Consider the following 144,179-nt stretch of genomic DNA (forward strand, 5'->3'; position numbering starts at 1 on the left):
TTATGTAAACAATTTTAGAAAATAGGTAATGAAAAAAACAATACCATATCAGTTAACTAGTGCCATATAACAAACCATCCCAAAACATTGTGCTTAAAAGAACCTAGGTTATTTCACAATTCTTTGGGTTAGGTGAGTGGTTCTTCCGCTATTTTCACATGAGATCACTCATACAGCTACATTCAGTTATATCTTTGTCTCAGAAATATATAGGATACATCCTTTATTCTATCTGTGAATGAATCATTTTATTAGGGAAACTAATTTCAACCATAAAAAAAACCTATTGAAAAGAACATGAATAATTCATTTCACATAATCACAATATTGAAAATAACCAGATATTTTCAAAAATATTCACTTGCTATTTAATCTCAGATATTAATACTTTTCAACTAATTATAGTAATTCATAAAAGGCTAAAAGATAAAAAATATTGTAAGGTATATTATTTACTTTTTAAATAATTTTAACCCATCATAGAATCGACAAAAGGGTTGCATAAGAGGAGACAGGAGCAATATTTGTATGTATGAGAGTTGTGTTTAATTCTGGATAAGAAGGAAATAATTTTTAAATGTATGGTTAATAATACATTAATACATATGTATCTATTCCCAAACTTTTAACATATAATATGTCCAAAACATTATTTTTCTGCACCATAATTTTTCCTTTATTGTCATTCATCTTAGTAACCATATCCCCAGCTGGCTAGTCCAGAAACAGGGAAGTCATCCCTCAGGTCGCTCAGTCTTTTAACTCAGTATCCAACCCACCAAATGGTCCATTGGACCTGCTTTAAGTTTTTAGGCATTTCTACCTCTCCCCGTCTTCATTTCAAACACCCTGTCCCTGTCACCAGTTATCTCTCCCTCAGGCAATAACTTCCTAACCATTTTCCCCACATTTACCCATGCACACCATTCACATATTCCATACAGCAGCCAGGATAATTTCATTACATACTTCTGACTGTGCCATTCCTATTGTTACAATGATTTAGGAGATTCTCACTGCCCTTAAGATAAAGAAGAAAACCCATGCTATGGCCTAATGGATGCTGTTCCTGCCTACCTCTGCAGGTTCAATGGCACCCCCAACCCCTTCTCCTCACAGCCCTACCTCCTTTACACTCCTGCTGTTTGTTGCAATTTCCAGACCAAACTGTCATGCCCTCTCCCATCAGGGTCTTTTTTACGTGAACCACTCTTTCCTATTCTCTTTTGCTAGCCAACTTGATCTATTTCTTCAAATCTCAGTTGAAGGTCATTTCTTTCTGGAGACTTTCCCTTAACCCCAAGACAAGGTCAGCTCCTTGTCTTTTGCACATACATAGTATACCACACTTCTTTGTAAAGCTGGCCTTGCCCAAATTATGTGTTCAGTGTTTGTCTTTCCAACTGAACTATCATTTCCATAAGGGTATAAATTTCATCAGTGTATTCATCCAAGCTGTTTATTTCCATCTGTAGGAATGATGACTTTCTTTATGTATTGTGTGTGGACCAAGTACAGTATCTGTTCTCAATACATGTTAATAAGTAGTAATCATAAAAATACTTTGTCCCAGCCTGGTATGGTTTCAACAAACATGTATTACACTCCCAGAATCAGTGTGCCAAATGAAAAGTCACTTCAGTTGTCTCAGAATGGGAACTTACATATTTACTCACTTGGGAGAGAAATGGGCATAATTTAACCAGAAGAGCAGAGCGTCTGCTCCAGGGGTCTTGGGCTGAAGCAATTGGAACCTTAATCGCACTGAAGTGACAGGGTCTTGGCGGAGGTGAATGGGAAATCTTGCCCAATACTTGACCACACCAAAGTGGATTTAGTCAGGCTCTCACACTGACATCTACCAGTATCTACATGTTTCTTAATTTAAAAAGGGTAAGGGTAACTTAATTGTAAACAAAGCAGTTTTCTGTTAGACTAAAGAATTTCAGAGTTATCCTATGGAAATTTTCATTTATAAAATGAATAATTCGTTTAACTGAGCTGTTACTCACATCTTCTTGGAACTCTGGATATTTTACACACTGCCCTTTGTTGAGAACGGCCTTTGGGCAGCTCAACAATAATTGTGTGGTGGATTGTGAATGAGATGAGGAGAAGGAAATTTACAATGATTTAACATTAAATTGCAAAGTTTATGTGGCAAAATGCATGCATGAGCACTGAGATAGGGTTCCTAAAAATACTATGACTTGTCCTAGGAAATAACAGAGCCCTGCTAAGAGCAACTCCAGCTGCATTCCAAATGATGATATTTTCATATGTGAAGTGCTAAATGATCATTTAGCGATCTTTTAAACCGACCACAGAGGAAATCCACAAATTACTACAGCAGACTTTGTTTGTGTTGACACTTATGTACACAATCAAATAGGCTTTTCTCTAAGTGTCTCCATTAAAGACTTGCTTTCAAAAAAGGAAAATATCCCCTACTAGTAGCTATAGGAACAAAGAATAAATGTAAACAGAAATTACTGTTTTCTTTATCAATACATTTTTACTATGTTATAACCTCGTACTAATAATCAGTTTTAAATAAGTGATTAGTGAGAACAAATTGACACATATTACTTATTTCCTTATAAATAAACAGGTGTTATCAAATTGATTATTTCTAGAAAGAAACAATATACTTTCCTGGTGATACTAAGGAAAATACTAATAAAATACTGCTATAATGTGCTGCATCGTTCTTAATCACCTTTAACAAAAAGACTTGTCTGCCATGATGGTACTCCAACTTAGTTTCTGAGAACAGAGATCTGTCTTAAATATTCAATGTTTATTTCATATTGGCTAGAGATTGAGACTGTGTGATGTCTAAAGAGATTTTAAAAGAAAACGGTCTATGTCTTAAGTATGTACCCCCTATTTTGGCATTTTCCTTGGAGACTGACTAAAGTTTCTAATTGCTTAATTGCTATTAGGATGATTGACTATTATTTATTGAATTGACATCCTGCTGAGTTAGTATGGAGCCCAAGTTCTATTTAAGTTACATGTTAAGGACTACTTTTCAGAATTTTGAGGCTAGTATATAATAATTGTAAGAACTAAATACTTACCCCATGCCTGCCTATGAACAGAATAGCTATAAATGAGAAAGTGGTCCCAAAACAAATGCCAGTGAGTTTTAGAGTAATACTGAAAGCCAGTGAAATATTGTGGAGATGTACTGAAGCAAAATGTCAATTTGGCAGACAGGATGCTCTAATGTAGAAACTAGATTTTTGTAGCATTGTAGTGATGGAATCTATGAGCTTGGTTTTTAATCCATTCTCAGTAGACTCTCAGTCGCTTGGAATTTTTCTTCCATTTCTTGTAACACTTCCTAAAAGAAAAGAAGACAATAGTAGACCTGCTTTTATTATTTTAATGTCTCCACTCGCCTTCCAAAAATTTCATGTCCTCAGAACATGGCTTCCACTGGGACACTTGAAGTCAAACAGCTTCTGGATTTACCGATACAGGCTACTTACTACTAGGAATTTGAGGAATTCTTGGGAGGTGTCTCACCAGGAACCCAAGAAATGGAACTTTAGGTGTGGTTAGCAAATGACTTGGAACTGCTTTAGGAGACCTCCTTGGAGACAGAAAAATGTTTTCTATAGGTCTAGTGGGGTCCAAGCCACACAGTACTTTCCTTTCCATAGTGGACTTCCTCGCTGCTCAAGAATGAGTGTATGGCAGGATGGAGAGTGGCTGGAGGTCATGTGTCAAGTTCCTAACTGTGAGTGGGTAGAAACTGCTCTTGCATTCTTACAGAAAACCATTGAAGTGAGTCCTCCTCTAGGGGGCAGTAGAGTCTGTTATAGGCTCAAAATTGCCTGGCTCAAGTTCCTGAGGGAAGGATTGATTAGGAAGAATGATTAAACCGTCTTAGACTTCAGAATACATTAAGCAGACATCAACTTTACAATAGTTGCTCAGAATCTCCCTGAATTTTTGTGGTTAGTGAAGTTAACTGGGGCTGCTGTGGGCCAAGAGCTTCCCTGCAGGAGCATTACAGATGAAAGAGCCTAAACCCCAGATCTAGGGAGGACTTGAAGAAGAAGCGATGAGGCAAGGCTGACTCAGCCTCTCTAAGTGGGTTGCTTTATTTAAAGTGAGGTTTCTGACCCTGAGGCACCCTTGTCAGGGGTGTGCCAAGTTGGGAAGGGTCCTCCTTGTTTAACAGCAATATAATTTTTCAGCTACCCAATTCCCTATATTTTATAGTACCTAGAATAGGAGAAAAAATTTTCTGGACCATTTCTGATTACCCAAAACTTTGGTGGGTTGGTTTGGTCCCATACTGCTTCAATTATGTTGGTGCAGGTCATCTAGGGGTCAAGTGCCCATGTAATAGAAACAATTCTCGGTGCACCTGGGTGGCTCAGTTGGTTAAGTGTCTGACTTTTGATTTCGGCTCAGGTCATGATCTCAGGGTTGTGAGATCAAGCCCTGCATCAGGCTCTGTGCTGGGCATGGAGCCTGCTTAAGATTCTCTCTCCCCCTTTCCCTCTGCCCCTGCCCCATTCCCGCTCGTGCATGCATGCACTCTCTCTCTCTTTCAAAAAAAAAAAAAAGAAGAAGAAGAATTCTATAAAATCACCTCATCCTGATGTTACTGAAAATGAATATCCTGGGTGGGCATTAAAATCCTACTGCTGATGCATTTCCTTTACAGGTTTATAGGAGAAACTTAGATGGACGTGGGCGTAGTACGCTTTCCACTGTACATGGTGGGGGCCCGTGTGACCCAAGAGAAGAAGAGAAGCATGTCGGAGTGTGATGCGTGGCAGTGGTGAGTTGTACAAATACATACGGTATTCTCCTCGTGGTAGTGTGAATAAAGATCCAATGGGGCCAAAGGTAACAGAGAAAATAGAAAATTACTTCGCAAATATCCGTAGTCTCCCTCAACCCTTTGTTTTCTTCCAAGCAGAAAAAAGTCTTTCTGGTTGGATCTCATTTTCTAAGCAGAGTTTGAGTGATGGGATGATGATTCTTACGAGAAAAGCAGTCGAAGCCCAGGGCAAGAGTAAACTTAGAGGGAAAGTCATGCAGCAGGGAGAGCATCTGTAGGCAGCCCTAGCTGTTGGGGAGAGACTGGTAGGAGGGTCCCTCCTCTATAAGGAGGCAGATGAGAGAGAGGGTGGCAGAGGGAAGATCACGTTGAGGGGCCGAGCTAAGTTTATAAAGAGTTGAGAAGTAAGAAAATGATCCATTAAAAAGAATGTTAAGTCATGTGGCTTGTATTAACAACACACGATCCGTTTGTAGGCATTTTACCCCACCAAGAGACTTCGTAAAGATTCCAACTGCTTTTATTTACTATTTGAAAATAGGCCATTTGGGGACAGGGACTCAATTATATTTAGATTCTAATTCAATAGCCTATCGATTTGGAATACTATTATCTACTTATTAGCCTAAATTACTTCTTCTAGTTCATTCTTCACTTTATATTTTGATAATACACTTTCCTAAGTAGCAATAAATCTGAGAAATATTTTAGAAATGTATTTTTAAATCAATAAAAAAATAAAGTCCTAGCCGGGTATTACCAGGCCTCCTGCCAAGTACAGTAATTGTTACTTGTGGAATTTTCTTAGAATGGCCAAGGCATTTGACTCAATAAGTATAACTCTGGAACGAGTAGTTGGGTGGAGACATTCGTCTGTTGGAAAGTTGGTGGGTAGGTCAAGCCCATATGCTGGAAGAAGAGATTTATGGATGGATTCACTCAGCACATCCAAGAAACGGGGTATATGTTTTCTTCAAATTGAATATTGAATTTCGCTCGCCTGTGCTCTTGATTCTCCCTTTCTCTTAACCATTTCTCTGCCTTTTTTCCTCTACTCTTGTTGTTGTTGTTGTTCTTTATACTGTAGCAGTACACTGCCTATTAAATTATACTCTTTTGGATATGTAAGTACAAAGACCACCCTTAGGTCATGTTAAGAAAGGGCGGTCAGTTATTTAAGAACACACATGCAGTGGAAAGAAGCCCCATGCTGTGAGGAACTGAGGCAGTGACAGGGACCCTGGGGCCACAGCATCACTGATCAACCAAGCACCACCGAATACATGGTTCTCAGCCCCAGTGTCCAGATCCAGGCGTTGACATTTTTCTCTCTGAATTTCCTTGCTGTTCTTTCCAGTTTGGCCGTGTGTGGAGCAAACCTGAAGAAATGCAGAATACAGGTGTAAGCAACTAAATCGCAAATGGTATATCCTGAGTGCCAAATGTAACTTAAAAAAAAAAAATTCCTTTGCAAATGGGCTGGTTTATCTCTGAAGTGTTAGTTAGGATGTACCCAAACGTAGAGAACAATTAAAGAATAATTTTAAATTTTAAAGAGTTCTTCACGGTTGTACCTTTGTGAGGTTCTGAACATGATTACAGTACATTTTGTTTCCTCCCCCTGTTTATTTCAATCCATTGAACATATCTGTCAACAATTCACTGTTGCTTTTAAAAGTCAAACCATTAACCTAAACAATGAAAAAGTATAAAGTTTTTCTCTTGTTTGATTAGTCCATACTTTAAAAATCCTAAACCACGAGATGTGGTTGTGCACATCTCAGGGGAGACTTCGCGAGTGTGGCTCCATGTGCAAGGGGCTGTTTAGGGACTTCAGCAGGCCTCATCCATTCTATTTTTCCCTTGCACGTAAGTCACCTTAATATCCATTATGTTGGAAAATTACTATACTATTATTTGGCTTCTTTGTCCATTAATGTAAATAGAAAGATCCCACATTTTCTAAGAAACAGGTAAACCAACCAAACAAGAAGTGCTCAAGGAGATAATAGTCCTCCCTTCCATCTGTAGTATCTGAAATATTTCCATGCCTCTTCCCCTAAGACATGAAGCCTAACCTTCAAAACTACTTTAAATAAATTTAAACATGATTTAAAAGGATATTCGGAGAACTTTTCAGTCCACGAATCCCTCGAAGTTGACTTGCTTTGCTTAGAATTCAGCCCTAGACCACATCGAGGAGGAAGCGTAAGAAGTAGGATAGGCCCAACAGAATGGCAGCTAGCTGGGAAAAACATGGTGCTTAAGCTGATGCTAGACTCAGAACGGAGCTTATTAACATTGTGTAACTGTGAAGAATCCAAGAACTACATTTATTACGAATCCAAGAATAAATGAAGTCATTTGTTTCAGGCGCGTTAGAATTTTGCTTTGGGATTTTATGGGGGATGTCGTTCCCCATGGCAAGACTTCCTGAACTGCTAAGGTAGGAAAGCTCACATCTGCACCTCTCAGAGACCCCCGAAGCTAGGGTTCAAAAATTAGTCTCTACAATCAGATAGGAGGCACAAAACCTGAAACGGAGGCGAGGCAGAGTTTCTCTTTCTTCCGTTTCTGTTGATTTCGCTGGCAAGCGTGATTATGTGGGAATTGGGGTTGCCTGCTGCCAAGCTCGCAGGGTCGATTCTGTGGCTTTGCGGGGCTACGGCTAGTACAGAGTCCAGGAGGGGCAAGATGGCTCTGGAGCTAACGGCTGTACCTTCCAGATCCCTGGACTGCAGCTAAGGTAAGTGTTCCTAGAGAAACGTTCCAGGGAGAGCTTCCAGCTTCCCAGCTTTTCTAAATGCGGTCTAGGTAACGGTTCCTTTGGCGAGCCAGTGTTACAGACTCATTCTGCAATTATTGCTGGAGGCCGGGCTTGCATCCAATTCTCCATCTCTTTCAAGGATTTTATAAAGACCTAATTCCCTGATTTAAGTTATTTCCTGCTTAAAATAGAGCGTTTTCTGTTATCTCTGACTGCAACTTGATTGATAACAGCATGTGAGACAGTAGGCTAGATATTCAGCCTACTTGGGTTTGAAGGAAATGAGGATTGACTTACCATGAAATGATGGAATAATCGTAGTTCGCGGCACCTGGAATAAAGTGCCTATAGAAAACATAGCTTTGAGGCGCACCTGGGTGGCTCAGTCGTTTAAGCGTCTGACTCTTGATTTTGGCTCGGGTCATGATCTCGGGGTCGTGGGAGCCCCGCTTCAGGCTCCACACTCAGCAGAGAGTCTGCTTAAGAGTCTCTCTCCTCCCCCCACCCCGCCTTTCCCCTTGCTTGAGTGTTCTTTCTCTCTCAAATAAATGAATAATAAAATCTTTCCATGAAAACCAGATAGCTTTGATAACTGAGAGATAAGGGCCATGGCACAGGGTAACATGACAAACAGGGGAAAACTGGCTACTGAGAGAGATTAAAAAAAGAAATGAGAGAAAAAAAAAAGAAATGAGAAATTGAGGGCTTTAAATTTTCTGCTCACTACAACGAAGGAACCAGGGAATTTTTAGCCTTAAAATAATTTTCTCTTTTGTGGGTTGTTGGTAGCCAGAAATCAATCACACAGTCTGACCCTATGGCCTCTCAAATTACAGCATAGGTTGAATTCACAGACTTGCCAGATTTCTTATGTGAAACTGCATTGCTTGGGAAAGAGGAAGGCTCTGAGAATTGGAGAGGTGAGCGTTGAGAAGATTTGGAAAATTCTGCTTATCCAAAACTAAAGCCACCGACCATCCCGTGACAGCAAATGTAGCCCCTCCAACCTCATGTACTAGTCTTTCCCTGCTTTAAAAACCCCCAGTGATCTTTGCCGATGTAGTCACTTTGCCTGGGGATGCTAATTTGCCTCGTGTCCCATCCTACCTCCCCCATTTCCTCCAGACCCGGAAGTAGAATCTGATCTCAGAAGTGCTTTGCACTTCAAAACACTGCAAGTTTACTAAAGAGGAAATGCGCTGATGCTCACAAGATTTGGAGATCTCACCGGGTACCCCACTGCACAGAAGGAGTTGGCCTCATAGAAGAATGAAATGGCTTCTTGAAAACAGTGCTTGTGGGGCTAGCCGGAAGAGAGTTGGGGTCTACACAGAAGAGGAAATGTCTTCCCAGCCAGTGACCAATGGATGTGTGGTCTGGGCAGGAAGGAGTGCAATCCCTAGGAGAACCGTTCCCGGTCTGTTGAAGACAATCTTGCTAATTGTTGCCTTCTACCTCACTAGGACCAGGGCATGCAGCTCGGGTTGGTCAGCTCTCAGTTCCATGTCAATCCCCAGTACCAAGCATCAAGTCCACTCAAAAACAGATTGTTTGAGAATTGGGAAGATGGTAGTTCTCCAAAGGAATATGTGGGTGTGATTGCCGGAAAGAAGGGAAAGGAATGGGTGGTAGAAACAACTGTTGCGTCATCCGGGAAACCCCACTGCCCCATGTGTCCCGCATGTCGTCAGAACGGCTGAAAATCTACCACAACCAACTCGTTACTGCTATTTCAGATGGACCGTTTTTAAAAATGGCAAACACTTTCTGCTTAGGGTCTTATTGTCATTGCACAGATGAGGGGTTAAGTAATCTGTCTAGACGGGTAGAAATGAGACTTGATCTAGAGCCGTTTAACCGCAAAGCCCCTACTCTTTAAAGGAAAAGACTAACCTAAATAGTGCACATGCCATGAAATTCAAAAGGCACTGTTAAAGGATATGTAGAGAAAAATAATTATCCCTTACTCTCCTACCTCTCAGATACCAGTGTATCTGCCACTCGGGTGACCTGGAGCCTGGGCTGGGTCCTCCTAGGGTGCATGTCCCCCCAGCCTGCTGTCTTTCTTGTTAACACCCCAGGGGCACCCCCAAGGTAGAGGACAGAGCTGGGGTGAATACAGCAGAACAGAATGTGGTGAAGTCCCTTTCTCACGGCATTGGAGTATCACGTTTGAAGAGAACAGGTGGATGGGCTTGTGAGAGGGAATGCCACATCCCACCGGGCCTGACAGCTAAGCTGCCCTCAGGCCAGTCCTGGCCGGGAGGACTTCATCCTTGTCCACAAAGAGCTCGGGAGACACACAGGAAAAGCCTGTCTCCTGCATCTGCTTCAACAGCCCGGCTCTCTGACCCTTGAGCAGCCACTTACACGGTCTCCTCCAGACACCTGGATTAGGCTGGGGTTGGATTGCTACAACTGGGGGAGAGCGCAGGAGCCAAGGTGGGGAACTTGCAGCCCCAGAATTCTATCTTTTGTCTTTTCATCTTCTGGGTATTTTCCCCAAGTCTCCTGCCAAGGAATGGCCGGGGCAGCCAGGAACCACATGAAAAACTTTGCTTGTTGTTTTGACACTGGTAACTCTCAGGAAGATGGAAAACTGTTCGAAAGGATTGTATGCACTTTTTTTTTTTTAAGATTTTTTATTTATTTATTTGAGAGAGAGAATGAGATAGAGAGAGCACATGAGAGGGGGGAGGGTCAGAGGGAGAAGCAGACTCCGTGCCGAGCAGGGAGCCCAATGCGGGACTCGATCCCGGGACTCCAGGATCATGACCTGAGCCGAAGGCAGTCACTTAACCAACTGAGCCACCCAGGCGCCCGAGGATTGTATGCACTCCTGAGATGTTATGTACCTCATCTTTGAAAAATAGGCCTTGGGTTTGCTAAAGCACATAACGTCACCTAGTTTGAACTTGATAAAGAGTATAAAAGCCATTTAAAAAGTTGTGTGGTCCTCCAAGCATAAGCATGTGGACAGATTTTGAAGAGAATCTACTTAAACCTCCTGAAATTCATATTTCATCATAGAGGAGCGTATATTGTTGTTTCAAGAACTTGATTATTAGATCATTAAAGGCTGTATGTAACAACAAGATTTTTACCTGTGCTTGAAAATTAAATAAATAAAGAGAAAAAATGCCTTAATATTTATTAATAACAAGATGTCTCAGAAAAATGTACGAAGTATCGTGTACTCAACCTAGTAATGCAAGTGTACTTTTTATCATAAGAATTCATCGTACTTGGGGCGCCTGGGTGGATCAGTCGTTAAGCGTCTGCCTTCAGCTCAGGTCATGGTCCCAGGGTCCTGGGCTCGAGCCCCGCCTTGGGCTCCCTGCTTGGCGGGAAGCCTGCTTCTCCCTCTCCCACTCCCCCTGGTGTTTTCCCTCTCTTGCTGTGTCTCTCTCTGTCAAATAAATAAATAAAATATTTTTTTAAAAAGAATTCATCGTACTTTCTGGATTTTTAGTAGGTGCAACACACAATTTGTTTTGTAATCCCTTTCTGCCCTAAATTGAAAAATAGAGATTTAGGAAAGTAGTTACTATTGCTATGAATAGAAAATGGCATCTATGTTTCAATTTTGAAAAATAATATATGCAGTTAAGGAGAAGTGAGGGGTGGTGGCGACAGCAAGGTTGAGGAGTCTGACCGACTGGTGCCCTCTCTGCTTCTGCACTAATTGCTCGATACTTTGGGATAATTACTTGACCTCTCTGAGCCCTTCAGTCTTTTCTTCTGTAAAATGGGGACAATAAAAGCTATCAGATGATTGAGAGGATAATGGCACATAACAGCCACTCAATAAGAGCTTTGTTTATCATTACTAATATCATGGACAAAAATTGTCAGCCAAGAGCAAAATGTACTTCCTCTGAATGGTAAATAATTAGGTTCCTGAACTAAAGTTGGTTACAGTGGCTATTATGTAAATTAAGCCATTATCACTTCGGATTATGGAGATTTCTTTATACCTAGTAGGACAAACACAGTATGGAATCTGTAGATGATTTTATAGTGTGAAATCAGTGCCTCATGTGCAGGAATATTACCCTCAAAGTTGGACACATTGTGTGTCCCTGAGCGAGTCCCTCAGCCACACTCTGCAACAGTGTTATTATTTCTCAAATACTGGAGATGGGGAGCAACTTGCAGGCTAAAATTAAAAGACATAATGGTTTTGTTTTGGAGAAACCGATTCATCAATATGTTGTGGTTTTTTTTCCCCATGGCTATAAAAAGTATTTGAAAATGTAACAAAATAAAGTAGTAAAAAATCTTGGTATGTATTTTTTCCTTGAGTAATGAGGCGCTCATTCAAGTGCTCTTGGAAAAGATTATTTTGTGCTCTGGTCAAGGTGGCCTACTTTCTTTTTCTGTTGAGGGCTTTGCAATTAGAACTTATTTGTATTTTCCCAAGGAGTGTCCACTTTGGGAAGAAAGAAAATTATATGCCTGAAGAATATGGTTGGCCAGTTTATTGTTGTTTATATCTGTGCAAGACCTAAAAGGAAATACATAGAATTCAAGTTTTTGGGGGGTTTTTTGGTGGGGCGGGTGGTGGGGGGCAGATATTGCGTCCCATTTTGTTTTATGATAGAATAATATTATTTCCCCTGTTTTAGTGTGTTCAGAGGTGAATTCTTTGAGCTCAGTCTGAACCCAGCCACATACGTGTGTAAGAAATGGGAGGGAGAATGAATCAGAAGTCCTTCCGTACAGGAAGTTTTCAGTAAGTATGTTTTCCTTCTTCTGAAAGATTCCTTAAACACATTTCAATTCTTCTGAAATGTTCATTTTGGGAGACTGTCTCCAAAAATAAATTCTTGCCTCTGAAATTATTTTTTACTCATATGGATTTGTTTCTGTGTCCTGTATGTATCTCGGCCACCTGGTACATTATAGGGAACCGAACTGTCACCAAGAAGAATGTGTAACCACAATTATCCTTAGATCAAAAGGCGTTTGCTGTGGGCGCGTGAAATAAATTGATTTGTAAAGTGCAGGTAGTAGAGTCCAAGAGGAATCCGCTGCTGGCAAGATTTTTTCATTCATTTGTGCTAAGTGCCCTCTCCTGGTCACTGAGAGTAACGTTCAGGAGCTCATTTCTAGATGCTGCTTTGCTCTGAAACCTGGCAGGCCCAAATTGCATAGGTTGTTTGTGCCTGGCTTCCCATAGGAGAAAAGCAACCTGAAAACAAGGGACTTAATTCCACAAGAGTTGGGGTCTTATCTCCATCCCTCACCCCAGCACTTTTGATCACCAAGCAATGTTTGGCTAGCTTTGTGTGGTGGGGTCATACTTCTGTTACCTGCTGTGCTCTTCTCTTTTTCTGAGGACTTCACCGTCCATCCAAGGGGATCCTGCCTATGGCCCACTTGTACACGACAAATGTGGAACAGGCAGCCAGCCTCGGCCCTAAGCAGATCAGGAAGTGAACATCTTCCTATCCCCATGCTCACTCATGCCACCACATTTGGGCCAGTCACAAGAGCTTTAAACCCCAGGGAAGGAGGGGGGGACCCCAGTCTGACTGTGTGTTAAACTTGAATATCTGTGAAATCACTGCATTTTACTCATTTTGCCTTAAGTTGTTGGCATCAGGCAGAGGGAGGTTCTCAGAACCAGAAATCACATGAAATTTATCACTGAAAAAGTCTATCTTCATAAACCTGTTTAAAAACTGTGATTGAATTAGGAACTCTTCTAACTCAACAGAAAAACACAATTTTTGATCAGAGACCTTAGCATACCAGCATTGGGAGCGAGTACAGATGTCTTGTAGTCCAGTTTCTTTCTTCCTTTCTCTCTCTCTTTCTTTCTTTCTCTCTTTCTTTCTTTCTTTCTTTCTTTTTCTTTCTTTCTTTCTTTCTCTCTCTCTCTCTCTCTCTCTCTCTCTCTTTCTTTCTTTCTTTCTTTCTTTCTTTCTTTCTTTCTTTCTTTCTTTCTTCTTTCTTTTTTTGCCATCCAGTTTCTAGTCGAGGACAGAATTGGACTTCCAATCTCTTCTGAGAGAATGAGGTAAGTGTATTCCCCCCAGACAAAGAATAGGCTTGCTTACTATTTGTTTAAAAAGTAGTGGCTCAGTCAGTTAAGCTCACGACTCTTGATTTTGGCTCAGGTTGTGATCTCAGGGTCGTGAGATCGAACCCTGCATCAGGCTCCATGCTCAGCGCAGAGTCTGCTCATTCCTGCAGTATTTCTCTCTCTCAAATAAAGAAATAATTTTTTTTTTTTAAAAAGTATTGGATTCTCCAGGCGCCTGGGTGGCTCAGATGGTTAAGCGTCTGCCTTTGGCTCAGGTCATGATCCCAGCGTCCTGGGATCGAGTCCCGCATCGGGCTCCCTGCTCCTTGGGAGCCTGCTTCTCTCTCTCTCTCTCTGTCTCTCATGAATAAATAAATAAAATCTTTAAAAAAAAAAGTAGTGGATTCTCCAAGTTCACTGTTCTTTAACTGTGATGCAAACCTCCTGTATGCGTTGAACCCAATGAGCATATTGGGTCATGCTGGGGGACTTGGGGACAGGGGAGCCAATATAAATATGCTGATGCTCGTGCTGCTTTCTGTGCCATGAGTCAAAGAGTCCTGTGTTTCTGATTCAGGATCTCAAGTCTTCAGCCAGCACTAATGAAATGAAACAGCAACAGGCTCATGTATTAGTTTGTAAGTGGGGTAAAATCAAATCCCAGATCCGACAATAGCTGCCTCACCAAGTTGTAAATATTTTTATATGGTACCGTTCTGCAATTAATAATTTCACCTTCTTTATGTTAGATAGCAGGCCAGTGCCAAAAAGCTAATTAATTTACCTTATCAATTTATCCCACTTTGATGAGAAGCTATATATGGAAATTAATTTAGAAGTAATGTGAAAATATGTTAATCCTATAAAAAGTGTATTTCCTATTAGAAAGCAAAATGTTGGGGAAATTTTAATAAGGCATTCTATACCCCTTGTTCTTCCAAATAGGAAAAGAGATAAAAGCCAGCACAGATTTGATAAATATCTGTTTCTCACACTAAGATTTTGAACACGTATCTATTTATTTACCACAGATAACCCTAGTGCCCACCCCACTGTTACTGGTACACAGGAGGTGCTCCAGGAATATTTGTTAAATGAATTTATGAATAGAAATACTCTAAATTTTGTTAACTCTAAGATAATTTTTCCAATTACCATAAAAATGAATACCATGAGTCAATCACAACTAAGGATGGGTATGGTTATGGGAAAGGGCTCATTATTTTAAGATTGGTTTCATTGTAACTAGATACATACTGTTCCCAATGATCTTTTCTTTTCCATTTTAAGAAAATGAATTAGGGCGCCTGGGTGGCTCAGTCGTTAAGCGTCTGCCTTCAGCTCAGGTCATGATTCCAGGGTCCTGGGATCAAGCCCCACATCGGGCTCCCTGCTCAGCGGGAAGCCTGCTTCTCCCTCTCCGGCTCCCCCTGCTTGTGTTCCTCCTCTCGCTATCTCTCTCTGTCAAATAAATAAATAAAATCTTAAAAAAAAAAAAAAAAAAGAGGGCGCCTGGGTGGCTCAGTTGGTTAAGCGACTGCCTTCAGCTCAGGTCATGATCCTGGAGTCCCGGGATCGAGTCCCGGGATCGAGTCCCGCATCGGGCTCCCTGCTCAGCGGGGAGTCTGCTTCTCCCTCTGACCCTCCTCCCTCTCATGCTCTCTGTCTCTCATTCTCTCTCTCTCAAATAAATAAATAAAATCTTTAAAAAAGAAAGAAAGAAAGAAAGAAAATGAATTAGAAGCGTAAGTATGATTATGCCTAAAGTAAAAACCAAAAAATGGAAGAGAAAAATATTTCTATTATGGAAAATTTTAAGCACCAGTGAAAGTAGAATAGTAGGATGTGCTCCCAGGTACTTACCATCGGCATCTTATGAAACACGGTCAATCTCACTTAACTATAGCCCCCACTCCTCTACTGGATTATTTTGAAACCAACTCCTGAGGGCATATCTACTTATCTTACAAATACTTGAGTACAAACATACTTTTTAATGAAAAATATAGAATTTGCCAGAAAGGATAGATGGTTGTCATGAACTTAATATTTCTAGTCAAAGTGAAGCATGAGCAGAAGTGGTATTTCATCCTTAAAAGTACTATTACATCTTTGGTATGATAGCTCTAACTTTTACTCAGGCAGAGAGAATTTCGAAAGCTCTCCTTGCTTTGTTTTTGTTTTGTTTCTTTTAATGTGTATCACTGAATTTAGAATATACTGATGATTTCATTAGATCCAGGCTGTTAACGAGACCCAAATAAAACCATTTCAATTTTAAACAAAGTTCTCCATCAGAAGTAAGGATATGTCCTAATGACCACCACTTTCAGAGTAGAATTGTTAATGTTGGACCTCCATGATGGGAAATCTAAAAATAATTATTTTTGTCTACTAAAATAGCCATACTGACTTTTTTTAAACAATGTTCAAAATGATGTTATCATTTGTCAACAGAAACAATTTTGGGGAGTGAGCTTAGTGCATGTGTGCATCCACATGCTTCTGTATATACACAATCAAAGTGCTTTAGAACTGTAAGAAAATTCTGCAGTCTGTTAGCTTATATTCAGTCAGCACATATAAATTTGGGCTGTACTTGATAAGATATTAAGAGACTTGTGGGTACATAAGTGTTCCTACTGCATCCAGCCCTTGGATGTCCCAATGATCCAGTAGCTAATAGGTTGAAGTATAGCCCAGCTGAGAGCCTGTATGACCCTGTTCTAGCATTAGGCAGTGCCCTGATCCGATGGCTGGGTGCCCCTGCCTGACTGACTAAAAACATTTTGAAAAACTGCTCAAACAGCTTAGAAGATGGTATAAAGCTGATCCAGGGAATAGATAAAAATGTGGGACAAACTGTGGCAGGAAAATCCCAGAAAAGCAGGATGGAGATAACTAGAAAGCCTGGCTAAGGGCTCCCTACGTGCATTAAAAAAAAAACAACAACAAACAGAACTGGGGCGCCTGGGTGGCTCAGTTGGTTGAGCGTCTGCCAGGGTCCTGGGATTGAGTCCTGTGTCGGGCTCCTTGCTCAGCGGGGAGACTGCTTCTCCCTCTGCCGCTCCCCCCTGCTTGTGCTCTCTCTCTCTCTCTCTGACAAGTAAATAAATAAAATCTTAAAAAAAAAAAAAAAAGCAGAACTTACTCATTATTTCAAAGTGAGAAGACCAGGTGGGAAATAGATTATAGAGACGATAATAAAGTCGTAGTAGAGCTATAGAAAGAGTACCTGTTCTGAACACTACAAAGCAAGCAAAAAAAAAACAAAAAAAAAACCCCAGTTGACGTTGTCGATAAAGGTTGTTGCTTACAGGTTGAGCACTGTAAAAAAAAAAAAAAATATATATATATATATATATATATATATATATATATATATATATATATATATAGCTTATGTGATGCAATATAAATTTGCCAGGAATGGTTTTGTAAGAAACTTTATCAGCTTATGACTACTTCATAACCAGCCTTCCTAACCGGTGTTTTACCTTCTTCTGTGTAAAGCACACTCATTAGTGCCCACAGCTTACTGAATGTTCACAGACATCAGGCTTTTCTCCAGTCTACCAAGCTCCTACCAGCCAAGGTAAACTTTTACCCATATATGATAGTTGTATTCATTCTCCAGTCTGTTTACGTCAGCCGTGCTTACAACTTTAACTTATAAATTATTACAAAATTAGTAAGAGTGAAAAAAGGGAAATCGTTGTTCTTATGAAAAGTTGAAAGCTTTTAAAACACTTGATAGAGATGAGTCGCTAAAACTAGCTGTTGAATTACATGTGGACAATTAGTGTAAAAATGGGGAGAGGGAAGAATCATTTTACTCTAGAAGGATTTTACACTTAGATTGCTTTACAAGCATCTTCAAAATCTCAATCAACCTCAAAGAAATAAAAATTAGAAAGTATAGGTAATGCATGATGAAGTGGTTTATTTAAAAAAAAAAGCAGCATGTATTCTATCATTTGACCTATTGGCATCGAAAGGTTGTGAATAAATATGCATGCATTTTCATAAACAGTGAATAAATGTCTATTTTTAATTTGAAATAGAAAGTTAGAGTTAAGTATAATTTTTTTATGAGTAAGTGCTTGAGCTGAACTTTTAAATGAATAACCAACTATTGATCCAGATTGCATCAGGATTTCTGTTGTAAACGACTGAGCCAACTAGAAGCCAGAAGTTAAGTAAGAATTTTGTTATTTTCATAAATGTCCTTTATAGAACTATTTATAAGACTAACAGAAGGGACTAGAGACTCGTATAAACTTTCCTTGTGTCTCTCATGTACGCTATTCATGTTTGAAGCGGAAACGGAGCAAGAGTGTGGTTCTTTTGTCCTCTACTGTGCGGGAGAAAGCGCGAGAAGAAGGTGAACTGATCCAACAAAGTACTGTGATCTGTGTTTACTTGTGCACAAGGCAGCAACATCCGTTGCTCAGAGAGGGGAGGAGCCGTGGGTTCCAGGCTCTGGCTCTAGGCTCTGACTTCAGGAGATTGGAGGAACGTGCGCCACCTGAGGGGACCAGGCTTTCTCCAGAGAATTCTACCCCAGCCATGATCGCTAACACTAGGAATGTGTAATACAGTGAGAGGTGGAGCTGAAAAGTACTCACCATGATTCAAATCCACCCCAGATGTACTTTCTTTGTTCTTTAAAATTCTCATCTTGCCTTGACAGCCCCATTCCTGCTGATGCAGAAAAATAATTGCACTTGCCACTTCGAGGCACGTTATTCTCTTAAAATTCAAAAATGTTTATCAGGGTTCATGTTCACTGTCAAGAGTTTTGCTCCCTTTCTTTCTGCCCACACTGACGTCTGGATATAAGGGGAAGCTGATGCAGCCTTTGAACGTGGGGGAGGGCAGTCTTTCTCACCAGCATTTGCTCAGATACCCTCATCTTGCCTTGTTCCTGGGAGAGGGTTGTGGTGTCTGCTGAGTTGAGCTGGTCTTTTACAGACTTTGCTGGCGTGCACAGGTCAGTGATCATGGCTATAGACATGGCCTCTATGTATGATGACCCCTGTGCCACCACAGTCCTCCCGGGTCTGCGAGCCCCATACATGAGTGCCCCACTGGGAAGCTCCAGAACGTTTGCCTGCCTTCTGCACCCCTCACTGCAGGGTGCAGGATTCTGTGAGTTTGCCAAAGGGCCCTCCATCAGTTATTGCTGTTCTGCTCCTGTGAGCCATGTTGCTCTTAAAACAAACTGGATGTTGGGCTTTGCTCAGGAACATAGTCTTCCTGACTCATTCTGTGGACAGGGACTTCCGGCTCCAGTGCTCTTGAATCATCCCTCGACCAGTTTGATATCGCTCCTCTTTACCCAGGGGATGTTGACCCTAACAGGTGAGCTGGAATACTTGGCCATGTTCCCCCTACCCAACTCTTACCCTTCTTGGCTCTGCCACACAGCAACTGGACAAATCTCCCCCTATTCCTGTTGGATCAAGGCTCTCCTGAACACCATTCTTCATTCTATTTTTTATTATGGTTTACAATACATATGCTCAGACCCTCACATTTTGTTCTTGATCTATAAGGGGAAGTTTAGGGTTTATTTTTTAAAACTTTCTATTTCAGGGATGCCTGGGTGGCTCAGTCGGTTAAGCGGCTGCCTTCGGCTCAGGTCATGATCCCAGTGCCCTGGGATCGAGCCCCACATCGGGCTCCTTGCTCAGCAGGGAGCCTGTTTCTCCCTCTGCCTGCAGCTCCCCCTGCTTGTACTCTCGCTCACTCTCTCTCGCCCATGCTCTCTCTCTCTAACAAATAAATAAAATCTTTAAAAAAAAATAAAAATAAAAAAATAAAAACTTTCTATCTCAGCAAGGGCTGGATTTCGATGCTATTATTTCACAAAGGACTCGAAAGAATTTGCTTTTAGATTCAAATCTGAGCAACGGCATTTTTGATCTGGGGAATATCTATCTATTACTCCTTCTCTGTGACAATAAAACTTTGTGTCTAGCCTGAATTGCTGAAGGGCAATAGTGAAAAAAAGCGGGGGGACTGGATTACTGTGAGTAGGTATATTCTTCCCAGGGTAAAATATGACCCCAGGCCTTCTTCAAGCCCTGTTGTTTATATGTGGATACACACCTGCTCAAAGTCATTCCTTGTTCTGACCCAAGAAATAGCAATAAAAGAGCCCTAAGAAGCTGAGTTCCTGGGTGAACTAACTGGACACTGAAGAAGTGAGTAATAAAAACACCAAAAGTTAGGAAGTGTCCAGTATCTGATACAGCTAGGGGATTCAGATGGAGATACCATTTGCATAAGTCCTCATCTCTAACCCTGAGAAAACAAGGGAACATAGCTCTTTTTTTTTTTTTAAAGATTTTATTTATTCATTTATTTGAGAGAGTGAGAGAGAGAGCACATGAGAGGGGGAAGGTCAGAGGGAGAAGCAGACTCCCCGCCAAGCAGGGAGCCTGATGCGGGACTCAATCCCAGGACTCCAGGATCATGACCTGAGCCGAAGGCAGTCGCTTAACCAACTGAGCCACCCAGGCGCCTGGGAACATAGCTCTTGATTCTCAACATGCTCCACCCCCCGTCCCCCTGCTGACCTCATGCATCTCTATCAAGTGTCAATCACAAAGTAGCTTTAAGAATGTCTTCTTGGCGGGCACCTGGGTGGCTCAGTTGGTTAAGCGACTGCCTTCGGCTCAGGTCATGATCCTGGAGTCCCGGGATGGAGTCCCACATTGGGCTCCCTGCTTGGCGGGGAGTCTGCTTCTCCTTCTGACCCTCCTCCCTCTCATGCTCTCTGTCTCTCATTCTCTCTCTCTCAAATAAATAAATAAAATCTTTAAAAAAAAAAAAAAAGAATGTCTTCTTGGCCTTGTTTGCCCATTAAAGTATAGACATAAAGAAAACAGTTCCACAGATGGGTGTTTCCTCTTATGAGAGCCATTTCCTTGGGTCTTCTCCAAAGAGAAATTGACAGAAGCACTGGTAAGGCATTAGGGGCAGATTTTCTTTCCTTTCCAGAACCTCCCAGATGCTCCACTGTTTTCTCACTTGTATTGTTTCATTAAGAAGTTTGGTACAATTCTGGTCTTTGTTCCTAGGTACATAAAGTTTCTTTTCTTTGGCTCTCAAAAAAATGTTTTATCACAGATTTTGTGCAGTTTGGCTATGATTATGATTATGTGGTTTTCGTCATGTTTTTTGTGGTGTGGTTTATTGAGTTTCTTGCAGCTGCCAGTTGTAATTCTCACCAAATTTGTAATTTTTCAGGCATTATTTCTTCAAATATTCTTTTTGTCTACCCTCCTTTAGGGACTCCAATTATGTGTATATTAGGCTGCTTGATGTTTTTTCACAGCTATCTTATGCTCACAATATATATTTTTAAAATTATTTTTCCCCTGTGTATTTTATTTTGGATTGTTTCTATTGTTATGTCTTCAAGTTCATTAATCTTTTCTTCTGTGACATCTCATATGTGCAACTTCTGCCTCTCTTAGAAGAAGCATGGAGTCTGCTTGAGAGTCTCTCTCTCTCTCCCTCTTCCCCTTCCCCATCTTGCTTTTGATTTCTCTCTCAAATAATTAAATCTTTAAAAAAATATATCATTTCCAATATCTTTAGATAATATGAAATACTTGGGGATAAATCTAACAACAACAGATACTCAAGTCTTGAAAACTCTAAAACAGTGTTGAGAGAAATTAAAGAAGACTGAAATTAATGGAGAGTTATTGCCTGTTCACAGGTTAGAAGATGTTAAGATACTGCAAAGAGGTTAATTCTCCCCAACTGATGTATACGTTCCACTCAAACTAAAAAAGGAAAAAGAAAAATCCCAGCAGGCAGTTTTGTAGAAACGAAGAAGCTAATTCTAGAATTCACATGGAAATGAAAAAGGCTTAAAACAGACACAACGATTTTGAAAAAGAGGAACAAAAGCAGGAGACCAACACTACCCAATTTGAAGATTTATAAAGCTGCAGAAAACAAGGCAATATGGTATTGGTTTAAATACAGACAAATTGATCAGTGAAACAGAGTAGAGGGTTCAGAAACAAACCCACACATATATGGTCAGTTAGTTTTCAAAACAATATAACATAATTCAAATTATCTTCTCAACAGATGGTGCTGGAACAAATGACTATCCATATGCAAACAAATTTCAATGTATATCTCACACCACATACAAAAATGAATTCAAATGTACACTCTAGAACTACAAATTTTTCATTAAAAAACACTGGAGAAAAATTTTTTGACCTTGGTTTAGGCAAAGATATCTTAGATACAACACCAAAAACAGGACCCACACACACAAAAAAATCAGTAAATTGGACTCTATCAAAGTTAAAAATCTTTATCTACAGTAACCAAATTATGGAAATAGCCCAAATGTCCATCAACTGGTGAATGGATAAAGATAGGGTATATATACAATGGAATATTACTCAGCTATAAAATAGAATGAAATCTTGCCATTTGCAAGGACATGGATGGAGCTAGAAAGTATTATGTTAAACAGAATAAGTCAGAGAAAGACAAATACCATAGGATTTCACTCATTTGTGGAGTTTAAGAAACAAAACAAACGATCATGGGGGGCGGAAAAAGAGAGGATATCCAAGAAACAGAGTCTTAACTCTATAGAACACACTGATGGTCACCAGAGGGGAGGTGGGGAGGGATGGAGGAAGTAGGTGATGGGGATTAAGGAGGGCACTTGCTGTGCTGAACTCCGGGTGATGTATGGAAGTGTTGAGTCACTAAATTCTACACCTGAAACTAATATTACCCTGTATGTTAACCACCTGGAATTTAAATAAAAATTTTTTAAAAAATTAAAAACTTCTTCAAAAGTCACTTTCAAGAGAATTAAGACAAGTCAGAGACTGGGGGAAATATATTTATCTGATTGATAAAGCACTTGTATCCAAATTTCATAAGGAACACTCAAAATTTAATAATGGATAAACAATCAAAAATTTTAAATGGGAAAAATATTTTAACAGACTATTATGAAATAATCAGCGTCTAAACAGTGGATATTAGAAAGCAGAGAAGAGGGCCTCATTTTTAGCCTGGTGATAGGTGATAAAGCGAGGTAGTATGCCTTCAAGTACTTGCAGGATTCGGTACACTTCCTCCAGCTAGCACGAGGTGAGTGCTCTGAAACTTCTCATACACGTATTATTTGTTCTGTCTTCCTTTACATACCCACCAACTCCTCGATTTTAATAAAAATTAAATTAATTTCTTTTCCTCTCATACTACCAGAGTGCTAGACAAATGTCATCTTGCTACCCAAAACAATTTTATAAGGAGCCAGGAGTTTATGCTGTTTTTCTAAATTGCCATTCTAAAATTCTATTTTCAAATCCACAAAAATATATTAAGGCCTATCAGGTATAATCTCTCACACTAAGTATCGTTAAGCAAACAAACAAGTATAAAAAACAACCTTTATCATCAAAGAGTATGAGATGTAGCTAGAGCTAAGGAGCACGAGTTTTAAAGGAGAGAAATTGAATAGAACACAAACTGAAAATAACTGTTCATTACAGACGGAAGAGGGACTTCTCATAACGCAGTGTATGGTTAAGTGTCCAGTGAACATTCCAGACAATGGTTGCCATAGGAAATTTGAGGTTCATAATCCGGGCTAGTTGGGGAAGTTTTTCTTAGAAGAAGTAGGACTGAAGTTGGGTCTTGGAAGGTTTTATAACATGCACCAAATGTTTGGCTAGACCTAGGAAACACACAATTGCTTTTAATAAATTGTTGGGCTGATGTTCTGTGTTCAGAGAGTCAATATGTTCAGGGGATGACTCTGCCAGTAAAAAGTCAGGCCCTTTCGATGCTGCTGCTGTCAGCCCTGCCAATGGATTGCCCTTCTCCCAAGCCAAACACACCATGGGACTGAAGTCTGAAGGGCAGGGTCAGGAATAGCCCACTTGACAGAACTGGGATGTGTTTGTGGAAGTACACGCTGAAGCACCTGTGCCCACCCATGTCTGACGTGGTTATTAGTCCTTCGCTTTGTCCAGTGGGAAACTTGTTCACAGATGTTGCTGGAGGGAAAGAAAATGCTCAGTGTTTATGGGGCAAATCTGCTCTGAAGAAACCATTATGTTCAGCTGAGGAAATGCCATAGTTATTTTGGTATTCCTTTAATTTTGGAAGCCTGTATGATTTGCAGGGCTGACCAAAAGGCTTTTTAAAAAATCCACAAATAAACATGAAATTCCTGTTTAATATGGTGGATGTTATTGGTTTTCGAAAAACAAAAGAACAGTCACTCTTGAGCCCAACCGAAAAGCTCAAGGCCTTTCTGGTATGGACAACCCAGAAAACTTATGACATAAGCTTTATTTCCGAGTTAGAACACCTACCTCAAAAAGTAGGCCCTGCAGGAAGGCCCTTTCTATTCTGAACATTTCTGAAACTGGTAGCAAAGAGCAGACAGATAAAATAAAGCTAAGAGGAAGTTTCCATAAATCAATCTCTCATCGGCGGTCAGGGGATTTTTCCCCCTTGAAACAATAATCTCTAGCTCTTTTTAACTGAAGCCTTTTCTGAGCTGGATAAATGGAGGAGAATGCATTTGGGTTCTTTATCCATCTTAATGCCTAATAAAGTGTTTATTGTCTCTCAGAAAATAGAGTAATTTATAATTTTTTTTCATAGGTATGTAACCTCTGTCTTGATGAATCAAAGTAATTCTGGAATCAGTTGGGATCACCTGTGATGGTTGATGTAAACCCCTTTCTGGACATTCTTACTTGGGGCAGGTTGGAGATTACCAGAGGATGATCGCTGATCTTGTCTCTGTCTCTGTTGAGAGATCTGATTACCTCTGGTCTTAAATTCCCACTTCTATTGAATTTGTAATCTCCTCTCATCCCACGTGTGGTGTATGACACTGACTTTTGCAACTGACCCAAGGCTGTGTGTGGAGGAGAATTTCCCAAAGATTTGGAGCATGTGTAAGGGTGGAATGGGGTAGATGGTAGGTATCTGTGTTTATAAAAATACTCTAGGGTGCCTGGGTGGCTCAGTCGGTTAAGCGACTGCCTTCGGCTCAGGTCATGATCCTGGAGTCCTGGGATCGAGTCCCGCATCGGGCTCCCTGCTCGGCAGGGAGTCTGCTTCTCCCTCTGACCCTCCTCCCTCTCATACTTTCTGTCTCTCATTCTCTCTCTCTCAAATAAATAAATAAAATCTTTAAAAAAAAATACTCTAGACGTTTCTATAACCAACAGGCCCTCTTTTTCTAAAGTAAGGACCTAACCTCCCCTCCACAGTATAGCTTTCACTTTTACTCTTCAGATCTCATTACTCATTCTTTAAAGTTTTACTGGCCCCCAATCCAAGATTCCTATAAAGTAGTTCCTCTCTCAAACTGGCCCCAGACCAGTGCTATCCAGTAGAACTTTCTGTGATAGAAAATTTCATTTATTTAATGCCATTGTCCAAATATAAATGAGCAAATCGTGATTCTCTGTTGAAGTGCTTGATAAATAATTTCTTAGAGCAGCCAAATAATTTAATATATCTAAGCCATGGTTTTAAAATATATGATTTGTGTTCTTCATTTTTAGGTATACTCCAGTTATATATATATATATTTTTTTTTTCTTTTGTCCATTGTCTCTAAGGAAGTTTGGCATTTCCTACAATGGAAGGATGTGCTTGATTTTTGCCTTAATATACTTCCCTCTCAGAAATTAAATATGCCTCTGCTAATGTGCTGTCCTGCATCTAATTGTTATTTCTTTCAGTATAAGGAATGAGTTTTGGGCCCCTGCAATTTTTTTAAAGGAAGTATTACTTCTCCCAGGAGTATAGATTTTGTTTCACAATATATATTTGCCTTCCACATTCCTTCCTTTAAAATGTTTATTACAAATGTTAATCTCAAACAGATGGGTTTTGTTTTTGTGATTGACTTTGTGTTTAATAGATGCTGTGAACCCTTCACAGAAAGACTTTTGCTTCTGAGCCAAGGCCTGGCATGCTAATTCCTTTCTGAAACACTGCCTTGTTTAGTTATTTGCTTCTCCTACCTTTACATCTCTTCTGCTTTTTTTGGCACCTAATCATTCAGGTATTACATGAAAATTTAGCATTTCTGTTTAGGAAGATCAGAGAAGACTGATGCATGCCCAAGCATTTCCTCTTGTGATTTGAATTCCATCTTCCAGGTGTTTTAAGTAATGCAATTGTCTTCATTCTGTTGGGTGAAATGAGTTCTGCAAAAGGAACCTTTGTTATTGGGCTAGTAATTTATTTTCTATTAGTTTATCACATTAAGTAAAATATCTATTTTTATCCAGTCAATTGTAGTTTCCAGTCTTAGCATCTTAAGTTTTAAACTTTCAGTTATAAGAGTTACTCTTATTTTGCCACCCATAATACATAATAATTGACATTTAAAGTCGCAAATATCTTTATTACATACCGTAATTATGAAAGTAATGTAAGCACGTGAATTTAAAATGTGGGCTCAGGAAGAAAATAACCCACAGTCAACCACTCTAATGCAATCATTCTTTTATTTCTTTTCACACGCATGTTTTCAGTTAGTTAAAACAATGACGTTTGTACAGTTTAGTGTCATACTTTGTAATTAGTTAACATTTTATTGTATGGTTTTTCTATGTTGTGATGGTCTCCTCAGCCCTCTTTTTTTATAACCATCATTTCAGTTGGCTACATATTATTCTATTCAGGTGCCACACTATAATTTACTTAAATAATCCCCTAATGGTGAGCATTTGGAATATATCTAATATTTAAGCCTGATAAACAAGACTTCTAGGAGCATCTTTGTATTTATAGCGTTTAACATATTTTGTTTAACCTAATAGTGGAATTATTTATCTATTATAGAAAATGTATCATTCTGCCCAGACCCATGTCTAATAGACTAAATCTATCCATATCTATTATTACTTTACTGAGATAGCTAAATTTTGAAACCCTAACATCAGGCAAGGGTACGGCCAGTTAGTGTATTGGGAACAGACAATTTTCTACAATGTTAAATATAGTAACAAATTTACTCAAAGTGTCCTTTTGAGCACTATGTCAAGTACTATTCCTGACATACTAAGAAGACAGCAATGACCAAGGGAGCCACCATTCCTGTCTTGATGGAGCTTTCTTTAGTATAGAAGCTATGGATCAGTCTATAGAGTGGCCAGTACTTTGGATGGGGAAATAGATGTCCTATGGAAATACATAGATAGGGCTCCGCCCCTACTCCCAGAGTCTTGTAGAGCTTCCTAGAAGACATAGCATTTAAATAAGTCCTAAAGAATAAGGAAAGAGAAAAAAAAAAGTGGTGTAGGAAAAGAAGGTAAGTATACTTCAAGCAGAGCTAATGGCACATTGAAAGACCACTAAGCAAGGGAGCTCATGTACATAAAAAATGAAAAGAAAGCAGTGTGCCTGGAGAGAGGATTGTGTGTAGGACTAGTTTAACATTTCTTTTGCCTTTTGCTTAACATTCATCAACAATTGGATTTAATCCTTGATTTATCTACTGAGTTGATAATCCAAACTTTATTTCCCACAAAAGTATTCCTGTCCTAATACAAGGCATTTAATTAGAGGTCAGTTAAACTTAACCCTTGCCAGCATCGGATGGTATCAGTTAGGTTATTGTAACAGCAGAAGAATTAAAAAAGATATTATTTATGTCTATAATGATCATTTCAAGATCTATGGCGGGGTTTGAGGGAAACCCCCAGGGGAAGTTCTGTTCAAAGAGATCTCCCATAATTATTTTCCTGAGAACTGAAATTCCTATTGTTTCTTTCTCCTTTGGCTTAAAAATATTGAAAGCTCTTATTAATTTGTAAATTTATTAGTGGAAAGGATTACACATTCTATTCCTTTCAGCCGTAAACACTTTGTAATAAATTATTTTTTCAAAGAGTTTTGTCCTTAAAGAATGGATCACAGTAGAGTTAAATTCTGATTGTGAATTTTGAGACTGTTTCATTCTGATTGTGAATTTTGAGACTGAAACAATCCCTAAAAATTGTTTCTTTTTGGAATGTGAAAACCCAGGTGTGGGTATTAAACTTCTGGAAGCCTTGGGAAATAGGGGTGGAGAGTGGAAAGAAAATATTAGCCCTGGGGTGCCAGGGTGGCTCAGTCGGTTAAGTGCCCGGCTCTTAATCTCAGCTCAGGTCTTGATCTCATGGTCATGAGTTCAAGCCCCAGGCTGGGCTCCACACTGGGTGTGGAGCCTACTTAAAAAAAAAAAGAAGAGCAAGAAGATATTAGCCCCAAAAGATGATGAAATAGTTCCAAATCATACTCTCTGCACAAATTTTCCTAATCCCAGCCCTGTGCCCAGTAGCCGTTCTAGAGGAAAGTAGAAAATACCTTTGCAATATAAATCCTTTTAAACATAAATGTGAGACTTTTTTTGCTGCATGGCCCATTACTCAATATCACGCAGACCAACAGAATCATGTTTTCCTTTATACTCTTTGGCGACTAGGCTCTGTATTAGGAGGCACACCCTGTGTCTTAAAGAGTCACGAAGAGTTGCACCAGGTGGCAAGAGTAGTGATTAATACATTTGCTGGCACCAAAATTAGGTGGAGCAATCGAGTTTTGATTTGGTTATAGCAATCATCATAGCTAATATTTCCTATCTTATGACATTTTCAGTCTACTATTTAAGTACTGTGGCCGTCATTTGACTGTTTATGAATATTCTGATTCTCCTCTTTCAGGGTATGTTGTAGTGATTTCACTCCTTGCTTCTTTAAGATAATGACTTACTTTGGCCAGTGACATAAGAATGAAAGTGATGTCTGTCTCTTTCAGATGGAAGCCTTAACCAGGGGAAGAGGGGATCAAATGGGCTTGAATCACACAGATTTAGCAGCCATTGGGAAAAGTGGAATTGTGGGGACTACTGAATGAAGAATAAATTCTTGTAGCCAAAGCAATGAAAATGGACAGTTACACATCAGGATTTTTTTCTGGCCACGCTCCACTTGTTCTGTGAAAAAGCCAGCATCCGTCAAATTCTTCCAAAGTCGTCCTGAAAGTTCTCAGGAAACTCTTGCCGTGTGTTGCAGCCAAATCTTTTGAGTTCAGTGTGCCATCTGTGATCTTCTCTTTGGCTGCAAATCACTATGGCAATGACAAGGAACAAAGAAGCAGCTCTTTCAACAGTGCACGTTAGAAGCGTTCTTGCCACCGTACTCGATTGCTGAGCCAAATCGCAAAGCCGTATGCTCAGGGCAGTGGCACCTAAACCAAATTTTGACTGTTGCAGTTAATACAAATGCCCCCTCTCGTTGTTACGGAAGCTTCTAGCATCATATAGACATGCATTGGACTCCCAGAAATCTCACCTATGTTAGTTTTTATTCATTTTTTAATTCTAGTCCTGTCTCTTAGTACAAATATGAGGTCCTGGTAGCTCGACCAGAGTGACAGACAGAAAGGGGACTATGCTGTGAATCATCCTTACCTCTGTCCTGGCACTGAGTACTCCAAATAAACCAGTGCATCTAAAAGGACAATAATGGGGGCGCCTGGGTGGCTCAGTTGGTTAAGCGACTGCCTTCGGCTCAGGTCATGATCCTGGAGTCCCGGGATCGAGTCCCGCATCGGGCTCCCTGCTCGGCAGGGAGTCTGCTTCTCCCTCTGACCCTCCTCCCTCTCCTGCTCTCTGTCTCTCATTCTCTCTCTCTCAAATAAATAAATAAAATCTTTAAAAAAATAAAAGGACAATAATGGGGGCTATTTTTTTTGTAATCGCTGTTGCGGAAGGACAGCCACAAACCCTCTAAGCCAGTTGACCAATGCATGTGGTACAGACTGTGTCTCCAAAATGCAGTCTTCACTTCTCTATTTAGTAGCAAAATTTGAGTTTTACCTGGCACACGGACCTTAAAGTCCTACATGGCTTTTAACGGGAGGGAGGGAAGTCTCTTCCATTTCTTCTTTTCCCATCACATCTGGTTGGATTGGAGACGTAATGCTGAGACCTTGAGCAGCCACCTCAGACTACAAGGCAGAGAAGCCCCACATTGATGGAGCAAGAGGCTACAAGAAGCATGAGTCCTTGACACTGTGAAACTGCTCTCTGTCTTGAATTGTTTTCACTCAGACTATTAAATGAGACATACATACATTTCTACCTAAGTGAACCTATTGTTCTTTTCTTTTTTTAATAGCAGATACGTTTGTAGCCTAACTACTACAATAAGAAAATGAAGACAATGAAAAGAAAGCTACCGAAGATTTGGGGGAGAACTGGAAAGATTAGAGTTCTTTTGGGGTAAGAGATACTTAAGGTAAAGCAAGAAATTAAAAATGCATTGTTGACAAAGTTACACCACCCTGTGTTTATTCAGTAATGGGAGAAGCAAGTGGGTGGTTTCCCCAAAAGAATACACATTAGTTAACTTACTCTAATTTTGTAACCCCTATCCTCAATATGGGACATCAAAAGATGCTTTTCAATAGCTACCTGATGAATTTCAATAGCTAACTTCACGTTCTGAGCCCAACCGTGGGAAATAACTGATCCTCTCTTTCCTCAGAATTGTTTCATTAGAAGAATAAGACAGTAGAAGAAACACTTCAGCATCTTTTCTATCTCTACATTCCCCTATTGCCCACTTCTGTGCCAGGGGCTAAAAACCAACTTGCTACAGTCTTCAGAGTCCATTTCCTTTCTGCCAGCACATGAGTGAATGCTCTCTACTCCCAGAAGACTCGCAGCCATCGAATTCCCATACCCCAGGCCCAGTGGCTCTCCACAGGCCACGGGCTACAAAAGATGGGATCTGCCTCTGGGCTGACTGACTGAAGCCCAGTCCTGAATGGATCACCTTAGTTCATATAATAAATAAGAACTGCTTGGTTGGGGCGCCTGGGTGGCTCAGTTGGTTAAGCGGCTGCCTTCGGCTCAGGTCATGATCCTGGAGTCCCGGGATCGAGTCCCGCATCGGGCTCCCTGCTCAGCAGGGGGTCTGCTTCTCCCTCTGCCCTCTTCCCTCTCGTGCTCTCTGTCTCTCATTCTCTCTCGCTCAAAAAAAAAAAAAAAAAAAAAAAAGAACTGCTTGGTTATAGTTCCCAAAAAACTTGACCAACGGTGACTTAAGCCATCATGATATTTATTATCCCAGTAAAATAAGAAGTCTAGAGGTAGGAGGTTCTAAAATTACTGAACTTCACTGGCATTATGACATCATCAAATACATACGTGCTCTCCACTCTTCTCCTTTGCTCTTCTCAGCATTGGTTTTCATTCCTCTTCAGTACAAGATGGCAGATGCAGCCCCATACTCACATCCCTCTTCAATCCCATTCGAAAGCAGGAAGCTGCAGGAAGTACAGGAAGCAGCTTTCTCTTTGCACCCTTCTGGCCAAATCAAGGAAGAAAATCCTTGCTAACTCAAATTGTGCTCCTCAGGTCACAGCGTCATGCCTCACCTGGGAACTAATTAAAATGCAACGTCCCGGGCGCCTGGGTGGCTCAGTCGTTAAGCGTCTGCCTTCGGCTCAGGTCATGATCCCAGGGTCATGGGATCGAGCCCCACATCGGGCTCCCTGCTCGGCGGGAAGCCTGCTTCTCCCTCTCCCATTCCCCCTGCTTGTGTTCCTGCTCTCGCTATCTCTCTCTCTGTCAAATAAATAAATAAAATCTTTAAAAATAAATAAATAAAATGCAACGTCCCTAGCCCCATCCTGATTACCGATTCAGATTCTGTATATTAACAAGATCCTCAGGTGATTCGCACATACAGTAAAATTTGAGACACACTGCTCTAATGCACTTCTTATGTCTTTTTAGCCAGAGCTTAACGACATGGCTGTCCCCAGGTGGAAAGGAGGAAGGGAAAGTAATTTTCTTCCTTCCTTCCTTTCTTTCTTTTTTTTTCTTTCTCTTTCTTTCTTTCTTTCTTTCTTTCTTTCTTTCTTTCTTTCTTAAGAAATAGGAAATAGCAAACGAAGTAGGGAAAGTCTGTTGATGGGACAATTCCCAGGATCTACCATGGTACTTCTCCAGGGTCAGGGTGGTGCGGAATGCCGTGCTCCCTGTAGTTCATTACTACTCACTGTGGATCTCTACGTCCGTGTAGCCTCTGACACCTGCCCACAGAATGAAGGCCTGGCCCATCCGCAGTATTTTTAACAGCAGGTTGAGACTTTACCCATGTGATTTGGGAAAGGTTTCTCACTTTTACGATCTTGAGGTTTAAGAGTGCTGTGTAACCTAGGAGAATTCAAAGGAAAAACATTAAAGCCAGTATAATGGGAGGGAAGCTGAAAATCGTAAAAGAGCAGATTTTTTTTTTTTCAGTTGGTTTAAAATGTGTTTTCACTAGAGCCGCTGACAAAATCTATTTTCACGTACATCTTTTTCTCTGCTTTGCATTGGTTTTCTGGTCTTACCGAGAATTTACTGAGCAGGGTATTTGTAAACAGGAAGGAATTGGCTTTGAGGATTTTGGTCTAATTTTAAAGACGAAAATTGGGCAGTGGAAGGGTTGAGCCATGAATAAGCTAAGCCTTCTTAAGCATTCCATAAAGTAAAATTCTAAAAAGCTTTTCAATGATACAAAGTAATATGACGTAAGGTTAAAACGGAATATAGAAAAAAATCAGAAAATAAAGGAATGATGTCAGGAGACTTCTCAATCTTGGGGCAAGGACCTTGTAAATGCCGATTTAAGCCGATTACGGTTGGACTTCCTGGTGATTATGTGATGATTTACACACAGTAGCATAAAAATAACAGATGTCTTTTTTGGTCTCCACATACCTCTGTACATTTATTTGAAGACTTCGAAATCACTGCTCTTTCCCAGGGGTGACTTAAAGGGCATTTTGAGAATGGGTTTGGGCGACCTTCCCATCTCTTCCCAACAAAATCTTTACTTGTTTAATTCAACGGAAGAGGTATGCTCCCAATAAACTTATTTTTCTGTTGCCTCACCTTTTTGATATGATAGAAGACACTGAGTATAACTCCAGAGATAAAGAAATCTTTGTAGGGAAAAACCAGAATAAACTTCAATATAGACATAGCTGCTTGATTTCAGAAATGCTGCAGACACACTCAATAGTGTGTCCTTAAAACAAAAGTGCAAGTGAATCAGTGGTTGTATGCAGGCAAGCGAAGAGTTGGAGGACGTGTCACTTCTTACAACATTTGGCATGTTTTAAGTGCACATAGTTCTCATCGAATTGGCTGGGAGGCCCCTACAGAGATCTGCTGGCAGACTGTGGTGCCCACTAAAACAACTGAGACTTTCAATAAAAATTCATGCCATGGGTGCCAAAGCAAACTTGTGAAAATTGTCCACTTTTAGGCAACCCGGACAAAAACCTTAGGAGGGCTGAAGTCACTGTTTAAAAGGGTCTCCATAAGAGCCAAGAGAAATGTATCCCTGATTTATATGAATACAGATTCTTGTAAATGGTAAAGCCACAGCGAGCCAAATTTGATTTCGTACCTGGAACCTGGATCTGGCTCCGCCTGACCTGGCTAGTGAAAACAGTGGGGCTCCTTGGTCCTCGTTCCCAGAGATGCTAAATGGAGATGTCAAGAAGATGGTGAAACTGGATTTTAAATTTAGCAGTTTGGTGATGAATTGGGGATTTGGGGGAGTCCTGTTTTTATTCTTTCAGATTGACTGTGGTCATTGAACTGAAAGGAAAATAATATTTTCAACAAAGCAAGAAAGCAAGTTCAATTACGAAACTGGAAGCCTTAAGAAAATATTGGTTTTTTTTTTTTTTTCTTTTTCTGGTATTTGAGTTCCAGAGTCTCGTCAAATGGGAGTTGTGTCCAGTCTGCTCCGTGGTAAATCAGAATGTCACCACTTGACCTTGGCAAAGTTACCTGGTAATGAGGATGAAAGGTGTATGGAACAATTTGTGTCTATCTGAGTCAGTGAGTTTTCCTTCAACAGCACAAATGTGTCATCTGTTTTGTCGTGGCTCCTCTTGAGCAATAGAAGCTGCAGTGGCCATGAAGAGGAATGGGAAGGGCACCCGCCTGTGGGTCATGAGGCAGGATTCCCACATAGCTATGTGACTGTCAATGCATAGGCTTTCTGGAAGGATGCAAAAGAAACTGGTAACACATGTTGCTGCTGGAGTAGGTCCTGGAGTGGGAACCTGGTGAGTCAGAGGTGGGAAAAGAATTTACTTTTTCATGTGTGCTCTTTTTTCATTTTTTGGTGCCATATATATATATATATGGAGGAGAGCGCTTTCTTTCCAGAACAGGCAGGGTCAGCTCTAGACTCTCTGGGCATTCAGAGGAGAGCGCTTTCTTTCCAGAACAGGCAGGGTCAGCTCTAGACTCTCTGGGCGTTCAGAGGAGAGCGCTTTCTTTCCAGAACAGGCAGGGTCAGCTCTAGACTCTCTGGGCGTTCAGAGGAGAGCGCTTTCTTTCCAGAACAGGCAGGGTCAGCTCTAGACTCTCTGGGCGTTCAGAGGAGAGCGCTTTCTTTCCAGAACAGGCAGGGTCAGCTCTAGACTCTCTGGGCGTTATATATATATATATATATACTCTGGGATATATATATATCCCATTCAAGAAAGCATATGCATATTACATATGTATGTGTGTATATGTATACACACATATATGTGTATTGCTCATTGAAAAAAAAATCAATGTAGTATCAAAAGACAGAGTGAGCAAACAAAGGCCATATCCTTCTTGGCTCTCCATTGCACTGGATGGATAATTTTCTCCCTCTGAACCTTAAATGACTCTTCTAAAATGAAGTGGGGTAAATTTAGACTACAGAAAATGCTAATGTTTGTTAAAGCAGGGACTCCCAAACCATAGAAAATAAACATACCCATTTTGAGTCTGATACTGGAGAGATCATGTCTTGTTAACAACATGAACCCCACTAGCCGAAAAGTTCAAAATTCAGTGGTTGTGTTAGAACAGCTGCTCTGAGAAGGAGCATTCGGGAAGAGGGGGAGAAGTTGCTAGGAGCAGAAGCTGGGGGGGGGGGGCAGGAGAGCAGTGTGGCTAAAGGCTCATGGGGGATAACAGACAACTTGGTCACGACCAAGTTTACCTGACTGGGATCATCACCTCTCAAAAGCCCCTGCCAGTCTGTGCTTTATCTAGGAGTGAATTTCAGTACGGCTGCCCTTGACCAGCCCAGCTGAACTTGTCTTAATATCTTCCTGTAACTGGGCTCTGGCCTCGTTCCTCAGCATATGCACTTGCCCACACTTTATGGCTCCTAGCTGTATTCCTGCCCACTCTAATTCCATTACAACTTGCATGGGGGAAGACTAATCTCCCTCCTCTGTCCCTGCACTTTCTCTAACTGGCTTTGACATTGCAAAAGTGATTTTACACTTAGTCACATACGACTGAATGTCTGCCGCCTAGCTGCTTGGAGTAGATGATGTGGAAAAGAGTATAGACTTTGAAGTCAGGCAGGCAGGGCCTGTGTTCACATTTCCAAGGTGTCCTCACTTGTTGGCTGCAGAAATATGACTAAGCTACTTAGGCTTTCTGTACCTGCTGCTTCATTTGTAATGTAATCCCTTAGTTATGCACCATGAGTCTGAAAAGAGCCTGTTGACCCTGCCTGTTCTGGAAAGAAAGCGCTCTCCTTTGAACGCCCAGAGAGTCTAGAGCTGACCCTGCCTGTTCTGGAAAGAAAGCGCTCTCCTCTGAACGCCCAGAGAGTCTAGAGCTGACCCTGCCTGTTCTGGAAAGAAAGCGCTCTCCTCTGAACGCCCAGAGAGTCTAGAGCTGACCCTGCCTGTTCTGGAAAGAAAGCGCTCTCCTCTGAACGCCCAGAGAGTCTAGAGCTGACCCTGCCTGTTCTGGAAAGAAAGCGCTCTCCTCTGAACGCCCAGAGAGTCTAGAGCTGACCCTGCCTGTTCTGGAAAGAAAGCGCTCTCCTCTGAACGCCCAGAAAGTCTAGAGCTGACCCTGCCTGTTCTGGAAAGAAAGCGTTCTCCTCTGAACGCCCAGAAAGTCTAGAGCACGAGGCTTAACCTTGGCACTACTGACATTTTGAACCAGGTAATTCCTTGCTATTGGGGGCATATTATGTGGTGCACTGTATAATGTTTAGCTGCATCCCTGACCTCTACCCACAGATGCTGGTGGCACTCCCGCCAACCCCATATGTGACCACCCAGAATAACTCTAGACATTGCCAAACGTCCCTGAGGTGGAGGGACGGATCATTACCAGTTCAGAAGTAATGATTCAAGCGCCTGGTTGACTCAGTCATTAAGCGTCTGCCTTCGGCTCAGGTCATGGTCCCAGGGTCCTGGGATCGAGCCCCTCATCGGGATCCCTGCTCGGCGGGAAGCCTGCTTCTCCCTCTCCCACTCCCCCTGCTTGTGTTCTCTCTCTCACTGTGTCTCTCTCTGTCAAATAAATAAAATCTTTAAAAAAAAAAAAGAAGTAATGATTCAGAGGATGATTTTCCTATCAACTTTTATTTTGATTCATATAGTCAGACGAGGATTGGTATTTGGACCAACCCGAGTTGTCATTTCCTGGTGTCCCTTACCATGTATCCTCAATCTAGCTTCATTAAGTACCTTGCGAGGGCAATGGGGACGTGGTCTGCTATACTCTGAAAGCTAACGGCTTCATCGTAAGGCACGGTCTGCCTCTACCATGAGCCTCTACAAGGCAAACAAACTTGGTCTTGCTGATACGGGTCTATTCTTTGGTAAAGCTTTCATGAGTTAGCACTCTAACCAAGTTTCTGTCTTAGCAAAGATCTGTGGTTAATCAGGGAGTGAAGACAGACAGAAAACTCCAACCTATCATAGCAGCGGGACAACCCAGTAGCCTATTGCCTGGCATAAGATGTGGTGCACAAAAGAGTGACCTCTCTTCTTTCTTTCTAGGTCTCAGAATACAGCATTCCTTACTGACATCTGACCAGCTGCCATGTCTCTCCTAACTCATCCAGGAACTGTGGGCCATGACTTAGGCTTTGCACTCTTCACTCCTTGACTGGATCGTATTTATATTCATCAAGACTTAAAGTTAGCCTGAGGAATGTGTATTTTTTGCTTAATCAATGGGGTGGTTAAGAGGAGAGAATTTCTAATGGGTTGGAGGGTGACCGTGTTAAATACATCAAAGTCGCCGAAGGTGATGGAGAGTGGAAAGACTCTTAGGTGAGTTGATTGGGATGCCACTGTTTAAATTCTAAGGAGATGCTTTAGGGAAAAAGGGGATAGAAACCAGATGATAGGCCAAGACAGGGTAAAAACTGAAGGAAGTCATGAGAAGAGAGGCAGTGACTTAGACCATTCTTATCAGGAAGAGGGTAAGTGCACAGATTCTTGTCTCTTAAAATAGAGGACACCTGAGACTGTGTGAAGTCTGAGGGGAAGAAGCCGGTAGAATAGAAGAAATGAAAGGTGCTAGAGAGAAGGGACTAATCAGGGAAGCCCACTACCGGAGGAGAAATGCCCCTCCCTCTGAGACCTATGGAGAGAATGAGAATAAGAGGGCTCCTGGGTGGCTCAGTCAGTTAAGCGTCTGCCTTCGGCCCAGGTCGTGATCCCAGGGTCCTGGGATCAAGTCCCACATCGGGCTCCCTGCTCAGCGGGGAGCCTGCTTCTCCCTCTCCCTCTGCTGTTCCCCCTGCCTGAGCTCTCTCTCTGTGTGTCAAATAAATAAAAATTTTTAAAAAGAATGAAAATAAGAGGGAATCCTCTTATAACTTACGGTTTTCAATTTAGAGTTTGAAATGCCCTTCATGGAAAGGTAAAATATGAGACTGTTATCAGCCATGAACACTCTAATTTAAACCAGCTTTGAAAATCTGTGGGCAATAAACTGGTGATTAAGTATTTATTAAATATTTATTGTTCACATGCCATAAAGCATTGGACTCCTGCCAGTTCTCTGAAAAGAGAAGCAAAATTATTTCAAAATGTTTATATTACATTAAGTAGAAAACTTTAAGGATTAATCGGGGCTTAACATCTTGTAACTTTTAATTACCTTCAACCAAGCTAGTCACATCATCCTTTTTAACAAAGAAAGGTGTGTGCCCAGCTTGGTGGGTAAATATTTGTGGGCACCTAGTATGTACAAGTTCTGTGTTTGGCTGGGTGTGGTGGGTATTGAAAAAGAGGAAGAGAAGCAAGATGGAGGGGTGTGTCAGGACGTTCTGGAGAGAGCCAGAACTTGTGAAGTGTTGTCCAGATTCACAGCAGATATTTAAAACCGAGAATCGAAGGCCTTCGAGAGAGGAGGATTTCCAACACAGTGTACTACAAAATATTTTATAATCACTGGAGCGCCTAGATATAATACTAAAAAAGCATCCCCCATCCATAGGAAGGGAGATCAAAAGAAAGAAATCCTTCTCTCTGCCCTGGCAATGTTTTTCATTATGCCAAGGATAAAGCAAGAGAGTCCTTTGACAATTTTTTTTTTCCCATTGGAGTCTGAGTTTGAAATCTGTGGCACATAAACAAATAATTTAATGTCCTCTGCCTCATCAATTTAAAAAAGTCAGGCCAATTATGTACTTCTGCCTGAAGACGGTTGGCTGGACTAGAGGCTATATTCTAAAGCCCACTTCAGCTCCAAAAGTTCTGGTTCTATGGTAAACCACTCAAGTGCATAGAAAATATCATACCCTTATTGGCCTCTGCAAACAAATCCATTTTTCTCTTGCACACAGTTGAAGGGCAATTTGCTCTGCTTTTTGTTTTGGCAATTTAGGAAGGTTTCCATGGTTTCTATGTCCTCTTGGTCGCTTTTTCTGTGTATCAGCTTAACTATAGATTATCGGAGGCCAGCCTTGTCAGCTCTTTGGATGTATGTCCCTCAGGCATGCATTCCATGGAGGCAGTATAAATGGGCTTTGGGGGTGACATAACTTTAGATAATACATTGGTTTATGGCCCACCATGGGGCCATAATGCATAAACAGATATCAAGTTTATCTGTGGTATTAAAATCTCCTGGTTGGGGGTGATATGAAAATTATATATATATATATATAAAATGATTTGGAGAGAGAGCAATAATGAAAAAAGAAAGGTTGAGGAACACTGTCCTGGGGCAAGGAGTCCTCGGGTGTTTAAGACGTGTTGCGCAAGACTCTGGTGCATCAAATATACTTTATTTTTTAAGTTTAAAAAGTCTGTATTTAACGCATTTCCTGTGCCCTTTCTAATCTACCACAGGACACTTTCTGCAAATGTTTAAATTTAGACCTCTTCAAATTCGCTGCAGCGTATAAAACCCTTTCCTTGTGATAAAAGTTGTAGCTTGGAAAACAACTCTCTTGAGATCAGACTGTCCTGTGTGGCAATCTGACAGTGAGGTCTTGCAGGAGGCCATGAAAGGGGAGTCCTCAGGTATCAGCAAGACCCACATTTCAGTCCCAGCCTTGCTTTGGGGTTAGCCTTGCAACTAGGGGCAAGTTGCTTAAAGCCTCTAAACCCGGTTCCTCATCTGTAGAACAAGGATACTCATGCTTCACCTGGTAGGGTTGTGAAAGGGTTTGAGCTAATGGACTCTTGCTGTTTCTGAGTCAGGCAGAAAGGCAAAGTGAACCATAACTGGGTAGAAGAGAACAGGACGCCCAGGGGACCTATTTTGCCAAACTTCACAAATATCCTGTTTGAGTTCCTGCTGCTACCATTAAAAAAAAAAAAAAAAAAAATCTTGCACGCAGAATGTAGCCCCTGTCCAGTATAAAGAATGAAGTATACAAAAGTATTATAAGTCGCTTTCAGAGAGGGACTTGGATTTTGCATCATTGAAGGGACGTCAGGACCTTCGGAGAAACCAGCAAGGAGCCGTATTTCTCCTGCTCCATAAAAATCACCGTGATTTATTCCTTTAATGAAAAAGTCAGGGGCTTGTGCGGGCACAACAGCTGTGATTTTATGAAGGGAACAGAAACCAGATTCCTTGTGGTGGGGCTGTTGCCACAAGGGGTCAGATCTCGATTATTGGTGGAGCCCGGCATCACCCCACAGGGATACAAACATGAATGGACAGCCAAGAGCTTGAAATTACTCTCAATTTTTGTAGGTGAGAAAAGCTCATGCAAACCCAAACCGGACTAAGTCTGTTGAAGGAAGTGCTGTCTTTGATCTGAGGTTGAGCTGAGTACCCGGCGAGGGAAAAGAAAATGGACCACAGTTCCCTCGCATCTTTTTTTTTTAAATTTTTTAATTGTTATGTTAATCACCATACATTACATCATTAGTTTTAGATGTAGTGTTCCATGATTCATTGTTTGTGCATAACACCCAGTGCTCCATGCAGAACGTGCCCCCCTCAATACCCATCACCAGGCTAACTCATCCTCCCACCCCCCTGCCCTCTAGAACCCTCAGTTTGTTTTTCAAAGTCCATCGTCTCTCATGAGGTCCCTTGCATCTTAAACGGGTTGCTGGTTGTCCACTCAGCACGTGTGAGCACTTTCCCTGTTGCTGTGAATCAAGGGCTTTGCTCCTCGATGTTAAATATAGGGATGGGTAAATATTTCGGATTCATCAGCCTTCAAGTATTCTTCAGCTATTTTAGTTTTGAGCAAACAGAATACATCGTGCTGAGCACATTCTCCCTCAATTTTTTTTTAAGGACCGTGTGTGCTTAATGGGAAATGGAATCCATATGTTCCTGCTTCGTTTACACTTAAGTCATCAAAAGGTTGTGTTGTAAGAGCTATTTGATGTCCGAGATGCCTTTTGAGCTTGATCTTTCTGTCGTTTAAATATAAGCAGCTCAAAAGCGTTGGTCCCTTTAAAAGGCTGAGAAAGAGAGAGACCGAGAGAGACAGAGAGACCTGGGAAGGCCTGTTGGGCCAAGATGAAATAGATTTGAACACCCGGAAGTTCACTTTAAGCTGAAACTACAACCCCATGAATTTCACATGGGTCCCGAATTTGCAAGAAAACCAAGGCTCCTCAGCAGCCAGTTTCAGAAGCCGCTCTGATAAATGCAGAAAAGCTGCTGGTAAGTCAGCAAACCCACCAGAGAGGAGAGGGCTCTGAATGCGCCCTTAGCTGCCCAGCAGATGCATATGCCCGCTCCTGGAGGACCTATTATTTTCAGGCTTCCCCAGAGCAGTCTCTCCAGCCCGGATAAAGAACCCTTTGCCCTATTTAAGCACGGCGGTATCTGCTGTCCGTGTTTTCCCGGGCTGTCCTGCCCTAGGCCAGGGTTTCCTATCTGTTCTTCTGCCATCTGGCCCAAGTGGCTGGCCACTGAACGGAATACTGTGGGTGCATGTGCGATGGTGTTTATTTACTGGGCAATGTCTTTAGAGAAATATCTCACTGAGCTCACAGTAGGGCCGAGAAAACATGGAGTTTGGGTCAAGTACAAAATAGGTTAACGAGGGACCCACAAATTAGGAAACAGCCCGCTGTAAAACGAAGTTTTCTCACTCCCACGCTTAGTCACCTAAGGCACGCTCTTTCGTTTATCTGTGACATTTTAGGAAAGGTTTCAGGAGAACAACATCCAAACTGGAACTACGTTAGGTGATAGTATAATTGAAACATCATTAAATCTCTCTGTATAAATAGTCATCGTTGGAGCATTGCAGAATGTGAGGGTGCGGAGCTTCATCGTCCAGCAGGCTCTTTAGACATGAATTCAATAGAATTCACAGTCCTGTGAATCACCTGTATTTCCCAAATCAGTTATCTGGGGGCAAGAAACAGGGTTGTAGAATCCTAGAGGTCAGGGCGTATTTTTTCCCCCAACTCCTCATCTTAAGGAACATTTAGTAGGATCTTTTCAACATTATCCAGCAACTACTACTATAAACAGCTCAGTGTGCATTCTCTGAGTTAAGCACATGCACTCTCACACACGCACGTGCGAGCACACATGCAAGTTTGATGAGATCGGAGCATTTATTCTGTTTCGGAGCTTCTCTTCCCACAAATAGACTGTGTACTTTCCCCACGTTTGTAAACTGTTTTACAAACATGTAATAATCTCAAAAGCTTTAGTGTGTGCAGAGTATTTCATCACAAGAACGTACCACAATTAGCTTAATCTCTCAGTATTTTTAAATATGGGCCTTAAAAAAATCATTCTTTCAGATACATTTTAAAATGTTGACCTGAGTTCTTAAAGCTGTTTGCTGTAACTTGGGACACATTAGAAAATAAACTCCCCATAATGTCCACATCTTCATGGAGAACCTCCATCTGTCTCCCTAAGAGGCCAGGCTTCCTCACTATAGATCATGCTTTCTAAAGACCTTAGACAAGATCAGTAAGACAGTAAATTGTTTCTTTTTCTTCCTTAGAAAAAGAAAAAGTCGGTTCTACTCCGTTTCCTCCCTGAGAAGAGCCTTGTGACTTAAATTCATGCACCTCTCCTCCCTTGGAGTTCTGTCCGTTGGAGTCAACTTCCAAGAAATCTGAGATCCATACCTGTTGTACCGCTGGTTTCAGAGTCCCTCCACCCCTTGTTTTGGATTTTTCCAATCCGTTACCAGAGAGCTCAGTCCTGTCCCTTTTGTTGACAGGTTGCCGGGATACCTCCAGGCTTCAAAGGCTGGGGTTCCTCTTCCCGGTAGCCCACCGCGCAAACTCTAAGAACTCCTGCGGGAGGGCATGTGAATCGTGGAGCTCCCAGCTCTTCTGCTCCTGTTTCCACCAGCCCCCTCCCTGAGGGGCTCAGCAGGCCATGGTACAAGCTGAAGCAGAAGGGTGACAACAAATATTACCAGGTGAGGCTCTCTCAGAAGGCGTGCTTTTCCTCTGTTATCTAACGAATCAGTCAGTCTCCAACCTTACCTTTCCACTAATAATAGACTCTTATGTTAGGTCATCCTGATCTCCTCCACTTCTGTCTCACTAGTATGTCGTAAATACTTTCTCACTATAGAAAAGGAACCCCAAATAAAAATAATGAATCATGAAGTAAAAACCCGCAAGTACTGCTAAAACAAAGTAACAGGTATCATTTTACTTCATTGGATGATGCTGGAGGTAATGTGAATTATGGAGTCAATGTTTTAGGGGCTGAAAGAGAACTAAAACCAAATTCCATTTGAAAGGATAATATTATGTAAAGATTTTATTTATTTCTTTTTATTTGAGAGACAGAGAGAGAGAGAAAGAGTGGGGGGAGGCGAGGGGCAGAGGGAGAGGGAGAGAATCTCAAGCAGACTCTGCGTTGAGCACAGAGCCCGATGCAGGGCTCCATCTCACGACCCTGAGATCATGACCTGAGCCAAAACCAAGAGTCAGATGCGCAACTGGCTGAGTCACCCAGGTGCCCCAGGAATAATATTATTTAAATGTATAATTATCTAAAAATAATTATCTTGAAAGAAAGGCAGATAAAATGTTTTTACATTAATCCAGGATTATATGTTTATTAACCAAATTATCCTTGAAAGAAAAAGGGTGAGAAAGGCTATAGTTACTCAGTTGAGTGGGTGGATTTTTTTATTAATTGAGATAAAATGTACATGGCGAAATGTAACTGATCTTAAGTTCTTAAATTCAAGTGCTTAAAATCAGTGAGTTTGACAAATATATATAACCATGTAAACTATCACCTTCAGCAAGACACAGGACATTTCTATCATCCAGAAAGCATTCTCATATCCTTTCCAGTCCTTTGTCTATGAGCAATGAGTGTTCTGATTTCTATCACTAGAGAATAATTTGGCTGTCTGTGAACTTCATAGGAATAGACTCACACGGTATATATTCTTAGATCTGGCTTCTTTGGCTCAACAATGTTTTTGAGATTATTACATGTTACTGTGTATGTTACTAGTTCAATTCTTTTTATAGGTGCGTATTATTGCATTATAGGATTATTCCACATTTGTTTATCTCTTCTCCTATTCATTGGTATTTGGCTTGTTTCCACTTTGAGGGTCATATAACTAAAGCTGCTGTAACCACTCTTGAACAAGTTTCTTGGTAAACATATGGTTTCATGTATCTTAGATTCAGACCTAGCATTGAAATTGATGGTAGACGTATGCTTAACTTTATAATGGGTATGAAATGATATGGCACTGTGGTTATAATTTGCATTTCCCTGAATAATGAAGTTGAGCATTTTTACATGAGCTTGTTGGAGATTGCTAGCTCGCTTTTATTAACTATCTGGTTAACATTTCTTGTTCATTTTAGTTGTTTCTTTTCTTGTTTATATTATCTTCACTGATGTATAATTCGCATCCAGTAAAAGGCACACATTTTAAGTACACAGTTTGATGAGTTTTAACAAATGATTACATCCATCTACCCACCAATGTTATCAATATAAGAACATGCCAATTAGCCTTTATAGTACATTCTCCTCCCACCCACCCACCCACCCACAAGCAATCACCGATCTACTTTCTGTCCCTTAAAGATTAGCTTTGCCTGTTCATAGATGGAATAATTCAGCATCCTTTTTGTTTATTCAACAAAATATTTTTGAGTGGGATCTATATCACTGTATCAGAAGTTCGTTCATTTTTATTGTGGGGTAATATTCTATTCCATGAATGTGCCATAATTTGCTTACTCATTTACCTGTTGTTGTACACTTGTGTTGTTTCTTAAATTTTTCACTATTAAGCCTAAAAGCTGCTGTAAACATCTGTATATGTCTTTTGTGAGACATATGTTCTCACTTCTCTTGGGTGATTTTTTTAAAGATTTTATTTATTTAAGAGAGAGAGAGCAAGAGAGAGTGTGAGTGGAGCGGAGGGGCAGAGGCAGAGGGAGAAGCAGGCTCCCCGCTGAGCGGGGAGCCCGACATGGGGCTCAATCCCAGGACCCTGGGATCATGACCCAAGACGAAGGCAGTCGCTTAACCAACTGAATCACCCAGGTGCCCCTTGATGGTGGTTTTTAAAGAACAGGAGTTTCTAATTTATATGAAGGAAAAATTTTAAATTCTTTTCTTTTAAGTTTAGTGCTTTTTGCGTTTTGTCTGAGACGTCTTTGTGTCTCCTGAAGTCATAAAGACATTGTCCTTTGGTTTCTTCCTGAAGCTTTATAGTTTTTATACTTGTACATTTTATATATTAAAGTTTTTAAATTTAGTTCTGTGACCCACTTTGAACTAAGTTTCATGTGTGGTGAAAGAAGAGAGTTGGTATTAACTTTTTCCCTACATGTATCCAGTTGTTCTACCATCATTTGTTTAACAGATTTTCTTCCTTCCATTGAATTGTCTCAGCGTCTTGGTCAAAAACGAATTGACTGCATATGTGAATGAGCCATATATTTCTGGACACTTTTCTGTTACATAAACCTATTTTTCTATCTTTACAGGCATTGTTAATTTTTAATAAAGTGGCTCATCTTGGCTTATAAGTAGTGCAGCAAATATTAAAAACAAATATACAATGGAGCCCTTCCCTGACTTCTTGCCAGTGGAACTATGCACAAGAGTTTGAATTAGGTTGAGCATTTTTCCTTGCATGTTGTCCAGTTTTTTCCCTAGGCAATAATCTGATTTTAAGTGATTCTATAACAAGCAAAGCCCAAAAATATACAGTCAGAAATGTATTCAGGAATGATAATCGCAGCAAAAGAGATGCATTTTTCAAATGTATTTGTACAGAATGATACATGAACTTAATTCCCATTCATTCATTCAGTAATTTATTGAGTGTCTACTGTATTCCAGGCACGATTTTGGACAAAGAAAGAGGGGAGATTATTTCTTGGTTCAAATTTTTGCAAGGAAACGTTATTTATAATCTCTATTGCCTATTTAACAATGTATTCCTCACAATTATAGAGAAAAAAAATCTGTATCTGGTAAAGTAAACATCAGATTGAATGTCTTCATACATTCCTGTGAATTGACAGAAAATTATCAACACTCAAGTGTTTACTAAGGAACATTTCCTCAGGCTTCCCAAGTTTGCTATTGCTGTCGAAAGATACCCATTCCTTCTGAGCCTCAGAATGTAAACTATTATTTCTTCCGGTTGCATTTTTCAGCTTAGAATTTAAATTTAGAATTTAAATTTCATGTGTTATTTCTAAGAGAAATTTCTTCGCAAACTTGGACCTTAATACGGCTCTTTCTTCTCCGTGTCTAAATAATTTAAATGAATAGGCAATATCATCTTAAATAATTTTCCCAACCTCTGTGGTGAATGAAACATTTTCAAATATACATGCAATTCTAAAAAAAAAAAAAAAAGACCAACAACAACAAAAACAAAAAACCCGTAAGTGATGAGGAATGTGAACTGTTGCAGAACACCCTTCCTGAGGAAGAAGGTGGTGATTCCTGTGAAGTCTTAACAGCATTTTCTGAATATCACAGCACACAAGTATGGTACTAGGCACAGTGTACCCCATGTTGGGGCCGCAGAGAGGGAGAATGTATGGGAGGCAAGCTGTTGAGAGCCTCAAAGTGGTGACAGGCTGCAAATAGAATGTCCAGAGTGTAATGCAGCAAGAGTATTTTGTTGCTGTGTTGTTGTTTTGAGAGAAAATTCTATGAGGAGCCTGACGGAGTCCTATGCAAGCAAAATTTGGTAGAATTCTGGTTGCATTGAGTGCTACTTTGTAAATTCACGTTGATAATTGGATGTTTCACTGTTAAAATAAAATGGGGTCTCGTCTGTAGGCTCTAATTCAGGAGTCATCAAACAGTAAATAATTTAGGCCTTGTAGGCCATACGCTCTGCAGTTGTGGGGCAAAGGCAGCCAAAACTAAACACAGAAATGAATAAGCGTGACTTGGTCCAGCAAACCCTTATTTACAGAAAGAAGCAGACAGCTGGCCAGATTTGGCTAGTGAGCCATAATTGGCTGACACTTGTCTAATCTTCAGTTCTGATGAAGTACCTTCCCATCTCATACATTGACATTTAAAGGCCTGTGGCTCTGGAACTCTTCTTCCTTTGAGCGCCCAGTCCTTTGGGGTCCTCTTCAAAAGAGATATGACTTCCAAAGAGAATTAAACTTTGAAAACCATCTGCATTCAGAATGCATGTGACCAAGAGAGACAAGGCATGAATAAGTTCAGCTCAGGAAAACCAACTTCTCGGATCCTTCTTCATCTTTCTGCCTAGTCACACAGCTAGTCCTGATCTAGCTAGTCCTACGATCTAGCTAGTCCCTGTCGATTATCCCCATTCTTGGGGGAAGCTCCAGGCCATCGATGCTTGTTGCTCATGACCTGATAAACTATCTTTGCCGTGAGGGCTTGGTCCAGTACGCAGTCCGTGGCTGCATTCTCATTTCTCTGGGATTTGGTAGAGTTACACTTCTAAAGCTAGAATACTAATTCCTAATTTCCTGAGGATTACAAGGGACAAGAGTTAGATGCTCAGGGATCCCCAAGACTTGAGAAAATACTACAAAGCTGGCTGTTAACCCTTCCTTTCCAAATTCCTGTTGTGTTTTCATTCCTCCATTTTAATAAAAGGTTTGATTTCTGTTTAAAATTTTAATTCAGTTTATTTTGTTGGCACCTACTACGTGCCCAGCATGAGGGATATAGCTATGTGGAGAGAAAATAAGTCCCTAATGTCTTGGAGTTTATGTCCAAGTGGAGGAGACAAATACTATACATAAAATAAATAAACAAGACAAAAATATAGTCAGTGCTGTGAAGAAAATAAAAAGCAGTGTCACTGTGGTGGTGACTGTGTCGATGGTGGTGGCATTGGTCACGTGTGCATGCGTGCGTGTGTGTGCATGTTGTCTGCGTGTGCACGTGCATTTCTGTGTGCATGTATATGCATGTGTCTGCACATGTGTATCTCTGCACGTAGGTGTGTGTGTGCATATGTGTGTCAGTATGTGTGTTTGAGAGAGAAAGTACTGGAAGAAGCATAGTCAGGACGGCTCTCTTTGAGTAGATGATATTTAAATAGAGAAAATAGGAGCAAGCTTGGCAAAGACCTGGGGGAAGATTCTAGGCAATGGCAAGAGCCTGTGCAAAGCCCCTTTCCAGTCCCTCCCCTCACCTACCCTGGAGTGAGAAGGACTTTGTGTTCTTTGAGGACCTGAAAAGTGAGCATGGATAAAGCTCAGTGCTGGCAATGGAAAGTAAAGAGGGCCCAAGGCAGAGACTTAAAAAAGAACCTGGTTACAGAGGACCGTTGTGGCAAAGAGTTAGGATTTTATTTGAGAGTGGGAGGGCAACCATGGAACATTTAATCCAGGGAGGTGTAGGACCTGTTTCGTGATTTAAGGAGTTGAATGCGACTGCTCTGAAAAAGATGGGTGCGTGGGAGGGGTTATTCACCTGCTACCACTGAGGCAGCCCGGGGCTGGCAAGGAGCGTCCATTCACCTGCCTGGCAGCAAACTTAGGAGAACAGGCCAAACATCCAAGAGGAATAACTGGCCACATCAACGATAGATGTGGAAATGTTTCTATGCGAATTAATGTAATATCACAGGGTTACCCAGTATCAAAGGGATAGAACTGAGACAGGCATGAAAGAACATAGGAAAGAAGATGCGTGAAGATGCAAAAAGCAGAGACAACAGAAGATGAGAAGGTGAGCAGAAAGAAGAGAGAAGATGAGCGGAGTGGGAAATGATGTTTACTTCTCTGTCAGATCATTAACAGGCGATCATACAAGAATGAAGAGATGCTAAATGTTCTAGTGTCTACTAAAGTAGTGCCTTTTACCTTTCCTCTTGCTCTCTTCTCCTCGACCCCTCATCTGCCATGCAAGCCCACGCTAAGATTAAGAACCTCATTGCAAAGCTGGGGCAAAGGAAAACACCCTCATGATCATTTCAGCCTGAACTCACCACCACTGTGACTTCTTCTCAGTCCAGAGATATGGTCAAGGGTTATTTTAGTAAAATTACTGTGAAATGAACGAAGAGCAAAATGAGAAGTAATGAGGATGGGAGAAGAAATAAACCATTGCAGATAGAGTCAGAATTCAATTTTCAGCCAATAATTGTCCTTATTAGTACCATCTGACCTGATTACAATCCAGCATATTGTTACCAAATAAGTGTTAGATAGATCCTGGCATCAATTCATTGCTGAGTGATGATTATGACAATGATTATCAATGTGTAGAGATGTGTGTGTGTCTGGGTGTGTGTGTCTGTGTGTTCTTGTGTGTGAGCATTTGGAAGCAGAGTGCCCAGTGATGTGATAATAAATATAGCTAATAAAATTCCTGTCTCTTGCTAAGAAACTATATATATATATATTCATTGGAAGGATAGAAATACATATATTTAATTTGTGAAAAACTATATTGTGGATCATTTTAAAGTCATAAATGTGTAAAAAGAAATTAGGATTCACATTATTTGAATCAGTTCATGGCATTTCACCTCAAAAATACCAAATGATTGTGCAACATAAGAATAAGATAAATCTTGGATTACTCTATTTAGTTCCAAGTGAACCATCTTATATATGAAACACATGACATTTTGATCAACAAAAATTAAAACCACATTTTCCTCTTCAGTTAGCCTATTTCCTATGTCAAATACTATGTCAAGTGGAGTTTAATTACTTTAGCTATTAACATATTTATGGGTGATAAGAAACTTGTAAATAAATTTTCAACAGAGACTCCCAGGACAAGCTTATAGATAAGCAGCACTGGAATACTGTTGTAGCTAAAATTACTTAATTGGACACTATCCATTGGTTTCCTAAATATAATAGGTTCTGAGTGCTTCACCAATAATTTAATTATCTTTAATGTGACAGCATCTCTTTCAATGTTAATTTTGTAGCTGGAATTTTACCATTAACCAAAAAGGACTGATTCCTAAAATTGTCATTTCTCCACACAATATTTGCAGGATAGATTCTAAATCTGTTCATCTTCAAATATTGATTCCATAGCATCTTGAGATATGCCAGCCTGTTCTATATGTATATTTTTTAGATATAAACATGGTATATAAGATCTTGGTGTTTGAAAGCCAGGAACATGACGGTATGAACAAATAAGTGACAACCAGCTTAAAAACATTTAAATGAAGCTTCTGGGAGGAAAGAACAGTGTGTGTGTGGGTGGGTGGAGGGGTGGAATAAAACACTGAGAAATTGCCAAAGCTCACTGAAAGCAAATGGGGATTTTACTAAAAGCATCTCAGCTGTAGTTGCCCACCTTGGGATTCAGGGTAACAAAATGGTTCTCAAGACAGTGAAGAAGGGAAAATCTATTTAGGCAGCTTAAGGGGCACATGAGAAACGTGATATATTTGTCTTTCAGTGGAATAGCCTTTTGTAGATATGACTTCTGGGCATGAAAACTCAGGAAAGGGAAAGGAGGAGAGAGGAAGTAAGAGGATGTTTGTGATGCCTAGTGTTGGTGTCCCATGGATGTAGGCTGATGGAATTCTCCGAAATGTTTACCTGGGAGCTGGGCCAACTACAAACTGTCGCAGAAAACCCATATAGGAGAAGAGCTCAACTAGACCCTAGGACTGGGGACCCTAGGATTTGCCTATCTGTTCTGGAGGAAGACAAGAAAATGACATGACTTAAATAATACTGTAGTACAAGGGCAGTCATTACATCCATGAGGAAAAAGCCAAGATCTTCACTGAAGCACCGGGATTGTTGAGCCTCTGATGACCTCCAGACTTCTTACTTTGATAGAAAGATATGCCTCTATTTCGTGAAGTGACTGGAGTAGGATTTTCTTTCTGACGCAAAATCTTAACAATACATAATCGAAGTAACCATGTTGTAAAAATGGGCCTGTTAACTCATGATTGGAAGGGTTGGACTCTTTGGAACTATTTCTCCAGTGAATAATGTGTTGGTGGTGGTGGTGGTGATGGGAACCCGAAAATTATGTCACAAAATATCTGTTCTGAACTCTACTGCCAGAGGGAGCATTCTGGGCTGAATGAATTATTAAATTAATCCAGGGAGGCCTTCTTACCAGATTCAAGTACCTCAGACAGTGGGGCATTTATTAGAAAGATACATGCACATGGAAATACAGGCTTCCGGAAACACAAGACCTACCTGTTCCAGGGGACTTCTGAGCCAGAGGGTTGAGTAGATTCTGTTCTCTTGCCCAGACACCAAAATAATTAGTAGGCAATTTTTCATAAAGTTTCAGAATTCTAGAGGAAAATCAAAGGAACTCCTCAACCAGGCTCTATTTCTGCCAAGTAGAGCATTAATAACTGGATATTACCCCATTGATTTTCAGACCTATGTTCATCTGGTCTCTTTCTTGAATTGTTGAAAAAATCTCAGGAGAACTAGAGACCACAGCCTGCTTCCCTTTTGAAGAGAGGTGGAGAAGGAGGCCTGTCCACAGTCATGTTCCACAAACCCAATGTGGTCACCACTTTTCCATCTGAGGTGACTGCTTCCTCTTTCACACCTGACATGATTGACGGTGATAACATCCAAATCTAGTTTTCATTTGGGACATGGTGACAAAAGCTTCTTCTCATATCTGGTAGCAGTATCATGACGTTCCAGGAGCACAGATATTCTCTACACTCAGAGTAAGATGTAGAGACGGAAGAACATCACGTGTCTTCTGTCCCCAAGTAACAAGGGCAGCTCCAGATGTCCTGTCATCAGCCTGGCCCATCAGCTCTACTCTGTCTCACCCACAGCCACTCCCGTTCCCTCTGTTCACTCCAGCGCTTCACTTATTTGCTGGGATGTGGCAGCTCTCTCTGTCTTCTCGGCTTGAGCGACCATTACTATTCTTTTCCCCAAGACAGGAACATGATTGGACCAGTTCTTTTCATGTCAGGCCACAGATTGACAGCATTTTGTCTAGCACCCAGTTCTGTTCCAATCTGCCCAGACTGGGAAGGGGGAGTTGAGTGACACACTTCAAACTGATTAGATTTGATAACGTTAAAAAACGTACTTCTTTATCTCCTAACTTTTCAGTATTTCTTTCCTTTTTGGGACTACAGGTTGGAATGTCTTTTTTTGAAGATTTTATTTATTCATTTATTTGAGAGAGAGCATGAGCAAGGGGGAAGGGCAGGCAGACAAGCAGACTCCCTGCTGAGCATGGAGCCTGAGTGGGACTCAATCTGAGAACCCTGAGATCATGACCCGAGCCGAAGGCAGATGCCTAATGGACTGAACCACCCAGGCACCCTGGAATGTCTTTTCATAAAATATGATTTGGGACACCTGGGTGGCTCAGTAAGTTAAGTGTCTGACTCTGAATTTTGGCTCAGGTCATGATCTCAGGGTCGTGAGATTGAGCCCCACATCAGGCTCTCCCAATCTCTCTCTCTCTCAAATAAATAAATAAATAAATAAATAAATAAATAAATAAATAAAATCTTTAAAGTATGGGTATTAAGGAGGGCACATACTGCATGGAGCACTGGGTGTTCTACGAAAACAATGAATCATGGATCACTACATCAAGAACTAATGATGTACTGTATGGTGACTAACATAACATGATAAAATTAAATTAAATTTAAAAAAATAATAATAAAATAAAATATGATTTGAATTAGCTAACTCAACTTTGGAATTCCTCACAATATTTTAGGAAAAGGAGAATAATTTCATAAATCTATAGCTAGTCTCCTAATTACATTTTCCCACCTGCTGGGTTTATGAAAATATGGAGAAGACAGACATTAAAGCCATATAGTGACAATGCTGATAACATACTTACCACCTACCACACAGCATGCTAAGCATTTGGTCTTACTTTTAAGCCTCACAATAACTATGTAAGCTATTATTATCCCACTAAACCTAAGATGAAACTGAGACACCCAGAAGTTACATATCCCAAGATTCCACAATTGAGAAGTATTTTGGAGCTAGCATTTCAGGTAGGTCTGAATTTATAGAAGGCGTATGCAAAAAGTACTTTGGAGTGGAGACTAACAAGAGTATTACTTGAGTCTTTGCTATAAGCTACTTTCTCTGCTTTTACTTAGCAAATTAAACCTTACCAGGGGATTTTACAGTTGGCTTGAACTTGGGGGCTTTTTTCCGAGATGTGATAGTATCATACTTAAGATCTGAGTGACCTGATCCCAGGCCACACAGAAAGGGGAACGGGAATTGGTTTAGCATCCAAAGGGAAGATGCTTTTTAAAATAAATTCTTTCATTTTTTAAAGTTCTGTCTAAATGCAGCAAAATTCTACAGCAGAAGTTTGCTTTCTGGTCCAGAAGTATTTGTCAGGATTTTTAACAAAAATATTTAGACATGTGTCAGCTACTAGGAACTTAAGATGGGACATGAAGGCAACTGTTTGAAACAACATTAAACAGAGTTTGAGAACTGGAAGAAACATATACATCTGGCTTTGTGTAGTACACATAGGCTCAAGAAGTTAGGTACAAATTACATTTTGTAGTTCAGGGTAATCTATTTTCCTACTAAATGTTTGTTTTTTGAGAAAATTCTGCAGTGGATCCTTTTAAGAAACTAAAGAGCTTCCTTTGTGTAGTCCTTAGATGTGAAATGTTGATATTCTCCAGATTTTATTACTCAAGACCTTTTTTCAATCATATGTTGCATGTGTTATAAGAAAATTTATAAAGGGTCCTCATTTCCTGTAAGGCAATCAGATTTTTGGAGATAGCTATAGTGCTTTTCATAATTTGTTTTCAAATTACCTTCTTTATTACTTATATCTGTTATTCTTCATTCTTTTCCCTCTGCCATTTCACCCACATCTTACTACCCAACCACACACACACACACACACACACAACCACTTACATCCATTTACCAACTCATATATACACAGCCATTTACACACCCACGACCATCCACACACATCCCAATCACTCACATCCACACACACATCCCAATTACTCTCAACACACATTTACTCATATCCATACATATACCACACTTAATAATTCATATCCAATCACACACTCACATCCATCTCTCCACTTGCATCACCCTTATCCATTCCTTTATCCATACACACACATCCATTCACTTATACTCATGTACAACCCATATTCATTCCCTCATACCCATCTACACACTCATATACATATACTCACTCTCAATTATACTCATAGACTCATACACATTTCCACCCATCATATAGGCCCACCCATCAACTCACACCTATCCTCACACACCCACCAACTACTCTCCATCTACACACTTACACTCATGTACACACTCACCCATACACACACTCATCCACTTACATCCATCTACTCACATCTAATTACATACCCATCTGCTTATAGACATACTCATACTCAGACCTCTCCTCCACAAATTTTCACATACACCATACACCTGTTCTTCCTGCCACAAACCAGAGCCCCACAATTTTTCAAGCGCACTTTTGCATATGGTGCTGTCTGTGTCAGCTGGAAATGTCTTTCTCCCTATGTAACTCCTATTCTTGTTTCACAACCCCCCCCCAATGACATTGTTATTTTACACACAACTGTTCATAGTAACTTTATGTATAATAGCCAGACTGTAATCAGCCTGAATGTTCTTGAACAGGTAAAACAAATTATGGCACATGCCTACCATAGAATAGTACTCAACCATTAAAAGCAGCTAATTATTGAAACATACAACAACTTAGATATATCAGCAGGGAATTATGCTGAGAAAAAAAGCCAATCCCAAAAGGTTGCATACTGCATGGTCCCATTTATAGAACATTTTATAAATGAAAAAAATTATAGCAATGGAGGACAGATTAATGACGTCTAGGAGTAAGAGATGGGGACTTGAAGAGGGCAGTGGGAAGGAGAGAAGTAGGTATAAATTGGTAACATGAGACATCATATGGTGTTGGAACTGTTCAGTATCTTGACTATAGTGGTGCTTATGTTTTTAGGTGGTAAAATTGTATAGAGCTTAATACACACACACATGAATATAGATAAAAGTGGATTGTATCGGGGTGCCTGGGTGGCTCAGTTGGTTAAGCGACTGCCTTCGGCTCAGGTCATGAACCTGGAGTCCCGGGATCGAGTCCCACATCGGGCTCCCTGCTCAGCAAGGAGTCTGCTTCTCCCTCTGACCCTCCTTTCTCTCATGCTCTCTCTCATTCTCTCTCTCAAATAAATAAAATCTTAAAAAAAAAAGTGGATTGTATCAATATCAATATTCTGGTTGAAATATCATGCTATAATTTTACACATTGTTACCATTGGAAGAAATCAGACAAGGGCATAAGGGATCTCTATATTTTTTCTTAGAAATGCATGTGAATCTACCATTATCTTAATAAAAATTGCAATTAAGAATATAATCATCACGTCATCTTCAGACCTAAGACATTAACATTAATTCTTAATATTTAGATAACAAGATACTTTTTTTTTAAAGATTTTATTTTTATTTATTTGAGAGAGAGAATGAGATAGAGAGAGAGAGCATGAGAGGGGGGAGGGTCAGAGGGAGAAGCAGGCTCCCCGCTGAGCAGGGAGCCCGATGTAGGACTTGATCCCGGGACTCCAGGATCATGACCTGAGCCGAAGGCAGTCGCTTAACCAACTGAGCCACCCAGGCGCCCCAACAAGATACATTTTAAAGGATCACGATGTGATAAAACTAAATGGGATGAAATGCACCTAGGAAAATGTAAACTTCTATAATTAGATCCGAATGGTCAATCACATCAGTGCAGACCGAGGAAGACCTAGCTCAGCAGCAGATCACATGGCCGCAACTAGGGCTGGGGACACAATGATAAAGCAGACCAACCATTCGCCACAGCTTTAAGCAACATACTCTGAAGTTGAATTACCAAGTAGGTCTTCTTTGTGAGGAGCACACAGATGGCAAGCATGCCATATTTTGGGTAGCTACATCATGTTAATGCAGTGACTTATCTGTTGCAACCCTCTTCTACCAATGGAGAAGCTCCAAATATGACTCAGTTATTGACCAAATAGTCTCACCTCTGTATTAAAATCAAACCTACCACTTTTTTCTGAGCACTACAGGCAATATCTCCAATGTTGCTGTGCTGTTTGTACAGTATATTCCAAATTTCGTTTTTGCTTTTATCATGTTTATATGCATATACATGGGTATGAAATGGCTGAACTGTAATGACCATGAACTATTGATGCCATCTAATGGGGTTACACAGAAAGTGTCATTGGTGCAGCATGTTGGGGGATCCTTTTCATACTACAGTTCTGCAGGGAAGGAAAAAGTTTCTATACCTTTTTTGGTTCAGTGGCTGGGCCTGCAGAATATGCTAACAAAAGACAGATTAACAAGAGAAAAATGGAGTCTGTCAACCTGTGCCTCACACATACACACAGGAGGACTCAGTGATGAGAAACTCTTGGGGTGCTCAGAATTTGAGGTTTATATCACATCTTAACAAAGAACAATAAATTTGTGGAGAAGTGACAAAGCAAAGGGATTTAGGCTTTTAGGGGTGGCAAAGTATAGGAAGTAAATATATGGGGGAAACTAATAGAAGATATGGGCTATTTAGTGGTGTTGTTTTTAGCTTCCTCTTGGTGTGCTTGGCTCTGACCTGACAAGAGTCTAGAGTTGTCTTTGAGTTTCCCTTCCTAATTTGGGAGAGACATCTTTACAAATTTATGTCTTGCTTTTAGGCAAATAGAGTGAGAGCAGAGAGCTTTCCTGGTATCTTCTTCCCAGTTGCCTTCAGCTCGAAATAATCCTTATGCCAAAGTGGCATAATCTGATACCCTACAATTCCAAATAGGAAATCACTCTACAAAACAGAAATGGCTTTTCAGCTCAAAATCCAAACTGATAATGACCTTTCCACCTAAGAAGGGTTTAAACATCCATCTCCATCATTTGAGAAGGCTGTTTGTGGTCCTCACAACACAGTTGAAAGAGAGAAGGGGACCCTTGTCATGCACACAGCACAACCCTTAACAAGAAGTGGAGTCAGTTAGCCATGAGCATTTTCTAAAGAAAACAGTCAATAAAGACTTGATCTTATGTAAACATGTAGATGCCAAGACAGAGAATACAGTCAAAGAGGAAAGGGGAATACAAGCTTGACATGTAGACAAGAAAGCTGTATAGACCACACTGAGGAGGATGCCAAATCTTAAAGAATTTATTTCCTGAGTCACACTGGTTGAGGGTCCTCACTAGAGCTAGAAAGAGATAATGGACTCTGCTGTATAATATTATGTGAATATTTATGCCTTTGTTACTATAGGGTGAATTGTATTATAATTCTTATTCTAGAGGACCACCCGGGGCATCTTATCATGGCCCTGGGATGGAGTCCCACCCCCCCGTGGTGTTTCCAGTGGAGACTAGAGCTGGGTGACTGTGAACTATTAAAATTCCAGGGTATAGTGTGGCCAAAACTAGCTGAGTAATATTTTTGCAGAAGTCTGCATTCACAGTGTTGGTCTCTTTCTTTTGGGGTGTTTTAGTTTGTTATTACTGCTATAGCAAAATATAGTAACATTATCAGTTTAAAACAACCCAAATTCATTATCTCGTAGTTCTTGGTGTCATAAGTCCAACATGGGTCTCTTGAGGCTAAAATCAGTGTCAGCCAATCTGTGTTCATTTTTAGGAGCCCTGGGAGTGTATGTAGGCCCCATGTCTCCTTGGTCTTCCCAGCTTCTAGACGCCCATACATATTCCTTAGCACATAGCTCCTTTTCTCCATCTTCAAGTCAGCCATGGGTAGTTGGATCTCTTTCTTCTTCGGTTTTCCCACCTCTTTCAGGGAAAGGCTGTCCACTTTTGAGGACTTGTATGATTATATTGGGCTTATCATTTCTAATCCTTCTTCCTCCAGAAAATTATAATAGAGTTAAAATATAAACCACACTTTTCTAGTGTGAGCTGGTCAGCATTGCCTTGTGGCCCCAGAACAAACTAGCAGTGGAGTCAACCATAGGGTGCCCTTCCTAATGGCACCTTCTCTGTATTGTGTTGGGTTGTCCTTCCAGACCTAAAGTGGAGACAGACAGACAAGTGGAAACAATGAAAGAAAATGCAAGAGAGAGCACAAAAGGTGGGAAAAGAGCCTGTTGAAACCACAAGAAAGTGGAAAAATCAACATCCACACAGTTCATTTTAAATTGTATTCTTCTAATCAAATATCCTGATCTTTCTGATCCAAGGTATGACTTAAAATACACACAGATCTTCTTTGTGTTTACCAAAGGAAAACAGAACAAAGCAATTTGACACTCTGACTTCCTTGCTATCTGATAGTTACCAGGCGTGGGGTGGAAGGAAGCGTTCAGTAAATTTTAAACTACCAAAAAAATTAAACTACAAGCTAAGAAGGTTTGCAAATAAAGAGCTGTCACAATGTTTCATGTTTGGCTTGGGCTCTGGGACAGAGAGGATGGACAAGTTCCTCCTAGATACTAGAAGACACCTTCTAGTGGTTTTCTTCAGCAGGGGATAGCCCATGTAAGATTCCTGAGCAAGGAAAGGATGTACGGAGGATTCTGAACCATCAGGGATCTCAGACCATCTGGTCTGTGAAAGAGTGCCTTGTTCATGAGAGTCAGAGATGTCAAATGGAATGATAATAGTTTTTTGATGACTTATTTACATAGGAAGACCAGAGATGTGGGGAGAAGAGCAACAAAGAGCCCATGTTCAGAAACAGCCTTCAGCCTGGGGTCGTACATACACTCCCAGGTCTCCAGAGCCACCACCAGGGAAGTAATGCTGAGCAGACCAGAAAATAGAGGCGCATTCATTACACATACAGCAGAAGCCCAGCCTCACGGGCTCGGCCCTATTTTTGACATTCTTCCCATGGACTTTCCTGAGAAACAGCTTTGGGTGGAGAGAGCATTAACAAAGGGTGTTGATGTCTGCAATGAATGGTAATGACGATCAATTTAAGTGTCAGCCAGGCTCTGGGAGACACCGACCTCCTGGAGGTGGGTAGGGCTAAAGGCACGATTTTGAGGCTGTTGTCTGGTAAGTGGGTGATGTAGTTAAGAAAAGTTTCCTCCAGGATACAGAGAGGCCCATCTCTCATTGGCCAATCTCTCCTGGCCAGGCAGCTCCCTCCAAAGGCAGCTTTTTCTTCTTTGTGCTTGTTTCCACCTGGACACACGAATCTAGTGACTATCCTTCTGATACTACCACCCTGTGGTTTGCAAGTCTGTGCCAAAGATATCCCACTGAGGTAGGGCACTGAGACAATAAATCAGGAGCACGAAGACAGTGGGAACTCTGTGCAGACATATCACGTGATGGGGGCTAGGAAACGCACGCATCTATTTACAGTTTTTAAATTCTAAAATGGTATCTATCCTTTCCCCCACTATGTTTTATCATAATACATCAACTTTAGACACTTGATGGATATCTGATACCTCATTCTAGGTTGAGAAGGAATTACTATGCTGTTCTTATACATTTTCAATTCAAACTAATTTATAGGTGGTACTTGACAAAATGGCCAGTTTGTCAGAAAGAAAAAGTGCATCAGATTCTGTAATCCATACAAGGAAGTGTAACTCTCTTAGGAAGTATTTCCAGCCCAAATCTTGGAAATCTACCATATATTGTTAATGGTTTGTTGATGTTCTTTTGACTGACTGATTCTTTCTTTAGATTAATAACTTAAGTGATCCAACGTTCTTCATGTGAGGGATCATTTAATGGTAAATCAAGAACTGTTGGCTTAAGCAGAAGAGTAGCTCTCGTTATATCAGTAGTAACTCAATAATTATGGGAATGCCTCCAAAAAGTTCAGATGGTCTCCAAACACATTTCTTTTTGTGTTTTTCTTTTTTTCTTTTTTCTTTTTTCGGTTCTATCATCTCTCCTGTGGCTGATCTAAACACTGGCTGCTTGAATTTTTTCTCTCTGAAATTAGATGCATCATTTCCTGTGACCTTCCATTAATGTAGGAAAATTCCTCCTCAGGTCACTGGTTCTTTCTTTTCCCTTTGGATATTTCCTTCCCTCCTAGAAATAAGTCTTTCAGCCTCACTCTGCTGTCATTACGAAACTTTGTTTCCGAATTTTTAGCAATAAATCTGTCATGCTTTTAGTAAATATTTCCCATAGAAAATCCTTCAACTGGGTTCCCAGTTGACTGAGGGTGAGTGCTCCTTGAAGTGATATTCAAATATTTAATTGAAGAGAAAAATGGGGGAAAGAGATACTTTAAAGTGAGGATCACATATCGTCAGGAACTCAAATGCCTTTGAGAATCAAGAATGAATTACAAGTAAATAAAGCAAAGGACTGATGAGAAACTTTGGAAGAGTGAAGACTGGCAGTCTGACCCACAGTTAAGCCTTCATTCAGTACCAGTTTATAGGGGTTGTTGCCACATTGGAATGTGGGCTCTATATGGCCTGCTCTCCCACCTTCTCAAAAGAAACCAAAATCCTGATTTTGTGTGACATCTCCCAACTTTAAAATAATGGCACCTAATTCAGGCTTTTTTTTAAAAAAAGGTATATTTGTTTATTTTAGAGAGACAGAGAGAGTGAGTATGGGGAGGGGCAGAGGGGGAGAATCTTTAAGCAGACTCCCCACTGAGCACAGAGCCCGATGCAGGGCTTGATCCCACAACCCATGAGATCATGACCTGAGCTGAAACCAAGAGTTGGATGTTTAATGGATTCAGCCACCCAGGCGCCCCTAAACTTTTTTTTAAATAGGTTCCATGTCCAGCGTGGAGCGCAACGGGAAGCCCAACGTGGGGCCTGAAGTCACGACTCTGAGATCAAGATCAGAGCTGAGATCAAGGGTCAGATGCCCGACCAACTGAGACATCCAGGCGCCCCAAAACATTTTTAACTCTAGGGAGGTCAAAAAGAACTTATTGATGGGCCAGATTTGATGTATCAACCACTGCTTTAAAGTCTTGAGAAAGAGCTATTTGGAATAGAGCTATTTTATTGGAATAGTAGTATGCCAAATGTCAGAAAAGATGGTTTGTAAGCTTGTTTATGATTCAACAGCCTGACTCCCCACTTTTTTTGTCTATCCTTTGGATTTCTATACATGATAGGATTCTAATGGGATTATACTGATGGTTTCCATAACCAGTTCTCCACCACTCCAAATGTCAATGTTACAATTACATGGTCATACCTGTGTGGCATTCGTGACTCGCGAGTACTCTGTGATTTGGAAGCTCAATATAGAGTGAAAATTACAGACTCAATCTAACAATAGCCTTTATAGGGTGATATTATGAGCTTTAGCAACATAAAATGTCCTTGCCGAAAGCTCTACTTAGAAGTGTAAAGAGTACATTTCTCCCATTTTCTGTTTGCATGGCTCTCCCAACACCATAGACTATTATGTCTACACCTGACAATTAGATTGAATGAAGGTGAAGACGCTGACTTCTGGTTTAAAATTCTTCACAGTGAAGGGAAGACAAGGAAGGGTAAATTTTCATTAGCTATTCAAAAATCAGCCTGGAAATGCCAACAGGGACAGCCAGATTCCCTGGAAGCCGTGTGTCTCAGGCTCAGTGGCTTTTCTGAATATACGTTTTTATTTGTTTACCTTTCAGATGCTGCTCCTGTCCTTCCCAAACCAAACCATCTCCGGTTCCTATTTGCTCTCACCTGGCCTTTTGTCACTCCCCTTAGAATTGTTGAGGACCACAAGTACTACTGGCCAAGGGGCTACGCCCAGGCAAGTGCAGAGAATCAGCCAGAGTGCGATGGACCATTCGCCCCGACCCTACCTGGTCATCCTTGATCTGGGAATGGGATCACTTTAATTTGACTCCCTATGTGATGGTGGTGGCCTTATGGCTGGGCAGTCAGCTGCAGAAGAGAATCGTATAAAATGATGGAAAATATGAATATGCCTAAAACAGCAGATTTCTTCTTTTGGTTTAATTCAGTTGGTCACAAAAGGAAAAGCAACATTTTCTAGTTCTGGAAGCATGATGATGGTGTAAAATTTAAAAATACGTTTTCGGTGGTCTGAATGAGTTGAGGATTGAATGTTAATATAAGCACCATATTATTTTCTAAGATGCTATGGAAGAATTCATTTGAGTTTATATTTATTGCAATACTGGGGTAATGTGCAGCTTGAATATCACAGATTTTTATTACTTATTTTCTGAGGGTGGTTGTATCAGTCAGGAGACAGAAACTATACCAATTATTTAATTACAGTTTCATATAAAGAGCTGTTAACCAGGAAGGAAGTTGTTAGTAACTAGGAGGATAAAAAGAGAACACAACTCTATGAAGGAGGCAGCAGATACCACTCCTAGGGCTGAAGTATCAAAGGGAAGAGGTTAAGATTAATCCTATCTATTATGGAGCATGTGGAGTCCCAGAGCGAGCATAGTGAAGCTGAATACAGAAAAGAGCGTTTGGAATACACAATGTTAATAATTGTCACAGCAGATGACTTCTAGCTCCTTCCAAAGCTTATGGAAAAAATAAGTTTTTATTTTCCTGAAGCAAAATATGTCATTCAAATTTGTTCCCCCCCAAAAATAATTCTAGGACAGGAAGATCATGAATGAATTTCTTAAGGACCATTGGTTCATATTTATAGTTTCAATTTTTCTATTTCGGATTTTCAGGAAAAAGTAGATGTTTAGTAAATCAGTTTTGCCCCCAAAGTGTACTCTCTCTCTCTCTCTCAAAAAAAAAAAAAAATTCACTTATTAAAAACAAGACCCTGCAGTTTGAAATATTGCTGTTAGAATTCATTTTGTGCTAAGCCAAAGACAGCTATTAAAATACAACTGTATCTCCTTAGAATTAGGTTCTAGTTATAGGTTTTATGCTAGGAAAAGACTCTTTAAAAGTGGCTGAAATACAATTAGATATTTATTTCTCTTATGTAAATTAAGGCTAAGGGTGACACCCGAGAGCTTGTATGGTGACTCCACCATTATTAGGGACTCAAGTCCATCCAAGTGTCTGCTCTGTCATGTCAGGGGTCACATAAATATAGTCTGGTCCATGATGGCTGCTGGAGCTCCAGCCATCACATCCATGGTTTAAGCATCAGAATGAAGGAAGGAAAGAGGAGCAGGTTGTGGACATGTCTTACACAATTCTGCAAAGGAGCCTGCAGACTTGTAGCTGAGAAATCATGTGCCCAGCTAAAAATTGGGGCTCTCTTAATTTGAGGAAGTTGGGCAAAATAATGACTGGTGGGAAACCAGTTGTCTCTGCCAGACTGTGGGAGGGATATTACCTCATCAATCATAAGGCTTGGTGTGAATAAATCTATCAGCTCCTTTTTGAAAGTGGGGTTTCAAAAGTAAGGAAGACTGGTGAGCATATGAGGACACCAGGCAGGGGAGAATGGAGCCTGCTGAATGGGGTGGTTGGAGGATATTAAAGGCAAACCTCCTCTATTTTATAATTTTGCTCAGAGCCAGGACCAGCTCAACTCCATCTTTCTTATTTATTCATTTGTCCATTTAAAGAATTTGGATTCTATACTAACAGGGAAGGGGTCATGCATCACTTACACTTACTTTGTTTCAAAAGACTAAATTTACTTTTAAAAGATTTAATCCTTTGGTTGTGCTCTTCCCCACCCCCCTCTTCTTTGATAGGGAAACACCTCCTAATGCCAAGATGGGTTTGGATTTCTATGGTTATTATATTCATCTTTGTGAGTGTCTCTCCCTTCTCGTGAACCCCAAAGGGCTTGGAAAAATGGCATCATCTTGATAAAGTATGATGCCTTCCAGGACATTCTTTAAATATCCTGTGTGCAAATATGGTCAAAATGAATAATTCAGACCAACTGGGGTGAACGTTTCTCCACGGTTGCTTGGGGTAGAGCTGGCTAGCTTTGCAAAGTAGTTCTCTTTATGAACTCGCAACATTGCTTTATGATGTGTCTGCATGGCAAGCCAATTTCTTAAGTGATTTAACTACACATATTTAGTATTTTCCAGTACTTGTGCTTTTAGAACTAACATATAGGGGAGAGCCTCTGGCTGGACTAGGCCTTGCCAGAATCACTGGTGGAAAGAAGCATCGCAGGGTTCTCCATTCAACACAGTGGTTCCCCAAAATTTCACTTCTTCCGGCTACCTCATCTTTCATATTTTGATAACTTTAAGCACAGTAAGACAGAGATTTCAGGAGGACATTGGAGGAGGAAAGAGATGGTGGGAAAAATGATGAAGATACGGTTCGGAATCTGATGATGCTCTCATGTTTGCTGCAGAGAAAATATCAATAGCAGAAAAATGCTTATGTGCATGAAGATCTATCCCTAATCAAACTGGGGAAGGGGCTGCAAAGGGAACAACCATCTGCTCTTGGGGCGGCCTTCGCTTTCACCCTGCGCTCATTATACCACCCCAGGCCCCCTGGCCTGTCCCCACACCTGGGGATGTTGGTGCGATCAGGAAAAGAATCTGTGTTGTACATGCTGCAGAGGGACAACGTCGTCGAGAAAACCACTTCCAGCAAAATGAAAAATGAGCCCTGGTGCTTCAGGAAAAAATGCTGCCTCCAGTATTCCCAGTCTCTCTCTCTCCTGCTTTTTCCATCTCAGAGGATTTTCTCCACCTGCACCCTGTTCTCCTCCTCCCTTCCACCTCTTCCTCCTCCTCAAGGGCCACACAAAGGCCGGTGGGACCTTGGTTACCTTCCCGTGAGACATATGAATCGTACATTAAAACCGGGATAAAAAACTAAAGAGAAGAAGCTCTGTTGGTGGAATTTGTGGCAGAATGAATCATGGAAAGAGCTGATTACTGGAGCCAAAAAGAGCTGGAATTGGTTCCCAGTTCTGTCATTTAAAAACGGACTGTCTTCTGACTCATAGTGTCTTCACTTATAAAACTGAAACAATCATACCTGCCTTCATCTGAGAATTAATTGAAACTGTGTATATAACAAATCAGTACAATATCTGATGCATAGTTGGTGTTCAGTAACTATTAGTCTTCTTACCTGATCCTAAGGGAGATAGGAGTTGCTGGGGCAAGTTATGGGGCCTCCCCAGTACTCTGATCAGCTGGGAGCAGTGTGTGTGTGTGTGTGTGTTTGTGTGTGTGTGTGTATGAGAGAGAGAGAGAGAGAAACTGTGAGCAAGTTTAGGGGAAGTAAGGTTATTTAATTGCATTGATTTTTCATGTCTTCTTAAGTCCTTTTGTTATCTGCAGCTTCCTGGTATGAAGGAAAATGGGAAAGGAAAATAAGGATCCTTGGTAAACAAGATGCCAGAACCAAAGAAGCAGAGTGGTTTGGGGGTTATTTCCCCCATGTGCTGATAAAAACCTAATGAAATCATTTTCCTAGATTCCTTGTGTTTTTGAGATCCACTTTCTTTCAGCTGGTGCCAGTCAGGTGACACATTTGGTTTCTGTGAGCTTCATTTTCTGTGCTGGCTACCCTGGGGCCAATGCATTCTTTTGTCACATGTGTTAATATCACTGTCTTAGGACCTGTCAAATTGAAGAATCGCTTGCTTTTCTGTGCCAGAGCTGATCCCATAGTCTTATTTGCAAAGACTCCGACCTTCCTTTGCACCAAAATACAGGAACGAGGCATAAGTCTTACAGCTCTTTTGGTCTTTGTGATATTACCAGCAGGCAGTCCCTGTGCCACCTGAACTCAGGGGTCTGCTCTGGTCCACAGGGTCCAGCCTCAGGTCAGGCGCTTCTCCCTTTGTGATGAGGGGCCGGTGATACGGAGCCTCTCATCCAGACGGAATCCCCCTTCAGGAAATGAAGGAGGTCCTAAGACGTCTGACAGTAATCTCTCTTGGGGCTTAGACAATAATCTTTACCCTGGGTGAAACTGATTCATGCCTCTCCCCATGGTAAAAACTCCTTAGCCTCCTGCCCGTTATGAGATTTTACCAACCAGCCCTTCTGTCTTGTCTGAGAAAATCATGAGCCATGTTTTTACAAAAATTATTTTGAAGATAGATAATATCTATCATAATATCTAGTATAGAATATAATTATATATGATTAAATGTAATAATGTATTAATAACTTATTATTGATCATTAAAATAATTTAAATTTAAAATAATAGATTATAAATATATAATATATAATATAATAATATATAATATACAAATATAAAGTATATTTATAGATAACAGATTATATTATCTATCTTCCATATTATAGTTATTATATATTATATATAATAATATGTAATATATAACTATAATATATAAATAGATAATATTTATCTAATTGTATATTATCTGTCTTATCTAATATTTAACTAGTATCTATACTATCTGTATAGATACAGATACAGATAAGAGAGATAATACAAGGAATTAAGCACAATAGCTATATAAAGAATATAAAGAACATCAAGCAAAATCTGAGCATCTTCATCCCCGGGAAGATCTACAGATAATTTACCAGGAAGGGTATAGGCCAGGGTTGCATTCTTGGCTTGATATCTATGGCCCCAATTTATTCACACTCCATTCCCATAATAAAGAAAAGTGGATACATGGTAGGTTATAAGAAGTTTACCCCCTCTGTGGGTTTTCCTGATAATACTCATAATATTCACTACTGAATTCCTACTGCAGGGGTTCTTAACCTTAGGCTAATGGGCATTCATTAAGTGTGGCCTATTACTATATCTCAAATAAAATATATATTATGACCAAAGATATTTGATCAATTATTTCAATAAAATTAGTTTCACTTGTGATAGTAAGATTTTTGTTTTTTGCCTTTAAAACTATAGGCTTCAGAGAAACTGCTGAAAGGATCCATGGCACTAAAAAGCTAAGAATCCCTAAGGGAGTGGAAAAGATTTTCCTCTATTATCTGCAGTTTCATTAATTTAATTGTCGCAGGTCTTAGTTCTGTCTTCCGGGGTCTCACCACCATGCCTCTGTTGGTTTGTGCCGTGTGTGTCTCTGACATACTGTAATTGTTGATCTTCCTTTGCTCAGAACAGTACTTTCAATACAGTAATAGTGCAATTCATAGTGGAAATTTTCTTCAAATTTATTTCAACATTTACTGAACAAATCTTATGTGCTAGTTACTATCTAGCCAAAGAGGATACTAGGTTAAAAAAAAAAAATTACTGCTGTTTATCAACTTACAATCTAAGAGGGGTGTGGATGTGTGTGTGTGTGTGTGTGTGTAATGAGTTCTTGATTTATGTTTCCCCCACAGATCTTGGAGGCATCTGAGGTTTAATGAGGACTTTCCAGCATTCCAGACCGCTGCCCTGCAATGAAGCTCTGAGTCATGGTCCTTGAGTCTAAGGAGTTGGCAACAATGTGGAACCCCAGGACAAGCCAACCTGACTAACCTTCACTCTGAGCAGAATCCCAAAATGAGTCTGGCCTGAAATCAGAGCAAGCCTACAGAAAGACTTGCTCCTTAATGGAAACAGGAAAGGAGAGAAGGGTTTGCAACAAATTGCAGCAGAGTTTCCACCATTCTAAAGAGCCCACCTTCCTTATCAACCAGGCCATTCTATGTGGTGACTCCCCTTCTAGGCTTTTGCCAGACACAGAGCATGTCAGTCGTGTTGGAAAAATAAGGACAGGACCTCAGAAAACGAGACCTGGAACGGTGATACTCTCAAAACAGTCCAGTAGGAGAATTATGTCGGGAAGTCAGCCCAGCCCCCCCGTGATCCCCTCCCGCAGGCCTGGATTCCGGGTGTGCTATATCTGTGGCCGAGAATTTGGGTCCCAGTCAATTGCCATTCATGAACCCCAGTGCTTGGAGAAGTGGCGGGTTGAAAACAGCAAGTTGCCCAAGCACCTGAGGAGGCCAGAACCCTCCAAGCCACAGCCTCTCGGGGGCAGTGGGTCCTACAATCTGCAGGCAGTGAACGAAGCAGCGCTCCAGAGTTCCCGGTCTCAGCTGCTGCCCTGCGAATCCTGTGGCCGCACGTTCTTACCAGATCGGCTTCCGGTGCACCAGAGAAGCTGCAAGCCCAAGGGTGACGGGCCTGGAGCACCAACCCCCAGCAGTTCTGACGATCGTACTGGTCCCAGGAAGGCTGCTGGGGGCATCCCAGCCCGACCAAAGACTCTCATCTGCTACATTTGTGGTAGGGAGTTTGGCACTCTGTCCCTTCCCATTCATGAGCCCAAATGCCTGGAAAAGTGGAAAATAGAAAATGACCGGCTCCCCAGGGAGCTCCGCCGACCACTCCCACAGAAACCTCAGCCACTTCCCACTGGACGGTCCAACCAAGAGGGGCCAAGTCAAGCTCAGCTGGAGCCCTGTCCAAACTGCGGCCGGACCTTTGCCCCAGAACGCCTTCCGGTACACCAGAGAAGCTGTAAAGCTCAACCTCGTGGGCCAAAAATTCAGAATTTGACCTTAGGAAGTAAAGGTGACCTCAAAGAGTCCACTAAGTCCAAGCAGCAAAGGAACATGGCAGCACCCATGGTGACTGATAAGGTAATTCATGGCACATGAGATGCATTGGGTAGACCCATGGGTACATTCCACCCCCCAGGGGAATGAGAGAAAACTATCCCCAGAATCAGCTGCCTCAACCCCTAGGTTGGTTTCTTTCAGTGCCTTATGTCTGCCTCAGTGCATCCTGTCCAAGTTGACCCCTGTCGGACCCTGTATCTCGGTTGGCCAAGTCGATATAAGAACATCCCTGCCTGGTGGGTTTAGAGTCCTCTTACACTCTGCCGCCTAAAAGAAAGAGAGATGGACGTCCTTCTTCCCGGATTCCTCATCCCAGTAATCCTTGGGAGAGACTGTTCTTTGGAAAAATGAGTCATTAATGCTGTGTCTACATTGCAGAGATATAATTCCCATTCCAACAGCCAATATTTATTACCGGTTTATTTTAGTCATCTACCTTAGGAATTCATTTTTGGCAACACCGGGTTATGCTGAGTTTATCTTACTAAAATAGAATCTGTGTCAAAAACCCCAAATGACTTCAGCAACAATTAGGCACTGAAGCATTCGCAGAAATAGACGCGCTCCTCAAAGACAGCATGTTTTCTTTTAACACTTCTGTGATTCTGATACGTGGGCGATTAACCCCAGGGTGCACTCCAAAGCGACGAGGTGTGGGTTCGTGGTTCCGGAAAGTGCTCAGTTCCCACTTGCTCAGTGGCCTGTGTTTGGGCTGGACAGCAGGCTTTGCTCCCCACTTGGGCACTTGGGAATAAGCATTATGCCGTGGCTCCCCAACCTGTATGCTGAAGTATTGTTTACCTGAAGGTTCACCATCAACCACAACTGGGGAAGAACGCTTATTGAGGGTGGTTCCCCACAAGACGTGGTCCGTGTGCTTTGTCCTGCCATTAAGCCCGGGTTAATCTTTTCTCTACAGTTTGCTACCCAAAGCCCCCCACCTGTAGAGAATAGTTCTTTTTTTTTTTAAGTAGGCTCCACACCCAATGTGGGGCTCCAACTCATGAGCCCAAGATCAAGAGTCACATTCTTTACTGACTGAGCCAGCCAGGCACCCCTGTCTTTTAATGGACTGCTTGGGGGAAACTGAGGTTATCCAAGCTATTCTAAAAGATTAAACCAGAAGGACTGGGGATTGTGGGGGCGGGAAGCAGCCTTTATTTTTACTGCAACTTTTCTTCCTTACTTTTTTATTGCATACGTTGGCAACCTTCTAGTTAAACACTTTCATGTTTAAAATGAAATGATTAGAAACTTACTGGTTAAGTAGATTCCAAGTAGATTCCAAGACAATGACCATAAAGCCCAAGAGTCAGACTAAGAGAGGCTGGGCAAGTTTTCCGATGAACATTGAAGAAAGAATGGCTAGTTTCTGTGCCGAAATCAAAACCCACACTCTTACGTGTGGCATGAACGGCAGGCTGGTCTCATACACATGATCTGTTTTTCCCATCTCCTGCCTGTTGCTTTTCTTCCAAAATGTGTGGGGTCTGGATTCAGAGATCACAAGAATCCGTGTCTCAGGGCCACAAATCAGCGAGTCCATTAGCTCTCTGACTTGCAGCCCTGTTTTCCTGAGTGTATGCATTTGCTTCACATGTTCTCAGCACAGATCTCGAGATAGGGAAGAGTGTGGTCAGGATTCCTGTGCTTGTTGTTGTAACACATACTTTGTGCCAACAGGCTGAGCACAGCGTGTTCTCACTCAGTCACGACTGCTCAGAGGTTGGCCTGGGCCCACGGCTTCACAGGAAGACACCTCCTGACTCAGCCAGTGGTCTGGAGGGGAGATGTCAGAAGGAGAGGTCACAGCGATGGCCCTCAGTAACTGGGGAGTTTAGATCAAAGTGGGGGCTGTCCGTCAGAATAAGGGCATCTAGAGGACGTGGCTCTGTCACAACACCACCAATCCTGCTCCCGGACCCGAGGAGGCACGTGTCGGCAGGAAGTTGGCGCTCACGGCTGTTAGATGTGTGCTGGCCCGTTTGGGGACCACACAGGCTTTCGTGAAGGGCATAGGAAGGTCATCCAACATAGGGTCCCTTTTGCTGCCAGACTTAAAGCAAGCTTGCATGACTTAAAATGGAGAAAGCTGGTAGGCTCCAGAGAGAAAGAGGTTCTCTTGAAGCAATGGACTTGACTTCCCTAGAAGTCCGCCTTTCAGCCGGAAATGTCTCCCGGGAGGTGTGGTTTTCTCTTTCAGTTACAATTTGATCCATTGCTGTTTTTCTTTCTTCGTGTCAATTGAAATTTAGATAGTACAATTTCTTTGTATCATTCAAAATTGAGATATTATGGGAAACCATCCATTTCCCATGAAGATCACTGCCTTGTGCACGATTAGACTTCAATATTTCATCTGCCGGTGACAGCCGACTTTTGGTTATGACACACACGCCTTCTTGTCACACTTCAGATGTGCGCTGCTTCTCTTGTCAGTCAGAATCTAGAATCCTGGGTCTGACTTCAGATCGGCATCAGAGCTTGCCTGATGCTCTCGGAGGGCTCAATCTCGTAGCGAATTCAGGTGAGGAAGAATATTTTCAGCACCGTGATCATGGTGCTTGGAAAACAATTCGCTCCAGTTGGGCAACAATGACTGTTTCGCTGGCAGAGGGAAATTTGCCTCCGCTCAGAATGTTCCTCCAACATAGACTGGCTCAGTTCTCTTATGACACGGCGGGTGCTGTTACACTTCAATCAAAGCTAAATACAAATAAATACCGCCTGAGACGAGTTCTTCTCCAAGACTTCAGCAGGCATTTTGCTTTAGCTCTGCTTGGCCCACTAACCACCGTATGCGCTTGAATTGTCCCATTGCTTCTCTTCCAGAATACAGGGTTGAATTTACCCTTTCTGATCTCACAGACAAGCTCTGAAGGACGCTAAGCAGTATGGAGCAGAGGAATAAAACCCTGAGTGAGGATCCTTATTTCAAAGGTGTTACGGCCCTGGGGTCGCTGCATCTGAATTATATGGTTTCTTGAGCTGAATCACACTTTGTCTCTTTCCTCCAAAAAAAAATGGAAAGCCTGCATAAGCAATCTCCACCGTAGCAAGATTTTAAAAGTGGTGATAAGCCCAGATGAAATGTTGATGCATAATATGGAAACCCATAGATTATCCTTTTAAATGTTAATATTGCATTTATTTAATGTATTACATTTTAGTCTATTTAGTAAGCCTACTGTCTATTTTAGTAAGCAATTCCCTAAGTGATGCTGAGGGGTACAGTAATAGAGGTCATTATTGCTCCTTATTTTAATATGAGTGGATAAATTTTAGTGCTTGCATTTTAATTTGGGGAAAAAAGTTGCCCTTTTCTAGAACCCGATCATCTTTCATTCTTTGATTTCAGGCCCTTTCTGACTAATTGGAACACAGATCAGCAGTTAATTAAATGTAACTACAAACCAAATGAAGCCTTGGTCTCATTATCTTTTATTGGTTAGATAATGCTTGGGGTTATTTCCTTTGAATTTTGCTTGTAAATGTGAAACATTGTTTCTAAAAATCCCCTACTATATTACAAAATAGGTGTTCTTTAGGGAAATCATCTTTTTCTGTAAATGATTCTCTCTGAATCTAGTTTTAAGCTACCTTTGGCATCCTAGATGTTTAGGTTTGAACTAAAATCCCATCAGACACATCTCTAGCATCTGGTGCTGCCATCTGGCGTTTTCTTTTAAAGTCAGGTCTCTATGCTGTCAAAAGTACTGTTCTTCTTGTGTTACCTCCAGATATATTTGAGAAGGTGCCCTTATAATACAGACTGCAGTTATTTAGAGATACAGTTATATATTTGGTTTAACATTATGAATGCTGTTCCATGGCTAAGTATTCTCATTCTCTAAAGGCAAAACTCTCAGTGGGCATGTCACAATCAGAAAGACTGAGAAGGGGCAGGATGCATGTTGTCACCTTGTCAAATGTGTGTGCATGTTTGCATCTACTGGGTTAGAAGCATTTGGATTTTTTTTTTTTTTAAGATTTTATTTATTTGCGAGAGAGAGAATGAGAGACAGAGAGCCTGAGAGGGGGGAGGGTCAGAGGGAGAAGCAGACCCCCTGCTGAGCAGGGAGCCCGATGTGGGACTCGATCCTGGGACTCCAGGATCATGACCTGAGCCGAAGGCAGTCGCTTAACCAACTGAGCCACCCAGGCGCCCGAAGCATTTGGAATTTATATGAAAGCATGGAAGAAAGAAAACTGACTTTTTACTGAGTACCTTTATGATCAGCACTATATATGGATGATCTCCTTTGAATATTACCATAACACAGATATGATTTTCCCATTTTCTATTTGGGGAGACTGAGGTGAAGCAACCTGCCCAAAGTCACACAGTGGGTTTGGTAGTGGGTGTCAGAGCCAGATCTAATTCCAAAGACCTTATCTTTTCAAATTTAAGAGACATGGCATGTGTGTGATACAAAAAAGGTGTAAGTGTTAAGTACGACAGAGGACAGAAGTGTGTTTATTCAGCAAATATTTATTGTTAGGCAGTGGACTGAGTCCTAAATATAGAGTCATAAAAAAGACACAGTTCTTGATCTCATGGAGTTTTTATTCTTATGGAAGAAATAAATACAGAATTCCAAATTGTGGCCTGCCAGATTTGAATACTACTGCTTTAGATGTCAATTATTTAAATGCTGTGAACAAAATCTATTGATCTTTTTTACAATTTCCTAATAAATGCAGGACTAAATGAAAAAAAAAAAAAAGAATTCCAAACTGTGATATGACAGTGTCTAATGATGGGAGGTTGACATTCGAATCTTGGTTAGAGAAAATCCTCTGGGAGGAAGTGATATTTCAGCTGCTACATGACAGGTAAGAAAGAATTAGCCAAGAGTAAAGATGTGGGAGGGAAGGGAATAGTAAGAGGAAGAGACATTCTGGCCAAAGGTCAAGAGGCCAGAGCTTGATGAAGGAGGTGACAGGCATAAAAGATGAGGCTGTAGAAATAGTATAATCCCTGAAGCTTTCCAGTGAACATAGGTCATCAGCTGTGTGGCTCTTGCAGGGATCCAGCTGAGAGCAGATGAAAGCTTGGCCAAGGTCGTTGATAGCAAAGATGGAGATAAGGTATAATAGAATTTGGTGGTAGTTGGGATGTTGGAGGTGTTGAGGAGGGGTCGAGCATGGCTCCCAGACTTCTGGCTTGAGTGAGTGCTCTGGTGCCATTTTCTAAGATGAGAAGACTGGAGCCCCGGGGAGGATTTTGGAGGTTAAGACCAATAGTTCCTTTCTGGACACAGCAAATTCAAAGTGCTTGTGAGAAATCTAAGTGGGTAAGTCAGGCTGAATATAGAAGTCTGGATCTCAAAAGAGATGACTGGACTGGGATATATATTTGTGCATTATTAATATATATTTAAAGTCATCGGAATGAGTAGTGGGTTGGAAAAGGAGATGGCAGGCTGAGCCCTGAGGTATTAAGTGATTTAGTGGTTAGAGGAGAAGGAGCTAGAGAATGACAGCCTGGGGACACTGCAGAAAATGTCACAAACAAGGGTGTGGAAAGCAGTGTGGGATGCCGAGAGGTGGAGTAGGATGAGGGCCAAAAGAACACCTATTCGATTTGGCAATGTGGATTGAGTCTCATAACCTTGGAAAGGACACATTCCATGTAGGGATGGGGGTTCCAGAGTGTGTGGATGATGACGATTGTGTCCTCGGGTATTTTTGCTGTGAGCATCTTTGCCACAGACATCTTTGCCCCAAGCATTTTGCTGCAAACATTTTCACCATGTAACTAATTGGCTGTAGGGCAATTTGGCTGTAAAAGACAAAATAACTGGCCGACAGTTTTGTTTTATTTCTTCATTGACAAATTCCAATTTTTACATTATATAAATCTTACCTAGCCCTCATAAAGCTCTGTGCAGTGATGAACAGACATGGTGATCTTAAAATAGTGAATAACAACACCATATGTAGACTGGATAGAAAATAGAGTGATAAAACTTACTTGAAGTGTGAAAAAAGAGAGTGTGAAGCCAGATTGTATACTCTACTCTACCATACTAGAAAATGATAATGCATCAGTGACGATGATAACAAAGCCCAGCAACAAATGCATTACAGCATTAGCATTTCTTCCACATTTCCCATAGAACTTTGGAACGCCTATCGACAGACATGTGACAATATGCCAAGAACAAACAGCGTAGAAGGCTTTCACAATGCAATGCAAAGCTCAGTTTCAAATATGCACCCTCGGATTTGGAAAACTGATACCTCTCTTAATGAAGAAAGAAATTATTAATTTTATTACTTTTTTATGTTTCATTATGTCGTTTTTACTGTCCCTTTTTTTTCATTATTTTACCCTTTACGGCAAAATTGCCCTACCGCCCATTAGGTATGCAGCAAAAATGCTTGCAGAAGATGCTTATGGTGAAACTGCCTAGAACCAATAACAGTAGGATGTGTTTTGAAATGTTTGGCTTTGAAGACCAGGACAGAAATAATGGTGGGCTAGAAATAGAGATGGCAGGGTAAGAGAGGTTTCTATAGAAGATGGGAACCTCTAGACCATATGAGAATGTTTAGGATCATGATTCAGTGGAGAGAGGGGGTTGAAGATGCAGGGGAGGCCATAGGGACAAGTGTGAAACCTGGGGGAGAAACACACAGCAGCGGGTGGGATCCTAGCACACCGGGAGGGTGGGGTTTGACAGGAGGTGGTACTTGCTCATGTCCAGAGGAGGTTGAATGCAGATAAGGCAAGTTTGTAGGCTGCTGGAGGGAAGATGAGGTAACTTGGATCTGTTCACCTATATCTCATGTTTTCTCAATGAAATACCAGTCAAGCTTATTAAGCCTATCAGATGAGAAAGAAAGGCGGAGGGAGAAAAAGGTTAATTTTAAGAGTCTACTTAGTCATTTGTCTCTTCCTGCCTTCGGTTAGACTGAGTTCCTGAAATCAAGAGTAAGGCTAGGTTCCTGGAACCATTTGCCTCTACGATTCCCAAACACAAGAATGGCTTAGAAGTCTTTGGAGATGGTAGATGAAACATTCAGTGGGATCTTTCTGGGGGTTCTTACCCTTATAGTGGCCCTAACTCACCTCCTCAGCTGTGTTGATGTCATGAAAACCAGCACTGACCTCACAAACTGCCCCCTGATGATGCTGACAGCTGGACCACTAATGTCCAACTCCATGTGCCATTTCTTCATCTTTCCTTGGTGCCAACCATGCCTGCATATCAGGGAAGCATTCTTGGATCCCATGACTCTCAGGTGTACCAAGAGCAACTGTAAGGTAACCAGACCAGTTCTTTTTCGAACTCTTGATTCTAGAAGCCAGCCCAAAAGGAATCTGTGCATGTATATCGTGTGTGAGCTCTGTGTGCAGTGAGGGTGGGGGGAGTTACAAATTTTAGAACAACAGCATCATCAGTGAAATTGATGTATCATTTCCTAATATGAAAATGTGAAGAGTAATGCTCATCTGTACAAATGACAGTCTAACATAATTATTTTTTTAAAAAATCAGTATCAAATTACAATTGTATATATGGTAGGAGAGACCATAACAGAGTTACCTCTTTCAGAGCCCAAAGACCAAAGCCATATTAGGTATTTGTTGCATTGATGTGCCAATATGTACAAATACACTGTCACCTCTGTGAGAGGAGAGTATCATATATAATAAATTCTAATATTATTCAGGCCTAAAATAAACAAACTACAACATGCCACAGTCTCAAACAATCAATCCAGCTTAAGTAATTTCAGACATCTTTATGTGCTTGCTTCTCCCTGTCACTCCCTTCTCCCTGCTTCCGGCCCCAAGCAGACGTCCATATTTTCTGGTTGTAAATCCTCAGTAAATCATTGCATAATGACTGAATGGATAAACATAGTTCTTAGAAATCCAAATTCCAGGGTCAACAACTAAGATCTCTCCCAAGATTCTTAGAACTTCACCAAAGGCAATGCAACCTTGAAGAAGTTCTTACTGAAACAGAGGTGATTCTCCTGTGAACAGAATCTCACTGCTAAATGTCAGACAAAAGTTCAGCCTCTGAATAGGTGGAGCTTCGAGAGGGTCTGACTTAGGACTCTGCCTCTCGCTTTCCCTTTATATTATATAATTCACCTCCTTCTTACATCTACTTCCCTTTCAAATTTTTACCTCTGTGAGGTTGTCTTACATATGAAGAAATGTCCTAGAGATTAAAGGAGGGCCTAATATGCCCAGGAACTGAAGAAGTTTCCAATATTTCAATATATAAATATTCTAATATTCTTCTTTGGCCTTCCCTCTGAGCTGGGGGGCCCATCAGCATATAAGTTGGAGACAAATCAAGCATTGGAAATACCCCAACTTCCAAGTTCCAGGTTGGATAGTATCTACGCTTTGCTTTTTTTCTCTCTAACTATAAAAGCTGGAAAAACTGGGTGGTTTTCTCAGTTTGTGAGTTTTTCCTCTCTTACTCACATTGCTCCCTTGATTGTTCATTTTACCTGTGACCTGAAAGTCATTTCAGGGCCACAAGGTCAGGCCTTATGCCAAACAGAGGAGCGCCAGAACCAAACACCAGGGACATCCTCCAGCCATTTTCTTCAAGAAAAGTCAGTCTTGATAATAATTTGGCAAGAGACTTACTGGATCATACATCTCACCTTCCAACCAATATCAGGGACAAAAGCAGTTGTATCTCAAATGTGAGAGAAGAAGAAGAAGAAGAAGAAGAAGAAGAAGAAGAAGAAGAAGAAGAAGAAGAAGAAGAAGAAGAAGGAGAAGAAGAAGAAAGAAGAAGAAGAAAAAGGAGAAGGAGAGGAAGAGGAAGAGGAAGAAGAAAAGAAGAAGAAGAAAGAAGAAGGAGGAGAGGGAGGAGAGGGAGGAGAAGGTGGAGGGGGAGAAGAAGAAGAAGAAGAAGGGCAAAAAGACAAAACAAAACAAAACAAACTTCAGCCAAGAAACTGTATTCCTTTCAGAAGCAGAGACCAATTTGGCACTTGTTCTTTGACTTACATTTTTCAGTCTTGTATCTCAGGATGAGCAATTCTAAAATACCAAGCATATATTCCAAATACTAGTAGCTCATTTTAAAAAATCAGGTATGTGCAGATACTTGAATATTAACAGCCTTTCCAAATGATTGGCGAAGTCTTTCTTATCATTCAAAGGAGCAAAACAAAACTCCACATCGTAAGTAACAGACTCTTAATAGTTGGCCTATACACAGGCTGGGTCGGAAAATTCCTTAACGTGGCATCCAGTGATTTCCAAAAACAATTCAGTTTCAAACAATGATCCTTCCAGATGTGACATTTGGGTAGAATTGTTTGAAAACACCAGAAGGAAATGTGAAATACCAGCGGTTTCTGGACAATCAAACTGCAATTGTTGAGGTTTGAGATGGAGTTATGCTGTTACTCCTATTCATTAAAATGTTATTTATACTTTGTCTGCATGGTATGGCATGCCACTTAATTATACACATTCAGTCTCAGTCAGGTTTGTTGAAATTATGCTTTAAACGGCCGCAGGCAAAATTCTGACTTGGGAAGTGAGTCTCTGTTGACCCAGTCTCATATTCTGATCTTGTTCTCCTTTTCAGCACCTTGTGCACCCTCCCTGTCCCTGCCAACCCCTATCTCTCGATATTGTTGGAAGGGGCTTGGGAGAATCCAATGAAATCCTTCACAGGAAAATCTTTCGTAGGACTTTTTGCATTTTGAAAAAGGATCTGGAAGGAGGGCAGTGTTCAACCCAAAGGAATGAAAATTCGAGGTAGTCAAGAGAACAGACGTAGGAATTGTGCTGGTTTCTCTCAAATCTCACCCAGTGGCTGATTCTGCAGACAAATAAGACTGACTGTGACACTCTGCTAACCTTTGGTGACCTTACCTCCACCGTGTTCCTAGAAGCAGCCGGAATCAGACAGACCTGGGATCTGATAGTAGATGAACAATGAAGTCACAGACCTTTGAGCCAATTACTAAATTTCCCCAGCTTCTGTCCCCCCACTGTGAGAGACTGAAATGAAAGATCTCCCACACAGAACCAGGGATGGTGTCTGACAAATCATCCCTCATCAGCTCCTTCCTGCTACTGTCTGAGTGAAAACAAACTTCACTACTTATTAACGACCCTGTGCCTCAGTTTTCTGATTTGTAAAATGGGGGCACGGAGTTCTGCCCAGAAGACTATCATGAGAATTATTGGGATTAAAGTGTGTTAAGCGCTTAGTACAAGGCCTGGCACTTCGAAAGTGCTGGGGAATTATTAGCTGCTACTTGGTCAGAGAGTTTCAATATTGGAACGTTCACAAGGATTTCTACAAGATATTTTATTCTTTTCTCCGCAAGTATGGAGGAGAAAAACTTTCCCTCTTATTTCCCCATCCAGACTTTTTGCCTTCTCTGATATGCCTTGTGCACTTACCACAGACATTTCAATTATTTGGCCCTCATGGAAGGAGTCAGGAGTGTGGAAAATCTAAAATAGCAGTGAAGGCCCAAGTCCTCTATGTTTAATTTTGTCATGCAGAAAGGGAACATTGTCAATGGCATGACACCCACGCAAAGAGCTACAGAGACCCTCAGCCTCTGGCAGGTTGGGCCCTGCTTCTGACAGCCAGCGGTCAGGAGTGGGGGAAGCAAAACACCGTCCAGCAAGCCAACGACTTGTGGGTAATGCACAGTCACTGTGCCCACAGTTACAATGCGGTCTTGGAAACCATCCTCAGCCTTTAAAGTAAAAACTTCTTTAGACCTCAGGATGGGCGTCAAGACTCCTGTCGAGCTCTTTGGGAATTGCCTCGGTGCTAGATTCAAAGAAAGCAGGGAATTCTCATTGTGACCATCTGTTAATTTTCACTGTACACGCTTTTTTGTTGTTGTTGTTAAATACCTTCCCTGCTACCTGGCGAGTTTTGAATTCCACAGTCTGAGATTCAGTCCTTTGACTTCCAGCTAAAATGCAAAGATTTCCTAGATGGATCACAAACCCTCTTTAGCTATTGGCACACGAATGCCAATTAACCACAAGTTCGGCTCATTTCTTAGACAGGAGCTAGAAGGCAAATACCTTTTATCCGGGAGAGGAGTGGGGAATTAGCTACTCAGGGCCCCTGGCTCCAGTGCTCTCAGGGTTTGGGCGGGATGCCTGTAGGGCTATAGGGAGAGGTAGAGCCTGTGGTATTTTGGAGAATAAGTCCTCCCTAAAGGTATCACATTTAAAACTTTTAAGAACATCGTGCTAGTCAAGTACAACGTGACTGTCTGTTGGCTGAAATGGTCATTGGTCCATCAGGTTACAATCCGAGATCCAGAGTATGAGGCAGAGGGGAGGGAGTTCTGGGCAGTAGCCTGGTGAGATGCTGTGAAGGGGACAGCCTGAGTCATGAGGGACCTGTGAAGGGACGCACATAGTTGTGTAACAGTTGTATGCAGGGAATGCTGGCCTGCACCCTCCATGCCTGAGCATAGGGTAACTCACCCCAGCCACCAACTGCCATTTGGATCCACCTGTGGGAGTCCCCAGAACAAAGAGGCTGTTCTTGTGAGTCAAACATCCAGGTGACATACCTTCTAAGAATTTTACAGGGCCACAAAAAGTACAGGATCCTAGAGAGATTCCATAATCTGGACAGTACTTTTTAGAACTTAGAGTCTGAGTTTAAAAATATTAGTGGGTGGAGAGGTTAAAAAAATGCTTTCTCCCATCACTGGGCCCCTTTATCACCCAGACTCTGCTTCTTGACTAACTTCACATGGAGTGGGTTCTGGGCATGCCACAGAGGAATCTATCCCCCTGACCTACTGTCCCAGAGAAAAAGCTTAGGAGAAAGTGAAAAAATATTTCCCAAGTAAAGGTAGGGAGTGAAGTATGGTTATCCCAACTGCTGGGACCAGTTCCTAGTTCTGTAGCTAGCATGGGGCCTGGCACATGGCCTGTAACCAGAAGATTCTTCCTGAGCAACAATATCTGGGTTACACGGAATCACCTTCTGACAGACAGCCCATTCCTCCAGATGCATTTCCACTTAGGGTAGGTCTCAACCTTCCAAAAGCCTGAGCTATGCTTTTAGTAGGTGTCCCTGGGTCCTTTCTGCTCACAGTGCACCTTCAGTATCAATATTTAGAAATTCATTGCTTTCCTGCCTTTTGTGAAGTTGAAAAAAAGCTGATGAAACCCAGATATTTACAGCCTGGCCATACTGGGCTTATCACCAGTCACACTCCCAGAAACAAAGTACATGTCAACATATAGAAGAATGATCCGAGGCCAAGTCTTGAGACAGGAAGGATTGTCATGTGTATCCCTCCCATGGCCATCACTTTTTAATTTTGCATCTTGTGACTTCTACCATTACAGATTAATGATCACAACCAGATGGTTTGAAAGTGTGTTAAGGCGGGGCACCTTTCCCTAATGTACTCATCAAAGTCATGGTTTAGAACAATGGAGATGGTTTCTTTTTCAGGATGTTCTCACCTCTGGGTTCCTTGACTCTCAGGTTAACAAATGTCCCCAAATGAACACAGGACATATGGCTATTTTGATGCAGGGATGTTGTGATTCAACCTTAAAAAAAAGGACAATTAAGGGCTCCTGGGTGTCTCAGTCAGTTAAGCGTCTGCCTTCAGCTCAGGTCATGATCCCAGGGTCCTGGGATCGAGTCCTGGATTGGGCTCCTTGCTCAGCAGGGAGCCTGCTTCTCCCTCTCCCTCTCCCTCTGTACTCCTCTCTCTCTCTAAAATAAATAAAATCTTTAAAAAAATAAAAATTAAAAAAAAGGACAATTAAACTTACTGCATTTTCGGTTCCATTTCCAAATAATGTGTGAAGCATGTTCCTTGGAGGAAAAAAGCGGGCATTTCATTTACATACATATTTGGTAATAAAATGACATCTTTTACGTTTTGATGTGTTTGCTTTGGCACAGCGCCACTGAAATGACCTCCTCAAAAGGAACTGGCCAACTGCTTCCATGATGGCAAAGAAATCCAGCAAATGACTGTCTCCCAGTGGGTGAATGTGGGAGGCTTCCTCTGCAGTCTGGTGGCACATAGCTAATGTACTTGGGACCTTTAGAACCAAAGCTCTCAGCACTCTCTATCTCTTTCCTCTTGAGGGGAATGAGCTGAGAGATGATAACCGTAGGCTGGAAGGAGGTCAAGGACAAAGCCAAGGAAAATGTAAAAGCATGGATAGTTTGAAGCAAAGGGTGACTTTTGATATCCCTGACATTACCTGCGGAAAGTGACCTGACCTGTTCCTTTGTGCACAAGCTCACACACACACACACACACACTCATGCACTAAAGGACTTTGAAGTTCCTTTTACTGGAAGATGAGAAACTGGTTTGAGTGATGTTTCCAACAGACCAGATGCCAAGCACGTGGGCACGGAGGGATAGCCCTACTTTCAAACTATTCATCTCTGCCCCAGGGTGAGGGCCTGACAGTCTAGAATTGGACTTTTCTGAATGAATTTGTATGTGACTGTGGTTGCTGCTCCCCGGGGCATTGTCTCTGGTAAAAATGTTGATGTCCGGGAAAAAAAAAAAAATAACTCAATAAAACGTTTTCTAATTCTCGCTCTAGTTCTTTTTCTTTTTTCATTTTTCTCCCGTGGCATTTTTTTTTCTTTTTTCAAGAATTTCTTGGGAGACAAATTAAAGGGTTGTGAATCTAGATGACTTAACAATAGTCTCTAATGCCCGGCAAACGTTGCTCTAAAATACATCATTTGTGACGGGGTGTACTGCTGACTTGAAATTGACTGCAGTCCCCGATCACGGCAATGCAAAATACTCCCCTAAATGAGATCTGCGTGAGTGGTTTTTAACCAGCGTTATTGAGGAACGAAGACAAACAATAAACCGCGTTCATTAAACTCATGCAATTCAATGAGTTTTGACAGTTTTATGTACCTGTTATATCACCACCATAACCAACGTACAGAACATCTTCATCACCCCGAAGATTCCTTATACACTTCATTCTTGATCCTACCTCCTGGCAACCCCTGATTTGATTTTTAAACACTACAGCTTAGTGTGGATTTTCTATCCCTGGAATCAGGCAGCAGTGGACTCTTTCGTGTCTGGTTGCTCTCAGCCTGAGGGCTCTGAGCGCTATCCACGTTGGTGCAAGCGGCAGTGGTACTTATTGCCAAGTAATGGTCCATGCCATGGCAGTGTTAGACTTTATCTATTCACAGGTGTTTCCAGTTGCCTTATTGTTTTTTTTAAATCTTTTTATTATGTTCAGTTAGCCAGCATATAGTACATCACTAGTTTTTGATGCAGTGTTCAACAATTCATCGGTTGCGTATGATACCCAGTGCTCATCACAACACGTGCCTTACTGTTTTTATTTTCACTTAAGAGTGCTACTTCAGGGCAGGCAAAAACCCATCTGCATTTCCTCAACAAGAAAGAAATCAAGATGGTTTAATCTATGAAAAGTATGAAGTGCCCCCATATGATGCATGCCTTCATCTGATTCTGTCTCAAAGGGCTGAGGTCCTCATCCTTACACTCAGGTCTCAGTACGATCAAGAGACTTTTCGTCACTTTTCTCATCGCCCTCTCTCTGCCCGATGCCCCAAACAACACAGTGCCTTAATGGTGGCTGATGCCTTTCTGTTGGCAGAGAAAGTACTGGCTGCCGGTACCTCCTGTCAAATCGCTCCCCAGCGTCTGAGGCATGGCTAGCTTCTCGTGGCAGGAGGGTGGAGTCTGGGGTCAGGACCCAAGTGGAAAGGGCAGGATGCTTTGAAGAGGTGTCAAACTTTGAGTGTGTTCTCAAGGACTGACCACCTATTTTGAATAGACTGATCCTTGCTCTCACACTCTCTCTAATCAGTTTTCATGACCGACTTTAACGTGTTCATGTTAACTGACTACAGTAATATTAAACAGTTGTTGAATAGGTCAAGTACGTTTCTACCTGTTCAACAGCCCATTTTACTGGCTTCTGGTCGAAACCCTTCCTTCCTTCCTATTGCAGGCTCCTGTGGGGCTCCATCTATCACAGCACTTAACCAATTTTGCCTTCTAATTGAATGAGTAATTGTTATGCTAGTCTCCATTACTACGGAGAGCTAAGGTTTAGCATTCCCCATAACCTCCAGCATGGGGAAGATGCTTTCCTCCATTTAAATAGTTATTGCTGGAAGGAGCAGACGAATAAAGTCATGAAGGTAGGAAAAGTTGAGGACTGTGGGCTTGGGGTCTGGGGCTGAGTTTGGTGTTGCTAGTAGACTGTTTCTCGTGGCTAAAGTTGACATGAATGAAGTCAGCATGCAACATTTGGCCTTTATTCTGTAGCCACGAAGAACCACAGAAATTCTGGATACCACATCAGACAGGCCAAGTCTGCACAAAACATAGTCAAGTGCAGAGAAGAGAGGGGGGCAGCTGGGAGGCTGAAAATTATATGTTGATTTGTCAGTCCAGCCACAACTGGGCAACACAGGACCCAGGGGATGGTTCAATCCATCTATCCCTCCAAATCATCCTTTTGGCTGCCACTTTTCAGCATAAGATGGCTAATACCATACGGTTCCATTTAGCTATTTCTGAAATCATATTTTGGCTAACGTAACCAAGCCAGACAAATGAGCCTGAACAAAATGAAAATATCTGGAAGACCTGGATTTAGATTATCTTAGGTGGAAACAAACTCATGCTAAATTCTGTCTTCAGATTTTTTTTCCTAGGCCTTCTTATCGCTTTTTATTTATTTATTTTTATTTTATTTTTTTTTTAAGATTTTATTTATTTATTCATAAGAGACAGAGAGAGAGAGAGAGAGAGAGGCAGGCTCCCCGCTGAGCAGGGAGCCCGATGCGGGGCTCGATCCCAGGACCCTGGGATCATGACCTGAGCCGAAGGCAGACGCTTAACCATCTGAGCCACCCAGGCGCCCTCTTATCGCTTTTTAAAGTAATGGAGTAGAATTCTCGGGCTTCAAATAAATTGTATCATATATGCGACTGATGTATGTCCAACTATAAACAGTTGACAAAATAAAATGGTACTATTGGAATAATGTAATTTAAGACACTGTAAATATTTTCATTTTGCATTACAGTTCTATTTTATGCTATGCAAAACTATTCATTTGTAACATTAATTCTAGGTCCAATTACTAATTGATGACAACACTAGATTGGATTATATACACAAGCTTGATTACCATCTTTTATCAGTTATTTAAGGAACGTTCAGAAAGGACTTTGGGCCCCACCTGATTTTTCCTGTTAGGACTGATTTGATTACCTAATCCCAACTTGAGTTTTGACCCTGGGGTTGATATTCTTTTTATCATTTTGTTATGCTTATAAAAATGACACGAGTTTATTATAAAAAATTCAAGCCACTAGTAAAGTACAAAGATTGGCATAAAAATTGCTGTGAGCTCCTTTTCATTTGACCTAAGTCACTATTACTCCAGCCATCTCTTCTGGGCACGAACATATATAAATAAACAGGCATGCAGATGTTGTCATAGGACTAAGGTTGTCACGTACAAGTTATTAATACAGATATTATAAAGGCAAAAGAGATACTATATTTAATTTTACTTGAATTTGACAAAAAGAAACCAAAGAGATGGTGATGGTATTGCTGAGCTTCAGGAAAATATTTCTTCACTGAAGAATATTCTTTAAAGAATATTTTTAAAGGACCCACTACAGTTAAAAAAACAAAGATAAGTTACCAGATTTGAAAAAAAATGTAACTCTGGGTTTTAATTTTATACTGTTTTAAGTGACTGTTTGTCGTAACAGTGAAGAATTTAGTATCATTAACATCTTAGCCCCTCTCCTTCCCTTCCCAAATTTTGGTAAGTATTTTTGTATGTCAAGGTATGTTCTTTTTTTTATTCTCTTCTCAAACCCCCAATTTCTAGGGTCGTCTTGCTTTAGTTCTAGGCTTAACTGGATCCATTGCAGTCTTGGAGTCACAGCTTCAAGATTTCTGAGCTTGTCTGGTTGTTTCATTTCTTGATTGCTTCTATTTTATTAAATAATGTTTTCCCAAGGGAATCAGAAGTAGAGTGATTACATAATTTGTTAATCAAATGGGGACACCCTAGAGAATGCAAGAAGGAGCTATTAATACTTGTCAAGACAACAGGTATCACAGGGACTGTTTTAGGCAAAGCAGAACTTAAGATCACCCTAAAGCCAGAGGTGGTGTATTTCATAAGTTCTCTTCAACTTAGCCCTTTTCTGAGGCATTTAAATGGTGCCAAATGGCTCCTTACACAAAGAAGCATCTATTTGGGGAAAAAAAAAAAAGTTTGCTCTGACTAAAGGTTCAACAGCTCACTTCCTGGGGTAAATGGGTAGGCTTTACAGAGTCCACCAATTGTTCAAAATCATACCCATAATTCTGTATACATGTGCATTATTCTGGAAAGATGACCATATAACTCATTAGATTTTTAAAGGGGCCTATTGCCCCATAAATATTACTAATTTCTACTTTACCACAAATCTCCAAAAGGCTACCTTGCTGGATTATGTTCTCCTAATCTCCTAGAAATGATATCACACAAATATAATTTAGCATTATTATTACTTAGTTTTTGTTGTGGGATTAGTATAAGCAAGGGCCAAATGTAGAGTGTTTCTGATTTTTTGTAAAATTGCTAGTAATGGCTTTGATTTTACTTTTCAGTATCACTTTTGTTAAGATTCGTACGATAACACTTAATGCTTGGAATATTTTTCCCCTTCAACCAGTTGTTATACTTCCTCTTATAAACTCTATCGGGATTGAGTTGTGCTGTTTGCTGGGGTTTCCTTTCAGTCTGAGCTCTCAGGGTGGTCACTGGGAGCTGTTTGAAGCTATTGAAATAGATACCCTAATCTAGGATTACTGGAATTATTTCCATTCTTCTGTCAATACCTCATTTAACACCAAAACACTCTCCTTTTTGGTCCTTGTTCTGTTTCCATTGCTTAGATGGTGGTATTACACAGCTATTTACTTTTTATTTTATTTTATTTTAATCTTATTTTTACATTAGTTTCAAGTGTACATTATAGTGATTCAACACTTCCATACATCACCTGGTGCTCATCACGACTAGCACACTCCTTCATTCCCATCACCTATTTCCCCCATCCCCCACCCCCTTCCCCTCTGGTGGCCATCAGTGTGTTCTCTAGGGTTAAGAGTCTGTTTCTCGGCTTTTCTCTCTCTCTTTTTTTCCTTGCTCTTTTGTTTTGTTTCTTAAATTCCACTCATGAGTGAAATCATAGGGTATTTGTCTTTCTCTGACTGACTTCACTGAGTATTATAATCTCTAGCTCCATCCATGTCATTGCAAATGGCAAGGTTTCATTCTTTTTGATGGCTGAATAATATTCCATTGTATATATATATATATACCACATCTTTATCCATTTATCTATTGATGGGCACCTGGGCTTCTTCCATAGTTTGGCTTTTGTAGATAATGCTGCTGTAAACATCGGGGTGCATCATGTGTCCCTTTGAATTAGTGTTTTTGTATCCATTGGGTAAATACCCAGTAGTGTGATTCCTGGGTCATAGAATAGTTCTACTTTTAACTTTTTTGAGGAACCTCCATCCTGTTTTCTAGAGCGGCTGCACCAGCTTGCATTCCCACCAACAGTGTACGAGGGTTCCCCTTTCTCTAAATCCTCGCCAACGCTGGTTGTGACCGCTACTTACTTTAAACTGTAAAAGTGAGTAGGTAGATGACCGGTCACTCACAGTGACCCGGAGAAAAGCTGTTAAATGTCCACTTTCTTTTGCCATGCACAGTCCTGGCCCAAAAGATTAAACATGAAGCATTCCCAGCAGAGAAAAGACATTAGCAAAAAGGAGGGAAAAAAAATGCTGCATGGAAAATAAAATGATAATGCCAAAGGTGGCCAGCAAAATGATTGGAAACATATGAAAGTTAGTAGATTCAAGTTAAAAGAAATACACACATCTGAAAGCTTTCCCTGAACGGCTCAACGCCCTCTGTCCATTTCCAGCCTCAGTAGACTTTCCCAGGAAATCAGGAAGCAAAAGCAAATTTGTAATGAGTCCTAATAAACTTGTATGGGGGTGGGGCTTTAGCTGCCCCCCTCCCCTAAAACAGTTCACACCTGAAAGGGTTCTTCTGTAGATTCAGAGATTAACTTCTTTCAAAAAATCTTTTACCTAGATGTTAAAAAATTAACGCCTCACCCCAAGAGTATGTGAAATGTTGACAGGAAAACTGTTGATCTAACCGTTTGCTCTGTCAGAACTTTAGACTTATCGGCTTCCTCTTTGCCTTCCTTTGATTACGGTTTCCTGGAATCTGTGGCCCTGGCAAGGCCCCAGGTAGACAGTCCGCACGCCGTGCTGAAAGCCTCAGTGCGCCTGCCTAGCTCAGCTGGGCTGTGCCCTTTCATAGCAGAGCCTCCTGCCCTTTTCTTTCCCGGGGCGCTGACCCACTCTACCTCTCTTCCCTCTCCATCTTCCCCACACCCCCATCCAGCTCAAAACACCAGAGAAAGAGGCTGAAGAGCAAACCCACAGCCAGGACCAGGGGATGGAGATCGTTCAGCTCTCTTTGCAAGTTTCAGACTGACAATCGTGAAATGAATGAAAAATAAAAGAGGTTATTTTATCTCCATTCAGCCCCACAGGGGATGCATTTTTCTCTTCAGCTGCATTCTGGGTTGCTTGCACTTCCCTCAAGCAGGCTTAGGAGTGAAATGTTTAAAACCTAAGAATATGGAGTGTGTTGCAGGTTCAACTGCAGTTCAACCACAAATAGAGAGCATGGACCAAGCTTTGGAAAATATAATATAGAACATCTTAGCCTTTTCATGGTATTAATTTTCTCCCACATCCCTTTAAGTTATTTTGTGCATGTCTTCTGGCCTCTGGGTCTGCCTGTTTTCTTCTAATTCTTCCTTCCAAAGGAAACCTTCTGACAATGTGACATGAATGTCTCCATTAATGACCCATGCCATTTATTTTGCTCATATGCTTGGTTAAAGACTGGAATTGGCTCATACTTTCCATATGGAATATTAATATTCATTATTCTCAAAGTAAAAAGACAAGCTTCTCATGTTAAACTAAAAAAGCCTGTATTTAATTAATCTTCAAGTAAATGAACATGTAAAAAATAGTAACTGTTGGGTATTTTGAAAATCATTGCTTCTGCTTTAGCCTTTCTTTTAGGTCTCGAATTCGCCAAATTTTTTTTTTATTATGTTAATCCCCATACATTACATCATTACTTTTAGATGAAGTGTTCCATGATTCATTGTTTGTGCACAACACCCAGTGCTCCATGCAGAATGTGCCCTCCTCAATACCCATCACCAGGCTAACCCATCCTCCCACCCCCTTCCCCTCTAGAACCCTGTTTGTTTTTCAGAGTCCATCGTCTCTCATGGTTCGTCTACCCCTCCGATTTCCCCCGCTTCATTCTTCCCCTCCCGCTACCTTCTTCTTTTTTTTTTCTTAACTTATATTGCATTATTTTTAAAGTCACTTTTCAGGCATTAGATCCTGTTACACGGCTAATAAACAAGAAGGCTAAAAACAATTTAGTCATTTTTTGATAAATGTAGTTTATTGGCATAGTTCAGCATAGAATAATAGAAGAAAAATATTCTACTTCAAATAATGTGCTTTTAAAAAAAAATGATTCTTTTGGGGCGCCTGGGTGGCTCAGTCAGTGAAGCATCCAACTCTTGGCTTTGTCTCAGGTTATGATCTCAGGGTCATGGAATCGAGCCCCAGATCGGGCTCTGCACAGAGCTCAGAGTCCGCTTGAGATTCTCTCTGCCTCTGCCCCTCCCCCGCTCTCTTTCTTTCTAATTAATTAATTAATTAAAATATTTAAAAAAATTTTTTTAATTACTGAAGTATAGTCAACATACAGTATTATACAATGCTATATTACTTTCGGGTGTACAACATAGTGATCTGACAATTCTGTAAATTCCCAGTGCTTATCCCAGACAAGTGTCATTACCATCTGCCACAATACAACGTTACTACAATATTACTGACCATATTCCCTACCTGTACTTCTCATTTCCGTGACTTACTTATTTTATAACTGGAAGTTGGTACCTCCGAATCCCCTTTACCTTCTTTCACCTGTCCCCCATCCACCTCCCCTCTAGCAAATAATGTGTGTTTTTTTAAAAGTGGATCATCTCAGGAGTAACTCCATTTTCCATTTTGCTTGCTGTGTATTAATAGCTTCACTCATCTAGAATCTGTAGTTTCTGCTCGGGTATGCGGAAACAAGAAACATGCTTCCTTCTTGCTTTGATTTTGCTCTCTTTGCACTGCAGGTGTAACCCCCATGAGCCTTAGTGAAAAGCTGGCTGACTCTCAAACATGCACACATTTTACCGTGTCTTATATCCCCAGAGGAAACCACACCACCAACTTAATTTGTTTCTGCTTTCACGTCACCCAGTGCTACTTACAAACATTGGCAAAGGTCTTTTCATTCCACTAAGTTGCTTGCAGCTCAGCCTCCCTGGGTCTTCCCATTATTGGGTGAGTATTCTTCCCTAATTAAATGACTGTCACATTCTCTGCGGTGCCAAGAGAATCCCAGTTTGTTTTTGCAAAAACCTCAGTAATTTTTGCTATTTTATTTCCCAGAATCCAAATCTCTTCATTCTCTGAAGATGGTTTGCCTCATAGTTAGAAGACTGAATTCATCCTGTAGGAGCTCCTTCTTGTGCCTCACTTTGTGATGAACCATCTCTCTTTCATCTTTTCTCCTTGTCCTCAGAGGCTAACATGTCTAATTACATCCTGGGATCTCATCTCCTCCTGCCTCCTCGGAGACCTTGCTCCCATACTTAGCCCTCTGCTCTCAGTCCTGTCTCTTTCTGCCAGAGATTGTTCTACCCCTAAAACAACAACCAAACAGATCTCTTTATTTTTTTAAGATTTATTTATTTTAGAGAGAGAGTGGGAGCAGAGGAGAGGGGCAGGGAGAGAGAAAGAATCTCAAGCAGACCCTAGTTAAGTGCAGAGCCCAATGTGGGGCTCCATCTCATGACCCTAAGATCAGGGCCTGAGCTGAAACCAGGAGTCGGAGGCTTAACTGACTGCGCCATCCAGGTACCCCCAAAATAGATCTTTCTTCAGCTCCACCTCTGTCTCAAATTTCCTTTCTGCAAACTTTTTGAAGGTGTATTTCTGTTTTCCTTGACCTAATCCTTAACTTTTAACAGTTAAGTTTTTACCCGTATCCCTCTATTAGAGCTCAACTCTCAAAAGTCACTGGCATATAATCTGTCAGCAACCAAATTAGCGACTTTCCTCAGCCCCCCATTATTCCCTGTGGCATTGGACAGAAGTGCTGCCGCCTTTCTGGAAACCAGAAGTGTCTCCTGAATTCTCCATGGAGTCTTTTGTCTCCACGCCCTGTTTCTTTAATGGAGAACTTGAACCTTTGTCTTTTCAGGCTGTGATTTCCTTTGCCCAATCTCTTCACTGTAGATTTCCCTCAGGACTTTCCCTCCATACATACTCTATATTCTCCTTTTCTGGAATTTTCACGGTTTTAAACATCATCTCTGCGTGCAAAGCTCTGAAACCCATTAATTCCAAATGACAGGCCTCTATTTGCTCTTTTGGCTGGACTTACATTTGAATTCTACTAGGATATCAAATGCAACACGTCCAGAACAGAATCTACTTTTTTCTCCTTCCCTAACCTGCCTTTCCGGGTTTCCTCTTTTCTGCAAGTGACATCACCACTGATGTTCTCTTGGATCCATGATTTCCTACCCAAGGATGCTCAAGCTCTCATAGATGTGCTGCCAACACAACCCTTGGAGATACATTATTGCCAGACTAATTTTCTATAAGTACAATGATAGGTTATTCCCCTGCTTAATAGCTTCCTATCATTTACAAAACAAAATCCAGATCTTAACATGGCATTCGTGGTTGTTCATAGCATGGCTGCAGCCAAACTATCTGATTATAGTTCTCAAGTCTACATTTATCACTGGGCAACTATTTGTTATTATTAATAGAAATATTTTATATTAGTTGCTCTTCTCTCTACTCACCTTTAGGTTCCTGTCCCTGAAGCTTCGCTCACGCTCTTTCCCATCTCCAAAACCTTCTGTGATCCAAACTCTACCCATTCTCCAAATGCTACTTCCTTCAGGCTTCCCTGATCTTCACAACTGGAAGAAACATTTCCAACCTTTGCATTTCATTTAGGTGTGACCACTAATAAAGTCATACTCATCCTCTTTTGCTTAGTGTTTACATGAAACTTCTTCCCCATCCTTCTGCTTGTAAACTGTTTGTGCCTTTATTCATAAAATGTGTTTCTTGTCAACAACATATAGTTGGGGTTTTTCATCTAGAGGTTTTTTATTTTATCTAGTCTGTCAATCCATACCTTTCAATTATGTTCTTTAGTCCATTTATATTTGCTGCAATTATTGATATGTTTGAGTGTAAGTCTATCATCACCTTGGTGTTTTAATTCTATTCCTCTTGCCTTTTTTTTGTTTGTTTGTTTGTTGTTTGTTTGGTTCCTTCTTCCCTATCTTTCTTTGGCAACTGGTTAACTTACCTTTTTTTTTTTAATTCTATGTCCCATGTTGAATTTTTAGTTCTGCCTCTTTGCATGTGTTTGTGGTTTGTGATTACTGTAGACATTAAAATTTGCACCTTTAATATATCACATTCTGTGTTTAAAAAATCAGTTTAAGAAAAATCTAAGAATTCTAGGACAATCTATTTCCAATGTTTAGTCCTTGCTTTAGGTAAGCTTAGTTCTGGGCTTTAAACTCCCCAGTGGTAAGCTACCCCTGCCTTGTACTTCGTATAAAGTCTGGAGCTACAAGGCTCTTCCCTGTTCTCCTGCCGCACCCTTGAGCTGCTCTGGACCCTTCCTGCATGCAACACGGAGGGAGTCCCTCCTACTGCCCCCTCCCTCCTTAGTTCCTATCCCTCCATCAGCAGTTGATTGTTCTTATCTCATACCCAGAGCAAGGCCTAATTCTCCAGCCTTCAGATTTAGGCAGGACCTGCATTCTTGAATTCGTGAGGGTTTCTCTCCGCATTGTTAGACTGCCCCACCCCTTATTGTTACTGGGTGTAAGACAGGGTGTGGGAGGACTTACATAGATAGTTACTGCATGCCTGCATTTCAGTAGGGTTCACACTCAGCTGTCCTGCCTTTTCTCTGTGGCAGACACCTGCTGTCTCATATTCACATAAGGTTGCAGCATGGGAGATACTCTTTTGGTTGTGCTGATCCACTCTCAAACTCAGGCAGTCCTTCTATTCATTAATTTGCCTTGCAACTTTGATTCTCCAATAGACTAAAAACTTATGGTTCCATAAGCTCTCTGATTTGTTCTTATTGCTTAGGTGGGAGCAAAGTTTCTTGTCACTTTCTATACCCTGGAGAGAAGCAGAAAGTCCCTATTCTGTTTTATCCTTCAGTCTTCCTTAGATTTAGTTCTCCCAGAAACAAGTGCTAAGAAAAGAATTTGAGTTCAAGTAGTTTACTGGGGAGGTGACCCCATGACCCCCAGTAAAGTAGTGGGAGGAGCGACAGGGAAGAGAAGGAAATCTATATAGTGTGTGAATGAGCAGCTGAGGTGAAATCCCACCAGGGGCTCTTGGAACACTGCATGGAATCAGCCTCGGTGAAGTGGCCATTATCGATCAACTCCCACTTGTGATTGATTAGCCGCCCTGCTTGTGGGTGGAGCCTGCTCCAGGTCAGAAAAGGCTTAGAATCACAGGAAGTTGTTAAGGTGAGGGAATGTGGGACGGTACACAGTGTCCCTTCTAGACTCTCCAATGACGCTTAATGACTTTACTTCTCAGAAGTATTGGCATAATAGAGCATGATGTTACTGAAAAGATGATTCTTATTTCTGTAGTCTCCCAGCGTGGAGAATGGCCAGAAGATAAGTAATCAAAAATCATTAAATGAGAAAACACATTTTACAAAGTACCAATTTGTAGAATTCTGGTCAGCTCTTCTTTATCTCCTATCGTTCCACACCCTCACCCCCACCCCAGTCACTCAGATGACATGGTTTATTCTCTTAGTTGTCAAAAAAATTTCAATTTACCTGACTGGTTGGAATTTTTAAAAATGTGATTGTCTAGCTAATGTGACTGTATTATAATTTAAAGTGTAATTTCTACACCTGCACTTTATCTAACAGATATTTTATATTACTTGTAGCCAACAATGATAAGGCGTCCACCAACAGTTATCTGCTACATTTGTGGTCGTGAATATGGAACAAAATCTATTGCCATCCATGAACCACAATGTCTGAAAAAGTGGCATAATGAAAACAACTTGTTACCTAAAGAGTTAAGGAGATCAGAACCTAAAAAACCAGAAGTCAGGACCATTACAGGTAAGTTTTGGGAAAAAAAAAAAACAAAAAAACACTTGAGTCTGTAAAGGGAGACTTTTCTCTCTGAACTTATAAGAGGAGAGGTATTCCTTCTTATTTATTCAAATAACTGCAACCAGCAACATTTACTGTCTTGATTATAACCAAATAGGAAAAACAGTTCTAGAATGCCTGACCAAAGGGCCTCAGATGCTAAGATGTAAAGACACTATTGTCAAAACTGTGCAAGGAGAGAGACCCACTGGCATTCCCTGTATTTCCCAAAAGTTACTTTCATATATTATCAGACTTATACTTAAAAAACATGAAGCTTAAAAAATCTTGGCGGGCACCTGGAGACATGTTTTCAAATATGAATGTGTCTTAGTGTTCACAGAGCAGGGTACCGGACTCACAGTTTGCAGGGTCCATCAGCCAGGGTGCAAAACTAAATAAATTAGTCCACGTATGACAAAAGGGAGGGTGGTGACCATGGGGAGTGGGAGAATACCGACTCTCTTTAAAGGAGGCCACGGCCCCCTGCTTCCTGCTGTTACCATTAAGAAATGTAGCCCAGTGTGGGCATATTTTTCGAAAACACAAAAGAATCTGTAAATCCAGAAATCGATATGCAATGCCCAGATCTTTCAAATTTTGCAATTAATGCTTTGTAAAGCACCACACAAGCCAAATGAAACCCCATAAACTTCCGTGTGTGGCCTACTTATGGAGCCTTTGCTTGTTCATTTGGGGTGAGAACAAAGTAGTTCAGAGAATGTTTGCCAGGCCAACTCAGACTTGCTAATCTTATTTCTACCATCGTCACTTTCTCAGTGGATCACCTCAAAGGAAAATCATTCTTGGTTTTAAGAAAAGTATCATTCAATTTAGTAATCCTCATTCTGTAACTGTAGATTTGCATAACTGAAGGGTACCTCCAAGTCATTTAGTATCGATCAGTCCAGAGCACTCTTGTCAGAAATGTGACACAAGAGAGTTCTCTTAACAATCCACAGAGTGGAATCTAGGTTGTCACGATAAAGTTCTAGAGGCTGCTAGAACCCGACTATTCACAGTCCTTGCCAAGAGTAGGAGGACTCATCATTCAGGTGGGAAAAGGGCTCAAGATGAACACATCCATCCACTGAAATTAGAGCATTTGCCCACAAAGACCTTGTTTGCCTCATTGAAACTGTCTCCTAGCAATTCTCTGTGGTGTCAAAAATCTGTTTTCTTCACTTCTGACTTTATCACCTTCTGTGCCTGAGCATAATGATCACGAGTCTCGAAGAGGAGAGAGAAATGATGGGCTTGAAGGCCCTGGGTGGGGTTCATTAGTCTCTTACTGGCCACAGGTGGAAATGGTAGGCCCTATCACTGTACTTCCCTGCAGTCTTCCTCTGGGCGCCATGCTGTTTTTGTTTCTGAAGGTGTCATTCATCTCGAGGCAGAGAGAATTCCCATTCTCATTTCTACCCCCACGGACTTACTATGGTCACGGAATCCAAACAACCCTTCCTCCAGATCCAAAGTCAAAGCCCTGCTCAAAAACTTTTAGCGATGTGATGAATCATCACCAGTGAGACTCAATGAATACTCTGGAATTTTTGAATACATATTACATGGTATGAGTAAGGAGAAAGTCTGTGCCATTCCTTTTTCAATAGTTTTCAAAGCTTTCAAAATACACATTCGTATGGAAAGTGATACTGATTTGTCCAAAGGAGAAAAATGAGGTTGTGCTGGGGTTCAATTTCCCATCAAGTAAAATAAAGAACATGAGGAGTAGCAGGATGGGAATCTAAAGTTTGCTATGCTTGTGTGAACCATTAGGAAGAAGTCACAGGAGATTTGCCTGGGCTTTAATGAAGAAATATTTGCTGTGAAAATGATAAAAAGAAAAGTATGCAATTTATGTTTGAGTGCCTGGCTACACTTAAGGGGACCTATTTGGGGCGATTTGAAGACACAGTCAATTTAATGTACTAAAGCCATTCTATTTAAATAAGGTTTATTAAAGCTAAATCCCACACTGTTTTTCTAAAATAAAGCCATATGCCTTTTTTCCTATGCTCTGCCAATGAAGATTATACATTTCTCAGATGTCTTGGTTGTTTTCTTAAGGACACTTCTTTTCGTCAGATTAACTATTCTGTTTGCATTCTTCACTTTAATTATTTAAAGAATCTCCAAGTTTATGGCCTTGAAGAGATGATACATTTTTAGGATATCATTCATCCTAAATTCACCCTCGACTGTCAGTTTTGGCTTTTCGGAACATTCCACTGAAGGGATTACAGAAGAGGAAAACACAAATGCATGTTCTTTTCCCTTTGTAAGTTTATATTTAGAGTCAATTGAAAGAAGGCCAAAAGTTGTATTTGCAAGATAATAATGTGTAAGCAAAGATGTTAATAATTAGTGAAGAATGCATATCATAACACATAAAACAATGTCTTCCCCTTTTTAAAATCCAAGGAGTGAAAAGTCTCTGGTTCATAGCTAACTTTTTATTCAACCCTTGCAAGAGGGAGTGGTACTTTTTTTTTTTTTTTTTTGGCAAAAGTAGTACGATTTGTTTAAAAGCCTCAGTCAACAGGTATTTCCTGAAAATATTTTCCATAAAAAGTAGAGTATGGTTCTCCAGAATAAAAACTGATCCATTTTACCATTTTTCTTTTTCTTTTCTTTCCTTTTTGTTCCTCTTTTTTTTTTTTTTTTTTTCTCTTCTTTAACTTTTCAGCCAAAGGCTTCTATGATCTCGATGCCTTAAACGAAGCTGCTTGGACCAGCGCCCTGAGCCAGCTGGTTCCCTGTAATATTTGTGGGCGTACCTTCCTGCCAGACAGACTGATTGTTCACCAACGATCCTGTAAACCAAAAGCCGCCAAGTAAAGCCCTCTCCCCGCACAAGTGTCACAGGACTAAAATTCTTTTGAGAGAGGTTGGGGTAACGGAGGGAAGGAGGAAAAGGAGGGAAAGAGAGGAAACAAGAAACCCTGGAAACCACTCAAGGTTGTCCAGCGCGGGAAGCCAGCTTGGGGGTCCGGCGGCAGGGGCGTGGCCATGACCATGACGTAGTGGGCCGACGCTCTGCCTCCCCCAGCCCCCCCACCGAACAGCTGTGCGCATGCGCGCAGACACACGGGCGGGGGGCGGGGCGTCACACTCCGTCGGGCAGAATTGCAAGTGGGTTGCACCTCCGCAGGGCCGGCGTTTTTGTCTCCAGGAAATTTCAGAGCCAGCTGTTGCTGTTTTTCTTCCTTTCTCTTTTCCTGAGCAAGATTTTTGAATTTCACAGTTAGGCCTGTTATTATTCAGGGAACAAGAGGATTCAGGTGGCAATTTCAGGCAACTCCTTAGTCTCAAGAAAAACTGGATTCCTTCCCATCCCTGTGCTTTCTGAAATAACGTGCCACCCAGGGAAACGCTTTTAATTGAGCTGTTGATTGGGAATCTTCCTTTCTCTATAAAATCATTGCGCAGCGAAGACTTTCAAAAAAGAGCTAAGGAGTTAAAGTACTAGAACCGTGCCTAACTCCTACTCCCTTACCAAGAGCGGGAAATGCTACAGTGAAATTTCAGAACTGGTGCCAGTCTCGTATGTCAGAAAATTTCTACAGGGCGATTCATCACATGGGTGGAGGTTAGCTCTTTCCTTCTATAGGAGAAGTCCGGAGAGTTCTCCAGGGCATCCGAGGGCTGATAGGTGTTTTATTGTTGAGATCTAAAAGCCTGCCAGGAAGTCCTGTGCCTCCCCGCCCATTGCCCAGGCAATGGCTTGTGAAACTGCCCTGTATTTTAGACCTTGAATGTGCATTCATAGAGGCGAGGCGCTCCTGGGTGGAGGCCAGGGTCAGGAAGGTGCTCTGCCCAGGAAATTCTGCTCCCCCGGACAGCGCTGCTTTGCCCGGACTCCCGGCAGTTTTGCTCGGGATCTTTGTTCATTTTATGGCTGAAGTTCAGAGCCATCCTGGATCCACTGGGTTGCTGCAGACCTTGAATTCATGACCTAACACAGCACAGTCAGCTCCAAGTTATACAAGCAGATGTATTGGACCTAGTATTTTAGTCCCACATCACTGTATTGTAAGAGGTTAGTTAAGATAGTTGCACTAATCATTTGTTGCTGTTTTTTTTTTCTGTCTGTTCCAAAGGAAGAAGAGATTAACTTTAAAATAGTCTTTAGCTACCCTCAAAGAAGATTATCCTCTTGAGAAAGACATAACATCTCATACCGTTGATGGTTTAGTTCTTTCATTTCGCTAGCAAAGATGACAACATCTAATACCTAGTTAGAGTACTGAGTCAGACTGCGCTTAGAGCTCCCTAGACTGCCGTGTGTATAAATCTCCCATCAGCCTACAAGGAGAGGTTATCTTTATTTTACATCTGAAGAAACTGATATTTAAATAGGTAACAAGCTAACTCGAGGTCACGCTGAGCTTGAGTCGAGGGACGGACTAGGGAAGCAAACTCGCGACTCTCGGAATCCCAAACTCCCACTCGTACCCAGTGCTATCTGTATGCTACATACGGATCTCATCTCATCATGAACTCAATGAACTATGCGAACAAAAGATCTGCCAAATGTGATTTTTTTTTTTTATCCAGTGTTTGTAACTAAGGCAAATGGGAATCTTAGTATGCTTCTAGTTTGCCTGCTGGTCAGGGTTTCTCTTACACTGAGGAGGTGAAAACCCAAGTGTGAACAGCCCTGTCTTTTTTTTTTTTTTAAACTTTAGACTTTATTTATTTTTTATCATGTTAATCACCATACATTACATCATTAGTTTTTGATGTAGTGTTCCATGATTCATTGTTTGCATATAACACCCAGTGCTCCACGCAGAACGTGCGGTCCTGTCTTTCAAAAGCCACTCTGCCTTCTGCTGATGTTCAGCAGTCCAGCAGGGAAACGCAGCAAAAATGCTGGCCTCCACTTTGAAATGGGTTGCCACTTGGGGCCCTAACAAGACATTCTGATACCCGTTCCTTTCAAAGCATGACCAAAAAAATCCAAACCAACTACTCTGTAGACATTATTAAGTCTGTGAGTTCTGGAAGTGGGCAACGACCGGCTCTTGCAGGAATTGTCACTTCCACAGGGAGCAGTGAGTCGTCTGGACACGTGCCTGGACATGGGGGGAGATCCCCCCGCCCAGCTCCCCCTCAGCTGACCTGCAAGTGTCCCGTGGAATTACACCCAGAGCAAGCTCAGTAGGAATAACTTCAGTCTAAGAGTTCCTGTCTCTTAGCAAAGGCAAGTCGTCAGAACCTCCGCATGGACAGGAGGGAGCTCGCCTGTTCTCTGCCAACGGCCCTCCTTCCAATTAACTCACTTCTGTGCCGGTATTTGTACTGCAAAAAGAAAATAATTTCTTGGACAGTAGTTGGCACCTGCGTGAGCTGTGAATTCGAACCTTGCTATGGTCCCTGTAGATAATCTTCTGGATGATGAGGAGCAGACACTAGATGAAGGTACTAGATGAAGGTACTCCTAGGCTTCCATTTCCACTCCCAGCCGGGCAGTTATTGGTCTGGCGTGCATGATTTTTAGAGGCGTGGGCAACACCGCACCACCCTCACTGCTCTTTTAACTCATGCTGCAAACTTCCATTAGATTCTCCTCTAGGAGAGGAGGGGGGTGAGGGGGGCAGTAAGGAGGGCACGTGATGTGATAAGCACTGGGTGTTGGATGCAACTGATGAGTCACTAAACTCTACCTCTAAAATGAATAATACACTCTATGTTAATTAATGGAATTGAAAGAAAGAAGAAAAAAAAGAAAGAAAGAAAGAAAGAAAGAAAGAAAGAAAGAAAGAAAGAAAGAAAGAAAGAAAAGAAAGAAAGAAAGAAAGAAAAAGAAGAAAGAAAAATAGAAGTTTAGGAATTGCAAAAAAAAAAAAAAAATCCCCTCTAGTTAAGGCTACAGGAAGGGTTCCAGGATTTCTGGATGCTTATTTGCACATTCAAGTCACATCACAGTTGCAGGGGATGTCCTATCAGCAGGGAACACTGGGGACCGAACAAGCATTCTAGCAGGGGTGTGGAGAGGACGAATCTCCCCCTGTGAGTCCGCATGGAAATCCCGTTAAGAGCTCCATTACAGGGACTCTTCAGGCAGCCTCCTCTGAATGTTTTCTGACAGACAAGTATTTCCAACTGGGGTCTCCGGACTGGCTCCCAGATGACACTGCTTGGGCCTGAGGAATCCTGACCCAAGACTCTTTCTGGAAAAAGAAGCAAGCTGCTGTGGCTAAGGACAGGCAGGCTCATTTGTGGAGCAGGGGACAGAGAGAGAGAGAGAGAGATAGATATCCAATGTCCTCTACCTACTGAAAACAGCCCTGGGTCTTTCTGTATTTGTCTCCTTCTGACATTAGTAGCATTTCTTCTTCACACTCCTGCCTGAACCAGCCTGTGTGGCTTTAATCCCATATCAAGTCAGGGCTGGAAGTCCAGCCCCTCTCCTTCCCCCATCCTGAAGCGACGGTCCACCTTCCTTTATCATTTATTACTTTCCTGGTGATCCACCATGCGGCCCACATGAAATGGTGCTCCTGTCTTGCCCGTGCTGCCCACTCTCTGTGAGCACTGTGATCAGAGACGAGACATGAGGTTTTCCTGCATTTGAAGGAAACAGACTCCTTGGAGAAGCAGTCAAGGTGTTTCCAGTGGGGACCAAACCGGGAGGTGTAGCGAGAATATATACCAGGAAAAACACTTATCGTAAGATGATACACCTTAGTTCTGCTTACATTTTTTATAAAAATACTTAAATAAACACAACTCATAGAAAAAGTATAGTGAAGTCTCATGTTGTCTACACCCAGGTAAACTCTCTTCTTGACATCCCACTGGGGTCGAACTGGAATGATTTAAATTTTAGCTACTAATTTTGGGGGCAAAAGAGGAAGATGGAATGGCAGAGATTGCTGTTGAGAGCATAGGATTCCACGGTATGTCTGATAATGCCCTTCAGCTCTATTTATGGGAACATGAGATCAAGCCAGCAATGGATATCAGCTTCAACTTCAGATGTGCTTAAAAAAAAAAGTGAAACCTGACCTAGGCATTATGGAGCAGGTCCTATCACTGAAACACATTGATCACTTACAGGCCAAGGGTTTTCAGGTGACTCTTAGTTGAGAGTGTGCTAGGCAAAACAACAGCCCCCCAACATTGTGGATGCCCAGTCCCCAAACCTTCTGAATATGTTACCTTACAGGGTACAAGAGATTTCGCAGATGGGATTAAGGTTGTAGACCTTGAGGTGGGGAGACGATCTCACATTATCTGGGGGAGCCCCAACCTGAACTGCATGAGTCCTGAAAAGTGGAATAAGAAGGGAAAGGGGGAGGGCGCCTGGGTGGCTCAGTTGGTTAAGCGACTGCCTTCGGCTCAGGTCATGATCCTGGAGTCCCTGGATCGAGTCCCGCATCGGGCTCCCTGCTTGGCAGGGAGCCTGCTTCTCCCTCTGAACCTCCCCCCTCTCATGTGCTCTCTCTCTCTCATTCTCTGTCTCAAATAAATAAATAAAATCTTTAAAAAAAAAAAAAAAGAAGGGAAAGGGGGGAGTCAGAGAAACGGCAGCATAAGAAGGATCCATCACCCTGTTGCAGCCGGAGATGTAGGCAACTCTGTGTAAGGACCAGAGAGATGCCTGCAGGGGCTAAGCGTGGCCCCAGCCGACAGCCAGCAAGGAAACTGGAACTTCCGTCCTCTAAGCACACGTGCCTTGCCTGGACTTTGCCACTGACCTCAATGAGCAGGGAAACGGCTTCTCCCCTGGAGCCTCCAGGAAGAAACGCCGCCCTGCCCACCATTCGTTTTTATCTGGTGAATCCAGGGTTGAACTCCTGACCTACAGAGCTGTAAGAAAATAAATGTGCATTGCTCAAGCCAGTAAGTTTTCAGTGATTTATTTTGGCAGCCAGAGACAACGAATAGAAGCATCTAGGTGGTGTAGGGTAGGACCAATGTAACTATGGGCCAGAGCTACAGCGATCACATCCGTGAGGGAAGCCGGCTACCTCCACGGCTGGCCTCAAGGAAATGAGAACACAGCCGAGTTTGGTCGGGGCAGATTGCCCAAGGACACTGGCTCCAGGATTTGCCACCCCTGAATACACAGCTATTCCGCAACATGTCACCTTCTGGATGCAAATCTTTAATGTTCTGTTTCATCACTGTTAATCTTAATGTCCTGTTAATATTTTTAACCCCAAAACCGATTGCCATGTGCCCACAGTTGTTTTAAAAACTAACCGTACATGGACAGATGGTCCTGAATTATTTGGTCGTTGAGTTGGGTGCCGATAACCCCAAAGGCCTTACCCTGCCCACCTATCTGTCTTTTCCATGAGCCGTAGAGAGAAAAATAACTTCATCATCTGAAATGGTAGCTATCGTTAGAGGAATCTCTAAGGAAGGTACTGAGGGAAAAATTAGTCAAAACATCCAAACCCTGAAAGGGCGCGTATGGTTACATTTGAACAAATCCCAAGGTTCACTGATGACTTTGCACAGGGCTCTCCAGAGGGGCCGTGGGCGGGTCTAAAAAGTGGGCTGGGCCATCGAAATCACTCGCTTAAAACAGGGAAAGGCTGGGACAACCGATCTAAGGATCGGTATTCAGCCAAATTATCGAGCAAGAGATTTGCCTTCAACGCCTTCCTCTCCCTTCTTTGAACTTTCTGGTTCTCTCTCAAGGTTTCTCCAGGATCTTATGGTCCCACATCCCACCCACTGCTGCCCAGACTTTCGTGTCCGTTGGAACAAAAACTCAAGGGCTCCATGCTCCAGATACCCCTCCAGCTCTCCTTCACCCATCTGCCCTTTGACATTTCACGGCCTGTGTCCCTTCCGTGACTTTTCACTAGATGTTTCAGCAGAAAGAAATTTGAGAAGGTCATCTCTGCAAAGGGGTGATTAAAGGGAATGGTTTTATGTGCTATCTCTTTCAGGTGATGTAGTTTTTTTTTATTTTAATTGCAGTGAGTTAACATCAGGTGATATAATTTTTTTAAAGAAGCTTCCTAAGAATATTATGTCTTTATCCAAAGTAATGAAATCTGTGTGGTGGGATTTCAGACAGAATGTTGGGATGGAAGTCACGAAGGCGTGGGGGGCAGGCCTCTCCTTGACCATAAGTGTCCCTCCTCATACCACGTAGACCTCCACTAACTCCACATCTCAGCAGGGGCATCTCTGATGTATCCATTTATAGCTTGTGTTAAGGGGAGGCTAACTGGGGTACTAGACCCAAAACATGATGCCTGAAATAATGCCGATGTTTATTTCTTGCTTTAAAAGGAACAATGACCAAGTGTCTCACTGTGGCAGCAGGAAGAAGGGGTAGACAGACATTCAGAGGAACAAGTCTCTACCATGCTGCTCTAACAGAAATCTATTTCTAGCTTCCTGTTACGGACCACTTTCCTTCGTGAAAAATTGACAGTATTTTGGCCACAAACCCAAGAAAACAGGCATTGTTCTTTGTCATTGAGGCAGATAAATTTGGCAAATTAGGGCAAAAACAGGCAAAAGTTTAAAAAATTTCAGTCAGGAGTGCCTGGCTGGCTCAGTCGGCTAGAGCATGTGACTCTTGATCTTGGGGTCGTGAGTTCAAGGGCATGGAGCCTGCTTAATTTGAAAAATAAGTCAATTGGGGCACCTGGGTGGCTCAGTCGTTAAGCGTCTGCCTTTGGCTCAGGCCCTGATCTCAGGGTCCTGGGATCGAGCCCCACACTGGGCTCCCTGCTCAGCGGGAAGCCTGTTTCTCCCTCTCCCATTCCTCCTGCTTGTGTTCCCTCTCTCGCTGTGTCTCTCTCTGTCAAATAAATAAAATCTTAAAAAAATAAAAATAAATAAAATAAAAATAAAAAAATAAGTCAATAAAAAATTTCAGTCATATGCACATATCAGGATACTAGCAGCATCATTTGATATTGGAAGGAAAGACTCTTTTTATTGTTCGAGGAAACTCTTTAAGAGGCATTTGTAATATACAAAGCTTAGCCCTGGCTTTAGTCTCATATGCGTGGTTGCCACAAAGAAGAGAGAAACAATTTTGCAAAGGCATGGGAATGGCCACCTTTATAGCGGACAGAGCTCCAACTTTGGGGAATTACTATTGTATTTCATCCTCTGGAGCTAGCGCTGGACAAAAACGAAATTGAAGTTTTGGACTCAGAACTGGGTCAGGGGGACTCCCACTTACATGAGGAGGGACTGAAACCATAGCAACGTGTTCACAAGACAGACGGAGGTGAGAGACAACAAGGAGAGGACTCTGTACATTGGGAGAAGGCTGCTGGATGTGGGAGCAGTGATTCCTAAGTTCTAAAGATTCCTTGCATGCATTCCCATTTTTATTGTGCATCCTCAAGCCTTATTGTGCCTTATTGTTGGCTGTGCTGGGGTGGGGGGTAGATGTGTAAAATAAGAGGGAAGCTGAGGTCTACACAGGGACAGACAGAGCAAGGAAACACTTGAGCCTGCACAGAGCATGCCCAGTAGCAGTTAGGCGCATCAGCCAGGGCAGGTGCATCTCTCCACTAATCCTCAGTATCACCTACGGGGAGGATGGGGATTCCAGATGTCATCTAATGAGGACTGAGATCTGGGTTATTTTGGCCAGCAAAGGGGTATGCGACCCTGAAAGGCCAGAGAACGTGGGTAGAGGATTAAACATGCTCCAAGGAAACGTCCGTGAATAACCCCAGACCAAGTGCCAAATGGTGGCAGACGGGCTCTGAGTCCTGCGGCCAAAGCAGACAGGGAAGCTGATATGGTTAGGAAGACCATGTAGCAAAGGGACATTGGAGCTGGCCCTGAGAGAATGAGCAGGTAGAGGCAGCGGGGACACTGAAGGACACCCCAGGAAGGAAACCACAGGAACCAACCGTGGGCCGCCCTAAGAATTGTGGAGCTCGGTATGTTTTGTTTGCATTCAAATTGGCTTGTTTTTCCTTGTTAATCCTTGGGGTCTGTCCACAGGATTTCCTGATAACTTGATTAAAGCAAGCGACTTTGCCTTAGTCTGGTGCATTTTCTAGACCACGGCTTCCTAACCAGTGTGCCCATTACTGGTGTGCTAACACATTAACCCCTTTGTCCCCCTAGGCTGTCTGCCTGGTGGTGGTCGCCTCTGGCTGTGAGCAGCCTCGGTGGTTAGCGTGAGTGTGCGGGACCCATATCAGCATTTCCTAGATGCGCTGTAAAGCGAAGCACGCTTGGGAGATCTGCAGCCTGTGTGTTGGTAAGTGATGTTGACCCTGATAAAGACGAACATGGAGCCTTTAGACTGTGGGATCAACTATAAAAGACATTAAAGTTCACATTTTAGTTACTTGCCCTGGCGAAAGTTGCTATTTCTCTTCTTTTTTTAAACATGCTTCCTTCCCAGCTTCTATCACCAATGTAGAATTTTCTAGAGAGAGAGGATCCCAGATTCAGCAGGTGGCGAAGCAATTCCATATACCTTTTAGCAATGAGGGGAAACCCCTGGTGCCATCGGGAAGGCTCCCCGGGGGTCCAAGAGCAGGTCAGCTGCGTGTGGAGGTTCCGGGGACAGCGACACGCCCAGCAAGTCAGAGCAACAGGTGAAGCAGGATAAAGGCTGCATGCGGGACTCGTGTGCGAGAGAGGAGAGGGGCCTTGACAACGGTGCCTTCGCTCTTCCAAGCCCTCAGCTTGCGGTAGGTGCTAAAGCAAGTCTGATGAGTTTTTAGACTTGACTGGTTTTCTTCAGGTGGACTTTAGACAAGATCAAGGAGGAGACACGCCGAGTCAGTGAACATCGAGGCTGGGGGGGTGCTGTAGATTTACCTTTCCCGTTTTGTTCCCACATTTGTCTCATGGTGCTTGTCATTCCTGCACGGTATCCCTGCCTCTGTTCCCATCTGTGTCCCCAAGCAGGCTCCTGTCGCTAGGCTCTGCCAGTAAGCACTCTGGCCAGAAGAGGGCAGCATTTGGAAGCAATGATGGTAGAAATCCGGACCGCGCAGGACAGGCATGGCCAGGCCGGCGGGCTCCTCGGTTCTTGCTTACTGTAGCAGCAAACCTATGAAAGGGACAGGAACTTACTGCTGAAGTCATACCGAGTGACTCCTTCATCTTGTGCCCTTGCCGACTCTTAAAAGAAATCGTAAATATTTAGGGTATAAATATCAACTTGGCTTCGCAACAGGCCACGTCTTGGCCGGTTCTCTGACAAAACTTAGGCAGAATATAGAATGCAAATATCCAGATCTCGTGAGTGATTCCGGCGTACGGACACTTTGCTTAGACTGCACCTGCTCTTATTATGCAGTTGGCAAGTCGAATTTGTACTCTACCTAGTTTTTTTGTTTTGTTTTCAAAATGATTGCACACATCATGGATCAACTTTCTCAATACCTACTTTTGGGACTTCTACTCAGCATCCCGTGCTGGCTGGACAAGGGGGCAGGGTATTCGGATGAGCACAAGGAGAGATAATAGGTGATATGGATGGATGGCATGGGTTTGAAAGAAATGGGAGTTTTGGAAAAAGAAAGTTCTAAAAAGGGAGAGCAGGGGGGAATAAAGAGGATGCTCACCCCAACCCCAGGCACCACAGTATGTAAGGTATGGGAATCTGGCAGTGTCCTCAGGGGGCAGCTAATAATGAGTTAGAGTACGAAGAAGAAGTCTTTTCAACATTTAGAGAAGAAATTGGGGGGATGTCTTGGTGGCTCAGTTGGTTAAGCGTCTGCCTTTGGCTCAGGTCATGATCCCAGGGTCCTGGAATCGAGTCCCCCATCAGCTTCCTAGCTCAGCAGGGAGCCTGCTTCTCCCTCTGCCTGCCCCTCCCCCTGCCTGTGTGCTCTCTCTGGCAAGTAAATAAATAAAATCTTTTAAAAAAATAGAGAAGAAATTGAGATTACATTTTGCTGATAACAACTACGAGGCAATAAAGAAAGGGTTCGGGGGTGAGAACACAGGCAGCCTCATGGGTATCATCCACACATGGAAGGGACCCATGCTTGCCTTAATGTCTCACTGTTACCATCATAAAATTCCTACTCATTTTTGGACAAGGGGCCCCACCCTTTCCTTTTGCACTAGGTTCTGCAAATTATGTATGGGAAGCATGGATACGTGCAAATTTGGGAAAAGTAGGACTAGGGAATATCCAGATCTGTCTGTGGATAAGAGTCTCCATGAGGCCCTGGAAAGCTTGAATTTCTGGATTAAGTGTATCAAGTAAATGGGTATAATTCCCAACAAGATGAGTACTGATGGTCTTTTAGGGAATGGCTGTTTCCACTTCCAATTAAGGAGGGATATGTGAAGGGAGGCAGTGTTCAGGACCACTTACTGTTGTGTGGGTCAGGAAAGGAGCTCATGGGGCCTCACTTAGGTTTAGGGGTACTTGGTGCTCAGTCCTTTCCTTTCTGCACTGTAGTGTGAAATGTGATGGGGGAGGTTAAAGAGAGTTTTGTGGGCCTCCCTTAAATCCCACAGTAGGCAATGCTGTATCTGGAAGAAAGGCATCTTACCAGGAAGCAGTTAAACATCTGAATGTGGTTAAGTATGTTAGACTTATGCTTTCTGAGTATGATGTCAAGCTTAAAAGCTCTCTTCACTCCCCCTGCCCCAAGACTACAGAGACTCTTAAATTTCTTTTTCTTCTTCTTTTTTTAAGTAGGCTCCATGCCCAACTTGGGGCTTGAGCTCCCCTGAGATCCAGAGTCACATGCTCTAGTGACTGAGCCAGCCAGGCGCCCTGACTCTTCAATTTCTTCTAACAATATTTAGTTTTGTTATTTGGCCCTTAAATCACCTGCAATTTCATGATTCTATGGTATATAGTAGGGTTCTAACTTTTTTCTTCAATGAAGTGTTCCAGGATCATTTATTATTTGATCCCATCTATAAATGTAACCATTTTTGATGCGCCATTCTGCCCTATCTCTGCAACATCATCACGCTGATTACAGACTCTTTCTTTCTAGTATATTCTGATGTCATCTGGCAAAGACCTCCTTCTTTTCCACAATTTTGCCAGGTCTTTTTACTGATTTCTTCTTCTTGGTGAATTCTAGAATCAAGCAGGTCAAATCACATAAATAATTTCACTAGGATATTACTTTGTATTGAATCAAATTGAAAACATTCCTTCAGGAAGAATCCACATTTTTATAATACGGGCTCTTTCCCAGGAACACAGTATGCAATTTAAGTTTAAAATCACAAATCCTCAACCCTGAGTTCCATTCACCCACCCATGTTAATTTGTTTGTTTTGCCAATAACAATCCTTTTGCACATTTTCTGCTTTCTGTGGAACCCTGACATCTTTTTTTTCACAGCCATGTGTTTTCACATAACTGAGGGGCAGAGAATACAAAACAAATTAAGAGTTTGAAGCCAATAAAAACTTCGTACTTAGAAATTTTCTAACTACTACAAGACTTTGTTCATTTCTTAAATCTGTATTGTTAAATTGTTTATTCTCTTAAGCGCTGTGGAAAAGATTTGGAATGTTTTGCCTTAGAGCCTGAGGACGTCCGTATCAACAATCCCTATATAATCAGATAGTTAAAATATAAAGCCAGATGAAATTAAACGCCATACATTGTAAATGAATATACAGTTGGAAAAGCACTCACTATACGGACCTCACTATGTTTTTCAGAAAACCAAAACCTTCCGCAATACCCATCTTGTACAATGAGGATATTCAGAAAGAAGCGAATCCTTTTTATTCAGCCGGTTGCTTATCCCACTGTCCAAAGCTAATCAAGGCATGTGATTAATAATATTCCCTTAAAATTGCATTGTGGGAAGTGTTTTCACTTAGGTTTAATGAAAAACACTTGGAGGCAATTTCAGCGCTGTGGCGAAGTGGTTAGTGATTATCCTTGTTTATGAACTAGCATGACGCTGAAGGCTAAAGTTTTTATCTCTTTTTCATAACAGTGTTCCATCGAAACAGAAACAGAAAGACTGACAAATGTCAGAGGGCATCTAGACTGTGAAAGGAGCCAAAAGCCAGAAATTCAGAGATGAAGGGAGGCATAGGCGGATGGAAACGTGGAGCCCAGCAGGGGGCAGTAAAGTCTCTTCTCTCCCTTCCATGGGCCGTCATTTCCCGTTAATTCAGCTTCTGAGCCATCCTTAAAATAAACCTAATTTCAATCATCTATGGTCTCCTCGTTGTCACGGAAACGAAGATAGGCGGAGTCAGGATAGAACCAGAGGAATAAAGGTTTGTACATAAAATCTGAACCCTTGAGAAGGACTTTGCTTTTCCAAATCACGAGAGACTCCTATTCATAAAGAACATGTATGTTTCAATAGCCTCTAGACATGTTATTGTGAGGATTTTTTCTTTCTTTTTCAGTTGAGAAGGGACAATAAAACTTTAAACAGCAATAGTTTTCAGTTTAATAGCAAGGCTCTTGGCAGACTCGTATGGCTTATTAGTTCAAAGGGAGCTCGTTGAAATGTTTGAACTACTAATGAAGGTTAGAAAAAGCAAAAATTTAAAAATCCCAAGTGTTCTCATGCAGAGCCCCAAGGGAACTGCGATGTTACAAGAAGGATTAGAAAGAGGGAAAATTCTGAAGTAGGTTGGATAAGTATTTCCAAGGCACACGAAAAGTAAATGAGATTATTTTCTAGGGTATTTCTCAGAGATCTATCCTGAAAGGGGAAAGGCCTTTCTTTTGCAGTGTTTATTGTATTCTTAAAGTATAGTTGGTGGAAACGACATAGACTTTGGAGCTTACAGAGTGAACTCGAAACCCACCAGCTCCAATTACTACTACCTATGCGATTTTGGCTAAATTACTCCTCCTTTCCGTGCCTCGGTTTTTTTAATCTGTAAAAGAGAATATCAGTATTTACATCATAGGGTTGTGTGTAATCAGTGTGAAGCACTGTGATATTGTGATTTATAATAAGAAGTATAGATTTGGCCTTTGTCTCTGTTTCTGGTACAGAGGTCTTAAAAACCTTTGGAATTTCCCAAAGGGAAATACGGCCATAGAGGTGTCTCTTTTTATGTTAACGAGGTGACTTTGGGAAGCACTTAAGTCACCTGGAGAACCAACTAGGTGATTCGAGGGTTGGAACTATCAGTTCCACCCCAAGGCCTTCTGGGACAGAAAGGGGCTAGAGCTTGAGTTGGTGGCAAAAGGCCAATGATTTCATCAATCCTGTTTGTGTAACGAAGTTTCTGTGAAAACCCAAAAGGACTGGTGCTGAGAGCTCCTGGTTGGTGAACACAGGGCGGCGGGTTGGGTGAACACAGGCAGAGTGCTACACCTATCCAGGGCAAGGAAGCTCGGAGCCCCTTCCCCATACCTTGCCCTGTGCATTTCTTCCATGTGGCTGTTCCTGAGTTCTACCCTTTTATTAACAACCAGTAATCTAGTAAGTGGAATATTTCTCTGAGTTCTGTGAGCTGCTCTAGCAAAGATGTCGGACTCAAGGAGAGGTCTTTGGAACTTCCAGTGGAGAGCCAGTCATTCAGAAGCACAGATGACCCTCTGGACTTGGCAACAGGCATCTCAGTTAGTGGGGAGGGGGCGGTCTTTTAGGACAGAACCCTTTACCTGTGGGGTCTGGATAGATAGTGTCAGAAATGACTGGAATTGTAGAACACCCCGCTGGTGTCTAAGAATGGTTGTTGGTGTCAAAACCACCCCCTGGGGAATTGGGTGCAGAACATTTAAGCGCTTGGAACTGTACAGAAGTACTTAACAGACATTGACTATTGTGGCAGAGACAGTTAGTGCTCAATACCTATTTATTTGTTCCACTACATTTCCCAGCCTCCTCTGCATTTATTTTAAGGCCATGGGCAGGACTGAAGCAGTGAAGAGCCAATGCGCTTTCAAGGTCTCTTTCCTAAGGAAGAAAACGTGGAAGTTACATGTTCCCAATGGTATCGCTCCAAGATGGAGGAGAGCCACCCAACCCCCATCAAGGTATGATGAGGATGAGAATTGTTGTGTTATGTCCCTGAGATTTCAAGGTTAACTTATTATCACAACATAAGGAAGACAGATGTGACTATTAGAGTTCTTTATAATTACTGCTCATTCTAGGTAATGACTAATAAAATGTTGAGGTAGAAGTAGCAGACTGACTTTCAGTTCTTATTAAACAGAATGTAATCTTCTTGAGAGTTTTTATTAATTGCCTTTGAAACCCCAGTACCTAGAATAGTGCTTGGCTAAATAAGTGCTATATATGTATTTTGTGTGTGTGTGAAGACACTGTGCATTTTCCACATGCACAGCACTCTTACTATGTTGTGTAATACACGAGAAATTAAAACCAGGTCTTTGCCCTCAAGGAATATACAATCCAAATGGTGAGACAAATACACTTTCTCTTCCCTTACTGTTCCCACCCCCCAAGTGCACAAACCAATGACATTGATGTTTCAAATGAGACACCATATTTAAATGCTAATTTATGCCATAGACTAAAGATAGGCAGATAACAGAGCACCCAGCCAGGGCAACAAAAAGCAGGGGCCTGAAGAGATAATACCTCAATAGTTTAGAGAAAGAGAGGGACCTTGGTTAGAGAAACAGTTTAGTGAAATAGCTGGAGGCAAGACCCAGGATTCTGGACCAGAGACTACACCTGTTAGTGTGGCAGGACCAGACAGGAAGGATAATATGTGTTGGAGAGGGGGGGAGAAGGAAAATGGATGCCAGATGCCATGGTAGACCACCCAGACCTCTGCTTTAAGACTAACGCAACCATTCCCCAGCCACTTGGACTGTTGTCTGCTGAATCTCTCAGCTGAGACCTGTCCAGAAATTGCTTTCAGCTGAAGGGAGCCCTCTGGGCCAAGGTTTCAACTTTTCTCCGGGGATAGCCCATATCCAATGATTGATGGAATTTAAAAGACAAGGGCTGGGCCTCTTGCCTCCATGAAGAGGCCATTCTGCAGGGCCATTCCAGCTCCACACATCCCATGGGATTGTCAGAGACCTCTGCTATAACCATATCACGGCCTGACGTCTCTCGCTGCTCCCCTTGTCCGGCTTCCCACACTTAGCCAAAGGTAAGAATTCCCAAAGTAGGCCCAATGCTTCCTGCATGCAAATCTCCACCTCAAAATCTGTTCTGCAACAGATAGCAAGGGTGACACAAAAGTACAGAGGGTCCCATAAGCCAGGAGGAGATGAAACTTGTTATAGGAGGAAACGAGAGTCGCTGATGAACTCTGAGGAGGAGGATGAGAGCCTAGGAAGGATGTGGCCTGGTAATGGAGGGTAGCTGGAAGTGAAGATCTTTTTGGAGAAGCAAAAATCACTTTAAAGAATTCTGCTGAACCATCTATGGAACCCTTCAATGCACTTCCACTGTCTGACCCCAGAGTCCTGGCTGGAACGTGTCTAGTATTTCGAAGTCCACTTAGGACTCTGAGCTACAAGTCTAATGAAAACAAGGGAGTGAAATTCCTTCCTTGGCTCCATCTCCAACAGGATCATTTGACTGGAGAGGAGTTTGAGGAGTAACCAGAGTTAAATGAGAATTCTAGGTTTCTTGAAGAAAAATCTCACCATTTTGTGACCTTTCACGATGTAGATAGAGGTGAGATTCTGAGAAGGAGCCACTGGAAGCAAGACTACCTCTTTATATGGAGAGCTGGCCAGAGCTGTCTCATTCCTCCCAGTAAGGTCTTAGTGTTCGGTGATGGCACTGGCCACAGAATTAAAAACCAGCTGATAGTAGTAGTCTGTCAGGAGACACACACACACACACACACACACAAAACCAGGGCAGATAGCTAAGAGTAGCTAAGTAGACATAGGCTATGAAAAACATTTATTAATTAATATTGTTGATTGTTTGATGTGGTCACATTTTCAGACACAACTTATATAACTTTTAGGAAATCATCTCTACGCAAATAAGACCTTTCTTCTCTTCTCAACTTTCTTCTTAATTCTTAGCTCTTGCTTTAAAAATGGTTGCAAGACACTGGGCAGTACCAGAACATCATGTCTTAGATCTGATCGCTCTGAGAGTGATGTTCATTTGACAGAAACCATATGCAAATCTAATAAATATTATCAATGGGGTCTTAGAAAACGACTGTTTTGACTAGAGCAGTTTCTAGGAGTGTTGATTAAATATTTAAATAAGAACTTTGGGAAAAAGCTTAGCTTTCTAAAATGTTTTTATAATGGGGCCATTAGCTCAAGTGAGTTTGGCATGGTATACTGGGTGATCCCAGGCTGATGGAGCAGATGTCCTAAGGTGCAAATATGGGAATTTATGTATTCAAAGGAAAGAACAAAGATGCGACATCCTTAAGACAGGATGTGTGCCATGAATGGTTTTGACGCTAATGAGCCCAGCAGGGTGAGAATTGTCTGCTTTCTAAACTCATTCAGCAAATATTTCTGGAGCCTCCACCCTGTGCCAAGCCCTGCATGGGAGGGTGTTCGGCAAATTTAGAAAGAATTAGAACTGATAAGGCTTTCTGAATTCAGAAAGATGAGGGCAAAAAGGCAAAGGAGATGAAGGGCTTGGGGAGAGGACTCAAACTTGTCATTGATGAATTAAGAGAGCTGAATATGGCCAGAGTGCCCCCGTGAGGACAGGTTGCCCAGTGCAGTTCCCTTGTATGTGCCAGGCATCAGCAGCTGCATCAGCAATCCTGTGACTTTTGGGAACAGAGGACTGGGTGGCCTCATGGAATGGTTAGAGGAGTCTGCCCTGGAAGCAGGCTGCCAGAGTTTACATCACAGTGGATCACCACAACCCCAGGACTTTTGAAGGTTCCTCGATTCTCTGTCTCTTGGGTCCACATTTGTACAATGGGGTCAAAAGCAGTACCTGCTGCAATTGTTGCTAGAAATTAATAAAATAAGTCATGTAGATTGTTCCGCACCATGCCTCACATTCCCTCAAAATCCTTAAATAGAGGCGCGTGTGCTATGTACCGTGTACGGGGAGAGAGGTCCCTGGGGAAATGAAAGAGCACCTGTCCTTGAGATGCAGTCCTTCCAAAAGTCCTCCCTAAGTTCTCCAGGGGATGAGAATGGAGAAATCACCCAGCCCAGCAGCATAAGGAGCAAAGCTGGGATGCATTCTCTTTGGACTCCATCTCCCCACAGCCATCCATACGGACAAGCTCTTTCTTTTCCCTGTAAGTTTGTAGGCTTATAGGATGTCTTAGCTTCTGATAGACTGCAGGTACCTTCTGGAGAGATTGAAGCAATTTTCTCCATTTTTGCCTAATAAGAATAATTCAGTCTAAGTGCCGAGTCTGCATAAATACTTTCTGACAGATGAAACAGTTTATAAAATCCTCAGGAGCTTTTTATTGCACTTGAAAAACCCTCTCCACTATCTGGGTGCCCTGAGAGCCTGTTGTATGGGAAGGCCTCACACTCTAAAGAACAAAGACAAGGCCTTGTTGTTTTCTTTATTTAAACAACAACAACAACAACAACAACAACAACAAAGGTGTAATTGTCTTGCAGGCCTGAGGTTCTCTCTGACTCAAATCTCCCCAATTCTGTCCACTTGGAGCAGAAAGGCATCAGCAGGAGGGAGCCAGAGTCTTGGGATTTCCCTGTCAGCACTGCTGGGTCCTTGCTTGACAGGTGACAAATAGCTTTTCTTCTTTTTTCTTTCACCCTCGCATCCCCCGACACGTCTGAACTCTTGCTCTTGAGTCTTCTCTGGCCTTGGAGGAGAACAAAGCAGCTGCATGTTAGGCAGAGGTAAAGTAGCCTTTGAAAGGGTTATTTGGGCTTTTATAACCTCCAAATAAGAATAAAGAGAAGTGATTTAACTTGCGCCAAATGATAGTATATTCTGACAGGAGAGAAGAACAGGCTATTTGGGGGTTTTCTCATCATTGTTTTTGGCATCATTCTGTAACTCCCATCTGACACACCAAAGCCAGGGGAGAGAAGGAGCGTTCACCTCCTGCCCTTTCTTCGGAGCTGAACACTTGGCTTTCTAACCCTTCACTCATCTTATTCAATCCTCCTGACGTTGGCATGTGTGTGTTATAGACAATACTTGGAGATATCTTTGTGTATTTCTTTGTACATATTTTTGTGTATCATTTACATTAACAAAGTCCCTGGGGAAAAAAACCTTCCAGAGATAGGGCATTGGGAGACAATTCTCCATGAGTCTCTCAAGTTTCTGCCCATCTTGCAAAAAATACTGACTGTCCTTTCTTCTGGGCCATATTTCTGAGGAGTGAACAGTCTTGGACAATATAGTATCTGCATCTAGAGCAAAGCATGGACAGGCTCACTGCCCATTATCAAAGATCCAGGCTACCTGAGCTCAGGTATAACCCACGGTGGCATAACCCACTGCATGTCCAGGTGTGTTATGGTTTTCTTCACAGTGCCCTGTGGGACCTGGAGCTCCTAGCATAGAAATGTTACCACGATTTCTGTGTGTAGTAAGCTGTTCTCTCTCTGATCCAGGAGTCTTATCTTCTGCCAGCCTCCATGAAACTGTGGCAAGCTAACTTGTTTGTAACTTATAACGTCAGACTGTTCCAAACATAGTTCCAAGTTGAAAATGATACAAGGGATTGACTAATGTACAAAACCCCTGACAGGTTCTTAACATGCTGATGCTGTATCCGACTGCTCAGGATGTCCCAGCGCTTTCTGAAATTCTCAGAAACTTATCCTATGTGTGTGTAACAGGAGGTGCACTCATTCACTGTTCTCCTTGGATCATTATTTCTGGAAACTTCTTAAAAGTTAGCAAAAACTGTATTCAACTTTCAGACCACTCTCTAAATGTTATCACCTCTTTGATCCATGCACTGAGGATGAAGCCCTGTAAATGGCTAGGACAGTTTATGTTCACTAAAGCATACAAATGGTGTCTCTGTTCCCATTGTATAGATAGGTCCACTTATTCTGAGTCACTCACCTATTCAAATCAATTTATGCATTTACTTAAAAATATATTTCATAGACATAACTAAGATAGGCACGCTCTTGCCTTCATGGAACTTGTAGGTAGGTTAATACGGAAGAGGATATTAAAAATAGTTACATAAAAATTAAGTTATACATATAACAAGGAAAATAAAGGCTATGAAGACTCTGAAACATGATAGAGGATGCAGTGGGTGATTTTTTTTTTTTATTCTTCAGATTTCAAAAGTAGCATAGGTTAGCAAAGAACTACACATTGCAAAACTACAAAACTTTGAACAGTTGATCATTTTCCTTTTTTTTTTTTTTTGCCTTGGATCTTATACATAAACAATAAAATAAGAACTAAAATATCTACGTTTTTCACAACTTTACCTAAATAAAGTGACATTTTAACTAGGTAAAGTGGATTTTTGGAAGGTTTCTTGAAAATCTCTTTAGAGAAAAAAGACCTTGTTTCATTGACCATCTTTGAGGAGAAGCTGAAGTTTTTTGGGCAGTTGTGTAGGGATTTGAAGCTGCAGGGAGGGTGGGAAAGGGAGAAGCACATTTCACTTCCCAAAACAGTAGGGTAGATTTAAGACCTGAAGGAATGTTCTCACCTTTCTCAACAAAGTTTCATAACTATATTTAGGTGACTACAACCTGTGATAAGCCCCTGATCCGTTAAGTATTAAAATCGGTCAATTGAAATAATAAGGAGGAAGGGAATGAATATAAAACAATAGTTACAAACATTGTAAATTAAAATTCCAGAAAAGCAGAAACTTTTAAAATTTTCTAGTAAGCTCTCGGCTTCATTCAATTCACGGGTTGATTTGAGCAGAAAAATGGCAAAACAGCAGAATCAACTGGTGTTCTAGAGCTATAGGGAATAGCCTCTATATCCTATTTGTCTGTCTCTCTGTCCCTGTCTCTTTCTCTGCATGTATGTGAAGTATATTTATCTAATCAGTTTCCTGAATAATTCAAACTTTGGTGTTTTCATTTGTAAATTTATTCCAAATTATGCAGATAATTTGCTAAAATCTGTACTTTTGCCTAGTGTTGGTAAAGTTTAATCATAAAATCCAAGAAATAAAAGCTATTTTTAAGTGAGCATAAAGAAAGCATGGGATAGGGAGGGAGGAGGGATTTGATTGAGGGATGGTTTAAAAAAAAAAAAAAGAAGGTATTATTATGTTCATCTAGATTAAAGAACCTAATCCACTTGAAATTACTCTTTTAAGGTGGTGCCAGAAAGGAATTTATTTTTCTTTGTAGTAATGCTAGGACTTGAAATAACTTAACTAGTAATTAGTTACTTCGTGGGAAAGAAAAATCTCATTTGTATTTGTGTTACTAAAAATGACGGCAAAGAAGCCAAGATGCGGTAGACCAGTTCTCTTCATCTTTGAGCAATGGTAGATGTTTATCTGTTTTTCCTTGGATGCTGCATATATATCCAGATGAGGCTGAGTCTCACTGCCAAAGCATACAGACTGGTCCTTGCTATCCAGCAAACCATATCACTCCCAGCTTTCCTTCTGGCTTGATGACCCTCACTGCATTATGCAGCTCACTTTGGACAGGGATCATTCAATATAGACTGTCCCTTGCTCCTAAGCATAAACGTCTTACAAACTGGTGTAAGATTTCTGGTTGGATAGCAGAGCATTGTTAGATAAGTATTTCTCTAACTATTAGTAGCACAAATGCCCCCTCCTCCAGCATTTTAATTTTCTGAGACTTTCAACCCTGCCATCAAAGTCAAATAAAAGTTCAAAAGGCTGCAGTCTTTTCTATCATTTCTTCATCACTGAGGGAGGGAATCCTGGGGCAAGGTATAGATGGGGTTAAAGGCCTTCTTGTGTAAGAGGCAAGACTTCATTATATTGCCTGTATTTGGAAATATCCACGTGGCATTCACATCCAGTGTTGGCCCCGAACAACAAAAATCTGCTCTTTCCTATAGGACTCTTGGTAGCTGCTACTACTTTATCTGAATTATAGCTTATAAAATGATATAAACAACTCCTATTGTGGTTTAATAAAGGAAATCCTCCTGCTAGATCCAAGTCAGACTCACAGTGCCTGAACAGAAAACAATTGTACTGGGTTTATAATGGCATTCTCAGTCCAATCTATCCCTAAAAGAGTAGATCTAAGAGACACTACCTTGAGAATTTTGTATAGAGTAAACCATTCCCATTTAATGACAACTGAAACTAAAGCAAATATTTTCTTCTTTAGAAAGCTATCCTACAAAAATTTCCATTGACAATTTAAGTGTTGCAAATCAGTGAGGCTTTATAGATGATATACCTTTGGATGCGTTTTTAAGTGGGGTAGAGTACGGGCTGTTGGTGGGCTCTGGTTGGGTATCCCCCTATGTCTCCTAGCCTTATAAATGTAGAGACATTTACCTTAAAGACTGGTTTTTTGACTAGCTATATCATAATCAGAGGGGAAATTTAAAAAATACTATAGATTAGAAGACACCAGTCCCAGGGATTCTTACTCAGTATGAGGCAAAGCTTTGGAATCAGCACTATTTATATCTCTTATTTAATTTTAAGATATGCCACATTTGGGAAACAATTTTTAAATCCCTAAGATACTTCAGTTACTTTTTCTTAAAATGCTTTTTCATGAAAACATGAAGAAATAAAATAAGAACTTTGAACCATGGCACAATAATGGACCATTGCTCTTTTGTTTGGTTGGTCTTTATTTTTTCAAAGAAAATGTTGTGGGGGCAAAGTGCTAGGAGGGAAGAGCCAGCTTAGGCAAACTTAGGTAATTTGTCAAAAATGTTTTAGGTACTCTTGAGCCCTCTCTTTGTCCACAGTTGCCTACGTGTCTGTACCAGCCAGGATAAATTAGGTTATACTGTGGAAACAAACAACCCCCAAATCTCAGTGGCTTAATACGGCAAAGTTTATTTACTGTGCATGCTACAGATCCATATGATCGACTGTGGCTAAGCTCCACAGCATTTTCTCTGGGGCTCAGGCTGACAGAACAGCCTCTGTCTAGAACATTGCCGGTTATTATGGCAGAGTGGCAAAGAAGACATGGGGAGCCACGTGCAGGCTATTAGGGCTTCTGCCCTGGGAGGGTCACACAGCCATGCCTGAATTCCACAGGGAAGGGTATATAATCCCCCAACAGGAAGACACAGCAAATATTTGAGAGTGCACCACATAATTCTTGCTAGAAGATAAATAGTGCTGGTCTTAAACCGAAAGCAAGTATTTCTTGAGTACCTACCATGTTCCGGGCACCAGGAATACAATAGTAAATGGAAAACACAAAATCCCTGAAGTCCTGGGATTTTCACTGAAGGAGTGCAGAGGAAATACAATTAAATATTGTTCTCTGAAGTAAAACCAAGCATTGTAGGGAGTTGTAGTTGAAGTCATCAGCAAAGTGTCTTGCGAGATATTTGAGTGTAGAATTTGAAGAGAATGGCATCCATTCCAAAACCTGGGGCAGGGATTTTGAGACAGATAGTAGCAATGCAAAGGTCTGGAGGCAGGAACATGTGTGAACTGATAGGAAGTACAGAAAATCCAGAGTGGATAGATGTTCCAGTCCAAAAAAGGAGAGAAATAAAGGGGGGCTGGGTGGGTAACAGGTCCCAAATAAGTTCAAACTTCAACAAAGTCCATGAGATCTTAATGCTCAAGCATCATCCTCGTTGACTTGATATCTACCCTTCAGGTCCAGGTAGGGCAAAGGTGCACTTTCCAGACACATTGGGGCAGAAGTCCCACCTTGTGGACCCACTAGGGTGGCAATCTTGCTGCTGAGGCTTTGCCAGATTGGAGTGGGACCCCTCCCAAGGCTCTGGGAAACCCCACCCCCACAGTTTTGGCAGATGGCTACCCCTTTTGCAAAAAAGGAGATGGTGGTGATCATCTCTGAATTACTTTCAGGGTTGTTCTTACCTTGTCTTGAAGAGTGGTGCACTTTCACAGCTAAATAGCTCTAGGGTTTTGTCTTGTAAACCCCTGAAGCCTGCATTCTTCTTTCATCCTTCCAATCTCTTTCCCTTTCTGTTCAAACACTAGTTTTCCTGTTGAGGTGACTGATTAAATCTTTGGTGCACAGATAGTCTAATCTCTTTATCAAAGTGATGGTGGGCCACACCCTTGCTGTTCTCATTCTTTGCCACGTGGATGGGTTGAGCATTTCTCAAATCTTTGAGTTCTTCCTTTTTGCTTAATGATTCCATCGTTAAGTCATTCCAGTTGTCCCACATTTTACTATAAGCAGTCAGAAGGAGACAAGCTGTACCTTCAACATTTGGCTTGGAAATTGCTTCAGCTAAAGTCTATTTCTTTGCTCACAAGTTCTACGTTCCACAAAACACCAGAACAGGAACACAATTGAGTCAAATTCTTTGACACTTCATAACGAGGATTGCTTTCTCTCTGGTTCTCATTAACATGTTGCTCATTTCCTTGTGAGACCTCATCGGAATGGCTATCATAGTCCAGATTTCTACCAGCATTCTGTTCAGGATTACTTAGAAATTATCCAAGAAGACTAAAGCATTCTCTATAGCTCTCTTCCTCTCCTGAGTTCTTACCAGAGTCATCCTCAGTGGTCTGTTCAGAACAATATAGGTTTTTTTTTTTCTAGAATGTACCTCAAAACTCCTGCAGCCACTGCACAATGCCCAGCTCTAAAGCGGTTTTGGTATTTGTTAAAGCAGTACCTCATTCTCAGTACCACTATCTGTGTTAGTTCATTCAAGCTATTAGTGACATAAATAAGAAATTTACTTCTCACAGTTCTGGAGGCTGGGCAGTCCAAGATCAAGGCACTGGCAGATGCTCTGTCTGGTGAGGACACACTTCCTGGTGCCTGGATAGCTGTCATCTTGTTGTGTCCTCAGATGGTGAAAGGGGTGAGGGAATTCTCTGAGCTCTAATGTATAAGGGCACTAATCCCAAGAATGACCTAATCACCTCCCACAGGCCCCACCTCCTAAAACCATCCTCTTTTGGGGGGCAGGATTTCACCCTATAAATTCTGGAGGGACACAAATATTCAGTAGAGAGGAAGTTTGTTAGTCATTTTGGCAAAAGGGGCTTAAGTAAAGCTGGTAAGGATTAAAAAACTTGAGTGATAATGGAAACTGAGAATTTGGAGAGAAATTACAGACTCTTTTAAAAGGTTTCATTATAAATGGGAAAAGGTAGCTAAGGCCCACTTCTTATTAGTACTTTTCTATAGTAGTTGTACCATTTTACAAACTAATAGCAGTACTTTGGGAGTTCGACTTTTTCCACATCCTTGTCAGCACTTGGTATGGTCAGCTTTTGTTAGTTTTAGCTGTTCTAATGAGTATAGAGTTGTATCTTTTTTTTTTTTTTTAAGATTTTATTTATTTATTTGACAGAGAGAGAGAGCACAAGCAGGGGGAGCAGCAGAGGGAGATCAATCATTTTGATTTTAAAAGTTACTTTGGGTAAGAATATTCTCTTATTTTTAAAAGTTTTGATCCCTTTATCATTCCACTGTTTTTTATTCTTGGTATCATTCACTGTTTTTTATTCTTATTAGAATTTCCAAAGAGGCAACTTTTGAGTTTACGTATATGTTCTGTTGTGCTTTTCTTTTCTAATGAATTAAATTCTATTTTTATCTTTTAAATCCTCTTCTAGTTTCTTGTGTTTTCTCATTCTTTCTCTAGCTTATGTTAAGTATTTGATCCATTTATATTTACTTTTTTATTAAACATTTTCAAGACTATTTTTTATTAGGATTATCATTTTGTGTGTTTTTAAATTTCAAGGTGAATTGATTTTCCTGCCTAGGTTTCTCCTTTTTTTCTATCCTTTACGAGTTTTTGTTTGTCTTGTTTGGTTTTATTGCATTTTTGTCTACTTCATATATATATATATGTATTTGTTAAGGTCTCCCAAGTGAGAATACTCTCTCTTTGCTGGACTGGGCCCAGAGCATACATCCCAAGTTATCTATGGATTGCATTTTCGATGGCTTTCCATAACCTCTGGAACCAGCTCAGAGTTCCAGGGGGAGAGAGCTGAAAAGATGATACCCCAAGGTCCTTAATGTAATGCCTCTTGCATCATGTCTTTATCTCTCGAGCTAGAGCCAGATCAGCAGTACTCTTGGCAAGCCAGACCCTCTCTCAGGAGGTAACTGTATGTAATTAATGAGCAAAGCAGTCTCTCTCTATATAACATTATTTATAAGACTTCCTTGATGTGATGAAGGAAATTGCAAATTCCCTGGTGAAGGTCTTTGTATCCACTCTGAGCACTTACTCGCTTCCATAAGGTACAAATGTCTAAACTGTTAAATGACTAAACAACTTTGACAATAGGACCTCCTTTTCAAAGGAAGACAGTTTGACTTGTAATAAGGTTGAAAATGTCATGGCTTCAGAAAAGTTGTTCCAAAGTAAATTAAAATTCAAGTGTATTGTTGTTCATAGAGTATTTTCATATACACTAGATAATTTTATACTAGTAGCCATCCCATGGCAAAGGTAAAAAAGACACGATTATCATCACCATGCTGATGAATACCATTGAGTATCAGGGACCAGAAAGGACTTGTTCAAAGTTACACATCTAGCCCAAAATGAAGTCAGTATGTGAGTGCACATCTTATGCCAGCAAAGGTCAAGTTACTTGTGTTTTACCTTAGCAATGTCCTAAAACCTAGGGAGTCTATTGTCATGGGAAAATTTTCCTTGGATTCCAATCTATGTAGATGATGGAATTTTGGAAACGAATTCCTCAGGTGTAGTTATTGAATAGTTATTGGTTAATTTTTTAAATTTACTAATTAATTTTTTAATCGAAGTACAGTTGACACACCATGTTACCTTACTCTCAGGTGTAAACATAGTGATTTGTCAACTCTGTGTTAAAGTTATGCTTTGCTCACTAGTGTGGCTACCATTTGTCAGCATACAACGTTTTTCCATACCATTGGCTAGCTACTGGTTGATTTTAATAGAAAGGTGCTGGATCTCTTCCAGTTGCCCCTTTCATGCTCTGCACACCAGGAGGCCAACTTACACTCAGAGTTGTGGGCTCCCTTGCCCTTTGAGATTTGGTAGGATTGACCAATGGAGCACCAGCAGGATACCTGAGAGAAGTGAGGTTCGGGCTTTTCTTTCCATTTCCTCCTTGCAGGGTGATTTGAGCTGGCAAGGGAATTGAAGATTCAGGTCTTCTTCACCCAGTTGTTTTTTTCCTTGTTACCATAGCGATTTCCTCCCCTTGACTTCTCAGGCCTAGAGTGAAGGTGCTTTTTTTTTTAGCAGCATTACTTACCATCCCTTGTGCATTACAGTAGATGTACTGTACCATCCCTTGGAGTTTCTTTGCACCCTGCTCACACCTTTGCAAAGGTCTCTTCTTAAACAGTCCTCAAATCATCCAATCTGAATGTGTCAGCTGTTTTTCTTTTGCAAGGACCTTGACTGATAAAGAAAACAAATTACTATTACAGTTTATAGTTTAAGTTAAAAAACATGGGGTAAAGGAACAAGTTTCCTACCCAAGCCAAAAGCTATTCATATACTGATTACTACAGTTTTGGAAAGGAGTTGGCTCTTTTAATATGTTCTTCATTGGGGATTACACATTTTTCTGGACCAAAATCATAATCAAATCCAAAAGATTTCTAATACTTATATATTGTTAATACAATTTAATAGTAAGGGAGGGGGAAGAAAAGGAGACAACCTCTCAGTTTCCAAAGCAGAATGAAAAAATAGCACGTTATTCCTCAATCACTCTGTTGCCATGCAAACTTCTTTGCCATACCACCCTAAGAAATCCCTTGGAAGACTTAGATCCTCTTGATTCTGATTGTCTGGTGAGCTAAAGCAGGCATGGGGCTCTGCAAGGGCTCACTTTGCAAAATTCAATGGAAGAAGGAAGTGGGAATGTTGATTATATGTGAACAGAGGGATTGAAACAATACATTTTTAGCAGGCATCTATGTGTACACAAAGATCACACATACACACACGTGTATACGCATTATACACAAACACACATACACATAGCACTAGAAAGGCAAACTTGCAGAAAAAATGTTAAGGTTCTCAGAATTCATTCTGGTACCTGGGGACTAGATGGGAATGGAGGCTATTACTTTCCTTCTGAGCCAGAGCAGGGTGATATGCTGACATGTTTGGTATTTTCTGCCAGTTGGCCACAATTTGGGTGGGTGGGAAAATAAACATCATTCCCATTCTCCTGCCTTATTCCCCTGCCATGGGTTAATTTTTAATATCATGCCATAAGAAATATTGTAATTCAAAAAATAAGAATGAAATCAAGGTATGTAATTGCTTAATCAATAGAGAATAGATTTCCACTGTCAAAGTGGAGTGGAGCATTATCTTCCAGTGGGTTTGTTTTCCTGTTATTTGTACTACAGGAAGACTGACTACATTTCCCTCTTTTGCATTTTAATGATAAGCAGGAGTGAAATCTAAGATATAATGTCTGTGCAGTCACTGAAGTGTGTGAAGTCAAGCAAAGCAAGAGTAGGTCATTTCTGCTCACAATTTTCAGTTTTGAAACAATCTCTCCGTTCTCATTCAAGGTAATGAGATAAAGTGGTCTACAAGAAGTTTAAGTTTTAAAATTTGTGTCCTCAAATAATTACTGTTGCAGCTGCTAACCCCTTGGTTCCACTTGTAGCAATGCAATAGATATTACTCTAGACCACCAACTCAGAGGTACAAGTGCGGCATGAATTAATAATAAAACAACTTGTGTATCAGCCATTTCAGGTTTGGAACAAGAAAGACAGTGAGCGCTTAGAAACTGAAATTATGATTGCCCAAATGAACATTTATTTCCTAATTTCTCGAACTGAAGAGAAATAGCTACGTTCTAAATGAAATTGACACCTTGAGAGCCATAGGTTTAAACATATTATTTAAAACTATACAATTTCTATTTGAACTTAAAATAGTCTGGTTTTTTTCATATGTTAAAGTAGAAGATAGCAAAGAAAGGAGATACGAGGTGTTAAAAGCAGAAAAGAACATTCTTATGACAAGAAATCTAATATATTGGCTTACCCATAAAATAAACAGTATAATCTATTAAATAAACAAAATGGCAGCTGGAAACTTCATGCTAATATCAAGGAGAGGCGAGTTCAAGCTGAAAACCTTTTATCACTTAATGATGCAGGTTAAAATCTACAGAGCAGTTATAATTATTCTGTATTCCTTATGAGTAAAAATATGAATAAAATACACAATTAGAGAGGATAAAAAAATAGACTTACAGAAACAACAATAATGGAAGGCAACACCTCTCTTCTAATTCTTTATTGACAAAAAAGATAAAACTTAAATGCAGAAGATTTGAATAGTAATGTATATAGCAATAATTAACAGACATGCATTTGTCAAATATCCAATCCCAGAAATAATAAAATGCATCTTTTTTTCAAGGACCTGTAGATATTCACAGGTATTTATCATATTTTTTTGAAACAGAAGAACTGCCAAGTTCCCAAAAGAAATATGGTAGGCAACATTCTCTAACCAAAATGCTTTCAATGTTAGAACCAATTAAGAAAATTAGATAAAACAAAAACTTACCTATTAAATCATTCTCAGGTTAAAGAATCAATAAAATCACAATTACAGAATGTTGGGAAAATACTAGTGAGAGAAACTATACATTTATATTACTGAGAAAAAAATGGAAATAAATGAATAAGGTGCCATTTGTTAAGTGAGAAAATGAAAACCAAAATAAACTCTAGGAAAACAGAAGGAAGGAATTTTTAAAACTAAGCAAAAATCCATGAAGAGGAAAGTGATAGAAATTATAAATGAGGGCGCCTGGGTGGTTCAGTTGGTTAGGCAACTGCCTTCAGCTCAGGTCATGATCCCAGGGTCCTGGGATCGAGTCCCGCATCGGGCTCCCTGCTCTGCGGGGAGCTTGCTTCTCCCTCTTCCACTCCCCCTGCTTGTGTTCCCTCTCTCGCTGTGTCTCTCTCTGTCAAATAAATAAATAAAATCTTTAAAAAAAAAAAGAAATTATAAATGAATTTAAGACTTGGTTCTGTGGGGAGAAAAAAAAAAACAAATACAATTAAATAAATTTTTTTACCAGTACTAAATATGGGTGAGAACAAAAGGGAGAGAAAAAACACAAATTCATGAAATAAGCAATGAAAAGGGAAAATGACTACAGATGACGGGAAAGTCATCATATGAAAATACTTTAGGGGCACCTGGGTGGCTCACTTGGTTGAGTATCTGACTCTTGGTTTCAGCTCAGGTCATGATCTCAGGGTCATGGCATCCAGCCTCTTGTTGTACTCCTAGCTCAGTGGGGTGTCTGCCTGGAATTCTCTCTCTCTCTCTCTCTCTCTCTCCCCCTCTCCCCACTCATTCTCTCTCTCTCAAACAAATAAATAATGCTTTCAAAAAAATATTTCACACAACTTTATACTAATAACTTTTAAAACCTGGGTATTTTTTTGTAGAAGAAATAGACTAAAAATTGTGGGAGAAATTGTGAATGTTGTCAAAATTTCCCAAAAAGCTTCTGACACAGAAGGAGTCTTTGGTAATTTTTTTCATTCTTCCAAGAAACAGATTACTCCAATATGATTTAAATTTGTTCCAGAGCAACACAAAATAAGGAATTCTCTTCAAATTCTTTTATGACACCAGCATATGTGTATGATAGTAACATCGAACAGATTCTCTCTCCCCCTCCTCCACCCCTCCCTTCTCTTTTTTCCTCACAATAATTCTTTTTTTTTTTAATTTTTTATTCTTATGTTAATCCCCATACATTACATCATTAGTTCTAGATGAAGTGTTCCATGATTCATTGTTTGTGCACAACACCCAGTGCTCCATGCAGAATGTGCCCTCCTCAATACCCACCACCAGGCTAGCCCATCCTCCCACCCCCTTCCCTTCTAGAACCCTCAGTTTGTTTTTCAGAGTCCATCGTCTCTCATGGTTCGTCTACCCCTCCGATTTCTCCCGCTTCATTCTTCCCCTCCCGCTACCTTCTTCTTCTTTTTTTTTTTTCTTAACATATATTGCATTATTTGTTTCAGAGGTACAGATCTGAGATTCAACAGTCTTGCACAATTCACAGCACTTACCAGAGCACATACCCTCCCCAGTGTCTATCACCCAGCCACCCCATCCCTCCCACCCCACCCCCCACTCCAACAACCCTCAGTTTGATTCCTGCGATTAAGAATTCCTCATATCAGTGAGATCATATGATACATGTCTTTCTCTTTTTGACTTATTTCACTCAACATAATACCCTCCAGTTCCATCCACGTCGTTGCAAATGGCAAGATCTCATTCCTTTTGATGGCTGCATAATATTCCATTGTATATATATACCACATCTTCTTTATCCATTCATCTGTCAATGGACATCTTGGCTCTTTCCACAGTTTGGCTATTGTCCTCACAATAATTCTTAAATCCTATATTAGCCGAGATAATTTAGCAGCACATTAGAAGAATAAGACAACATAACCAAGTGGGCTTAACTCCAAGAAGGTATCCGGTTCAATATCAGGAAATACATTGATTTCTTTCAATAAGACAAATCATAGTAGATGCAAAAAGGTATTTGATTACATTAAGGACCCATTCCTAACTTAATGAAAAATTTTTTAATCTCCCAAAAATTATAAAGAAGAAGATAGACTTATCATCGTAATAATCCAAACTTGGCAAAAAGGTAATATAAGAAAAGTTGTATTCAAAATAGTAATAAAAACACTATATAAAAATAAAATATACATGAATAAACTGATTAAGCAATGTTCTGCAGGAATGTAAAAGAAAACTGAAAAATTCTACTAAAGGGCATTAAACATAATTTCATAAATAAAAATGCCACATTTCTGTTTAGAAAAAAAATTTAAGGCTATTCATTGATTCACTTTCTTCAAAATACTCCCTAATACCAGTGGAATTGTGTTCAGTATTGAAGCAATGTTTCTTTCAGAATTTGTCACTTTTTTAAATTAATTTTAAAAATAGATAAAGCTAAGAAAATTTGGAAGGATTAAAAAAAGAACTATAAGAATGTTTATCCTGCTAAGATATTAAAATTTGTAAATTATATTATCTAAAACAGAACTGCTACAAGAGGCACAGAAGCAGTCTGAATTGAAACATAATAAAGTAGCCAGAAATAGACCCAAAGATATTTGGTATTCAAGTATATGATAAGAATGGCACTTCAAATTGGTGAGAAGATGGGTAGAATTTCCAACAAGTTAGAGCAGGATTCTTGGCTAGACAACTGGGGGAAGAAAAGCTGAATCCCTTATGGGAAAATAAGTTCTAGGTAAACCAAACGTTTAAACGTATACATAAAATGTTAAAAGATAAAAGAAAGGAAGGAAAAAAGCGTGAAATACTAGAAGAAAATATGGTATGATAGAAAATTTTATAATCTTTTTTTTCTTTCTTTTTTATTCTTATGTTAATCCCCATACATTACATCATTAGTTTTAGATGAAGTGTTCCATGATTCATTGTTTGTGCATAACACCCAGTGCTCCATGCAGAATGTGCCCTCCTCAATACCCACCACCAGGCTAACCCATCCTCCCACCCCCCTCCCCTCTAGAACCCTGTTTGTTTTTCAGAGTCCATCGTCTCTCATGGTTCGTCTACCCCTCCGATTTCTCCCGCTTCATTCTTCCCCTCCTGCTACCTTCTTCTTCTTCTTCTTTTTTTTTTTTCTTAACATATATTGCATTATTTGTTTCAGAGGTACAGATCTGAGAGTCAACAGTCTTGCACAATTCACAGCACTTACCAGAGCACATACTCTCCCCAGTGTCTATCACCCAGTCACCCCATCCCTCCCACCCCACCCCCCACTCCAACAAAAAATTTTATAATCTTAGATTAGGAAAATCTAAGCAATATAAGTAATTTAAGATCTATAATTATATTTTGATAAGTATGATTACATAATAATGTAAAATGTACCATGAAGTAAGCTTTTAAAGTAAATCCAAAAACAAAACACAAGCCAGATAACAGATAAGAAAGAATTAATACACTTAGTATGTGAGGAGCTCTAGCATATCAATGAAACAACCCTTCTAACAGAAATATGGGTAAAAAAAAAAAAAACAGGTGTTTCACAAAAGGAGAAATACAAGAACTGATAAACGTGGAATTTATTCACTCACTAATAGAGAAATGGAAAAGAAATTATACATATTATTTTTTACACATGAAATTAACAGATGTTTATGTGACTGTAGGGAACACTGAAATGTCCAAGTCTAATTGGTGGAAATGTAATTCTATAGATTTCTGGGAGGCAGAGTGGGTGTATAATATCTTAAATTAGACACCTTTGGCCTAAAAACTCCACTTCTAAAAATTTTTCTCAAGATCATGGTTTGGGTTAAATGAATATATATGTCTGAGGATTTTCTTCAGGGTGTTTAAACAATCTATAGCTGTCCCTTAGTAGGAAACTGATTCAATAAATTAATATACAAAGTATAGAACATAATACATCCAATAAAATGACAATGCATATCTGAATATAATTACCCAGAAAGATGCTCATGATATATTTTTTTGGTTGAGAAAATCAGGTTTAAAATACAAGGCAAAGAATCAACTCAGTATGAAATTATATATAATAAAATCCATCTATGTACATGTACACATGGAAATATATAAACATTTACAATCATATATCAGTTATATATCCCTTCAATACAAGTGACAGAAACTCAGTGCAAACTGACTTAAGCAGAAGGGGAAAGTTTGGGCTCATCTGAAATGTGTAGAGTTTTTGTTTGGTTTCACGGTTATCAAGAAGAGACAGGTTTTTCTCTGTTACCAGGTTTCTGTCCCGCTTCCTCTCTGATGGCTCTGTTTCCAGAGCAGTGTCTCCCCTCATGGTGACAAAATGGCTGCCACAGTTTTTGCCATTTCAGCACTAGCATGAAAAGAGGAAGTCTTTTGCTGATTACTCAGTTGACAATTCTAGGTGCATTGGGCCTTGTCCACTAAGTTGGGGCATGCACCCATACCCAAATCAATACTGTGACCTAGAAAATCTAAGATTCTGATTGGCATAGGCCTGTGTGCTGGGTCACACATTCTAGTGTGTATCCACGTGTATATCCATATAGCCACATATACCTATAGCATGCAGCTTGAGAGTTGGATGGGACAGGGGGAGAAAAGGGGAGACTCTCTAAAGAAAAATCATGGTATGATTACCTGGAGAAGTGTAAGTGGACGCTGAGTCACTATAAGAACAAAAGAAGTTTACCTCCTCATGATGTTTCCGGACATATTATTTTTTCTTCCGACTTTTGTGTAGCATTTGAAAATTTACCATTTTTTGATTAATACAACAAAAAACTATTATCATGTGTTGTTTTTATATTTGGATAAAGAGTAAGTCTATTTTCAATAGAAATCAAAGATGTAGATATTTCTCTCATTCATGCTATCTTTGCTCTTTTGTATTTCTGCCTTGTCTTTCACTTACTTTTCTTTCCTATGCACCTCTTGGTATTACTTCTTTCTGTTATCTTTCCATTGCTATTTACTCAAGTTTCCAAGGTCACATGCAAAAAAAAAAAATCTGCACAAAAAGTAAAAATATTTACCCTAAGAAGTATTTCAGAGAAAGAAGTAGAGAAGTCAAGAAATAGCTGGAAGCTCCAGAATGTTCACAGGGAGTATGAGGGGACTCATTTTGAATTTGTACTTGCATAGCAAAGGTAACTTTCTACTTTGCTTGCAAATGTATACGTGTTTGCTTGCCAGAGCCAAGGGTAGCTTTCCAAAGCCTACTCCCTACTGCTGTGAATGTTCCCTTTGCATCAGCGCTTCAAATTCCTTTCATGTGCATACCTGAGTCACCTGGGAGCCTGCTCAAATGCAGATTCTGATCCAGTATGTCCATGTTGGGGCACAAGATTCTGGACTTCTCACAGGTGCCCAGGGAATGTCAACGCTACAAGCCTAAGGGGCTGGACTTTGTAAAGGAAAGTTTGGATGACATTTTCCTATCTGTGAAGTAAAAACTCAAGCCAGGCATATTCTGCATGTTTGTTTTGTTTTGTTTTGTTTTTGTAAGCAGGGTCCACCCCCAGCGTGGAGCCCAACGTGGGGCTTGAATGCAGGACCCTGAGATCAAGACCTGAGCTGAGATCAAGAGTTGGACACTTAACCAGCTGAGCCACCCAGGCTTCCCTCTGCATGTTTTTTTATTAAAATGAGAAATTGATTAAAATACACTTTTCACTATTTCAGGTTTATTTGTAGATGCTAGTATTTTTCTGTTGAGGGTTAATTTTTTTTAAAAATCAACAAAATCTGATTCCATGTCACCTCATTTTAAAACAAGGTAAATACTTCAATTCTCTCCCCCAGTCTCTAATACAGAATCCCAAATCTGTTTTTCCATTAATTCCATAAGGAAAAAAAAAGGCTTTCTTGCAGTCTTAAATGCTATTTTTCTTGTTCTGGAACCAAAGATTACTCACTTCAACTTTGAATCACACTGGGGTTATGGAAAATCCTTTCTTGTTGGAGGTTTCAACAATGTGCTCTGTCAAGGGCAAACTGAAGAGCTTACTTTATTGCTGCCGACCAGCAAGACTTGTAAGGCAGAAGGAGCAAGGTGCAAAGAATGTGTCTTGGAGAGAAAGTATTTTAAAACTTAGATTCCCACGTGTGCAAAATGGCGACCCCTCCTCCTCGCTCTGAATCCCTGTGACCTTGGGCAGCAGACACAGCCTGGACCTGGCTTTCAACACCAATAAGGGTTGGAGACCCTAGCCATTTAACCTGTCAGAGGCAAATTTCTGCGGCCGCATATGAATTTACTTTGGGTTACAAACATTTTTAATGATTTTTAATGATGTTTATGTTTTTAAACTTCACATACCCTCTCCAACTCCAGGCCCTTTGCCAGTCCCTCTTGGCTCTGCTGAGATTGATGGAATCTGGGAATCCAGATCAAGGGCAGGAGTCTGCTTTGTTCAAAAGGAATGTGTGTGTGTGTGTGTGTGTCGTGTGTGTGTGTGTGTAACAGAAACACCATTCTCCATGCCTCCGTTGGTTTGTAGACCTTTCTTTCAGCTTGCCCAGAAGCCAGATTTGCTTTTGGAAACTCCAGTAGGCAATTCCAAAATGGTAGCTGTGTTATAATTTTAACTTATGTTTAAGCATCTCATTTGCCCCTGAGTTCCTGTGTCTGTTTTTTAATATGGCCTCCCTGCTGGGTGGGCCATGATGCTACCTCCCTTGGGCCCTTGTTGCTATCCTGACTACATATCTAGGTAATGTAGATTTTGGAAGCTTAACTGGGCTTAACTGGTCTGTATTTAGCACCTACAACTACCTGTGTTCTTCTCTGGCTCCTCTAAGGCCACTGGCTAAGTATTTTTCACCTCTGTACTTTAGCTGTGCCTCGGTGACAGTTACTGGCACTTGCTAAGAAGCTGGAGGGATGCGGTAACATAAGACTTTATAACAAAAAGCCTGTTGAGAAGCAAAACATCATCACAATCTGTATTTTTGCCAGGAACATAGAGCTGTTGGTACCCCCAAACATCTCCTTTTTAAAGGCTTATGCATAGGAAACAACTTCCTTTTTACTAGAAAATCATGACACTTGGGCCCCTGGGTGGCTCAGTCAGTTAGGTGTCTGCCTTGGGCTCAGGTCATGATCCCGGAGACCTGGGATTGAGCCCCACATGGGGCTCACTGCTCAGTGGGGAGTCTGCTTCTCCCTCTCCCTCTGCCCCTCCTCCCTGCTCATGCACTCTCTCTCTCATGCTTTCTCTCTCTCTCTCAAATAAATAAAATCTTAAAAAAAAAAAAAAAAGAAAGAAAATCATGACACTTGTTTGATAAGGGATGTTGGGTTGGCCATTGGTGCAGACAGCCCAAATCCTAACATGCAGGCTTATTTAGCCTGGAGCCTTGCCATCATGATGGTAGGAACAGGGATGCCCATCATGCTCTCCTGCAGCTTGAAAATTCCCTCCCCCACTTCCTTCTCCCGGCCTCAGGCACCTTGGTGACCTTATGGAATTGTAGAGTTAATGCCTCTAGCATTGTATATAGACAGAAAAAAGTCTTGCATATGGATGTGACTGAGTTTCAAGTGTATAAGGAGAAAATGATGTTTTAAGTTCATCAGTCTTTGGGTACAAAAGTTAAGCCTTGGGAGAAAATAAAAAGATTCAAGTATGTTTCGAATAATCATTTATTCTAGAGCATCTGGCAAACATAAACTTGGAAGTATGGAGGAACCTCCATGTTAACAATGGCCACTTTCCAAAGAACAATAAGGGACATATATTTAAAAAGCAACAACAGAAAGGCACAAACCACGATTGTCTGCCACAGAAGTAATGAGTGCAGGAATTCTAAAGGACAGTGATAATATGCGGAAGGTTATGCCTTTAAGTCTTGCCAATAAAATCCAATTTAATGAAATGAGGGTTTAATTATGAAGAAAAAGATGACTTTCACTTCTATTTTTAATTTTATGGATGAGAAGTAAGCCTCAGAAATATGAAAGGACCAAATAAAGGCATCACATAAGAATAACGTAAACTCCTTTTCTTGTTCTGGTTTTTAGGAGGGTTGGGAAGTTTGAGAGCAGAAGAGCATTTGGCAAGCAAGAGATAAATAGAAACAAACTGCAAGTTTTGACTTGGCCCTTACGTGGCAAAATGCATGACGAAAACACAATTGAACAAGTCTGAGTTGATAAACACAGAGGCAATTCTTGTTCCTATGTATTGGCTTATAAAGCACATCTTGCCTAATAGAAGGTACTGGGCTGGAAAGAAGAAAGGCCATTAAAACCCCAAAGTGGGGATTCTGAGAGTCGAAGTCCCACACAGAGTATTTTAAATTACTTCAGGAAAGAAAATATCCTCTGTAGAGCTATGTGTAGGACGGAGTTTCGCTGAATAACGATTATGATTCCAAAATGAACGCTGTGCCCTCTGCCAGACTGGCAATAATAGGGTGAACCTAAATAAAGGTTTTTGGCTAAAGCATCAAAACAAATTAAAATATTTAAAATCAAATGTAATGTCATTCTTTTATTACTTTAAAAGTTTTGGGGGGTGTGGGATGGTGATTGGGGGACGGGGGAGCAGGAAAGGATTACAGAAAGACAAATGCCACAACAGTTAAGTAAAAACTGGTTAACTTAATTCAGAGCAACGCAGTGGGAGGTCTATATCATATTTTTTACATTTTGTAATAAACCCCAAATTGTATTGGTCTTCTTTTTTTTCTTCCTCAACTGGCCACTTTATGCGGCTATGTTCATCTATACCCAGTCTGAGTGGGCATCCACACAAAGCCAAAGGTTTTAAAAGAATTCTGTCTGTCTCCGGGACGTTTTAAAACTAATTTATTTTACTTTACATCATCATTAAGGAAGATTATTTAAACAGAGGCACAGTCAACTTTTTGAATATCCTACCCTGGGACTAAAATTAGCAGCTAAGCCCTTGAATTTAAACCATTCCAAGTTTTGGATCCAATCGTATTAACCTTTCTACCAGTTTTCCTGCTCAGTTTAATCTGATAGCCCCAAGAGATGGGTTCTGAAGGAAGGCCTGAGCTATTGGGGAAGGAAGTGGTTAAGAAGGAAGAAGTACGTTTCTTGGCAGAGTGAGAATGCAGCAACTGTACTCAGGGCTGGAGTAGATAATGCCTAAATATCGCTATCTTTAAAAATACAATTTAGAGTTGTCAAAAGGCTTACCAGCTCTAAAATACCTGACAGTCCCACCGTAAGTTTAGTCCACAAAATACATTTGTCAACTGAACATTTTGGGGAGAGAAGGGACCTATCACATGCAGAGTTTTGTGTTTTGTATTCACGCATGGTTAGAGTAGGGATAAGATCATGGTTTTTGATTTCAAGAAGAGACCCATGTCACATTTTCCAGACCATGTCGAGAGTGCAAATGGAAGCCCACGTACCATATGGGTAAATATTTTAAAGCCATTAATTAAAATTGTAAACAACTTTATTGAGATATCTTTGATATAAAAAAATTGTGTGTGTATTTAAGACATGTAACTTAATGTTTTGATATAGGTAAACATTGTGGAAAGATCACCACAGTCAAAGTGAATAACATAGCCACCATAATTATAATTGTGTGTGTGTGTGTGTTAAGGAAATTTAAATTAAGATCTAGGCTTTTAGCAAATTTCAGGTTTACAGTATTAACTGGTATTGTTAACTATTATCATCACCATGCTGCACATTATATCTCCAGAACCCATTCATCCTGCAAAACTGAAACTGTTCTCTCCACCCCTGGCAACCCTCATTCCACTCTCTACCTCTTTGAGATGAGTTTGCCTACTTTGTATTCCACATATAAGTGAGATAGGTAGTATTTGTTTTTTTGTGTCTGCTTTATTTCATTCAGCATAATGTCCTCCAGGTATCTTCTTTTTTAAGGCTGAATAGTATTCTTAATTTCCTTTTTGGATAGGTCATTGTTCGTATATAGGAATGCCACCAACTTTTGTATGTTGGTTTTGTATCCTGCAACTATACTGTATTTGTTTATTAGTTCTTTTTGTTGAACCTTTGGGGTTTTCTACATATACGATCATGTCATCTGTAAACAGAGATTATTTTACTTCTTCCTTTCCGATTTGGATGCATTATATTTCTTTTTCTTGTCTAATTGCTCTAGCTAGGACTTCCAGTACTATCTTGAATAGAAGTGGGGGAAAGTGGGCATTCTTGCCTTGAACCAAATCTTAGAGGAAAAGCCTTCAGTTGTTTATAATGTTAGCTGTGGGCTTTTCATATATAGCTTTTATTGTGGTGAGGCAAGTTTCTGCTCTATCAATTTTGTAGAGTTTTTTTTTATCACGAATGGATATTAAATTTTTCTCAAATGTTTTTTTCTGCATCTATTAAATAATCATGTGGTATTTGTCTTTTATTTTGTTAACAGAGTATATCATCTTGATTGAGTTGTGTATGTTGAACCATCCCTGCATCCCAAAGATAGATCCCACTTGGTCATGGTGTAGGATCCTTTTAATGTGCTGTTAAATTCAATGTCTAGTATTTTTTTAAGGATTTTTCCATCTATGTTCATTAGGGATTCTGGCCTACAGTTTTCTTTTCTTGAGGAGTCTTATTTGTCTTTGGTGTCAGGTGATCAGCAACCAAAAAATGAGTGCTCCCTCTTTTTCCATTTTTTGGGAGAATTGAAGAAGGATTCATATAAATTAACTTTTAAAATCAAAATTATTTAAAAAATCAAAATTACTTAAGTAAAGCTGAAAATGTTTAAATTTTGAAAACAACAAAATGTCACTAAATTTTTTAAAATTTAATTTTATTATGTTATGTTAGTCATCATACAGTACATAATTAATTTTGATGTAGTGTTCCATGAGTCATTGTTTTCATATAACACCCAGTGCTCCATACAATTCATGCCCTCCTTAATACCCATCACTGGGCTAACCCATCCCCCCACATCCCCTCCCCTCTAGAACCCTCAGTTTGTTTCTTGGAGTCCATAGTCTCTCATGGTTCATCTCCCCCTCCGATTCCCCCCCCTTCATTTTTCCCTTCCTTCTCCTAATGTCCTCCATTCTATTCCCTATGTTCCATAAATAAGTGAAACCATATGATAATTGACTTTCTCTGCTTGACTTATTTCACTTAGCATAATCTCCTCCAGTCCCATCCATGTTGATGCAAAAGTTGGGTATTCATCCTTTCTGACCGCTGAGTAATATTCCATTGTATATATGGACCACATCTTCTTTATCCATTCATCTGTTGAAGGGCATGTCAGCTCTTAAAGACACAGATGTTGTGAAAAGAAGGGCCATATGCACCCCAATGTTCATAGCAGCAATGTCACTAAATATTTTAAGAAAAATAAAGCTATTTGCATTTTTAGCACTGAGTATCTCTTTCGTTACCAATGTAAAGAATTAGTAACATGCCCCATGCAGGTTATGTCTAGATCTGCATATATGAATTGTTTAATATTTCAGCCACCATGGGCAACTCCTGTGAATGTCATACTTCCAGAGGCATAAATCAGAACACAAAGAGAGGGAGGAAGAGAGTCTCTTGGCACCACAAAGAAATTACTGTTATACAAAAACCTACTGCATTCATCTTATGTAAAAGAGAGAATTTGACAGTTGCTAACTTTGTCTTTTCTCTTGGCTAAGCACACCTGTGCTCATCAAATCTTCCCCTAACTTCAGAGGAACATTGGCTTCTGACATGGGCAGGGGCACAGGTAATAAACCTTCCCAGCGTTCAAGTGCAGTCACCCTTGTTTTCAGGACATGAGACAAGAAACATGGACAAGATGGTCCCTGGACCTGAACAGGTTTGTCATAAGAGCTGGTGCTTAGGGTGGCAGGCTACATTGTGCCAATCTCTAGGGTTGAACCTCAAATGACTTAGCACCCACGGGTTTTTAAAACAAACTTAGCATTTTGGTGTTTATGATACATGCGGCTCAGGAAAGCATAGATGCTGGGATGTGGGCTCTTGCCCAGGGCAAGGGTGGTCCAACCACAGAGCCTATAATTTAGCAAGAGAAATAGACACATGCATCATGAGTTATAGTCAGAGACCAAAACGAAGGAGTGCTTTCACAGAGGAACAGCAATAATACCAACTGTTACTGGCTCTGGGTGCCCCTCTCATGAGGGCTTTATATACATGATTTCATATGGATCTCACCAAACAGCAAGTGAATACTGAAAAATACAGAATAGAGGTGCAGAAGCATTAGGTGACTTACCCAAGTATGCGAGTATCAGTTAGAGGCTATATTTTTAAGTAGAAATTTGCTGGGTATAGCGGTGTGCCAAATTTAGATTTTTTTGGATACACATTCATGAAAGGCATTTTTTTTTACCCTTATATTATTGGCAGGTTTTGCATTCTCAATTTTAAAAATTCACGTGTGTGTGTTTGTGTGTGTGTATGTATATAGGTATGTATGCATAAATAAAAAGAGCTAAATCTAAAATGTATATGGGAATTCTAAAGACCAAAAATAGCCATGATAATCTTATGGATCAAAGTTGGAAGATTCACAGTAATGGATATTAAGACATATCATAAATCTGGGCACCTGGGTGGCTCAGGCGTTAAGCATCTGCCTTCGGCTCAGGTCATGGTCCCAGGGTCCTGGGATCGAGTCCCACATCGGGCTCCCTGCTCCACAGGAAGCCTGCTTCTCCCTCTCCCACTCCCCCTGCTTCTGTTCCTGCTCTCGCTATCTCTCTCTCTGTCAAATAAATAAAATCTTAAAAAAAATTATAAAAAAAAATTATAAGACATATCATAAGTCTACAATTATCAAAACAATATTCAGAAAAGGGAAAACAAATCAAGGGAGCATTGTAGAGAATTCAGAAACAGGCCTACACGCAAAAGGACATTTGATTTATGACAAAAATGGTCCCTCCCAGAGTGGGAAAAGGACAGTCTTTTCAATAAGTGATGAAGGGCCAATTGGATATCTATAAATGAAAATAAATGAAATTTCATTCTTGCCTCTCGTTGTACCTGAACATCAATTCCAGATAGACTATAGTTCTAAAAGTGAAAGTAAAGCATCAGTGCTTCTAGAAGATAGCATGGGAACGTATTTTTCTGAACTTGAGGGACGAAAAGATATTTGTAAAACAGAACATAAAAGCACTAACCATAAAGAAAAAGATTTACAAATTGGACAAGATAACATCAAATTTAAAAAGTTATTTTATCAAAAAACATTAACAGAGTGAGGAGGGGCAGAGGGGAGAGAGAATCTTAAGCAGGCTCCACCCCCAGGACGGAGCCCTACAAGGGGCTTGATCTCATGACACTGAGATCATGACCTGAGCTGAAATCAAGAGTCACAGGCTTAACTGACTGAGCCACCCAGGTGCCCCGTCTACTTCATAAATTTAAAAACACTCACAAACTAATGAAATTAGCTTCATTAGGATTGTGGCTCCCTCTGGGGTGGAAGAGGACTAATGACAAAAAGAGGCCATGAAGTGGGTCCCCGGGATGCTGGCATCGTTCCACTCCCGGATGGAAGATCATTGTGTAGAAATCTATCAGTATGGAGAGTTACGACTTATGTGCTTTCTGGTAAACATTAAATACTTGCAATCTAAATGTTGAAGTGCTGTGAGGGAATAAATTAGTAATGGACTAGACAATAGAGAGGGAGTCAGGGAAAGGCTTAGGGGGAGGTGACACAAGAAGGAGAGCTGGAGGATAGGAAGGAGGTGCACAGCTGGGAAAACCAAATGCCCTCTACAGAGGTGAACCCATTACCTCACTTTCACACAGACAGAGAGTTTACTGCTTAATTCATTACTGCTCCTGTCATCTATCAAAGAGCAAGTTCCTGTGACACAAAAAATGCATTTTGATGGACTGTGGGACTGGGAAAGATTGAGAAATGGGAGAAGCTGCCTGGGGGGGTGGTCTACGTGGGCAGGGAGGACATTGCCGGGCAGAGAGAGCCCTGGGTTACAGCACGAGGCCACTAAGTGAGAGGAGGGAAAGATGGCGGAAATGACGAAGACTGAAAAGAAGAATGTTGAACCCAGTCTTGACCTCCTTCAAAACTTTGCCTGTCCTTATCTCAGACATCAAGGGGTAGAATCAGGATCAAGAAAATAGCAAGAAATAGCAAGAGATATCTTGCTATTTCTTGATATTTCTAACTGAGAAATATCAAGAAAAAAATGACCAGGTAAGAAGAAAGCATCTACAGTTAGTTGCAAAATACTGAGTTATGTGTGTGTAGCCAATATACATGCGTAGACCTGTTCATGAATTCACATAAGCAAACCCACATGAGGGAACCCGACATACATAAGCAGGGGGTTTAGAGAGAAGAGATGAAGATGAGGGGCTCCATGAATAAAGATAATGTGAAAAATAGATACATACATTTGTTTGATATCATCTGAAAAAAATAATGAACCATTTTATTGACATTTCTCACCTTATAAGAAAACTATTACAAGCATAAAACTTAAGAACTGATGGGCCAAAAGGGGAAATGCCAAGAAAAAACCAACAAGCCTGTTGAACGCCTTCCTGTGTACTGTCATTGATAATATGAAGGAATGAACTAGAATCATATTCAGAAAACAAGACAATGCAAAAAAAAAATTCATACCATGCCCACCTTCAGTGACATTTTTGTAATATTTCAGAAGCACCTGATATGTTACTCCTCTGCATAAGTAGGTTTTAGATCCAAATCTTGAATATAGGTGTGTTTGTGTTTTTAGACTAAAAACTTTGAAGACAGTGAACATTTCAAGCTTCTGAGCCTGACGACAACACAAAGGCTCACGCGTTCACACACAGCTAACTCTGGCGAAGCATTTGTAAGAATGCCTCAGCGCGATCCGTCTACTTTGCAACTTTGACTTCAGGTGTTTGTTGTCCCCAAAAAGGCTCAACACAGTCAAATGAAGATTTGAAGGTAGAAAGAGTCTGAAATAAGAGAATATAAAATCCAAAGACAGCTCCCATCAGAGTTCTAAAACCATCATGGTGCGAAACTATAAAATTTACTTTTCCAGGTGTGAACCAGATGCTTTAAGATTATTTTAAGGTACTTTCTCTTCTGCAAAAATCTGCCTTTCAACATACTCTTAAGGATTACATGTTGATGATTCGTACTTGTGCTGAACACATTCCACATTGCTTAGGTAGGAGTTACTTCTAACAAAAACCAAACAAGGGCTTTTGAAGATTTATTTAACTGGTGTTTTACTGGTTGTCACTTATTTTCTAGCATTTTAGGGGAAAAAAATCTGACAGCAGGTTTAGAATATAGAGGAATATTACAATTGTTAAAAAGCACTCAGTGATATTAGAGGTAGTAAAGCAGTAAGAAAAAAGTGGAACTCTTAAGATATCTTTTTATGTACAGAATCCTTATTACATGCGTGATATTCAGCTCTTTACAATAAAAGACTGCCTCTGGACAAACAGGTATGAAATAGTTGGCAACAGAAATCTGATACCGTAAAATATGCAAATGACAAACCCCACCATCTTCAGTAAACTCACATAGAGCCCACACGTAACAAAGAAGACAAACTATGTAGTATACATTTTCAGGTCAGGTCGAACAGAAATAAATTTAATTTTATTGCACTGTTAAGTAAAACTGAGAAAATATCTGGAACTTTCCCCCCAAATTTCCCACTAGGCCTATGTGGTAAAAATAAATATTAGGAAAACACGGTGTACGGTTTATCATAGAGAGAATATAATGCTGCGAGTGAGGCTGTGATAGACCCCTTCAAGTCACAAAAGGGGACTGGTGTAAATCCTCAGCAAGAAAATCAGCATGTCCTGCAGTGACTGAACCCTCATTACTGGAAGAGTCATGGAGGAAACAATTATACAAGGCTGAGGCATTTTTCTGGGCTAATTGGGATGTGACAGTCTGGCCGCAGAAGCCTCCCTCTGACTATACTCGCTAGTTTCCAACCCCTGCAGCTGAGATATTTCACCTCGTGGCTTTTCTTCCTCTAGGAAAACGACGTAGCTCAGGAGAGCTGGCTCTCAGCTAAATTTCAGCTATGCCAGGGATGCATTTGCCAGACATATGTTGGGGAGAAGCTGGGGCAGGCTGTCTACCATGCAATTATCATGACCTCATTAGACAAAATCGCCAGGTCCACACCCATGGAGACCCTCCCAAGATAAACACACCCCCACCTCGCCCTTCTCCCTTTGACCACGTCCCCGACTCTGCCTCAGATCCCCATTTCCAGCTTCTCACTCGGCCTTTTCTTTTTTCTCGTCTCCCGTTCTCCTGCCCATCTTGTTCTCTTCCTCTTCTTCTCTATCTCCCTCTCCATGTTCTCATTTCCTCTCCTTTGACCTTTTTTTTTTGTCTTCTCTCATCTCATCTACCTAGGCAATTCTTTTGGGATGGATGCCTCTCAGAGCAAATTCTCTGTGGTACATTTTCGCAGCTGACCCCAGAGTCACATCCTTTGTCATACTATATACATCACCCTTGGCCCACACTGGCTCTTTGTAACCCAAATGTGTCATTCCCTTTGGGAAGGTAGAGTGTTTAGAGCAGTAAACACTCTATAGGAAATCAAAATCCTACTGATGTATTGCCCTCAGCAACCCATTTAGGTCAGATTTTTTTTAAAGATTTATTTATTTATTTATTTGAGAGAAAGAGAGAGCAGAGGGGGAGCCAGAGGGAGAGGAAGAGCATCTCAGGCAGACTCCCGGCTGAGTGCAGAGCCCCACGCAGGACTCCATCTCACGCTCCTGAGATCATGGCCTGAGCTGAAATCAAAAGTCGGACACTTAACCCGCTGAGCCACCCAGGCGCCCCTAGGCCCAATTTTCAAGGGCCCTCCCTTTTCAGAGTCTCCTATATTTAAGGCTTCTGACGGATTTATGCTTAAAGCCAGCAAGTTGTTTTCTGCAAAATAAGAGGCAAAAGCCAATTTTATCTCATTAAAATGGAGACTGTTCCTTTGAAAATCTGGCCGGAAATGTTGGTGGGATTGCTCTACTCATCAAGGTTCAAAAGACTGAAGAGATCGGACATCACCAGGAGAATAAGCATGACGGTGTTGTGCCAATTGCAGCCTAATGGTTTGAATACAAGACGTCAGAGCCAGCGACTGATACCGCTGTGATGGGTGACTAGGGCTCGCCGATCAGAAAGGAAACAGTTAAAGTAAATTAAATCTAAAGTATGGGAAGGCATCATCTGCCCACTACTGTTACATTGTACGTATGAAATAGTTCCCAGAGTCAAGGAAAGAAGACCCTTTGGAGCTCTCTGGAGGTGCATGTTCTGCTCATGGAGTGACTGCAAATGTGGTCCCATGCATCCACAACAACACGATGCCAAGTCCCCGCCTCCAGTAATATTAACCACTGTCTGATAATAAATACTCATATTTATTACCTAACAGCACTAGTAGATTAGGTACCCACCTTTTTCCCCTTTCAAAATGTGAACCCTCTGATTTTTACATTGTGAATTCTCTCGTGATTAAAGCAGGAGTTAAAAATAGTGCTCGTCTGTGTGGTTCTTGACAAGATTTCCAATGAAGCCAAATTCTCTCATCCTGTTCGAACCAGACAAGAAGTTACTGCCTTCATGGTTTTTTTTTTTTCTTGAATCCTATTAGCTGTTCTGTGATTCACGGCTTAGTATGTGATCATGGCATTCTTTTCTGTGATTAACCCAAGTTAAAATGTACATTGTCTGCTTTTTTTTCTTCAGATTTTCTAATTGATGAAAAGGAACACACTTAGCATTCAGTGGGAATTATGATAATGAAAATGACCCTAGTCAGCCAATGATGGCACTAAAAATATGTGGTTTGCTAATTACAAAAGAAAAAAAAAGCTATTCTGTCAGATTAAAAGCTTCATCTCTTAATGGGCAGCAAGCGCAGAGTTTCTTTGTCTGAAGAGTATCTTCAAATCAGTTGTTTCTTTTGTATCAGCATCCAAAGAATCTGCTTTTGTTACTTGAAAAATTCAATAGAAACTTCTAGCAATATAAGAAATATTTTTAAATGGTCAAGGGCACTATCTGAAATGAAAAGTATGCTATAGAGATAGATGATAGATAGATGGATGGATGGATACATAGATACAAAATCTCGTGCCATTTAAACGTTTCTAAATCATCATAGAATGTTCACATTGAAGGGAACTTTAGAGACCAGTCACTGGGTCTCAAATTTAGCTCTGAAACACCTGGAGGGATTATTAAAACACAAAAGGTGGGCAGATTCAGCAGAATTTGCCTTTGCAGCAAGCACGGGTGATGCTGACGCTGTTGGTCCAGCAACCACCCTGTGAGAACCTCGGAGCCAGGCCAACCCTCTTGATTTACGGAGTAGGAACCCGCCATTTGAATATGGAGCCCAGTGCTACACAGCTTGCAGGTGGATGAGGGCCAGAAAAGAACCTGGTTTGTCTTGCTCCTGGTTCCATCCTTGGTCCTCTCCACCAGGGCTTCTCAAACCCTCGTGTGTATCTACCATGACCTGGGGAACTGGTTCAAACACAGACTGTGGTTCAGTAGGTCTGGGGTGAGATCTGGGCTTGTATGTTTCTAACAAGTTCCCAGGTGCTGACCTTGAAGCTGGTCCACAGACTGACTTTGAGTAGCAAGGTCTTACACTGTTTTAGGCAACAGTGGCTTCTTTATGTGAATTACCCTCCAAAAAGGTAGAACAAAAATTTTTTTTCTGATAAAATTTATTTTAAAGAAGTTTTAGGTTCAGAGCAAAATTGAGCAGGCAGTACAGAGGGTCTCCACGTACCCCCCACCACCATGCACAACCTTGCCCTCTATCAATGTCCCCAGTGAGAGTGATAATGACCCTACACTGATCCATCATTATCACCCAAAGTGCATCGTTTATATTAGGGTACACAGTTGTTGTTGTAAGTTCTATGGCTTTTGACAAATGTATAACGGTGTGTATCTGCTGTCATAGTATCACACGGAACACTTTGACTGCCTTCAAAATCCCCTGTGCTCTGCCCATCCATCCTTCCCTTAACCCCTGGCAACCACTGACCTCTTCAACTGTCTGTATTGTGTTTGCCTTTTCCAGAATGCCATATAGTTGGAATCAGACAGTATGTAGACTTTTCAGTACTGACTTTTTTCACTTTGGTTCCTCCACGTTTTTTCATGGCTTGATAGCTCATTTCTTTCTAGTGCTGAATAATATTCCATCATCTGGATACATCACCGTTTATCCATTCAAGTACTGAAGGACATCTTGGTTGCTTCCAAGTTTTAGCAATTAGGAATAGAGCTGCTATAAACATCCATGTGTGGGTTTTTGTGTGGACATAAGTTTTCAACTCCTTTGGGTAAATACCAAGGAATGCAATTGCTGGATCATATGGTAGGAGTATGTTTAGTTTTGTAAGAAACTGCCAAATTGT

At 41.0% G+C, this 144,179-nt stretch overlaps 2 protein-coding genes and 1 non-coding gene across 4 annotated transcripts; all 3 read left to right on the forward strand.

The window, feature by feature from the left end:
- The first annotated feature begins 2,653 nt into the window (after positions 1–2,653).
- LOC123855674 (uncharacterized) lies at positions 2,654–61,134 on the forward strand. The gene is made up of 6 exons (XR_010412962.1): positions 2,654–8,494; positions 12,203–12,309; positions 29,808–29,911; positions 36,502–36,777; positions 41,904–42,329; positions 61,016–61,134. It is a non-coding gene; the product is annotated as an uncharacterized LOC123855674 (transcript).
- A 5,415-nt stretch (positions 61,135–66,549) lies between these two features.
- On the forward strand, positions 66,550–71,251 carry ZNF474 (zinc finger protein 474). 2 transcript variants are annotated; one of them, XM_064595811.1, is made up of 2 exons: positions 66,550–67,860; positions 69,523–71,251. In XM_064595811.1, the coding sequence occupies exons 1-2, from the start codon at positions 66,826–66,828 to the stop codon at positions 69,847–69,849; spliced, it is 1,362 nt and encodes a 453-aa protein (XP_064451881.1). In that variant the 5' UTR covers positions 66,550–66,825; the 3' UTR covers positions 69,850–71,251. The 2 variants fall into 2 exon arrangements, with proteins under 2 accessions (XP_064451881.1, XP_064451882.1); XM_064595812.1 differs by having other exon boundaries at positions 66,550–71,251.
- A 21,704-nt stretch (positions 71,252–92,955) lies between these two features.
- ZNF475 (zinc finger protein 475) lies at positions 92,956–100,782 on the forward strand. The gene is made up of 2 exons (XM_045886358.2): positions 92,956–93,236; positions 95,959–100,782. Exons 1-2 carry the CDS (start codon positions 93,062–93,064, stop codon positions 96,108–96,110), a joined length of 327 nt encoding a protein of 108 aa, XP_045742314.1. The 5' UTR covers positions 92,956–93,061; the 3' UTR covers positions 96,111–100,782.
- Positions 100,783–144,179: the final 43,397 nt, after the last annotated feature.

This window comes from Mirounga angustirostris, unplaced genomic scaffold, assembly GCF_029215605.1.
Source record: "Mirounga angustirostris isolate CCGP_5_RB_7025 unplaced genomic scaffold, mMirAng1.0.hap1 SCAF_7, whole genome shotgun sequence".
Lineage (NCBI taxonomy): Eukaryota > Metazoa > Chordata > Mammalia > Carnivora > Phocidae > Mirounga > Mirounga angustirostris.

Coding starts and splice junctions, on each gene's coding strand:
- ZNF474 (XM_064595811.1), top strand. CDS start 66,826: ATGGAAACAGGAAAGGAGAGAAGGGTTTGCAACAAATTGCAGCAGAGT. Junction 67,861..69,522: donor CACCCATGGTGACTGATAAG/GTAATTCATGGC, acceptor TTGTGCCAACAG/GCTGAGCACAGCGTGTTCTC.
- ZNF475 (XM_045886358.2), top strand. CDS start 93,062: ATGATAAGGCGTCCACCAACAGTTATCTGCTACATTTGTGGTCGTGAA. Junction 93,237..95,958: donor AGAAGTCAGGACCATTACAG/GTAAGTTTTGGG, acceptor TTAACTTTTCAG/CCAAAGGCTTCTATGATCTC.